Raw genomic sequence first — 140,670 nt, 5'->3', positions numbered from 1 at the left:
TTGTTCAGTTCCATTTTTACAGAGCAGTCTGAGATCCCGCAGAAGGGCTCAGGGCCAATGAACTTTTCATTAGATCCATTCCTGGCTAGCTCATCAGCAATCTCGTTTCCCTCTAGACCCGTATGTCCTGGGATCCAATATAGGTAGACTCGATTGCGTATGGATAAGTTTTTCAAAGCCAGAATGCATTCCCACACTAGCTTTGAGTTACAAGTGTAGTTATTAAGCGACTTAAGTGCCGCTTGGCTGTCAGAGAAAATACATATTTTTGCAAATCTATACTTTCTCCTCAGGCATAATAACACGCATTCTAATATTGCATATATTTCCGCCTGAAATACTGTGGGCCACTGTCCTAAGTGGACAGAAATTTTTGTTGTAGGGCCATAGATTCCGGATCCTGTCAGATTATTCATTTTCGAACCATCTGTGAAGAAATTTATAGAGCCTGTTGGAACGCTTGGTCCACCTCCTTCCCACTCCTGGCGGGAAGGAATGAACACATCGTAAGGTAAGTCATAATTGACTACCGTTTCCATCCAGTCACTACAAATTCCTATTGCGGTATTTATGGCAAATTCATTTTAATATGCTGAGGTGACCGTAAGGTCTCCCGACAGCAGTGTTTTTGTTCTCTTTAACCTTAGAGCACTTTTTTCCGCTTCCAGCTTTATGAATTGATCTAACCGGGGCAGGTGAAGCATTGCGTCTAGGGCCAAAGTGGGTGTACTACGAACTGCACCAGTGATGGCTATGCAAGCGGTGCGTTGGATTTTGTTGAGCTTAGCCCTTGCAGCAGCCTCATTAGTTTTAGGCCACCAGACAAGGGAAGCGTAAGTTGTCCTGGGACGGACAATGGTTTTATATATCCACATGATCATACTTGGTTTTAGGCCCCATCTTTTACCAAGGGTTTTTGAACGAACCCAAAGTGTATTGAGACCTTTCTGCACAACTGATTGGAGATGAGAGTTCCAATTAAGCTTTGCGTCGAGTATGACACCTAGATATTTTACTTCACTTGAATAAACTAATTGTGTTTGATTCAAGAAAAGGGGTTTCAGTTGTACCTTTCTCCGTTTGGTGAAAGGGATAATGGAAGTTTTTGTAGGATTTATGCCTAGTTGATACTTTTGACACCAGGAAAAAGTGTGATTTAGGGCAGATTGCATTCTTTCCACGATAACACTTTCGAATTTGCCTCGTACAATAATGACAACGTCATCAGCATATCCAACCACTTTGAAGCCTCTTCTCTCTAAGCTGTCTAGAAGCTCATCCACCACCAGTGACCACAACAAAGGAGAAAGCACTCTGCCTTGCGGACACCCCCTTGTTGCTTTAACAGTGATGTATGAACCGCTAAGCTCAGAGGAGATTTTCCGATTAGCTAGCATAGCATGTACCCAGGTAACAATGCATGGGTCGAATTTTCTCCTCAACATTGCTGACACTATAGACGAAAAAGAAGCGTTATCGAATGCGCCCTCAATATCAAGAAATGCTACAAGAGCAATTTCTTTTGCATTAAGTGTTTTTCGATTTTTGAACTACCGTATGTAGTGCCGAGATCGTAGATTTTCCACTTTGATAAGCGAATTGGTTTTTTGACAAAGGCATTGCTTTCATAAATTTGTGATTTATGTACTCGCATAGTACCTTTTCCATAATTTTGAGCATTACAGAGGACAAACTTATCGACCTGAATGCTTTGTGGTTGGTTTTTTTCTCTCTTGCCTGCCTTCGGAATGAAGACAGCCCGGATTTGACGCCAATCGTTAGGTATGTGCCCCAAAATCAGACTCGCCTTAAAAATCTCAACCAAGGGTGGAACCAGTGTTTTCTCCTCTTTTTGGATCAACGCTGGAAATATTCCATCCATGCCAGGAGACTTAAATGGCTCGAAAGATCTCACAGCCCTCTCAACCCTGGCCCGAGTGAAAGCTTCCTTTGCAACCTTTATTGCGTCTTTTTTAGACCCAGAAACCCATGATTGGATCTCTTGTGGATCTGATACAGCAATTCCAGTGCCTTGGTCGCCGATGCTCGACTCAGGGATTGAATCAGGGAAGTGGATCTTTAACAATTCGCTCAGTGTATCGCTAGGCTCTACAGTGAGCGAACCATCCGTCTTTCGGAGGCTACCCACACCATTGGAGTGGTCTTTTGAAAGAGGTTTTTGGAGTCTGGCCACTACGGGTGTATTCTCTATGCTTTCACACATTAGAATCCACGATTTCCGTTTGGCTGACCTTATTTCTTTGTTGTAGTTCGTCAGGGCCTTTCTGTATAGGCTCCAATCGCCGGTTCGCTTAGCACGATTGAACTCCCTACGCGCAGTTTTACTAAGCTTCTCAAGAGTTTTATTCCACCATGGAACGTCTCTACTCGAACTAGTTGATTTAGTTGGACAGCTCTCTTGGTAGGCGTTAAGGATTTTGTTTTAATGGATTTGGACGCATCTTCCAATTGTGTTATGGACTTGATGTGACTTTCTATGATGTACTCTTCGGATCGTAGGATAGCTGAGTAGGATTCCCAATCAGTTTTCTTAGGATCTTTAAACGTTTTTTCCATCGTTAGACCCCCTTCCCATTCGAAGATGATGTGTTTATGGTCTGACATTGATATTTCTTCTGAAACATGCCAGTTTTTTATTTTATCAGAGATAGACCGACTACATAGAGTCAAGTCCAAAACTTCCTGACGAATGGAGTTTTCAAACGTGGACTTGTCACCAACATTACAAATGTCAATGTTCTTGGAAGAGAGAAACTGTAACAGGTACTCACCTCTTTGTGTTTATATTGGTACTTCCCCATACGGTGTGATGTGCATTTGCGTCGCACCCTATGACGAAGGGGATGTTGTGTCGGTGGCTGTAGGCTACGAGCGCAGCTATTTCTGGAGGAGGGATTTCGTCCACGTCACCTGGGAAGTATGCCGAGACCACCAAGATCTCTCTACTCCCTCTGGCGGAAGGTACCTCCATCCTGACCGCTACGATGTCCCTTTTTATGAATTCTGAAATTGGAAAGTATTTACAGTTGTTATGTAATAAAATAGCCGCTCTAGGAGAAAGCTGGCTGTCATCATATACCAACTTACATGAGTGTTGTGGAATACCTTGTATTCTGGATTTATTGACCCATGGCTCTTGAATGAGGGCCACGGTTAAATTCTCTTTGGTGAACCTCCGACAGAGCACACCCGTGGCGCTCTCAGCATGGTGGAGGTTCACTTGCAGAACTTTAGTCGCCATTTCCGGGGTTCCTGCTTTTTCCGGACGACGACTGTCCGGCTTTGGATGTTGCGGATCATCAGGATGTCGTTTGGTATTACAGTCTGGGTTTTCTCTCTTCCCTGTAGCAACCTGGCCCGCCAGTTTCGCCTCTGTGGTCAAACTGTCGCTTTTTGCACCCCTTTGCCCTGTTTAGATACCTTTGGTTTGGTACCACTAGAGCAGGGGTCGCATGTAAGCTTCGAGCTTTTCCTTTAGAGGCGGACAGACTAGCCTTTATGGTGCTTTTGGGGTGAGATTTACTAACCTCGCCCGAACCGGAGGCTTCCTCAGATTTCTCTTGGGTCGGCCTTCCAGTTAGCCGAACCTCGCTTGAACAGGAGGCCTCCTCAGATTGCTCTTGGGTCGGCCTTCCAGTCGGATTGGCGGTAGCGGCAGTCGGTTGATCTGTAATCTTCCTTAGTTGGATTTCACCAAATCGGTAGTTGAGGGTGTATTTGGACTTCTTCAACTTTTCCATCGACGCACCCTCTACTGTGAAGATCCATTCAACATGAATATCTTTCAGAATGGATCGTTTCACAATACGCCAATTAGTTGTTGTGATGTCATTTTGGCTTTCTATGAGAGCCTTTATTCGGTCGTCATCATAGCTGGAGCTTTGTGGGAAGAATGCTCGGATCATCTCTGGACGTGGAATCGCCACTTCGTCCATTGCCATCAGCTCTGCACCTTCCCAGGGTTTCATGGATGGGGATATTCTCTTTAACCACTCAGCAGTCTCTTGATCCTTACAGATTAGAACCATGTAACCGGACTTGTAGATGAGGTTGTTGAATTTGGGTTTTATTGGCTCGTTTCGCTGTTGAACTACTCTGAGCAGGAGTGCTTCTTGTAGAAGGTCTAGCTGGGCTGTAGTGAGTTGGACGGTGGGAAAGTCTTTGGGTATTATCCCGACCTTCACGCTTTTGGCCATATCACTGTAGCTGATACCAGCTGTTTTCCTCATGGGTGGGTTTTGTTGTCCAGACACGTTTTTCTGAGGCGCACGGTTTGAGGACTGTTGGGCGCGCTCTCTCGGATCCAGATGGTGCTTCACCCTTTTTTGTTTGGGGTCCTCTGTGGCGGATTTGTCTAGGTCGTTTCTCGAGCGTTTTGAGGAAGTGGGCTCGCTCTCCTTATTCAGGATTATGGACAAGGCCTCATTCCGGTCTTTTCCTTCTCCCGGAGAGTTCTAAGCTGCTTCCTCTGCGAGCGTGTGAGTGTGGGGATTTTCTTTCTCGGAGCACCCTTGGCTTCCGTAGAACCCTTGTTATCTTCGGATCCTTTGCTACTTGCTAAAGATTTTTGGGGGTTGATGATGATCCTTATACCATCATCTTCGTTATCTTCCATGTCCAACAGGTTGGAGTCGGTCGATGAGGGGTTGTAGATCTGGATCAGCTTTGTCGAAACATGTGCTGCTCCGGGAGATAGGCGTTGAGGGGCAGGATATTTCCATCTTCTCCTGCGAACTACTGAGTAGCTGGTCTTCGGTAAGGCCAAGCTGACTCAAAGTATTCTAGAGTAGGGTTGTTTGTAGAATTTGTACTCATTTTTGGTCCCACGAGTAGCTAGGGAAATAAATGTCCGCTGCACCAGTGCCCCGCCGTAGTGCAGTAAGGGCTGCTTACTGGGGTGTTCGCCCTGGTGCACCCCAGGCTCCGTTCGCGGTTGAGCATGTTTAGAACCCCCTCAACCATTCAGCCCTCGGCACGGGTCGCATGACACCTTGGCATTGGGGTTTATCCATTTTTGCTTTACACGATGGCCATGAATAACAGCCATCGCAACCTTCCTCCTTTACCAGGGCTTAGGACCTGTAGCTCAAGTTCTCAATAGTTTCACAATCTTTCGGACATGCAACTACAGCGAACCATCATTGCTAGCGGAGTTAGTCCTCGGTAATACAAGAAATCCCTAGAGAAAGGCCTTAGGGTATATACGCGTGACAAAAGTGGCAGATGTTCTTTGTGGTGCTTGGAATAGAATGTAATGGCAACATATGCTCTGCTTAATACAAAAAAAATGTCCTTGGTCCTTGGAATAAAATGTGATCGTAACATATGTTCTGCATTATTCAAGAATTCTCTGAAGTAAGACCTCAATCATACAAGAAATCCCTGGAGTAACGCCTTGTGGTCTGCCTGCATTTCACAGGGTCTTTCGTCCAAACTTAAATACGGTACATGCTCTCTATGGTACTAGAATGCGTTCATATGAAATGTTCCGCATAATCCAAGAAAACTCTGGAGTAAGGCACTAAAGTCTACATGCGTAACCTTTAAGATAAAAAATCACGTTAATAAAGTATTCAAAAAAAAAAATACTTGCGTAACCAGAAGTCTATCGACTGGTTTTAAAATTGGTTCATGTGTTTCTAATAAAATGTGATCACTTCATATGTTCTACGTTATCCAAGAAATTTCAGAAGTAAGGCCTTAGAGTCTACACGTGGTTATGTGGTATGGTCCATCGACTAGGTCGTACAAGCAATTTATGGTCCTTTGAATAGAATGTAATCACAAAATTTTTGCTGCATTATTTAAGAAATCTCTGGAGAAAGACCCCAGTCATACGAAAATCCCTGGAGTGAAGTCTTGTGGTCTGCTGGCGTAACCAAAGGTCTATCGTCCAAATTCAAATACGGTACATGCTCTTAATGGTACTTAGTATAGAATGCGTTCATAGCATATGTTGCAGATCATCCAAGAAATCTCTGGAGTAAGATCTCAAGGTCTACACGCGTAACGAGAGGTCTATGGGATTTTTTTAAAATAAGTACATTCTCTTTGTGGTTCTTAGAATAGAATGTGACCACTACATATGTTCTTCGTAGTTCTTAGAATAGAATGTGACCACTACATATGTTCTGCGTTATCCAAGAATCCTCAGTACTAAGGCCTTGGAGTCCACTGCAGATTTTAATTAGATTCATTTGAAAATTTAATTATTCACTAATAGACCCAGAAAATTTTATTACCGCTAATCCCTTAATTACTCCAATTCATATTCAACCTGAATGATATTTTTTATTTGCTTATGCTATTCGACGATCAATTCCTAATAAATTAGGAGGAGTAATTGCTTTAGTATTATCAATTGCAATTTTAATAATTTTACCTTTTACCCATACTAGCAAATTTCAAGGATTTCAATTTTATCCCTTAAATCAAATTTTATTTTGAAATACGTGTAACCAAAGATCTATCAAATAGGTTCGAAAGTGGCACATTGTTACATATGTTCTGTGATATCCAAGAAATTTCTAGATGAAAGCCTTACACAGATAGAAAAATTCAATGAAATTTACACTAAAAATCATGCACATAAATGGAACATCATTATTAGCGTAATTGCACGCGTGATATAGCCTAAATGTATACAATATTTAGCGTGAATCATCAATATTGCTTGCAAGTTGTACGCAAACTTGTTAGGAAGTGAACCGTTTCAGCGTGGAATAGCGTAGATATCCGCATCTCAAGTTTTACGCGCTGCTTACTTTTCACATTTTTTTTCTGTGTTATGGTTTATACACGTTGCCAAAGGCGTATCGGCTAATTTTTGGAAGTGGTACATACTCTTTGTGGTCCTTAAAATAGAATTTGATCTTTTATTGTTGTTGTTTATTGTCGTCAATCATGTCTGTAGACCGTTTGATACAGATTTAATCTTATAATATAGTTCTCCGTTACTAAATTACTAAACACTTTTATCCGATATGAAGGTTATACACACCAAGCATTTACTGAGTACGCAAGTATTGTTTCAATTTAGTCTTAGATGTAGTGAAATCAATAGCATTGCAATGTTTATTATAAGCAGCCATCATTTGATTTATGGGTCCGAATTTCGCATAGTTTGTACGATGACTACTACAGGCAAATAAAGTTCGATTTCGCAAAGGTCTTTGTGGGATATAAAAATTCAATTTAGATAATATTGCATCTGAGTCGACCTTGTTCGAGATAACATCATTAATGATAGATACCATCGCATATTCCCGTCGTTCCTTCAATGTTTGTATACTAATTAGCATGCATCGTGCTTTATAAGATGGGAGTGGAAGTTGAGTCCACCCTAACCTGCGTAGTGACTGTGTAAGGTGACCAAACTATGCTGCAATATTCAAGTATCGATCTGACATAAGCAATAAGCCATTTTATGAGACAGATTTGAACAGCTGATCGAAATTTTGAGTGGACGGCTCGGTCTTTGTTTTGGTAAATTTGCATGTAAACCATTATCATTTCGTCATTATCATCATCATTTCATTTCATTTTCGCAAATGTTCCTTGTAAAATGTAAATATTAGTATTAGGTCTCCTTTCATTTGAGCTTTCTACAAAATGGCTTATATATAATGTTTTTATAGTGTATGGATCGTGGAAGTTGTAGCCAGACCTTTTTATGAATCCTAGCATATTATCAGCTTTGTTTATAATTGTAATATAATGGTCAATGAACGTAAGCTTAGAGTCTATAATTATGCCAAGATCCCTAACTCTATCACATCTTGTTACCTTTTGGCTACCTAAAGTGATTGTCATATTTGGAATATTTCGTTTTCTGCTTATAGTAATTAAGTTGCATTTCTTTACATTGAGCTGTAGCAAACTTTTTATACACCAGTTATGAAACATCTGGATCTCGTGTTTGAATGTGTTCATGTCTTCAGCGTCTTTGACCTCAATAAAAAGTTTCATATCGTCAGCGTAAATCAATACTTTTTGATGTCTTAGAATGAAGGACAAGTCGTTTACACACAAAATAAACAATAGCGGACCTAAATGAGAGCCTTGCGGGACTCACGATGTGGTATGAATAGCTACAGATTGCTTTCCTTTGAACCTAACTATTTGATTGCGACTGGTCAGATATGCTTCAAGTCATTTTAGGAGTCCAGGCTGGATTCCCATTTTTTGCAGTTTAAAGAGAAGCATTGGTATATCTACTCTATCGAAAGCTTTACTAAAATCCGTAAATAAAACTTCTACGTGATTTCCTCTGTCCATGGCTTCAAGAGAATAATTCACAAATTCCAATAAGTTCGTAGCTGTCGACCGACCTTAAAGAATCTCAACATATAGTCTATGTTATCCAAGAGTTTTCTAGTGTAAGGCCACAGACAAAGAGACATAACACTCGAGAATATCTCATCGTACAGTGATTTACTGACCAATTCAAATATTTATTGGTTGGTCAATCCACTACTTGGAGCGTGTTAGTCGATTTTGTTCGAGATTGACGTTTGCTCACTAGCGACACCTGGTTCGTGATTTGCCCAAGTCAGAGTAAACAATAGATGCCGTTAGTGTTCGCAAGACGAATAGCCTAATGTTCCATGTATTATGTCTGTTTGTCTGTGGTAAGGCCTTAAGGTCTACACGAGTAACCAAAGGTGTATCGAATGGTTTCGAAAATGGTGCGTACTGTTTGTGGTCCTTGAAATAGAATGTGATCACAACGTATGTTCCACATTATCCAAGTAATCTCTGGAGCAAAGCGTTATGGTCTTCACGCGCAGCCAAAGGTCTATTGACCTGTTGTATTATTTCCCAAGCCACACCACTTGCTTCTCAGTAAGTTACAGCAGCTGTGGTGTGACTAGCTACAGATCTAGTTTTGACACAATGTAACACAGGGAGCGCAAGATCTTGCGGCTTCAATGAAAAACACCAGCAAACCAACAATTTTCTTGATGAATCTGCCTACAAAGGCACAACATATGTAAACAACAAAGTTATTTGTATTTCACAATACCTTTTAGGAAACATGCAGGGGACTGCTAAATATAAAATGCTGCTCAGTAGAGCACAAAGTGTTTTGCCACCGATCATAAAACTTTTGGCAAACATTAACCAAATAACTATTTGTGCAACTTTTTTGATTTGTTTCTGACATGCAACAACCCATGATTATCCGAGTTAAGTCATTTGCGATACAACGTCAAAGGAACGAAAATGAAACCTAGTGTGTCTCTGAACCTGAAAAGTAACTTTCATGAGTCTTGGTGTATTTTCAAAGTATCCAATACAATCTATAAGAAACAAGCGATTATTTAAAAGATGTTGCGCGTCATGTCTGGATTAGAATTGAATGTATACTCATTATATGTTCAAGGATATTCAAGACATCCATGATGTTCAACAGTTCAAAATCCACACTAGTAACTGAAGATCTACCAGCTTGCTTCAAATATGGAAGATTTTTCTTGTGGTACTTGGAACAGAATGTGTTCAGGGAATATTTTCTGATTCGTCAAAAAAAAAGGGCAAGGTCACATTCTGTTCTAACGTGTGTAGATCCTAGGGCCTCACTCCAGAGATTTCGTGGATAACGCAAAACAAATGTTGTGATCGTATTCTATTCTAAGGACCACAAAAAGCATGCACCACTTATGAAAAAAAATCGCTCCAGAGATTCTTATATAACTGAGACCTTATCCTAGAGATTTCGTGGATAGCACAGAACATATGTAGTGATCAGTTTTTATTCTAAAGACTACAAAGAGCAATTATCACTTTTGAAAACTGTCGATAGACCTCTGGTTACGCGTGTAGACTCACCTTACTTCTGAGATGTCTTGGATAACGCAGAACACATGTGGTGATCACATTTTATTCAGCATGTTACACTTTTGAAACCATTTGAACCACCTTTGGTTACGCGTATATACTATTATGCCTTTCTCCAGTGATTTCTTGTATGATTGAGAACTTATCCGAGAGATTTCTTGGACTGCGCAGAACATATGTAGTGATCAGTTTTTATTCTAAAGACCACAAAGAGAATTTATCAGGGAGTCTCGTTTCGGCCGTCTTCCAGTGCGGTTGGTTTTTGCGCTCTACTTTTGTGCGGTGATTCGCTTAAAAGTTGAACTATAGAACCGATAGAACCAGTTCAGTGACCGCGGTCGAAACAAATGTGTAGTGTATGGAAAATAGCTACAGATCTGGAAGACGCGCGCATGTTCGTGCATGCAAGGGCTGATCGATTGTTATCGAGGGTAATGCCCTTGCTAATATTACGATCTTCTTCTTCTTCTTATTGGCATTACATCCCCACACTGGGACAGAGCCGCCTCGCAGCTTAGTGTTCTTTAAGCACTTCCACAGTTATTAACTGCGAGGTTTCTAAGCCAAGTTACCATTTTTGCATTCGTATATCATGAGCCTAACACGATGATACTTTTATGCCCAGGGAAGTCGAGACAATTTCCAATACGAAAATTGCCTAGACCGGCACCGGGAATCGAACCCAGCCACCCTCAGCATGGTCTTGCTTTGTAGCCGCGTGTCTTACCGCACGGCTAAGGAGGGCCCCAATATTACGATCAAACCTATGTAAATGATCAAACATGTTCTGCGTCAAAATAATTGAGGAGAGGTAAGGTTTTTTATAAACTGTATATTTATTTAAAAATGCACGCACCTACTCAAAAGTACACTCACATTCACATATATATACATATACATATACATACATACACTGATGGACATGAGTATTCGTCATGGATTGATAGTAATCTGATAACGTGAGTACGACAGCTGCCCAAGCCACGACGTCAAAATCATCATAGGAGATTTGAACGCTCAGGTTGGCCAAGAGGAGGAGTTTAGACCGACTATTGGGAAGTTCAGCGCTCACCGGCTAACGAACGAAAACGGCCTACGACTAATTGATTTCGCTGCCTCCAAGAATATGGCCATTCGCAGCACCTACTTCCAATACAGCCTTCCGTATCGGTACACCTGGAGATCACCACTACTGCAGTCAGAATCACAAATCGACCACGTTCTGATTGATGGACGGCACTTCTCCGACATTATCGACGTCAGGACATATCGTGGCGGTAACATCGACTCTGACCACTATCTGGTGATGGTTAAACTGCGCCAAAAACTATCCGTCATCAACAATTCTCGGTACCGACAACCGCCGCGGTAGGACCTAGTGACTGTAGCAACCTGATGTCACCACTGCATACGCGCAGCATCTCGGAGCAGCGTTGCCGGAGGGGGTGAGCATGATGGGACCCCTCTTGCGGACTGCTGGGACAGTTGAAGCAGCCATTAACGAAGCGGCGAAGAACAACGTTAGGAATATGGACGAAGTCGTTCGACGAAGAGTGCAGACAGATTCTGGAGGAGGAGGACGCAGCGCAAGCGATCGCGCTGCAGCAAGGTACCCGGCAGAACGTGGAACGCTATAGACGGAAGCGGTAACAGCGGACCCGCCTTTTTCAGAAAAAGAAACACCGCCTAGAAGAAGCGAAGTGCGAGGAGATGGAACAGCTGTGCCGTTCTCAAGATACACGCAAGTTCTATCAGAAGCTCAACGCATCCCACAAAGGCTTTCAAAGTGCCGCGAGCCGAAATGTGCCGGGATAAGGATGGTAGCATCTTGACGGACGAACGTGTGGTGATCGAAAGGTGGAAGCAGCACTACGAGGAACATTTGAATGACGCTGAGAGTACAGGCAGTGAAAGTCAAGGCAGCGGAGGAGATGACTACGTCAGTTCAGCGGACGATGGAAGCCAACCAGCTCCCACCTTGAGGGAAGTTAAGGATGCCATCCAACAGCTAAAGACCAATAAAGCAGCTGGTAAGGATGGTATCGGAGCTGAGCTCATCAAAATGGGCCCGGAAAAGCTAGCCACTTGCCTGCACAAATTGATAGTCAGAATCTGGGAAATTGAACAGCTACCGGAGGACCCAGACAACCACACATCGCATAATAATGTACGATTAAAATCGTTTACCGATCCAAATTTCATCAAAATCGCATTGTGGTGCGAAGCTCATCAGTTTATTTATAAACTTTCTCGCACAGTAGGCTATTTTGCGAGTTTATTCCAGCTTCATATGTTGACATCGCATATTCCTGCAAACAAACTCAAACGAAATCGGATTATCTGTCAAACAGAGTTTGTTATCACAAACTACATCGCAATGTATAACGAACAAACTCGCATAAAAATCGTGCATATCGCATACACTGCCGTTCAACATCGGATAAGAAATACACATATATCGCCTCCACTTTTGTACGCAAAAAGCGTTTTCGCGACTGGTAAGCGATGAAATTTGTGTGCGTAGGCATCGCATAACAGAAAAACAATTCTATTATACATACATTCTGGTTGTCTGGGGAGTGGAAGGAAGAGGTTATATGCCCCATCTACAAGAAAGGCGACAAGCTGGAGTGTGAGAACTTTCGAGCGATCACCATCCTTAATGCCGCCTACAAAGTGATATCCCAGATCATCTTCCGACGTCTGTCACCATTAGTGAATGAGTTCGTGGGGAGTTATCAAGCCGGCTTCGTTGACGGCCGCTCGACAACGGACCAGATCTTTACTGTACTGCAAATCCTTCAAAACTGCCGTAAATACCAGGTCCCAACGCATCATCTGTTCGTTGATTTCAAGGCGGCATACGACAGTATAGACCGCGTAGAGCTATGGAAAATTATGGACGAGAACAGCTTCCCTGGGAAGCTTACCAGACAAAACTGTGTGAAGATTTCGGGCGAACACTCCAGTTCGTTCGAATCGCGCCGGGGACTAAGACAAGGTGATGGACTTTCGTGCCTGTTGTTCAACATTGCGCTGGAAGGTGTCATGCGGAGAGCCGGGTGTAACAGCCGGGGTACGATTTTCAACAGATCCAGTCAATTTATTTGTTTCGCGGATGACATGGACATTGCCGGCCGAACATTTGCAAAGGTGGCAGAACTGTACACCCGCCTGAAACGTGAAGCAACAAAAGTTGGACTGGTGGTGAATGCCTCAAAGACAAAGTACATGCTTGTGAGCGGAACAGAGCGCGACAGGGACCGCCTGGGAAGCAGTGTTACGATAGACGGGGATACCTTCGATGTGGTCGAGGAATTCATCTACCTCGGATCCTTGCTAACGGCTGATAACAATGTTAGTCGTGAAATACGAAGGCGCATCATCTGTGGAAGTCGGGCCTACTACGGGCTCCAGAAGAAACTGCGGTCAAAAAAGATTCACCACCGCACCAAATGTGTCATGTACAAGACGTTGATAAGACCGGTTGTCCTCTACGGACATGAAACATGGACAATGCCCGAGGAAGACTTGCAAGCATTCGGAGTATTCGAGAGAAGAGTGCTTAGGACCATCTTTTTTGGCGGTGTGCAAGAAGACGGTGTGAGGCGGCGAATAATGAATCACAAGCTCACCCAGCTCTACGGCGAACCCAGTATCCAGAAGGTAGCTAAAGCTGGAAGGCTATGATGGGCAGGGGATGTTGCAAGAATTCCGGACAGCAACCCTGCAAAGATGGTGTTCGCTTCCGATCCGGCAGGTACGAGACGACGTGGAGCGCAGCGAGCGAGATGGGCAGACCAGGTGCAGAACGACTTGGCGAGCGTGGGGCGTATTCGAGGATGTAGAGATGCGGCCTCGAACCGTGTATTGTGGCGTCAAATTGTTGATTCAGTGTTATATGTTTAGATGTAGACTAAATAAATGAAAAATGAATCGTAGTAATCTCTATTAAAGCAAGAAGAATACTCTTGTCTATCAGTGTACACTGTACATATATAATCACACATACTCACTCATATACATCATACATAAACACGCACACGATCTTTATTATATACTAGTCAACCCGGCAGACGTTGTCCTGCATAGTAGGCGAAGTAGGTGAACTGCTCATGCAAAGTTTCCATACGATTCTTAAATTTTCTAGATTTACTCATCTTTACTCATAATTTTCGCATGAGGAAATATCATATAAACTCGTCGGAAACTATACCGAATGTAACTGCTGAAGGAATGAAGAAAATCCATCCAGCCGTTTTGAAGTTATGCGGATACGAACACAGACCATTTCATTTTTATTATAAAGAGAAGAAGATTAGGTATCTATTTTATTGGAAGCGTTTGGTACGGGAGGTCCACGCTTTCTTTCTTTTCCCTCGATTCCAAGCTATTAAGTGTCTTTAGGTATTCCTGAAGTCGTTCAATATCTAGGATTCATCTCTGCGTTACTAACTGGGTAGTTGGCCTGGCCGCATGAAAAGAAAACTGACGGAATTCAGAAACCGTCATTTTCCAGGATGCTTTCAAGTATTGGCTACGCAAGTATGAGATTAGATTAGAAAAGACCACAAAGAGCATTTATCCCTTTTGAAAACTGTCAATAGACCTCTGGTTACGCCTTACTTCTGAGACTTCTTGGATAACTCAGAACACATGGTGTGATCACATTTTATTCTACGGATCACAAACAGCATATTACACTTTTGAAACCATTTGTACCACCATTGGTTACGCGTATAGACCCTTAGCCTTGCAGGGATTTCTTCATTCTTGTATGATTGAAACCTTATCCGAGAGATTTCTTTGATTACGCAGAACAGATGTAGTCATCACATTTCATTCCAAAGATCTCATAGAGCATGTGGCACTTTTGAAACCAGTCAATAGGCCAATGGTTACGTATGTAGACCTTAAGGCCTTGCTCCAGATATTTCTTGGATAAGGTAGTACATAAGTTGTGATCGTATTATTTTCCAAGGACCACAAAGAGCATGTACCACTTTTGAATTCAATTGACAGACCTTGTATGACTGAGGAAACAAGTCGATAGATCCATGGTTACGAGTGTAGACCTTACGGCCTAATTCTATAGATTTCTTGGATGACCCGAAACATAAACTACTGTGAATGCATTCTATGATAAGTACTGTAAAGAGCATGTATGAATTTGGATGATAGGCCTCTGGTTACGCAAGTAGATCCTAAGGCTTTACTCCAAAGATTTCTCGGATGACTAGGACCTCACTCTATTGATTTTTTGCATGACCCTAAGCATATACTGTGAACACTTTCAATTCTAAGAAGCGCAAAGAGCATGTAGCACATTTGAAACTGTGGTTGAACGTAATTCCTTGTATACCCATGAACAAAAGCTGTAAACCTTGAAAACGTTCAGAAAGTATATGAGTATATGTTTCCAAAACAGTCAAAATTATCCAAATCGGTTGTAAATTGTTGAAGTTATGAAAATATCAATTTATGGGAACACGGGTACCCTGTCGGCCATCCACGTGTGTTTTTTTGTTGGCCGCATAAGGGATAAATGCTGATCCAAAGAATCAAGATAAAAATATTTATGCTTCCGATCAAGTTAAAAATATTTATGGTCCTGGATCACTCAAGCAGGTCCGTTGCTTTTGTGAACGACAAGCGTAAATACCTACTTTTATCGAAGATGTTGTACTTTTTAATAATGGTGCGTCGCAGAAAGTTAGAGTATTGAAAACGCGATTTTGGCTCCGTAGCATTTCACAGCAAATAAACCTTTCAATTAAAATTATAAAATATGTAAAACCTCCATTGCCTTCTGTTTCGATTATTTCTTCAATGAAATAACTAAAATTAGTTTTGTGTCAATGTCTCTGGACAGGCATCTCTCCAACCTAATGGAACTCGCCAAGAGTTTCACTTGTTTCAAGCCATTTAAGTAGCATACAGGGTTAAAGACAAACTTTGATAACTTTAACGGAGGAGTAGGTATCAAAACCAAGATGAATACACTACTAGGAGCTCCAATCTGCCAAGTTTATGGAAGAGAAGAAGGCGGGGGTGAAAAATTCATTTTCAGTGCAAAACGACAACAAATCCACTGGCTCTCCCATACTAAAATCCAAGATGGCTAAATCCTGAATTTGGCAGATTGGAACACCTAGTGGTATATTCATCTTGATCAAAACGGTACATTACTGTTTCAGTTAATATCGGTGTGATACTCGGATTTACTAGGAATCTGACGTCCAATGTATACGATCCAGCGGGGGACAAACCAGTAGAAGTTCCGACTATTAGGAACCAAACATTGGGGAGAAACTTTCTTTATGTTGTTTAGAAAAAGAGAACACTTGTAGTTACTTAGTTATCTGTTTGCCAAAAGAGAGGTCCTCTATGGCCGTTTTATTCTTATATAGCTTTCAACAGGCGTTACGGGTTTACATGTAAGTCGTAGTCAATAATCATATTCGTTTGATGGTAACTATACACTGAACGAAGAATATCCGTTTAATTCAGAACACTACAACTCCTCCGCCCTTTAGATATTACTTTAATAATAGATACAATCATTTCACCTTTTCAACTTTCAGTTAATTTAATGATTAGAAATATAAACATCTGAAGTTTCCATTAGTTTCGACAAAATTCACTCAAATTTCGGAAGCGACTTATATCACTAAATATATACGAATTCATTATCTTTCTTTTCTTTCCTGGTTCTTTTCGATCGCCGTGGTGGTTGATCCACCCAGTCGGCTGGCTTTTTCCTTTTACTCGAGATTGTTTTCTTTCGCAGAACTTCTTCACTACTGAGACCGCTAGATACACCATTATTGATATCGACCACTTGGTCGCCCAGTTCTGTATCTGCAGTCGCTCTTTGTTTGGGTAGCATTACGTTAGGTCGCATCTCTCTATACGTCTCTCCGGAGGTTCTAACCTGAGTTCTGTGTACTGTTGCTACAACGCTTCCAATTAGCACCTGTAATAAGTTCGGAGAAATTCTTTTTAAATATGTGGCCTTCACCCATTTAGCAGGATGGTTGGGTTTATGGTTTTTATACCATATTATATCACCCTCCATCAGATCATCTAAAACATCTCTTCGCTTCATAGTTGAAACGATTTCTAGTTTATTATCTTCATTGGAAGGGTTTTCTATATTTAAGAGCTGCTTTTTATAATGTTTTCTTGGATTTAGAAGATCAATCAAAGTTTTTGGAGGGTATGAAAACACTTTTTCGGATGGAAAATGTCCATCAGCCGTCAATGAATTATTTCTATAATTAATAAGAAACAGATTAATCTGATCCTCCAAATCTAGTTCGCTGTTCTCTGGGTCTAGTAGAAATTTTTTTAAGACATCTTTAACTGTTCTTACAAACCTTTCGGCTTGACCATTGCTTTCCGGGTGATATGGTGGACTTTTAAAAACCTTAATACCTTGCCGTTCCAGGAATTTCACAAATGCAAACGAATTAAATGGAGGACCCCCGTCTGAAACTAAAACGTCAGGAAGACCAAATCTAGCGAAAAACGCCACTAATTTCTTCAGAGTCTTTCCACATTCAGTACCATTTTTCATCCATTCCACCTCTACCCATTTCGAAAAACTATCTACAATCAACAGAAATGAATGGGTATTAAAATGAAAAAAATCTACATGTATTCTACTGAATGGTCTTGACGTAGGGATCCATTTAGACTCCACTTTTCTTTTGGGAACTACTGCCATACCGTTACATGATTCACATTGTTTTACAAAGTCTTCTATTTGAGAATTTATACCAAACCAGTATACGGACTGCCTTGCCAATCTTTTCATTTTCACCATTCCTGCGTGATTACCGTGTAATAATTTCATAACTGCATTCTGTAAAACAAACGGTATGATCACGCGACCTTGATACAATAAACACTCGTCAACTATTTCCAAATCATATTGATTAGAAAATACATCAGCAAAGCATTTATCCACTCTCAAAGGCCAACCATTTCTCATGAAAAAAATAACTTTCTGTAAAAAGGCATCGCTTTTTGTTTCATCAGCCACTTTCGTATGATCTATAGGAAAATTTCCACTAAAATTGATGCTTTGAACAAAGTCTGTATAAAACTCATCAGGAATCATCTGTGGCAATGGAAAGCGGGAGCAGAAATCCGCATTCCCCATTTTGAAGAGGGTCTATAATGGATCTCAAAATCATAAATAGACAAATCCAACACAAACCTTTGCAATCTAGTAACAAAAATTGAATTTTTCCCTTCCTTGCCAAAAATGCCCACTAAAGGTTTATGATCAGTAAAACTAAAAACTTTTCCCGTACAGATATTTATGAAACTTTTGACAGTACACACTAATGCGAGCGCCTCTAAATGTAAAATACGATATGATTTCTGGCATTTGTCAAGGGAAAAGAAGTAAAGCATATAGGTTTTCTACTCCGTCCACTATGTGAGCAATAACCCCACCTAGTCCATATCCTGACGCATCCGAAACAACAACTAAAGGTTTATTTGGATCGTAAAATTCTAATAATTGGGTTTCCAAAAGCGCTTTTTGACGTAGGACTTACGTCTTTCTTTACTATACTGGGTGTCATTTAGATTTTTGGAAATCGAGAGCGTTACGCTGGAAGGGAAGATTTTGAACGTTACTAGCGCCTTTATCTTTCGATGGATTTTTAAGATTTATATATCAATCGACTCGGACACTCTCCACCATTTTGCCTATTTCATTGAAACTTAAGATTATTAACAATAAGCTATTGAAAATTTCAATTCTTGTCAAAGCCAGTAAAAATTTCATATGTAACCAATCCCGTGCATTCCTAACACGGACATCAGAATGCGGTATGTTACGGGCCTTCGGGTCTACCGGAAGATTTTCTTTGTGTATAAAAGAAGCAGTGCCTGCAGTGTGCGAGTCATTACAATTTGTGACAGCAGCGCGTACTGACGTGCTTTTTGCTCGCACATTTTTCGTTTCGTTCAATCGTTCGCTGTGTTTACCTACACAGCGACAGCATGCAGTCACCAGCGGTAGAACTGAAAGAAGTGGGCGCATTGTTTTGTCATTCTGTGTTTGATGATGGTCAGATGCAGTAATTTAGGTTGCGATGGATACAATCGCCCATCGCATTGCTCGGAGTTCACAGCTAGAGGCAGATTATAAGTTTTATTTCCAGAAGTTTTGAATAAACAAATTGCTAATAATTCTACACAGCATGAAAGTTGTCATTTCCAATAACAATGACTATAATCAAACTCCATACATCCAAAAGTTAAGTGTAAACACGTTGCGTTTATACAAGTCCTACGTCTACTCGCGGTTATGTTGAAAACATTACCCATTGTTTTTTTTTGAATCTTCAAAAGCCCTATTACATTTATTGTCCCATAAGAACTTAACATCCTTTTTTAATAAATTGTATAAGTGGAATAATTTCGTTGACAGCCTTGGAATAAACTTTTGATAATAATTAATCAGGCCCAAAAAGGATTTCAATTCAGTTACATTCTGTGGTATTCTTGCATTTCTAATTGTAGAAATCTTGTCAGGACATGGACGTAAACCAGCTTCACTTAAAATATGACCAAGGTAATTTAATTGCTCTTCAAAAAAACTACACTTCTCTAGGTTAACTTTAATGTTCGCTTTTGACAACCTATCTAAAACTTCAAATAATTTAGAAACACAATCATTAAAATCTTTTCCGGCAATAAGCACGTCGTCTAAATAACAGTAAACTCCCTTAATTCCTTGCAAAACTTGATCCATTACCTGTTGAAATATTGAGGCACTGGATGAAGCACCTTGCGGTAATCTGTTGTATGTATATAGTCCTTTAGAAGTATTTATGACCATGAACGATCTGTCAGTTCCAACTGAGTGTACGCTCCTTCTAAATCAAGTGTACAAAATATTTTACACCCAGCTAAACGTGCGAACAAATCCTGTGCAACTGGCAACGGATATGTATTTGGTATTATCATTTTATTTATCGATACTTTGCAATCAATCACAAGTCTAATCTGATTATTCTTTTTCATCACTATTATTATAGGAGACGCCCACTCACTGGTTTTAACAGGCGTTATCACTTTTTCCTTTTCCAATTTTTCTAGATACGCATCAACCTTGTCCCTAAGCCTATAGGGAACATCGTAGGCTTTTTTAAAAATAGGGCTGTCTGTTTTTAAAACTAATTCTGCTTTAAAGCCAACAATGGGTTTAGAGAAATCTTTCATGAAAATTGTTGAAAACTTTCGTTTCACGTCATTAATTATCATATCTCTTCTGTCATTCATCTGGTTTATCACCGTGGAATTTGAAAAAAATAGTCTCCAGTCTGGGAAAAGAACATCAAGCCATGATCGACCCAAAAGTGGAATAAAATTATTTTCGCAATTTAATACCAATAGTTTCAAATTTGCTTCTTTTTCCTTAAATCTCACCATTACTCTCACCTCACCCAGCACATTTAATTTTGATCCATTAACAACAGCTAAATTCTTATTGCACTTTTGTAAAGATTTATTGAATATTGAAAAATATTGACTTTTATTGATTACTGATACTGCCGACCCACAGTCAATCTCCATACTAAGTAATTTGCCTTCAATATCCATATCTAATAAGCAAGGGTTATTAATTTTGTTGACTGAAGTAATATTCATGCATTCATATACATTACTAAAACTCTCACCTTCATCAATATCCTCGTCCTCTGAATCGGAATCCGACTCGACGCCTGAAGTACTTGGTTTAAGCGTTTCTACTAAATTGACTGCATCTTTCTTCAAGTTCATTAACTTGAAGCATCGCTTCTTGATATGACCTTTCACACCGCAGTAATCACAAATAAAATTTGCGAAACGTGATCGTCTAGTTTGTTCCTGGTTACGCCAATCGACTGCGTGAGATGACCTTGGCTTGTTCCAATCATGCTGTTGCCGTTGATAGTACCCTTGGCGCCCTGATCGCTGCTTGTACCCTAGCCGGCTCTTCACCGGCCCCCTTGAGTGTTCCCCTTCATTGGCCAATTCATAGGTAGATAATAGTTTTCGCATAGCAGTACCCATCGGTTTAGAATCCGTTTTTAAAGACGCAATTTGTTCCCAATTTGATGCCCGATTCCCTAAAGCTTTAGCATTTGTTTCAGCTGTTTGCCATGTTGTAATTATTCTCTCAGCTACATCTAACGTCAGTTTATCTTCGTTTAATAATCTCTGTTGAAGTGCTTTATCGTTAATACCTGCCACTATGCGATCTCTTATCGCCATGTTTTTGAAATCTCCAAAACTGCAAAATTCAGCTTGGAGTTTCAAAGCTAAAACAAAGTCTTCAAGAGTTTCGCCGGGTTGTCTAATACGAGAATTAAATTGAGCGCGCTGAATAACATCTGGTTCAACCTTATCTAACCTGGCTTTTAATTTGGATACAATATCCGCATAAGAAGCAGCTTCTAAGGTACCATTAGGATAAAGGAGTTTCAGTTCAGAGTACATAACAGGGCCCCCTAAAGTGATTAAGTGTGCCTTTTTCATTTGATCTGTTATTTCGTTGGCTTGAAAACAGTATGCCAAACGTTCTACCCAATCACAAAAGGATGTACCTTTACGAAACGGTTCAATCATGGTTGCCATTGCAGGAAAGCCATTGTTTCTATTATGCGCAATATTTAAAGATAAAGAATTAAGCAAAACCCGAATAATTGTATAGTGTTTTTCGCAATGAAGGCGATTTCAGTAATGGTCGTTATTTCCAATAAGAAAAAAAATAAACCCACCGATATAGGAAAACGAAAATGCAATTAAAACGAAAAGACTCACCGTTTATGATCAAAACAATCGGTCGACTCAGCTACGTGCTGTATGATGTAGGCGATCGTTTATTGTCACGCTGGCGGGCTTTGTCTCGTTCAAGTTGCTCTTGAAGTATCTCCGGAGCTTTCCGGGCCGTTGTTTCAATGTCACGTATCCTTTCTTTCGCAGCGCGATTCTTAAACTGGTTGTAGACTACACAGCAAGCGCTTTTCAAGAATACAATTCTCAATCCTTTTGTCGCCGCAGATTCACCCCACTACTTATAACTGCGCTAGAAATAGGTTGAGCACTGCAGCTGTACTAAATTAGAAAAAAAAAACACTCTTAATAATCACTTTGAAAAATCTTCAAAACCGAGACTTATTAGTTTTATAAAACTGGTTCAACACTTGCAAACAATAGAAGATCATTGAAACTATTGTATAACAATGAAACAAAACCGATGCCAACGAAACAAAATGGCTCCGGGAACTACTTCCACGGCGGTTGAGCACAATCAAAATCTTTGGAAAATAATACCGGTAATTAGGTTTGATTAACTAAATTTAGAAATACCGTTGAATTCCTGCTCGTTCGAACGACAATACTGCTCCAGAACCTTTAACAACTTTAAAACACTGCGATACTTTTACCGTAATGAAACGCCGATTGCACGTTTGTATTTTTCGTCCGTTCTGTCGTCCGTACTTACGCCAACTGAGGATGGCTGCTACTGCCAGCACTGACAGCATTCACTTACGGATATGGTGCGCCGATGTTATATTGTCTCGTCGCCAAATTATACGATCCAGCGGGGGACAAACCAGTAGAAGTTCCGACTATTAGGAACCAAACATTGGGGAGAAACTTTCTTTATGTTGTTTAGAAAAAGAGAACACTTGTAGTTACTTAGCTATCAGTTTGCCAAAAGAGAGCTCCTCTATGGCCGTTTTATTCTTATATAGCTTTCAACAGGCGTTACGGGTTTACATGTAAGTCGTAGTCAATAATCATATTCGTTTGATGGTAACTATACACTGAACGAAGAATATCCGTTTAATTCAGAACACTACACAATGCTGGGCATTTAAATCCCTTAAAGTATTTGTATCGTTGAGCTTGCGTAATATGGAGCTAGGAGCCCAAGTGGATGCAGTTTATACAGATCTTTATACAGTTTCGATCGAGTTGATCACGGTATATTGCTTGCGAAACTGATAAAGCTAGGCGTCTCTCCAGATTTAGTACATTGGTTCGGCTCGTATCTGAAAAACTGCAAACTCTGTGTAAACATTGGATCGGCACAATCCGAACATTTCACATACTGTTCGGGAGTACCCCAGGGGGCCGCTGTTGTTCTCAATTTTCTTGAACGACGTTGGATTCGTCCTTCCATCTGGATGCAGCGTATTCTATGCCGACGATGTCAAGATATTTTCTGTTATCAGACACCATGCCGATTGCCAGCAGCTACAGCAGTACATCAACGATTTCAGCGAATGGTACTGCAGGAACCTTCTTACGCTGAGTATCAAAAAATGCGATTTGTTAAGCTACTTAAAGCAAAACTCAATTCATTTCGATTACAAAATTAACTATCTAACACTGCAGTGTGTTGATACAGTACGGGATCTTGGTATTATGCTAGATTCAGCTCTTACATTCAAAACGCTAGAGCTAATAAACAATTGGGAATCATCTTTAAGATCGCTGATGAATTTTGGGACCCTTTTTGCCTGAAAGCACTGTATTGCTCACTAGTTCGATCGATTGTCGAATTTGGATCAGTTATTTGAAGCCCGTATCAGAGAGTTAACTAGACTGAAAACCGTACAAAAGATATTTGTTCGCTGCGCCCTACGTCATCTTCCTTGGAACGACGCTGTTAACCTACCGCCTTAAGAACACCGATGTCAGCTACTGGGATTAGACACTGTGAAGAGTAGAAGATCGATAGCTCAAGCTGTTTTTGTCGCGAAAATTCTTGTAGGTAAAATCGATTCTCCTAAAATGCTTGCACCAGAACGACCACTACGAACCAGATGCATCCTTTACCTTCCACCACGTGTTGCACGGACTGCACGATCCTGTTCGGTACATGTCATTACGCTTCACTGAGTACTATCGTGCTTTCGACTTCAACTCCAACGCAACGGAATCAGGTGAGATGTCGCCCAATTCAAATATTCTGAAAGAGTTTATGTTTTGGCATTTTTTTCTCGGTCTACGACATGGTTACGACACCTGATGGAGTTCTGGACGATGAATCTAAGGATGTGTTTATTTTGTTTTAACACTAAGATCATTCTTATTTTTATATGGACTAAACCACGATGACGTCACGCGTCGATTTTCAGTAAGAAGAAAACCTCATCTGAGGGAAAAATGAACATCAACGTGAACATCCGGTGAACTAAAAGCTCCAAATTCACTCAAATGTTCATCGGCCCGCAGCGGATGTCATTTTTTCGAGCGAAAAGAAGAAGAATCGTAAAAAAAGAAGACGCTCGTGGTTAAGTCCATTGTATTTGTAGTTTTAATCTGTTGTGAATATGTCGAACCAGTTTTTGTAATGTTTGTAATGTAACGGGTTAAGTTTCGGTCTGACCTAGAAATCAAAATTGAAATAACCCGTGTAGGCTCATTTTTCGTCCGATTGCCATGAAATTTTCAGGGAAGAAGCGTCATCATGTCCATTTTTTGGTACATGACTTGATTTGACCATGGTGCCAATCCGGCCGGATTTATTAAGGGGGGGTCCTGGGTCAGGTGCAGTCAAAAACGAGTCATTTTTTTAAAACCATTGATAAATGAACGAAAGTGACCAGAATGCTGATGCAAACGTGGTCAATCATCATTGACCAGCATCAGAAGATAGTTTTGGAAGACAATCCTGATAGATGAGTTTTTGGGAGGTTTTGGACACATTGGCCACATCCGGAAGTGTTCCCGGGATCCTGGTTCCCTCAAGGAAGTGGACAAATTTCGATTAGCACCGAAACCCATCTTGCGACATATCAAACTCAATGATTTTAAAAAACAAGCTCAATAGATGAGTTTTCGAGAGGTTTTGGACATATTGGCTAAGTCCGGAAGTGTTCCCGGGATCCTGGTTCCCTCAAGGAAGTGGACAAATTTCGATTAGCACCGAAACCCATCTTGCGACATATCAAACTCAATGATTTTAAAAAACAAGCTCAATAGACGAGTTTTTAAGAGGTTTTGGACACATTGACTACATCCGGAAGTGTTCCCGGGAGCCTGATTCCCTCAGGGGACCGGAGAAATTTCGATTAGCACCGAAACCCATTTTGCGACATGTCCAACTCCATGATTGTGAAAGACAAGCACAATACATGAATTTTTGATAGATTTTGGACACACTGGCCACGTCCGGGAGTGTTCCCGGGAGTCTGGTTCTCTCAGCAAAGCGAACAAATTTCGATTAGCTCCAAAACCCATTTTGCGACATATCAAAATTCATTATTTTGTTTGACTTTCAAAATCATGGAGTTTGTTACGTCACAAAATGATTTTCAATACTAATCTAAATTTGACCAATTTGTCCAAAATCTCAAAAATAATTCATGTATTCAATTTGTCTTTCAAAACCATGGAGTTTGATATGTCGCAAGATGGGTTTTGGTGCTAGGCAAGATTTGTCCACTTTCTTGAGGGCACCAGGTTCCCGGGAACACTTCCGGATGTGGCCAATGTGTCCAAAACCTCTCAAAAACCCATCTATTGAGCTTGTCTTTAAAAATCATGGAGTTTGATATGTCGCAAGATGGGTTTCGGTGCTAATCGAAATTTGTCCGCTTCCCTGAGGGAACCAGGTTCCCGGGAACACTTCCGAGTGTGGGCAATGTGTCCAAAACCTCCCAAAAACTCATCTATTAGCATGTCCTGGTGATTCAATTGGATCAAAACTCACTTCTGATGCTGGTCAAAGATGATTGACCACGTTTGCATCAGCATGCTGGTCACTTTTGTTCATTTATAAAAGGTTTTAAAAAAATGACCCGTTTTTGACTGCACCTGACACAGGACCCCCCCTTAACAAATCCGGCCGAATTGGCACCATGGTCAAATCAAGTCATAAAATATACCATAAAATAGACATGATGACGCTTCTTCCCTGAAAATTTCATGGCAGTCGGACGAAAAATGAGCCTACACGGGTTATTTCAATTTTGATTTCTTGGTCAGAAACGGGTTAAAAGATATTGGGTTTTTATGCCTCCAGTACAGCACATAGTTATCTCAAAGAAGCCTTCCCCCATCCCTATTTCATTAAGACTTTTTGTCAGATGAAATTAAATAAAATAAATAAATAAACTGTGTTGCGTTTTTGACCTACCATTTTTTTTTTATTTCACAATGTTGTAACAATTACCATGAGATTTTACACCTTTTATGAATTGATTAAAACTGAAATCTTGTAAATCAGTAGCGTATTTTGATCTCAACTGTATCGCCGGTTTCCGATGTCTTGTACTCATTTTTTTTGTCAGAATGCATGTTGTTGGTTTCAGAGTATGTAGGAATCTTCAAATATGTTGTTTATTCAACCAGTTTATCTGAGATATTGGAGTAAAACCAAGGGCAAGAAAAAGTTAGTAGCAAAATACTGAATCGTCGTCAAATGAAGACAATCATCTTCAAATGTGCATAAAACGGACAACGACCCGGAGAAATTATGATTCTATATTTCAACTCCTCTGACCTTCTTCAACAGAGCAAAAGTTACATAATCCTTTTAGTTTTTTTTAACAGGTCATGGCATGGGAAACCTACCCTCGCAAATCATCTCGCCGTTTTCAACGCACATACACACAACTGAAAAAGATAACGCAAAAAATCGCTCCGTAAACAATCGACCCACCTACGTACATACCTAGACAAGTTTTGAAACAATTCCGCTTCTCAGCCACCCGACAAACGATGTTGTTTGCTATCCACGTGCAAACTTTTCTCAAACAACCATCGCTCGCCCGTAAACCAGCAGCTCGCTTGATGGAGCCCCGGGGCCAAACGCTCGCGTGGCGGAAAAAGGAGAATTAGAGCACTAATCTAGATCGCAATTAATTTTAGCTCGTTCCCTTGCGAGCCGGCCTAAGCCTGGCTTCATCTGCCCCCTTTCGCGGAACTGCGATTTGTTACCAACTTCAACTTCAACCGGAAGTCTATAACACAGCCCAGGTTCCACGAATTCTACGCGACACACGATAACTGATAACGCGCGCGGTTCCCGTTAATAATGAAGACAGTAACAGCGAATAAGCGAATCCTCCCGGTCGTGTTGAGTATGGGAACTTAGTCCGACTGACTACCGGCTGGAAACGCGACCTCGTGCGGTAGAGTTTCACCGGAGTAGAAGATATACGTAGCTAGTTATGTAGGGCGCCAACTGCAGGCCTGTGTGTTTTCTTCGATAAATGAGATAAATAGAATAATGAGATAATGATCAACCCGAACGACGACAGTCGAGTCAGGTGATAGGCATGGTCGGGGAGATGCATTGGAAATTTTCACTCTGCGGTTAAAGTAGCTTAGGCTGGTTGAGCGAAATGTATGACAAATGGAGAAAATACATCGAATTATTTTTTCGGAATTGGTCTAACGATATTTAAATGTACAAAACCAAACGAACAGAATATTCAAAATAGTAGATAGGTTATTCAAATTTCAATAAGTATTCATGACGGAGTTTTGATTAAGTAAACGTGATGATGCTTGACTACTAAGCAAGTTCACAAAATAATGCTTCTTTCAATTCTAATACACATACACATATGATTTATTTATTATCTTATTTTATTATAATTTTTATATCTTTATTAGAGAGAATAAATCAATAATCTTGGGCCCTCCTTAGCCGTGCGGTAAGACACGCGGCTGCAAAGCAAGACCATGCTGAGGGTGGCTGGGTTCGATTCCCGGTGCCGGTCTAGACAATCTTCGGATTGGAAATTGTTTCGACTTCCCTGGGCATAAAAAGTATCATCGTGTTAGCCTCATGATATACGAATACAAAAATGGTAATTTGGCTTAGAAACCTCACAGTTAATAACTGTGGAAGTGCTTAATGAACACTAAGCTGCGAGGCGGCTCTGTCCCAGTGAGGGGATGTAATGCCAATAAGAAGAAGAAGAAGAAATCAATAATTTGAAGTCGAAAAATAATTGAAAAATTACATATTTAGAAGGAGATATATTTGTATCGTATTCCAAATCAGGTACGTTTCAGCCCCTCCGCGTTTATTACTACCTATCAATGAGAATTATGTCCTCACATTTTACTGAATTATTGTTCGATGCAAGTGCAATAATTTTGTTTATTTCTACCCTGACCAATTTTGTCCCCAATTTTCACCAAACGAATCCAAGTCACTGTGAATGCCCTACAATTATGTATGTTTATGGCCCCAAGAGATCGCTTCCATGTTGGGATGTTTTGGGACAGAAGGTACACGTGTGGTCCACCCAGAAGCTGTGCAGTAATCCACATAGTGTGTGTGTTATAAAACAAAAAAAAACTTTTTTATGATCTGTGCGCCACTTCTGCTTTGCTCTGGTTTGTTCACATCTTGCATAATGTTTGCCTGCAAGCTGGGCAACCCAGCGATGGTATTGTCGCATCGAGGTGCTTACCTTCGGTTGCGATGCTACTCTGTGCGTTTTTGTGCGTATCAAAATCGGCGTTTAACGTATTCAATTCAATACCAAATGAAAAGTGATAGCGATAATGCATTTTTTTTAATCAGAGACATAAGGAATTCCTAGAATTGGGGAAACATGTTCTCTATTGTAAATGAATCTTTAGTCCTTTACCCAAACTTGATCTATTTCTATGCATTTCTTATCGATGTTTATCAACATTATTGAGACGAGCTTTTTATTATTAGTAGTAGAAAATGGCTCTGCAAGATATTCAGTAAATGGAAGACACTATAGATATCTTTTTTGTTGACATATGAAATTGAAGATATTTATCAAAGCACTGTAATCGACAAACCATGCTCGTAGATTAGAACGATTACTCGGATAAATATAAGTTTTTTTTTCAACTAACCAACAAAGAAACAAAAGCATTTCTCAAGATGTATAATATATCTTGCAAAATAAAGTGATGATACGATGTTGGCAGTAGTTTTGTTCATTTAAAGTTTTCCTCCATGTACAATATGTCAACAGATGCCATCGTCTCGTTTCAACCGGCTTACCTACTGGTATCGAAATCTCATTCATAGCCGAAGGGGCATTTAAACTTCAAGGCTAATCATGCTTGAACCATTTTGGGAACGCAGAAGGTCTCTGGTAATGATGGTGGCAGCAACGACTACAACAACAAGAGTTTGAGGAGGTGTGACGAAAATTTATTATACTCAGAAAATTATAAGTTGGAATAATCTTATTCCCTAGAAAAGTGTTTCTTTACGCGAAAAACATGCCCTGGAGAAGACAACAATAGAACACCTTTGTTCAAAAAAATTGCCGGTGAAATATTTTTAAACACTCCCTGTTTTATAAGGAACTAAAGTTGTTTTTTTTCTAGCGTATTTTTTAGTATAGATCCTCTAGACAAATGACCTTAACGGGTTGAGTTATTTTTTGGATTGCCAACCTTATTTATTCTTCAGGGCGGTTTGTATGTTTTGACCATCCTAAAGATTTTTTTATAGGCCCATATTTGAACAACTTTTCATAACAACGACCAAATGCTTTCGTTTTATCACAGCACAAAGTGATAAATATGCTTAATGATCTGTACTGATGTGAATGTCTACATTCCATCAAAGTTTAAGGATATTTGGATTTGAAGTTATTGCCTCAATATGGGGACACTTGATTCCCGTATTAGTCACCCATACAAAAATTTGGCGAAAAAATTCAAAAAAATATAAATCTTTTCTCAGGCCTCTAATTTTTTGTAGATTTCACAGATTTGATGAATGGTTAGCAGGAAAAAAATATTGATTCCGTAGATATCATAGAAAGGGGTCCCCCCAAATTTTTAAAATGCATGTGCTGTCGACTTCAAAAACAAAAATCGTTCATGTATATGCACAGCTATTCAAAAATTCCGCGCATTTCGAAGGAAAAATATTAAAAAAAAAACTGAGGGCGCCTTTTTTATTTTATCAAAGCAAGTTCTTGGAGAGGCATCAATTTCCCCCGAATATTTTAAAAGTCGATTTTTGACAGCACTCCAAAACTTCGATTGTGTATCAATAACAACAATAATTTAAGGACTGTCATACAGCAGTAAAGTTAAATAATATATTTCTTAGAGAGTATGTGTGGAAATCGCGTATGTTCATTTATTTTTGGCTGTGATTCATCGAAAATCAGAAAAGGGGATCTAGTCTCCCCAGTCTCTCCTAATGACTTGGCCTTACTTTCTGTGAAAAAAATCAGAGGTACATGAAATTTCGCGTAATAATCCATATTTTCACAACGTGCATAGTCTGCGACGACGGTCAAGCCGTGGAACCACCAACGCTGCAAGAGGTAAGGAAGGCAGTAATGATCTGAAAATAGTAAAGCTGCTGGAAAGGACGAATGCGAATGTTCATTAATAAATTTCGGGAATACAACTTGCCACTGGCCACTAGACTCGACCCTGGATCAATAGCTTCCAGTCGTCCTGAACATTCAATGCAGTGCCATCATGTCCTCTTCTACTCCAAAAAATCATCGTGTTCGCGGCCTTTCCGTAGTTTGCCGTGTTGTATAAGCTTAACAATATCCAACCCTCTAAAAACCTGGAATAACTCGTGGTTCATGCGACGCCGACACATGTCATTCTCCTGTTTACAGCAGCTTCTCTAGAGCCGAATACCGTTGACGGAACTTGTACTTGGCTGCTCTGGTTCTTGTCCGCTCTATCGTGGCCTTTGCTTCTCTAACATTCCTCAATTTTCCGACAGGTTTTATCTGTAATCCAGTCTTTCCATGGAGTGCGCAACTCATCCAGGCTGTTCTCGCTTGTTTCGAAAAAGGAATTCTTGATGGCCGGCCACTGCTCTTCAATGATGCAACCTTCCGGAACATACGCTGCCCGTGTTCCAAGTTCTTCAATGCACCTTCTTCTTTTCACAGTTGGATCTTCTAGTCGGCGTGTGTTGAATCGTCGTCCGAGTCTCTCCTCCCGTTACTGAATCCGAGCAATGCGTATTTAGATCTCGTAAATTAGAAGGAGATGGTCAGACGAGATATCATTTTATTTATCATCAGACTAAGGCCGGAGTGGCCTGTGCTGCACATAAAGCTCGGTTCACTTCGCCAACCACGCAGTCTGCGGAGGGTCCGCAAGTCGTCCTCCACCTGATCGATCCACCTTGCCCACTGTGCACCTCGCCTTCTTGTTCCCGTCGGATCGTTGTCGAGAACCATTTTCACCGGATTACTGTCCGACATTCTGGCTACGTGCCCGGCCCACCGCAGTCTTCCGATTTTCGCGGTGTGAACGATGGATGGTTCTCCCAACAGCTGATGCAACTCGTGGTTCATTCGCCTAATCCACGTACCGTCCGCCATCTGCACCCCACCATAGATGGTACGCAACACTTTCCTTTCAAAAACTCCCAGTGCGCGTTGGTCCTCCACGAGCATCGTCCAGGTCTCGTGTCGGTAGAGAACTACCGGTCTTATAAGCGTTTTGTAGATAGTCAGTTTGGTACGGCGGCGAACTCTATTCGATCGGAGCGTCTTGCGGAGTACGTACGATTTCCAGCCACTATGCGTCTCCGAATTTCTCTGCTGGTATCGTTATCGGCGGTCACCAGTGAGCCCAAGTACACGAATTCTTCAACCACCTCGATTTCGTCACCACCGATAGAAACTCGTGGTGGGTGGCTCACATTGACCTCTCTTGAGCCTCTTCCTATCATGTACTTCGTCTTCGACGTGTTGATGACTAGTCCAATCCGTTTAGCTTCGCTTTTCAGTCTGATGTAGGCTTCCTCCATCCTCTCAAAGTTACGTGCCATGATATCAATGTCGTCGGCGAAACCAAATAACTGGACGGACTTCGAGAAAATCGTACCACTCGTATCAATCCCTGCCCTTCGTATTACTCCCTCCAAAGCGATGTTGAATAGCAGACACGAAAGACCATCACCTTGCCGTAACCCTCTACGCGTTTCGAAGGGACTCGAGAATGCCCCTGAAACTCGAGCTACGCACATCACCCGATCCATCGTCGCCTTGATCAACCGTATCAATTTATCCGGAAATCCGTTTTCATGCATTAACTGCCATAGCTGGTCCCGATCGATTTTATCATTTGCGGCTTTGAAGTCGATAAATAGATGATGTGTGGGCACGTTGTATTCGCGGTATTCCTGCAATACCTGCCGTACTGCGAACACCTGGTCTGTGGTAGAACGTTCACCCATAAATCAAGCCTGGTACTGCCCCACGAACTCTCTTGCAATTGGTGTTAGTCCGCGGCATAGAATTTGGAAGAGTACCTTGTCGCCGCCTACGCGTTCAGCAATGTGATTGCGCGGTAGTTGGTACAATCCAGCTTATCGCCCTTTTTGTAGATGGGACACACGACACCTTCCATCCACTCCTGCGGCAGAACCTCATCCTCCCAAACCTTGGTAATCACCCAGTGCAGCGCTCTAGCCAGTGCTTCACCACCGTGTTTAAACAGCTCTCCTGGTAGTTGGTCAACTCCAGGGGCTTTGTTGTTTTTCAGCCGGCTGATCTCCTCCTGGATTTCCTGGAGATTCGGAGCCGGAAGTCGCATGTCCTGCGCGCGTGCTCCTAGGTTCATTACCATACCGCCACCGTTGTCTGCCATATCGCCATTCAGGTGCTCTTCGTAGTGCTGCCGCCACCTTTGGATCACCTCACGCTCGTTCGTAAGAAGGTTTATGTCCTTACACATATCGGGCTGTGGCACGTGGCCCTTACGTGAACGGTTCAACTTCTCATAGAACTTTCGTGCGATATTAGCGCGGTACAGTTCCTCCGTCTCTTCACGGTCTCGATCTTCCTGCTGGCGCTTTTTCCTCCGGAAAATCGAGTTTTGTCTGTTCCGCGCCCGTTTGTATCGTGCCTCGTTCGCCCTCGTGCGGTGTTGCAGCAATCTCGCCCATGCTGCATTCTTCTCCTTAACTAACTGCTCACATTCGCCGTCATACCAGTCGTTTCTCTGATCCGGAGCCACCGTGCCTAGTGCAGCGGTTGCGGTGCTTCCAATGGCGGATCGAATATCTCTCCAGCCATCTTCAAGAGATGCTGCGCCTAGCTGCTCTTCCGAGGAGGGTGCCACTTCCAGCTGCTGCACGTAGTCTTGGGCTAGTCTACCGTCTTGTAGCCGCCCAATGTTAAGCCGCGGCGGACGACTCCGACGCGTGTTGATCACCGTCGAGAGTTTTGAGCGCAGACATACTGCGATGAGGTAGTGGTCGGATTCAATATTCGCACTGCGGTAAGTGCGTACGTTCGTGATGTCGGAGAAGAATTTACCGTCGATTAGAACGTGGTCGATTTGGTTTCCCGTTACTTGATTAGGTGATTTCCATGTGGCCTTGTGGATATTCTTGCGGGGGAAGAAAGTGCTTCGGACTACCATTCCGCGGGAGGCGGCAAAGTTTATGCATCGTTGGCCGTTGTCGTTCGATACGGTATGCAAACTATCCGGTCCGATGACCGGTCTATACATTTCCTCCCTTCCAACCTGAGCGTTCATGTCACCGATGACCATTTTGACGTCCCGCAGTGGGCATCCATCGTATGTCTGCTCCAGCTGCGCATAGAACGCTTCTTTCTCGTCGTCGGATCTCCCTTCATGTGGGCAGTGTACGTTGATGTTGCTGTAGTTGAAGAAACGGGCTTTTATCCTCAGCTTGCACATCCTTGTGTTGAATGGCTGCCACCCAATCACGCGTTGGCGCATCTTTCCCAGCACTATGAAGCCGGTTCCCAGCTCGTTGGTAGTGCCACAGCTTTGATAGAAGGTAGCCGCTCGATGCCCGCTTTTCCACACTTTCTGTCCTGTCAAGCAGATTTCCTGCAGCGCTACGACATCGAAGTTGCGGGGACGTAATTAATCGTAGATTATCCTGTCGCAACCTGCGAAGCCTAGCGACTTGCAGTTCCATGTTCCAAGCTTCCAATCGTGATCCTTTATTCGTCGCCTAAGTCGTTGCCGATTGTATCGAGTCGTATTATCTTCTATGTCGTTCGTAATAGTTGTTTTTAAAGGCGGCTTATTGGGCCTGCGCAAACCTCCTGGACTTGGACGAGATATCAGCACTGTGTTTATTCCGTACATCAATAAGGCTCCGTCTGCATTTTCGGCTGATGCAGATGTGGTCGATTTGCTTTTCAGTTTGTCTACCATGAGAGACCCACGTGAACCTGACCTGCCCCTGATCGATGGGGAAAGACGATCCTCTAATCACCATGTCGATATTGCCACAGAATTCTGCTAACAGCTCACCGTTTTCACTTATTTCGCTAAGTACACTTTAATAAAGGAAAAAAAAAAAAAAACTTATTTCGCTAAGACCATGACGTCCCAAGACACGCACATAGTCCATGTTGTCGAAGCCGATTTTCGCGTTGAAATAGCCCATGTTCATGCATATTAGGGTCCCGCTACACTGGGGATATAGATACTTTTGATCAGTGTGTAACGGTGTAAATCTGGTCATATTGTCAAGAGCACTTCAGTGCAGCTAATAATATGACTTCCCCAAACCCCTAATCGTACGGTATCAAGCGACCCGTGCCAAGGGGTTACAAAAATACATGATATGAGAGAGTTAGTTCTGAAAATGTATTGCGAGAGTTCGGCTGGTACCTGGTACTGGGAATTTGGTTTCATCAGTACTCGCTAAGCTGCAGAGGACGACGGAGGTCCTTCGTAGCTTAGTAGGGAAAGCACCTGTCTAGCGTACTGTGGTCGTGTCTCCACGATAGAGCAGTATACTAGGGAGTTAGATAACCTTGTACGGAGACTAACTGGTATTAAACCATTTGTTGTAGCAGGTGACTTCAACGCGTGGGTAATCCACTGCCACTGATGGCATCTCGGTTCAAATACGTTTTATAGTCAGCTATACCCCCAACAGAAACACAAGGCGGGTCAGTAAGGCTGATCTAGGATGGCGTACCTCGCAGTTCGACCCAGAACTGCTGGAAGAATCACTACGGTGGGAAAATCGGACTATAGGCCTTAGTGGTGATGATTTATCTGATGTCCTAACACGAGCGTGTGACGTGACAATGCCCAGGAGGACTATGCCAACTGGCAACCGCAAACCGGTGCACTGATGGACGGTGCACACGATAGCTGTGACGTGCTAGAACCGAAGCGGACAGGTTACAAAGACGCCGGATGTTCCAAATAGCGAGCAGAGCTCTGAACTACGAAATCAAATGTAGTAAGAGAGCCTGCTTTGAAGAGCTGTGTAGGATGGGGTGATTCATACAGGATAGTGATGGCTAGGACCAACAGCACACCTCCTGAGAAATCCCCGGAGATGTTAGCCAGGATCGTTGAAGGTGTGTTCCCGAAGCATGATGGGCCAAACACAATGGATACGTTTGTGTGCGTTTTGACAGTTTTCCCATGAGAAAACTGTCAAAACGCACGCAAACGTATCAACTGTGTTTGGCCCATGACTCATCGGACTGGCCCGCCACATCGTACGAGTCAGTGAACGTGGTACTGCTAGTGACTAACGATGAGCTTATCGCCGTTGCAAGAAAACTTAAACTAAACAAGGCACCAGGGCCGGATTGTATTCCTAACCTGGTCCTTAAGCACGCGATTCTTGCTGCTCCAGATATGTTCAGGAGCTGCCTCCAACGTTGCCTGGACGAAGGAAACTTCCCAGATCGTTGGAAACGGCAGAAGTTGGTGCTATTGCCTAAGCCTGGGAAATCCCCTGGAGAGCCTTCGACATACAGACCAATTTGCCTACTCGACACAACTGGTAAGTTGTTAGAGAGGGTGATCCTGAATAGATTGACGGACTATACGGAGTGTGCTGCTGGCTTATCAAGCAACCAGTATGGGTTCCGTAAAGGCCGTTCTACCATCGAAGCAATTCGGTCGGTAACGAAATCAGCTAAGATAACGCGTGGTTCGAATATTCGAATATTCGAACTCCTATATAGGAGAGGTATTAGGTACTGTACATTGATTATACCAGATGTAAAGAATGCATTTAATAACGCTAGCTGGGCAGCTATAGCTGATTCCCTGCATCGCTTGAGAGTCCCGGATTATTTGTGCAGGATTCTGAAAAGCTATTTTCAGAACAGGATATTGTTAGTCGACACCGACGCTGGTCAGCAGTCGATTGAAGTGTCAGTATACTGTTTTATTCAATAAATTACATTGTTCTTCTAAATGAGCTCAGATTTTCTCTTCTCAAGTTCAGTCATCGACATTAGCAGCCTATTTTTCTGTAGAGCTCTCCCATTTTTATGGTAACGCAAAATTTTAAATTCAATTGCCCTATTACCAATCACTTGATTAATTTGTTTTCCTTTCCATACAGTGGATAATTTTTTTTGATCTTCCAAATTTTAAATTTTTTAGGAGTTTCATGAAGCTAGTAACGAACCATACATCTGAATTTCTAAACAAATTCTCTCGGAAAAAAAATACAAGCTTTCTCCATGAATTATTTCGACAATTGCTCCAGACATTCTATCGGTAATTCTATCTGGGATTCTTTAGGATTGTCTCCAGCAACTTCTTCGGCAATGTCTTCAGGAATTTCACCGGGAAGTGATCCGAAAATTCCACCATTATTTACTCCAAGAAATCCTCCAATCCTCATAAGTTTTGCAGGGAATTCTTCAGATAATTCATTCGTGCTGTTTCTCATTTTTTTGAAAAACTGCGCTGTGGAATTCCTAAAAATATTATGGGAAATTATTCAGACTTTTTCAGCAAATCATTTAGGCTTCAGAAATTTAGCTGGAAATTCCTCCCGAAGCTATTCCGATAGTTTCTCTGGGAGTTCCTATAGGAATTCCTCCTGAAATTCCTCCGGGAGCTGCTACGGAAGTTCCTCCGGCAGTTCCTTCGAGAATTCCTCCGGGAGATCCACCGGCAGTTCCAATAGAATTCTTCCGAGAGTTTTACCGGCAGTTCCTCCCGGAGAAATTCTCAGAGAATGCTCGGAGGAACTACCGGTTGAACTTCTGGGGGAATTTCTGTAAGAATGTAAACATTTTTAGAGGACCTCCCGGAAAAAAATTTCGGAGGAACTTCTGGAGGAATTTGTAGATAAATTCCTTAAGAAGACTAAATGAATTTCTGAAAAAAAGCCTGAATAAATTCCTTGAGGAACTACTGGTGGAACTCCCGAACGAAATTTCAGAGGAACAGCAGTTGGAATAGTTGGAGTTGAATTTCTCGAGGAACTTCCGAAATTCCATTCTGTGAAGAAGAAAAACTTCGAGAAGCTCACGGAGGAACTCCGTGCACAAGGAAGTGTTGAAATAATTATTGGAGAAGTTCCTGAAGGAATTTCCGAAGAAATATATGAAGGAATTCCAGGAAAAATACCAGGAGGAATTAATGGAGAGGTAACCAGGTGAAATCCTGAAAGTATTCCCAGATGAATTGCTGAAGAAATTACCGGATGAATTCCCAGGAGTTTGTTCTGAAGAAAATCCTGGAAGAACTCTTGGCAGATATCCTAGAGGAACTCTCAAAGTAATTTCCAAATGAAATTCTGGAGCAAATTCCGAGTGAAATACGGAAAGAATTCCAGAATGATTCCGCGGAAAATTCTCGGAGAAACTCCTGAAGGAATTCCTGGAGAAGTACCTGAAGGAATTCCCGGAAAAATACCTGGAAGAATTTCTTGGGAAATACTTGGACATAAAGAAATTTCTTGAGGGATTCTTGAAGGATATACTGAAGTAATTGCGAAAAGAATTCCATAACGAAATCCTCGAGGATTTCACTAGGGTAACTGTACCAGTTTTGACCATGTTCCCAATTCGGCCTGTTTCTCGCATAACTCCGAAAATAAATTTCCGAGGGTTTTATTTGCTGTAACAGGAGATATATCCTTTATGCTTCTTCGCTGTAGAAACTAATCGATAGTTTTTGGCAAATATTCATTTTTCAGGGTTGGCCAAATTAGACGTGACGCGCGACGCACTATTGTGCTACCATTGTACAATAGCAACGCGTTATTGCCATCCAGCCTTGACCAACTGAGGACAGAAGAGACTATCCGGCAATCCTATGGTCGGCTAGCCATTGGGTTTTCCGCAACATAAAAAAAACTTACAATCATTTCACGGAAAGTCCTCGTGGGTGGTTCTGGGCCGTAAGGTACCATCGTCTTTTCTTCTTAGAAGAATTGATAGACCCTGACTTAGGAATCTTGGCTAAGCTTGGCTACGCGTGGTTTTTTGAAAAGCATTGAAATATTGTGTCTGATAGAGAACACTGGGTTTTAGAGAAACATAATATTAAAATCTAAAAATAATATTTCATTTCCAAAGTTAATTCCAGATTTTGGCATCCTAGAGTAAATTTATATTGTTATAAAGATCGAGCCTCACAAAAACATTTCAGAAGAGTGGTTTATGATTTTAAAAACTATTCATTCAAGAAATAGTGAAAAATATAAAGACCTTTATTATTGAGGTTCAAAATTAAATAAATACGAGACGAGCTAGCCTTGGGCTAAAAGTCTTGCTAATAAAGTCAAAAAAATGAATAAAGAAATTTCAAGCAGAATACAAACTTTTCAAGGAAAAATGTTTCGAGTTGTTTTGAACTTTCATATATTATGAATGCTGGATACCCTAATAAGTTTTTTGGAATCTTTTGAATTTCAACCACCTATTTTTGAATATGATTGGATCGTAAAGTGCACATGTTTAAGGGAATTCATTTCAGTGCCCGTTCAATCTTTCCACCATTCCACCATTCCGCCCTCTGGCTACGCCCTTGCGAGGCGGCAATGTCCCAGTGGGGGATGTAATGCCAATAAGATGAAGAAGAAGAAGATATGGAAAACGGAACAGTTCCCCATCCTTAAAAAATTCCTTGAGAAATTCTTTTGAAATTTTTCTCAAAAAATTTCTAAGAATTATTTAAGAAACTCCTCAGGAATTTATTTGAGGAATTTCTTTAGCAATACTTTCAGAAATTTTTCCAGGTGTTCCATCGGGAATTCCATACCATTGATTCCCGTAATTCCGCTAGAAATTGTTTCAGAAATTTCAGAACGAATTCCAATATGAATTTCCGATGGAACTCCTGAAGGAATTTCCGAATTTCTTGTATTACTATGTGAAATCCTCCAATAATTTCTTTGGAATTTCCTCCAGGGATTCATTCGGCAAATTATCAGAAAACTACTTTGTAGATAGACATTTTTTGGAAATACATCAAGATAACATTCCTTCAAAAATTCCTTTTAAAAAATCCTTAAGCAATACTTGCGTCTTGAGAATTTCTTCAGTTAAACTCCTTCCGAGATTTCTTTGAAAATTTCTTAACGAATTAATTTAGGAATTTCTCCGGAAATTCTTTTAGAAATACCATCGAAAATTGTTTACCCACGAAAATTGCTTCAAGAAAATCTTCCGAAATTCCATTAGGAGAATTCCTTAGGAAATGGTTTTAGGAATATCTGCGGAAATTAGTTTAGAAATTGCTTCGAACTTTTTTTTAGAAATTGCAATTATTGCAGGAATTTCTTAAATAAATTCTTACAGTATTCCTATTATTATTATTGGAGTTCTTACGAAATTTCTTCCTCTTCCTTGAGACCTATTCTGCCGCTAACTGCAAGCCAGACTTATCTGTATATGGCTGACTTGCGGTTAGCGGCAGTATTCTTTTGAGATTTTTTTTTCGGGAGTCACTTCTGAAATTCTTTTAGGATTGTTCGGAAATTAGTTTAAAAGTTCTTTCGTAAATTTCAACTGGATATTCTTTCGAAATTTCCTTTAGAAACTCTTCTGAAAATAAATTCAGCATTTCCTATTTCAAACTTTAATAAATTATCAAAAAATCTCATCCAACAAAATTTCCGGAAAAGTTCCTGCAGGAATTTCGGAAGAAATTTCATATTGTTTTAATTAAAGAATTTCGGGTGGATTTCCTGGATGAAGTTTCTAAGGAATTTCCGAAATAAAATTTCAAATAAAAAAGTAAAAGGAATTCTTAATTAAATTTCCAAAGAAATTTATGAAAAAAACTTCTTTTTTCCGAAGATATTTTTGAAATTTTCTTAGTATTTTCAAAAGAATGTATTGGGGAATCTTCAAAGGAATTGCTGGATTTATCTCCGAAGTAATTTCCAGAGGATTTTCTGGAAAAATCCCTTGACTAGATTCCGAAAAAATAATTGGAGGAATGTTCAAAGATATTCTTGGATAAATTTATTGTTGGAAATGCCGTCAGGAGTTCCGTTTTCTCATGACACGCTCATAGTAGAAATTGGAACAACTATTTTACGTCCTGTAATACTTTATAGGATAAAACATCCCATAATAATCCCTCACCGTAAGCTTCAGTATATGAATGCAGTGGATAAACAAACATCCTTATTTCTCTCACAACCACATTTTGATCATTGGTCTTTTACTCTGAAACCCATAAAAACGTTCGTCGCAAATGAGCGTAAAAGGTACAGTTTCCTCGTAAAATATGCGCTTCCATGGAATGGGGGTTGAAGTTGATCAATTGTAATTTTACACTTCCGATAACAGACTCCCTACATAATAGAACAGTTGTTTTGAATCAACTTGTAACGAAAGATGAGCGACAAATCTTTTTGATAAATCCAATTCCAAATATCAAAGTGCTCAGTCATAAGTATTCAGTTCTCTGCATTACTAAAGTATGGTGCACAGACTTCTCCCAAAACGAATAAACATCTAATTGTTACAAATCAACCGACATGGACGCTCGAGTACTCCTTATTAAAGGAAAAACTGTAGTCCGCTTAGCACACTCCGTCAGCTCTACCTGCGAACCTGAGCATAACACCATGAACCTGTGGCCGCACACCTCAGACTCTCTTGGTTCGTTCTCCGTCCGATGGAAGCAAGGAAGAATGAATGAATGGAGTCGATGAGTTGAGTCGAGTCGAGTGTTTTTCTGACTTTAATTTAGTCAAGAGCGTCGCACCGAGCCATTCTGCTGTTGTTATGCTGCGAACGCTGTCAGCTACAATTCGTCGCGTTCGGTGAGCTTAGTGAGAAAGTAAGGAGCTGGGGAGAAGGATGTCGCACATCCGCTTCTAAAACGGTACGGAATCATAATCAATAAGCTGCGCGTCTTATCAAATTTGAACGTTGTTTGGGGAAGAGCGCTGTATGCAATCGAGTGGCTGCTTACTGGTGCTGTTGTTATTATTGGCATGGTTAAACAATTAAGCAAATTTAGCGGCTCAGTTTTGCGCTGACTCGTTTGAGTTGAGTAAGCGCGATTCGATAGGCCGCGCGGTGTTTGTTGGCTGTGTAAATACAGTGTTTATGCATGGTGCTTTCGATTGGCTTTGGGTACGGGGCTTTTGCTGTTTATTTTATTATTTTAGTGGCAACGGCAAGCCGCTTTTTGTGGCCCCTTGTGAGTGTGGTGGTGAAGTGTGAAGTGGTGTGCTGGATGTAGATGCAAGTTTGTAATACTCTTCTCGAGAGAACTCCGTAGCAGCAGCCTATCGATGATGGTGGCTGATGCCCTTTGGATACGTTTATTTATGGATCTGTAGTCATGTGTTGTTGTAGCCGTTTGGTGCCCGTACTCGATATTGTCGAATGAAATTCTGTTTACAGAACATGTATTGTATATGATTCGCAGCTTTTTTTTTGAGTGACCATCTACGTAATGCGGAAGACCATGACCGAAAGTGGACCTTGAATCGCCTTATTGGGGTTGTGGTTTTCAAGATCATTTGGGCATAGACATTTCACAGATATGATGAACAATCCGAGCTATGAGCAATCGATAGGTGAGTATTTTTCCGCGATATTTATATATTCTTTCAATTAACATTTTCCAAATACAAAAATAGTGATTTAAGTTCGTTTGTCTTAATCCATCACATTAGGCCTTCACAATGCCTTAATATAATAAAAATCTGTAAAATCTTACTAATTCCGTTTAGTAAGAACTAGACTGTCGATTAGGTGGTTGCTTTACGGTTGCTTAAGCCAAAAATAATACTAAAATAAAAAAAGAAAATGACATAATTTTATCTTCACGCTGTAGAAGGCCCCTTGAGCCCGTACACTATTAGTGCATAGGTTTTGGCGGAGTTGATACTTTATTCTACTTATTTGTAACCGTAACCTTCTTATTTGTACCAGAAAACGGAATACATACAGTAATATAGTAAACTTTTCATAAATGAAAATATTGTTCGCCTTTCTCGTACACAAAGTTTAATTTTCACTTATTTCACGTTATCAAATCTAGAAATATTATAAATATTCAAGCTGCACAATTGGACAAATATTTGCGTCGATGAGATGCATGTCAAATAACAAAAGTTGCAGCTATATACTTTTTTATCGTCGCAAAGTGACTGGAAGTGGGAAGTTAGATTGTCTCGTCTATAATCAAATAAATCGCTTCTTTTATAAAATTGTCCGTCCACTAACCAAAAGCAAAACAGAAGCACCAGTACGTGTCCCACCCATTGTCATCTGAAGATGCGACTTTTTTCAACAAGGGCTGTTACATCACAGCACGGCCGTTAAATTGACCCACTTACCATTCATGGCGCGTTTACTGCTGTGTCAATTGCATACTGTAGCAACATCAAAGTCGCAGTACTTAGTCCAATTGTAATAGATACTGTCGTCAAAGCATGCACGAGAACTAAAGATAATTCAAGACGATTGCACACAAAGCTAATAAACGCATATAATAAACTTCCACCACTTGAATTGTGTAACGTTAAGAAATGTTTTGCGCGCTGGCATTTACTGAACCAGAAGTCCGGAACCTTAAGAGGCGATGGTATCGACAAGCCAAGTACGTCTTCTAGACACAATGGTATCTTAATCCAACCATCTTCAACCCTCGTTGACCATCTGTTGGACTGCGCTATCATCGTTCGAAAATGTTGAAAAGCCGGTTAACAACATCTGACGAACAGGACAACGACATTAGAACGCTCGACCGTCGAATGCCGTACCTACCTACTTGAAACCTGAACACCTCTGATGTGCATCAAAGCAACGACGAAAGGTGCACACAAAACAAAGGTAGCTAACTTGCTCAATTTACTTTCCAGTGCTCTCTGCTGCTCCATACCATGGTGTATAAGCGCGCGCGTCACCTCTTCTCACGTGCTCAGTGGCCGTTGAGGAGAAGCTCAAACAACTTGAACCACTTCGGTGTGTGAATTCAACCTCACACACAGCTTTCAGTCGGTTCACGGAGGTTCCGGAGGGTCGAAATTGGGCGAAAAATGTCGTGTTTTGAAATTCGTTTAAAAAATAAATTAAAAAATGAAAATTTCAGCCAATCATTTTTTTTTATTAAAACAAATTAGAAATTTTCCATGAAGAGTTAGGAAATATCAGAGTAGGAACAATGAAATAAAATTTCCCTGTACAATGCTAAATTTCCATAAACATAAAAGAACTAAAAACAAAACAAAAATTGATTAGCAATTTTATATTGAAAATTGGAATTATAAAAGAAGAACTATCCAAATGGAAATCTTTTTTTTTTATTAAAATAATCTAAAATTTCAATAAATAAGTCAATACATAATTACAATATTTTCCACGAAAATATAACAATCACAAAATTTTCCACAAAATAAATTTTATTTTCCATTAAAAATTAAAAATCAAAAAACATTTGCATGAGAGAAAAGAGATTGAGAGAAATGTTGTTTATACCGGGGTGATTTGTAGTGTGGCGGAAAAGCAATCGCCGAAACTGAAAAACGTGCTGCACCTCGTTAATTTAACCTTCCTGGACTCGCACCGTTGTAAAAAGTACAACACATTGAATAAAAGTGAGATATCTTTTTAGTCCGTTGACCAATTTGCACCAAACCATTATGTATTCCTCACAAAATTAGTTCTTTATCAATTGCGAAGATATCAAAAGCGATTTGATAGAAGGCTCGGGTAAATATAACTGATTAAAGGCTCAGGTGCACGGAGAAAAGTGACCAATAATGAATAATTCATTTATTGTCTTAACATTTCATTCTAAAATAGCGCGATTTTTTCTATATCGTTTCTGACAATGACCTGGGAGTTATGTTGCAGTTCTCACTCATCTATGGCCGTAGGTGGCCACCAGACGATCTTCCGAAAAATCTGGAACGTCCGTAAAATTTGTCATTCGGTAAAGTTCGTCCCAGAGCAGCGCAATTTTTTCCAAACTATAGCTGACGGTGATCTTGGATTTAATTCATAGTACTTTACTGGCTATGACCGCAGGTGGCCACCAAACGACCTTCCGGAATATCCGGAACGTCCGTAAAAATGGTCATTTTGTGAAGTTCGTCCCAGAGCAGCGCATTTTTTTCTAAACTATAACTGACGGTGATCTTGGAGTTAATTCATAGTACTTTACCGGCTATGACCGCAGGTAGCAACCAGACTCTTCTTCTTATTGGCATTACATCCCCCACTTCCCCTTCACTTCGCAGCGTAGTGTGCATTAAGCACTTCTATAGTTATTAACTGCGAGGTTTCTAAGCCAAGTTACCATTTTTGCATTCGTATATCATGACGCTAACGCTAGCATAATGATACTTTTGTGCCCAGGGAAGTCGAGATAGTTTCCAACCCGAAAGTTTCCTAGACCGACCGGGAATGAAACCCAATCACCCTCAGCATGGTATTGCTTTGTAGCCGCGCATCTTACTGCACGGCTAAGGAGGGCCACCAGACGGCCTTCCGAAAAACCCGTCCGTAGAAATTGTCTTTTGATCAAGTTCGTCCCAAATCTGCGCAATTATTTTCTAAACTACATCTGACGGTGATCTTGGAGTTAATTCACAGTTCTTTACTGTCTATGACCGTAGACGGGCACCAAATGGTCCTCCGAAAAACCCGGAACGCTTGCAAAATGGTCATTTTGTAAAGTTCATTCTAGAGCAGGGCAATTTTTGCTCAACCATTTCTGAAGGTGATCTTAGAGGTGATTCTCAATTCTTACACAGTCATGACCACAGATGGGCACTAGATGGTCTTCCAGATAACCCGAAACGTCGTGAAAAGTCATTCCGTAAAGTTTGTCCAGGAGCAGCGCATTTTTTTCCAAACCCTTTCTAATAATGACCTGAGTGTTAAGCTGTAGCCAGTTCTTTTTACCACACAATAATTCTATAAAGGTCATCACCTTTACCATAGGTAAGCTCATCTGTGGTATAATAATAACAAATGAATTATGAGTTTTTTTTTATCATAATACCAAAATAATAGTCATTGATATTGATAAGAAAATGAGGTATGTGGGAGTTATTGAATATCTAAGTAGAGTTATTCAACAAGGATGATATATTTTCAATGCTACTTGAATTTCTAAAAGTAATTTATTGTAGTATCATACCTACTCAAAAACACCATAAAGTAGATGCATTCCATACAAACTAAATAGTTTTTTAACATATTAATTTCCAATGCCCGGACAAGTAGACAACTTCCGAAATCTCGTAGATCCGGAGATATCTAACGAAACTACATAAGCTGATGAAATCAAAGCTAACAAGCTATTCCACCCGTTGGTTTCTAATTGAGCTTGAGCTTGAATGACGGCCCGTAGTTGATACTCTATTATGTCCAGATTAGCTGTCCTTGCACAGAGAACCATCAGATGCCTATTGAGTACTAGCATTTATCTTCAATGTACAATACCTTGTGACCTCATTTGTTGGGTCAATGCAAGTTAATGTAGGGGACTGAAACCTGCTAGCCACGAGTTCTCGCGGAATTTTATAGAAATTTTTGAGTTAGGTTTTAGTTAAGTTGCCAAAGTGTCAGGAAAGCTATTGGCGAAATTCTAATTGAATGCAGGAAACGAGCATTTTGTTCATTTCAAATTATATCAGTTAGTGGGTTCAAGACATACTGTGTATGATGCGGAAGCGGCAGCCATATAACTACCTAGCCCGATTTTCTCAACACTTTGGTTTCCAATTCTCGAATAACTTGGTAAATAACGGCAACATTCAAAATCCTATAGATCCTGAGATATATTCCAAACTAAACAGTGTTTCAGCATATTGGTTTCCAATCCCAGAACAGCTGTGAAGAAGACAAGTTCCTCCTTTACTGTCACAGATCCGGGGGAATATAACTTACCTGGTGGTCACATATGCACTAGTGCCACATTGCGGATGAAATCTAAACTAAACAGTTTCTAAACATATTGATTACCAATCCTCGAACAACTTAGTACAGGATAACAACTTTCTAAATCCTAAAGATCCCAAAATATCGAGGAAAATGGTTTCTCATATACACTAGCGCCACTTTGCGGATGAATTCTAAATTAAACAGTTTCTCAACACATTGGTTTCCAATCCCGAACAACTTTGTAGAAGACGGCATTTTTCTAAATGCCACAGATCTCAAGATATCGAGCCAAACTGATCTCTTATACACACAAGCGCCGCCTTGCGAATGATCCCCGAACAACTTTGTAAATGACGGCAACTTTCTGAATTACACAGATTCCAAGATATCGAACCAAACTGATCTCGCATATACATTTGCGCCGCCTTGCGGGTGAATTCTAAACCAAATGGTTACTCATCATATTGGTTTCAAACCCCCTAACAACTTTGTAGAAGACAGCAACTTTCTAAATGCCACAGGTCCAAAGATTTGGAACCAAACTGATCTCGCATATACACTAGCGCCGCCTTGCGGATGAATTCTAAAGCAAACGATTTCTCAACATATTGGTTTCAAGCCCTCGAACAACTTTGTAGAAGACGGCAACTTTCTAAATGCCACAGATCCAAAGATATCGAATCAAACTGATCTCGCATATACACTAGCGCCGCCTTGCGGGTGAATTCTAAACCAAATGGTTTCTCAACATATTGGTTTCAAACCCCCGAACAACTTTGTAGAATACGGCGACTTTCTAAATCACATAGATCGCGAGATGTCGAACCGAACTGGTAGTATCATATAAACTAGCGCCGCCAAGTGGACGAGTTCCAAATCAATTATTTCCTTGACTTACAGAGTCACAAGAGGGTTATAGATGAATTCTGTATTCATTTTCACTTTGCCGGGATTCTTGGATATGTTATCTATAGGACACATCGAGCCGATAATTAAGGAAATTAACTATTTTCACCGGTATTCCGTTGGTTCTGGATCTTCCGGAGGACCAGCATAAGATTAACTGAACCTAAATAATGTCCTTAATGAGAGTATATATCTTTATTATTTTCCCGAAAAAATCACTTCGATATCATTTTAATTGGCTTCAATATGGTGGATTTTCGGACTGTTGTACTTTTTACAACATGCGAGTTTCCGTGTTATGAAAGTTGATGCGAGTTCCGGAAGGTTAAGTCACTAAAACGCTTCTTTAAACATTTATGTAAACCCATTGGAATATTACCTAGCTTATAAAATTCAGGGAAAATTGCTTCTTACAATAAATATCAATTCTCGCTTAACTTTTCAAAAGGACCTAAGTAACATTTTTTCATGAATTAATTTGAATAGCGCAATCAACAGAACAACATGAAAGATTTTGATTGCAGTACTCAAATTAAATCATGAAAAAAATGTTACTTAGGTCCTTTTGAAAAGTTAAGCGAGAATTAATCGATGTAGTTGTACGCTGTATGTTATGCCGGGAATGGGGTGAGAAACTTTATGCCTTTCACATCATAGCAAGCCATGAGCTGGTTAGCGATGTTGCTCGGTGAACGTCCTCTTTATTTAAACAATCCCCACAGTGTATACTACGTATACATGTAGATAAGATTCTCTGCATTGCAGAAGAGCAATCCAGACGATTATTCCTGCCTCGCCACATAGTCGATTATTCAGCCTGGCCACATAGTAGTCAGTAAATTTGTTAGGAAAATAGTTCGTTAGTTATCCGATACCAACATCCGAGATTTAATTTAAATTACAGGTTTGAAGTTGATCAAAATTGATCTGCTGTCAAAAAGTGGTTGAACGGTCCCAAGACAACTATTCCCAACAAGAAATCGAAACATTTATTCGAGGACTCCTTACATTCCGGGTTCGTTTCCTTTGATCCCGCCGTGTTGGAAGAAAGGCACGATCTTTTAGTTTGTTCCGTGGATTAATTGATTGGCGATTTTGGACGTGAAGTGTTCTATACGTTCTGTGATCCCCGGGTAGGCCAGTTCAGTAGTAAATTGACCGATCAAATATTTGCGTGCAATTATTTTGTATGTTGAAGGCATTCAGATGGAAAATTGAGCATCGTTGGTGAGGTCTAATTATGTCAATAACATGTTTTCGCGGTCAACGGTCTTTGCCAAGACGACAGAATCACCATTTGACAAAGCGAGCCGTCACCACTACTCGTCGCACTCGACAATACTTGCTATGCCCTGGACTTAAGGCTCCCCGCCTTGGACAAGACGGAAGGAAGTTACATCCGTGACTATTTACTCCAGCCGACAAGGGTAAATCCATTCAAAACTTTTCTTTTTTGCGGATCCGTTAGTGGTGTAGCCAGCTCCATGAAGCTCATGTATCTTCCGGTGCTGATTCACACAAATGCTTCCAGGATTCTTCGTTTTCCTGGATCCTGCACTTTAGGAAAAAACTTCAACATTCATCACATCTCCCACATGTACTAGTCTTAGCATCTTCGCTGATCCCGCCATGAATGGTAAATTGGGCACTCCTGGCATCGTGTGATGGGACTTCTGCTATCCGTCCGGTATGACAGAGTGAAGATTGAGACGAGTCTGTTCACCCGATTTCTTTTCTCAAGAACCGTTGCGTTGATTGTCTAGCCTAGCTTCGAACGAACAGTTATCGGTTCGATCAGTATTCGTACCCCCAATGACGTAAACAGGAGCGGTTATTCAAACCGACGAGGATGGTAACCCGGACGGAAAGTCCTTGACCGGTACCCCGGCGAAATGTGTGTACCGTCACTTACCGAACAGCTTCTTCAACATCATTTATGTATTGACCAATGAAAATTTTTACTTGGATTCTGTCGTCTGAATCATCATCTCAAGTCTCCAAGCTACGTGACCCGTTCTCGAAACGGTTGATATTTACTGTTACATATAATGGCTCATGAGTTGCCCCGGCTTCCAGTTGTGCTGCTACTGTCTCGTTCACTATAGCAGACGACCTTTCGTTTAAAAATGGGAGGCGAAGAAAGCTACGCTGGTGAAAGGACTGCATCATCTGCATATCTACATGCATCATCTTGAACCCAGGAATATCAATTATTATAAATGTTCAGGAAGAAAGAATATACAACCACATTAACATGGAGGTAACAAAGAGCAATGTGCTATGAGTCAGGGTTCGTATCGCTCACTCAATCTCAGGAGCACAGGATGCTCCCTCACGAAAATTTTCGGGGAGAAATCGCTTTTCGGGAAAGAAAAACAGCCTGATGAATGATAAACATTTTTCGCTCACTTCGATTGCCGCCAAACGTTGGTTTGCTCTTTTTCTTTCATATTCGAGTATTTTCGTGGCATCTTCAATGCAAATGGTAGTAGCTTATGTAGAACAAAAATAACCTAATGCTTTCATACAGATAGCGTGGTGGTGTGGCTAGAGTAAGCGCATCACTGCGGCTATTATTGTTACTATTCTGGGTTCGAATCCCGGCCATATAATTTTGTATTTGTTCTGCGATAACTCTCGCGAAAAATGAGTGAGTGGGTAAAAGTGATGAAACGAAAAAGGATTTTCATCTAATAGGCAAGATTTTCGTTTATCATCCAAGGGAAAATTGTAGAGAAAGATTGATAGGTGAAAGATGATCCTCAACATAAACAACGAAAAAAAAATCTTACTTGGCCCGAGAAAAGCTTGCTTTGGTCTCATTGAAACGAAAAGTTGAAACTGTGGATGAGCATGAGCATGATGACCGTGCATTTCGTAGTTGCTACTCCGTTATTGACCAGAACAATCGCAATTGCACAGGGAACCAATGGATGGAAGCATGGGATTAGTTCTCTAACCTCAATGTGCACAATCCAAAAGCTCTAGTATTTTATATGATTGATAACGGCGCTGGCCACGCCCTCACGGTCTATCGCAGATGTGAAGGGATTGATGATGAAATCATTCGCCCACTGCAAGACGAGAACACCTCTGCACTCGCCACGAGTCCAACCCGAGCAGGAGAAATTGGCTTAATAATACTTAATTCTGTTATTGATACCATACTCTGTTATGAACTAGCCCTGCATAAGAGGTAAAATACCAAAGGAATAATACCAAAAACTAATATGCACAATACTTAAGCCATAGCAAACCCAGTTATTGAATTGAATTTCAATACCAAATGCATAACCAATTATTATTCGTTTGGTATTGAAATACCTAAACATTGTATGCCTCAAGTATTCTGCATATAAGTTTTTGGTATAATTTTTTGGTATTTTACCTCTTATGCAAGGCTAAATCATACCAATTTCTATTATCGAGGTTGTCGCTCCTGCTCGGGAAGCGTTTTTTTGGAATCTGGGGCTTAGGTTCAATGGCTGTGGTTTCGCTCATTTCGAATTCTAACAGTTACCAGCTATAATAAGTCAAGTACAATTATAAGCTAGCTCCAAATCAATTCGGTTACGTTTTTCATCGTCGCCTTCGCTTACAGTTGTCTAATGTTATCCAGAAATGGATGCTATTCGCAAAAATACGCTGATCGTTGATTTCAGCGTAGTGCCAGTCCGACCAAATGCAGTCGAAGTGCATAAATTTCGTGTCCAGCAAATCAAACTAGTTTTGTCGTAAGTGCAGGCCTCGTAGCGAGTCACTTCTATGTGACTTGGTCACTATTTTGAGTCTAGTCACATAGTCATAGACATTTATTTTACACTATCATAGAACAGACTATGCCAAAAATTGGCCTTTGAACAAAATGATGTCTTGCTATAACGCCTATTGCGATACAATGAATGAATTCCTCTCATAACCTTAAACATTCGATTATCGCGAAGAATAAACAATTTCCCATTCCTGTCTTTTAGGAGACAGAGCAAATGTACAATTTGCCTCCTGAAATTCTGAATGTCGATGTGGCGGAACACATGATGCTACGGGAACGTTAAATCAGTTGTTTGCGAGCTGTGGAAAAAATATTTCCCTGGAACACCGAACGGCGTTTGAGTCGTATGAATCGAACTGGAGCAACATGTTCATTCCGTACATCAAAATCAGTAATCAGATGAGTCTGGTAACTTACCGAAATCAGCCAACCACTTCGGCACTACCATTTCAAAAGCGCCATTTAATAAAATAAAAGTATTTGGTGCTTTCATCAGTTGTGTTGAATTACGTGAGTGGGCTCAAATTAGCCCGTCTTTAACGTGAAAAGCTTTTGCTTACAAAAGCAGTTTAGCCCTTTTGAAATGCTGGTGCCGACTTGTCGAAGCTGTTCCCTACCATCGCATCCCAGACTAGTGTGCTCCGATGTCGTGAAAACGACAATACAAAACACCACCACCATGATGAGAAAATTTGTCATATGCCCGATGTTAACCCAATGGACATCACAGTAGATCAGAATAGAAGTACAATGATAATTTTCGTTTATTTTAGACATATATTCATCGTTATTTATTATTGGGTCTTCCGTAAACTAGACCAGGCACTGATTGGCATAAGGGCACAGCACGAAACACCCGATTATATTTTTAAACGGATTTTTTTATACGGTCGTTTTAAAAACGTAGAGGTAAACTCGGCTTGCAATGGGCAAGTGACTGCATCATCATTTGCAGAGGCGCGGTCGGGTTCCAAGACGTGGGTAGGACAAAATTTGCCCCAACGAACATTTAAGAAAACGGCAATTTTGAAACGAGGCATTAATAGAGTACGTTTCACACAAAGCTCTGAATGCTGATCGAATTTATCTGTGTTCAGTCAAATATCCTCCATTATCATATAATGATCCGAGTTAACCGACAAAATTCCGTAGAATTTACGAGAAAGTTTCAAAGCGTTTCTCTAGAAAATTTTGAAAAGTTTTCCAAATTAATTACGTAGATTTTCCTGAGGGATTTCTTAAGAGTGTTTCGTGAAAATTCCAACCACCTCGTAGATTTTTTCGAGGTAATTTCGAAAGCTTCCCGATGAAATTGTAACGAGTTTATCCAAATTAAGTACGTAGATTTTTTCGATGAAATTCCGAAGAGTTTCTCAAAGTAATTCTAAACATTTTCCCGAGGAACCTTCGAAGTATTTCCCAACGAAATTCCGAGGAGATACCCGAGGATTTTTGGAAGGAACTTCCTGGAAAAATTCGAAAAAATCCTTGCGAAGTCCGAAGCGTTTCCTGAAGAAATTACGAAGAGTTTCTTCAGATAATTTGGAAGCGTTTCCCGAGGTATTTCCGAAAAGTTTCCCAAATAAATTCTAAAGAGTTTATTGAGGAAGTTCTGAACGCTTTTCAGGAAACTTCCGAAAAGTTTAGCAAGGAAATTAAAGAGTTTCTTGAAAAAATCTCTACGAGTTTCCTGAGGAGTTTTCTTCCCTTAGTAGAGTTTTTTAAAGGAGAAAATAAAATTTCCTTTGGAAATTCGGAATCGTTTCTCGAGGAAATTCCGAAAAGTTTTCAAAGAAAACTGAATAGTTATCTGATCCGAAGAGTTTCCTGAAGAATTTTCATACAATTTTCCGTGGGATTTCCGACAAATTTCCCGAGAAAATTTTGAAAAGTGTCTCAAATCAATAACATGGATTTTCCCGGGGAAATTCAAAAGATTTTCCGAGGAAAGGAATGGTTTCGCAAAGCGATTCCGTAGATTTTCCCGTAAAAATTTCGAAGTGTTTCCCAAGTAAATTCTTAATTTTAAAATAAATTCTAAGAGCTTCCCGACAAATTTCTCACGATTTAAAAGACTGTTGTCGTCCTTTTAGAAGACAAGGAACACAACAGTCGTTTAAACCGTGTAACATTTTCCCCTAAGAAGCTCGCAAATAATTATTCAACAAATTTCTTCTTGGAATTTGGTAGAGTTTCCCAAGAAAATTTCGAAAAGTTTTCCAAAAAAAAATCGAAAGGTTTCCCGATAAAGTTTTTATAGAACATTCCGACGAGTCGAGCACATTTCATAGAGTTCTTTGAGCAAATTTTGAGGAGTTTCCCGAAAACAGTGTGAAGAAACTCACAAAGTAATTCCGAAGTATTTCTCGAGGAAATTTTGAAGAGTTTCCCGATGATTTTTACCGGAGGGACTCTTTCTTGGGAATCCGGAAGCGTTTCCAAAGGAAATTTTGGGAAGTTTCTCCGGAGAATTCGGAAGCGATTCCCGAGGGAATTCCGAAAAGTTTCTTAAAGATATTTCGAATTAAATTCCGGACAATTTTTCGACGAAATTCCAAAGAATCTCCCGAGGAAATTCCGAAGATTTCCCAAAGAAAATTTTGAAAAAAAATCCATGGAAATGCTGAACAAATTTTCGCGAGAATTCTGAATTTGTTTTATAGGAATTTAAAAAATGTTTTGCTGGAAACTCGAAAAAAACCTCTTCATGGTAGTTTAAAACAATTTCCTAAGCACACCAGGCCAACTCAATGAGCCATGAGATTTGAAAAAAGTCGCTAACATGTTCTTCATGACAGATGATTGGCAAGATATACATAAACTGTAATAAGTAACGTTTAACGACAATAAACTATTTCGAATTGCTTTGGAATAAATGATGTCAATGACAATGAAGACAAACCGTACGTTTGAAAGCCAGTATATAGGAAATTATCCTAAAAATGGGAAGCAGCTATTAATATAGCACATAGTGCAGATTGTTTCATTTATTGTTTGTTATCTCTTTAGAATCATGGGTAGGACAATGCTCAGGTTGTCCTACCCATGATTTTTCGTGCGTAGGACATGTCCTACCTGTCCCACCCACTCCCGGCGCCACTGATCATTTGTTCACCATCCCCTATGACCGTGAGGACGTGGAGGGCTCCGTAATTGACCATTGAAAAGTTTAGAGATCGCGGACTGGAACTTTGAGGTTGGCAACTCCCATGCTCCATCTCTGTGCAATTACGATTGTTCTGGTCAATCAAGCAAAAGAAACAAACCATATACAAAAAATCGTTTATTCTGCCAGCACGTGGACCAATAATTTAACTGAGTGTTATTTCAAAATTATTGATTTTATAGGACTTTGGAGCTAATGGGAGATATTCGGAATGATTTCACAAAGTAAAAATTCCGATTAGAAGGAAAATGGGTTTTGCCCTCTGAAACATTGATTTCTTGCATATGGTTTGAACAATAAATTTTCGAAGCGTAATAGCATTTTTTGTAGACCTTCAAGCTACGTTCCTTCTTCGGCAAAGTGTTTTTGCATCTTTTAGTCTACGCACAGCAATTCGAAAATTCCGCGCAATTCGAAGGAAAAATAGTTAAAAAAAATCTGAAGGCACCTTTCTAGTTTTATCAAAGCAAGTTCTTGGAGAGGGACCAATTTCCCTCGAATATTTAGAAAGTCGACTTTTGACAGCACTCCAAAAAATCGATTGTGTATCAATAACAACAATAATTTAAGGGCTGTCATACATCAGTAAAGTTAAATACTATATTTCTTAGAGAGTCTGTGTGGAAATCGCGTATGTTTATTTATTTTTGGCTGTGATACATCTGAAATCAGAAAAGGGTGTCAAGTCTCCCCAGTCTTCCCTACGTTTTTCTATACTAATCTCCATATAAATTTGATACGCGATGCGGAAAGCAACCAATCGAGCCCATATTTTGCAAAATTTATTGGAGTCCCAAAATGATTCAGAAAAACGTTGATCTCACTTGATTAGATGAAGTTTGCATTTTTCCATACAACTGCGCCCCACTCTAGTGGAACGTGTTTTTTTTGTTCTCATATCATTATTCCAGATGTTTTGGATACACAATTGATTTATTCAAGAAATCTGTAACAAGGTAAATGACGAAATTTCTCGTGAGTTTTTCGACTCGTATTCACGACAAAATATGGTAAAATGCCCAATAGTAGACCCCCTAGTAGCGAAATTTTGCTCTTCCTGCCATAAAGAGTAGACATTTTCAAAATATCAATTTTGCGTGATATCCAATATCAAGCTCTGCATCTCCTCTTCACGATACATACTTAAAACACTCAAATACTTGACGTTATTATTTGAAATTAACATTTTAAAGTTCGACTGAATTTGCCTTATAGTAGACCCCCTGGGGGTCCATAATAGGGAATTGCTTCCCTATAGTCGACACTTTATTTGATTTTTATGTTCCGTTTCGGGACGTTTTTCTTCCCTATTATGGACTCTCAAAATATTCCTATAATGGACACTCTCGTGTTTATTTTTTTATAGAATTGTTGTATTACATTGTGCTGTAAAAATGCAAAATGGCTGGAGGGTCCACTATTGGTTGGGAGTCCACTATTGGGCACTTTACCCTATTCAATCAGTTTAATTTTACAAATGAAACATAACTCTAAAATTACATCGATATAAATATTATTTTCAAAATTAGTCTTCCAGAATAAACCATTTTCGGTCACGGAATCGCACCCCATGAAACAGTGTGCAGCCAGCTTAGTCCATATAGGGACACAGTTTTCAACTTACTTCATGATCGTCGCTTTGAAACAGCTGCGCTCCGTAGTCTGTGCGCGGTGCTGCGGTGCTTTGGTATGGGTCGTTCAACATCAACGACAACGACGACGCAACACGACCTATGTCTGGTCGGCTGTGTCTGTTTGGCAGTTTTTGCAGGTTGAGCGAGTCTCTCCGCGAGGTGATCTCTGCGAGCTTTTGGGTAATGACACGAGTTTCGAAGTGGCTCTCGACCAGACCGGATTAGCGAATCGCGTTTTAGTCTGCTCGTCCCTTGGCTGACGACCGTCCGCAACAGTTTGCAACCGGCGGTGGCATTCCTGGCTTTGATGTTGTACATCCAGCGGGTCGTCGGACTTCCCGGTTTTATTTTATCTTGCCCTGCGAGCCCTGTTTAGTAAACGGTACCTGGCAAGGTTGATGGAAGTGCACGCGAATCAAGTTTGTGACCTAACCGTACATTCATTGGGCGGGTGGATCATGATGTGATATCTCCGCAATGCAAGAGTCAGTAGCAGAAGGTGTGTTCTGTTTGAAACGTGATTCGGTTCGTGGCTCTGGGCTTTGGTGAAAGGTGAAGAAGGTGCGACGGAAATAGTGGGTGAAAGGGGGTCGTGGATATATCCCCTAATATGCATTGAATGTGCGACGATGCGGGAAAGTTGTCACGTCAACTGCAACGGTGTGCAAGCGAATCTCGTCGGTAGCCAAGTGGGAAGATCATCATCGCTGTCCTACCGTCCTTAGCGTCGAAAGCGGTGTTTAGTTTGTACACTATTGAACGAAAATGTGCAGCTTTTGATGTGCTAACAAATTGTTTAAACAATCGACCCATCGTCATCATTCGGTCGTAGCAAGCTGGATAAGTACACAAAGTGAGAGCGTGAGATAATTAGATGGCTTTCCGAGTATAGAAGTGAACAAGTCAAGGCTAACTCGATTAGGCGTGATAACAATCTGTAGGAGGAAACGTGATGCGATAGCGATAAAATTTTTGCGCTTATCATTTTAAGTGACGTGTGAGGTGCGTATAATTTGCATTTTAAATTTACAACCGTTCCGAAAAACACCCTTACTTACAATTAAACTACAATATTTGACAAAAAAATAATATTAAAACTGAAACTGCCCCTGCTGTCTGTTATTAACGGTAAAGATCACTTTCGGATTGGTAAATTTCCTTTTTTTCGTCGCTCGTTTTCCTCACTATGGGAAGGCATCACGATGGCAATTGCAAACTGCGAACAAGTTCAGTGTGTCCAATCGTTTCACTTCTTTCACTATTATATAGTTGTGTTTTTCTTTTATGGAGCGACTTCAATTTCATTGGATTGGACGAACCGGTGGCCCGTGAGTTGAGGTCCAGTGGAGTTTTTTTTTTGTGTTCGGGCATTTTTGGGCTCTTTGCCAAACTAGTTAGTAATTAATCGTTTGATTTTAGATTTTCTCGCTGGGTGAATAAATTGTGGAAAGCGTAAACTGCCACAACTGTGCTTCCACATTTCTTGCTACTAGGGGGAAACGTCCTATCGTTGCAGTATGCCACATTTTTGCGGTAGTGTGGAATCATTAGATTCTTGATATGATAAAATAATTATGATTAAATAATTAATTATTTGAATCTATCACTGATCCCCATTTCACTCGACAAACTTCTGTTTACAATCATCGTTTCCATATTATCTTCTAGCCAATAAAAACGACAAATTGAGTACGTTCCTCCCGTATTCTAATAATAATACTCTATTTTCCTTAAAAAAGATCCAATAAATGGGACGAAAAACTGCTAGCTTTGTGGATTCTTACAAAACGAATACGACCTAATTTACTAATGAAAGTCGATTCTTCAAGTTGCACTCGATATCCTATTTATTGTAATTTGTGAAAACTACAAGACAAGCCTCATGATGGAATATCACGTACTCAGATCCTCAGTTGGTTTCAGTTAATTCAATTTAAACTACCTCGCTGCATCTGAATGTCGAGCTTATTGACCGATAAATTGCATTTATTTGAAAAAAATACAATGAGATGGCAATTTGGTTCAATTTTTGTGTATGTAAATATTCGGCTTTTACTTTCTCTCTATCGCACTCTTAAATACGTGCTCAGGAATTGAAGCAGTTTTGCCATACTTCCAATTATGCAAATTAGTGGCTATTTGCGACAGTACGACGCGTGTACGAAGGAACATTAAATCAAAAGGTGCGCATGATTCATCGTATTTGGGGTGTCTATTCCATTCTCATTCGAACGGGTTCATATTAGCCGTAGGAATTATTACATTTTGTGCCATTGGTAATATTTTGTTACACAAAATATATTTGAAACATAATTTTGGAATATGGTTAGCATAGCCTAGCCTAGCGATAAGATGCCACGTTGAGGGTGTCTAGGTTCGATTATCGGACCAGTCTAAAGAATTTTTGGGTTGGAAAATGTCTCAATTTGTGTTAGCCTCATGTTATACGAATGCAAAAATGTTATCTTGACTCAAAAACATCGCAGTTAACAACTGAACTATTTGTTTTAGACACTACATGTGTGACATTTGTAGCCTAAATGATTTTTTTTTATATTCTGAATCCTCCTGACAAAAAAATGTGTTCGGAAATCAATGAAAACATTTTCGTTTGTTTAAGAAACTGCATGTACACGCACTATGAAGAGCAATGGTTGAGTACTGCTTGCCGTTTCCGAACTGGAAGTATCCCAGGGCGTAGAATTTTTACTAAAACTATTGATCTGTATCGAAGAAGCCGAAATATTCAGTGAGAAATTGCTTATAATCAGTATTTTGCTGTTTTCTTGGAATTGTGTAAAATGGATAGACATATACAGTTTCTCAAACAAATGATTGAATTGTGGAAGTGCCTAGTGATATTTTCAAAAACAATCAAAAACGCAAACATCTGTCCACCCACAAAACCCCCGCGGCTAGAATCCTGTTTCTCGAATTGGTCACACAATCCTGGAGTGCCATCGCACATCTCGATTTGCACAAAATTCGAATATCGAATCGAGCATGTTTGGCATAACGGCTTTCGATTCGATCTCGAAAACGAAATGTCGTTCGAGTGTGTCAAGAATGTCGTCATGTTTTGGCATTATGGACACTCGATATCACACTCGAGAACGACTCAAGCCGTATAAAAAACGCTCGTCCCCTTTATTGCTTTCGAATGTTATTGGAGAGTTATTTCTTGCTGAGCGTTTATAATTATATTTGTAATTTTATCTGTACGTGAAAAGAATAAATGTTTTATTATTTTATATCGGAAGGAATGAAAGTCATAAGTATTAGAGGCCTTGATACCGAATAGGTCGTTTGGCCGAATAGGACATTTGGCCGAATAGGACATTTGGCCGAATAGGACATTTGGCCGAAAAGGTCTTTTGGCCGAATAGGACATTTGGCCGAATAGGTAACTTGACAGAATATGACATTTGGCCGAATAGGACACTTGGCCGAATATGACATTTGGCTGAATAGGACATTTGACCGAATAGGATGTTTGGTCGAACAGAACATTTGGCCAAACATATCATTTGGTCGAGCAGGTCATTTGGTCGAACAGATTATTTGGCCGAATAGGTAATTTGAAAAGTGAGAAATGAGGTGTGAAAAGTGTGACGTCTCACTTCTTACTACTTAATTCCCACTTCTCATTTATCAGAAGTGAGTACAAGTGAGACGACATTCTTCTAACTTTTCACAGTGAGAAATAATAAATGAGAAGTGAGACGTCTCACTTCTAACCTCTCATTTCTCACACTTGCTTACAAATAGCAAATTCCTTTAGAAATACCTGTGGAAAACATTTTGGAATTTCTTTCGGAAATCCCTTCAAATATTTCTTGGGGATTCTTTCGGAATTCCTTTGGAAATTTCTTTAGGTTTCGAATTTCACGTAGGAATTTCTTCAGAAATTATTTTATAAATTTCTTTGAATTTTTTTAGGAATTCATTTAGGAGTTCCTTAAGAAATAGAAGAAATAAGGAATTTCTTAAGAAATTATTTCAGGAATTCATAGAAAAAAAGTCTCCAGAAATGCCTTTAGGCCATTCGCCAGCAAATTTTGCAGAACATTCTCCGTTAGATTCAGTAGGGAAAACCTTAAAACATTCCTCTTAAATTTATTCAGCGACTCTTCCAGAAATCGCCTTGGGAATTGCTCCAGAAATTCCTTTAGGAATTCCTCCGGAATTATTTTCATAATTTCCATACATCATTTCTATAGAAATTCCAAGTTCCTTCAAACATTTTTAGGAATTCCTTTAGGAAATAATTTTTAATTTAATATAAAATAATTCCTTTAGGAATACCTTCGAGAATTCTTTTAGAAAATCCTTTCTTAATTCCTATGGATTTTTTTTCGGAAATCTCTTTGGGAAATCTTTGACTATTCCGTTCAAAATTCCATCAAAAATTCCTTCAAACATGTTGTTGGAAATGCCTTCATAATTTCTTTCCAATATTCCTTCGGAAATAAAGACAGGAATTCATCCGGAAAGATTTTTAAGTAGTCCTTCGGAAATTTCTTTTGTAGCCCCATCAGAAACTATTCCTTTCTTCGATATAGTAACAAATTATCGGATAGAATTCAGGTATTTTGAATAGTTTTACTAAAGGTAAAAAATCCTGAAGAAATTTCGAGAGAAATTCTCAAAGGAATTTACGAAGAAAAACCCCTGCATTTGTCCGGAATTGCCTTCAGGATCTGCTTTAGGAATTCCATCGGAAGTTTGGCCAAGATTTACCTAAATTGGTGGGATATCAGTTTTTTTTTCCTAGTTTAAATCCGCTAAAGACCGCAGCTAACCAATTTATGAATATTTATCCGAAAAAGGGTTAGGAAAAGCAAGCCCTGTGTTCACAAATTATTTCTCTTGCTTTTAATTAATGTTAATAAGGAATCCAATTTTTCGGGTCATTTCTCTTTTCGATGATTTATTTGGCGTTTCAGTCGGGTTTTTTGATCAAAAACAACATATACAATTTCGATCCGATTTTTTCACTCCCCAATTTTGACTACCCCCGATTTTATCACGTTGTCGATCCGATTTTGTCACAAAAATTTGAAAATTTTATCTGTTCCTTTTATTTTTTGTAAATATTACCGCAAACAACAACGATTTTCATGAAATTAATTTTACCACCTGCGGTTTATTATGAATCATTTCTGAGAACCTGTCAAGATTTTGTAAACCTTTCCGACTAAAAATTATGGGTTCCGTTCACGTCTTCCCAAGGCATAAACTGATTCATATTTATTCATATTTTTATAAAATTTGAAAATAAATTTTTCCCCTATTATGTCACATTTCCTATTTTATCATCCCAAAATTTGCCAGGGGGTGATAAATTCGAGACATTAATGTATTTGTTTTTCATTAAAAACCCGAAGGCAGTCGATATCATTAAAAGAAGGGGCATGTTTCTTAAAAACGAACAAGTTTGTAGAAATTGTTCGTAAGAAAAGCTGTTTCACACTCTAGCAGCAATCTGAACCTTATTTTAGAGAAATAAATATTCGGCAACAAAGTACGTGGTTGAACAACATTCAGGTACTGTAAAATAAAGATGATTATTAATGCTTCGATATAACATACATCTTTGAAATCGGAATGTACGTTATATCGAAGTTTATCTGTACTCACTTCTCACTTTTTACAGTGAGACCTGTTCGGCCAAATGACCTATTTGACCAAAAAACCTAATTAGTCAAATGACCTATACGACCAAATGACCTAAAGTAAAAACGTAAAAGTAAAAAGTGAGATGCGCGAAAAGAGTACTAAGAAGTCTCACTGTCCATTTTTCACTTCGTACTTTTTACAGTGATAAGTGAGAAATGTGAAGTGAGTAGTGAGACATCTCACTTCTCACTTCTGATTTTTCACTTCTCACTGTAAAAAGTGAGAAGCGCGAAAAGAGTACTGAGACGTCTCCCTTCTCACTTCGCAGTACTCACTTTCTACAGTGAGAAGTGAGAAATAAGGAGTGAGGAGTGAGACGTCTCATTTGTGACCCTTCATTTCTCACTTCTTACTGTGAAAAGTGAGAAGCACGAAGTGAGTAGTAAGGCGTCTCACTTCGCACTTCTCACTTTTCACAGTAAGATGTAAGAAATAAGGGGTGAGAAGTGAGTAGTGAGACGTCTCACTACTCACTTATCTCTCCTCATTTCTCATTTCTCACTGCGAAAAGTGAGATGAGATGAGGAGTGTGAAATGAGATGTCTCACTTCACATCCCTCATTTCTCACTTCTCTTTGAGTAAATAGGATGATAATATAAGTGCTTAACCTGTACGTAAAAAAATAAACTGTAACAAATTGTCACTGAAAAACTGTAAGAAGTTGACACCAAAGCTCGCATTGAAGCTTCTTCGAAAAATAGAAGCTTTTGCCCAGGAAGGCAAATATCAACGAAAGCCTCAATTTTGCAGGAAGGTATACTTCCTAGCCAATTAGTTTTGGGCAAGTATTCTATGAATAAACGCTTGCTCTCGTTTCGAACTAGGAAACCCGAAGAGATAGCAAACAACTCGTTTTCCGTAACTGAGCGACCACAACAAAAAATATTCAAACAAAAAACTTGAAAATGGATCTTTAATGGTGTGAGATTTTTTTTTCTTGAAACGGAGATAGTAATATTGACAGAATCGATGGTAAAACAATTGAGGTATCCAAATGGAAGTTTTTTTTTGCGAATATGAACGAGAATTGACAACCAACGCTCATACGGATGAAATGTGAATGTTCATTTTTCAATATGTTTTTTTTTTCTTTATTTGAAAGGTTTTCAGCCCTAGGCTTGCTCACCTCTTTTTCAATATGTAGCAATAATGAAATGACAGAAAACACATTTTTAAAGTCTCAAAACATTATTTCCACTTCAAAATTACTATAATGAGCGAAATGCCATCTATCATATGGTCATACAAAATAAAAATCCTCACTTTTTATTTTCAAACCCTCTATACCACGATCATAGAAACAAGTCAAAGACACAAACACAAAATTACATAGACTGCTTCTTGGTAGCTGTAAGATGAAGAGAATACACAGTTCTTATATGGGGAAGCTCAAAAACGTTTTAGAAGTGAAGAATCTACAATTTGTTCCTAATAATCCACTTGATATGATTTTGTTCACATTTTTAATTTCCAACACTATAGTTACCTGCCATTACGTCATCTTTCGCAGGCGGCCATCTGCCACAAACCGCCTTATTCATTGTAACCACTTCCGAAGATCACAGGATCTCTCTCGTTATTCAAGGGGATCGGATTCTGCGCACTATGGCTGGCGTCGGTCTCCTCCAGTGGCTTGGGTCCGCTTTTGCAGAGGAGACAATTAAGAGTCGTCTCGAAGATCGGTGGCAGAACTTTTGCATGGTGAATACAGATCCCATGAACAAATCGGTTTATGGGTAGGTCGGTTTCAAGCTGAGGAGTTGGAATTGGGGTCACCGGCCTCATCTTTACGTTCTCGGACAATCTTCCCAGTATCTGGGGCATTTTTTTTGCACTGTCGCACTTTACGCACCTACGCATCAGAAGCACTCCTTGATCCAGAGCTACCTCGTCGCCAATGAGCATCGGAACCTGACCTTCACGTACAAAACCACGTTGTACTAAATATCCAACGGAATTTTATTAGATACGCTTTATATGTGCTGCCCTGGAATGACTTCACCAACTTGCCGCCCTATGAAGAAAGGCCGCACCTTCATTTGAATCGTTGGCAGCTAGAAGAAAACTACTACAACGGCTCTTTGTGTTTGGACTGCTGAACAGAAATATTAAATGCAACGATCCCCTAAGCCAAGTGAACTTCCACTCTCCCTAATGACGTCTCTCACACAATTATGGTGGCAGCCCTTTTTGAACAGCGTGCGTGAAATCAGCGGGGTCTGAAGTCTGAACACTTCTTGTGCCACTGACCGAAATAACAAGTCACTAGAGAAGCCTGCGGATTACCCAGGCTGCCTCGCAGCCCTCATCTTTTTTCCTCAAAAATGGGGGCGTGTATCGCTTCATCTTACAATCTGAAGCGAAAGAACCAAGGTTATAAAGCCCCGTTCTTTAAAGAACAGCGCAACACTATCATCCCTAAAATGCTGCTTACGGATTTCAAGCAAACCATCTGGATTCTACGATTAAAACCGTTGGGAATCGACTAATCCAGATGACCCACTTGTAATCCGTAACCAGCATGTGGTCACCGTTCATTTTGTAATATCGTACAGTTTTAACTCAAAACAAAGTGTTTCTGTTTTCCTAAATTTCATTATGTTAGTTTAATATACTTACAAACTAAGTTTTTTTTAAGCTCGTAAAAATCAGGTACCGCTGTAGCTCATTTCAGAACTGAACTTCGGCAAAAATTTCGATTATTACTGATTCTCAGCAAAATATTTACTGTATCTCATCAATGTCACTTCAACTGAGATCTCACCAAAATCATATTTGCTGAAACTGACGGTGTCCACCTCGAGAAAATAAACAAAAAATGCTGAGGTCTCGGTGAAAAAAATTAAGTGTGCATGGAAGGTTCTTCGGTTGGGCTTGAGGACCCAAGCAGCACAAGTCAGACAAATGGTTGCAGCAACTTGATTGTGACTGAATCTGGTCACATATCAGTTGCAGTAACTTTCGTGAAACATGTGTGTTGCTAGGGGATGTATCTCCTTTGCTTTTACCAGGTGCCCCTCTGGTCCTAGTTATTACTACCACCCGAGAGAGAGAGAGAGAATGAGAGTAAGATGTTGAGAGATTGAGTAAAATATTGCATATAGGGTAAATCACTACTTGGGCCTATGGACCCCATTCCCGGCTCACTGCACAGAAAACTAATGATTTATACTGTTTGGTAGCCGTAGGTTTACGATTGATAATTTAAAAAAAGTCTCCTATTTATCTCGCACAATACTCAATATTTTTTCAACCATTTATTTCACTCCTAATCGATCCAATTATAGAAAATAAAAATGTAGATTTCAAACTTTTGCTCTTCGTTGCAACACCACTGAGCCGGAGTGATTCTTTCCACTTTTACAAAACGGTATCATCAAATAAACACCTACCTGAAAATCGTCACAGTGCTCGATACAACCATTGCTTTAAGCTGTTTATTACCACACAATAATGCTAAACTCTCGCACTTTAATCTTTTCTAATTGTTCGTATCACTAGAAATTTATATACATACACATATTAGAATACATGTAAAAACGTATTCTCAAACCGAACAAAAAATCACCTCGGGCCAAGAACCTTTAGCCGTACAGTGCTGCCAAAAAGCCAGGAGTCTTATTTTAGTATGAAGATAATCCATCATCGTTAATGAGAAAGTTGTCTAATACGTTGACGCTTTCATGTTATCTCTATTTCAAACAATATTTTTTCAAGTATTTGGAAGGAATTCGGATGAGTGCATATATCTTCTCAACCAAATAAAAATTATTATGAATAATACCATCTGGCATCACGTTATCGTAGAACGTGCATATTTTTGTTTACGTCGCATTCTCTACCGTCCCGAGAGAGAGAATGAGAGTAAGATGTTGAGAGATTGAGTAAAATATTACGTATGCCGAGGAGACTTGGGGTATGCCGGATAAGCAATCGCCTATGACTGAAATGAGTGCTGCACCATGTTAATTTAAATCAAATAAAAGCTTTTTCAAGCGGTGTTTAGCAAGAATAACTATTTTTTAAGCATAGGTAAACCCCATCGCAATATTGCACGGCCCACAAAATTCAGGAAAAGTTGCTCCTAGTCATAAATATCAATTAAATAATGCAGTCGTGCGCATGTTAGGCCGGGAATGGGGTAAGAAACCCTACCGAAGAGACTTGGGGTATGCCGGAAAATGTTAATTTAAATCACATAAAAGCTTTTTCAAACGGCGTTTAGCAAGCATAGCTACTTTTAAAGCAGAGGTGAACCCCATTGCAGTATTACACGGCCCACAAAATTCAGAAAACAGTTATCGCTTATCTTTTCAAAAGGACCTAAGTAAATTTTTTTTCATGAATTAATTTGAGTACTGCAATCAAAAGCTTTCATGTTGTTCTGTTGATTGCGCTATTCAAATTAATTCATGAAAAAAATGTTACTTAGGACCTTTTGAAAAGTTAAGCGAGATGTTGCTCCTTGGCGTAAATATCAATTAAATAATGCAGTCGTACAATAGAGGTAATAAACTATAGAGAAATATCGTCGCTGTCGTCACTGGCGAAACATTTTTTGCTGGCGAGGATAGGGCACTAAATGTCAACGAAGGAAAAATCAGTATATTTTGACAGATAGGTACCCAACATGTTTGGGGACGATAACAAAGGGAACCGCAGCGACAATCGTCCTCTATAGTTTATTACCTCTATTAGTCGTACGTATGTTAGGCCGGGAATGGGGTAAGAAACCCCAGCACATGGAACATCAATTCTCGCGTGATTTTGACTCTCTTTCATTACGCTTTTTTTTACTAATATCTAAGCTAGTTTTGCATTTATCGCAATGTTTTCACCTCAACATGCTAGACAAAGCAATTCTCTTCAGATCTCTGTTAAAAATTCGATGTAAATGTTAGTATGACTTCGTAATAATCGAAAGAGAAAGTAAACAAAGAGTGCCTCTCTTTTGGACTTACGACGTTTTCAAAAATCACGCGAGAATTGATAATTGATTTTATTTGCGATTTGCAAAAAAAAATTAACATTGCAGACAACCTGCAAGCAACTTGCACAGGAAGGAGCTGTCAAAATTCATGCTGATTCGTCTGTTTTAGGCGTGTTATTCATTGGATTCACGTTAGTTTTAGTTTGATGTGTACATCGGAGGAGTGCTGCTAACATATTTTACTTACTTTTCAGGGGAAGTATGTCAAACATTGGCACTTTATTTATTAGTTTTATCATACTTTCCTGTGAAAAAATAACTTTCTATCACAATATCTCAAATGTGGAGTAAGAGCTCATTATATATTGCTTAAATAGAATGACAAATCATTACTAGAAATACTAGAATAAGAGATCGTCGAAGACGCCATCTTGTTTCCAATCGAACCGTCAAAAGCGGTTCCAATTTGACTTGTTTACTTTTTGCTTCCATAAGAAGCAAGCAAAAGTTCAAGTGTTGCCAGTATAATTTAAACGATTTCATGCATTTTCATACGTTGCCATTTCGTCAGTTTTTCACTCCGCCGGTCTCTGGTTATAGGGTTGCTAATCATTACGACTTCGATTATAACATAATCTTCTTGAAAGATAAAATAGCCAGCAACACTGTATGCAAGATCTTTTCTCGCTTAACTTTTCAAAAGGACCTAAGTAACATTTTTTTCATGAATTAATTTGAGTACTGCAATCAAAAGCTTTCATGTTGTCCTGTTGATCGCGCTATTCAAATTAATTCATGGAAAAAATGTTACTTAGGTCCTTTTGAAAAGTTAAGCGAGTTTTGCATGTTTGCTGCAACTTCGTGCATTTGGCGAGCTCAACGCAAACTGCAATATCACTAGCACACGTACGAGGTGTAAACGACATTTGACAATTTGGACAAAGCACGAACGTGATGTCGGTAGTGAGTAAACGTCAAATTTGAATGTGTAAAACTAAATTGCACGCTACAGGTGATCACATAATCAACTAATGATCAACTGAATTGATCAAAAAATTACTTCAATAAAGAATACCGTCGTGCGAGGCTTCTTTTGACAAAAAGGGGGGCTACTTTGGACATTTTGAAACGAGAATTGTAACGTAAATTACTATCAAATCGCCAATATTACCATTCGGCTATCTTGTTAATAGTTGGATGCTAACTTTCTGTTTCAAATTTGGTATTCTTTTCGCTTATTTCTTTCATATAATCCACAATCCAAAGTAGCCCCTGAAGCCAAAGAAGACCCGCACAACATACATATAAAAATAAAGACAATCGATTACATATGGTCGAGATTTATGTATGTTTGTCTGTGACTCCGACTGGCAGCCAACTTGAACTTTGGTCATAAAAATCGTTACATTTCAAAAAGGGGCCGCAGTGCCCGAAAGCCTACCATCGCACATAGCCAGCGAATAATTTACTAAAAGCATTATGGGCAGCAGATCTCCCGGGGTCAAATATAGTTTCAAAATGGTGACAATCATAGAAGTTTAAGTTCAAAATGGTGAATTATAACGATATTGGCATTTTATAAAACAATGTCTTGCGTCATGTGATAATAAATAAATGAAATGAAATGAATAGGCTAAAAACTGTGATAAAATAAAATTCCCAAACGACTTTCAATGTAACATAATTTGTCTTTGAGCCACAAAAAAACTTGAAGTTCTGTCAGGTCACCTAAATTTTTAGAAAGGTTCTGATAAACATATGGGAGTTAGAAATTTCGAATATTTTTGTAATTTAAACTAACCTAGAGGCCACGAGGTGAGACATTTAATGTCTTTTTGCCTTTCTCGTAGATCAAAGTTGTACCTACTGAAGGGTTGTCACTCTAAAAATCATTTTTTTAAAGAAGGCTTGGAGCAGTGTTGAGAAGTGTATACAGTAAAGCATTGTGACTTTGCGGCTATTTACATTTACCGAAACAGTGCGCCAAAAAAATCTACGCGTCTTTTTTCCTTTTTTATTCATCGGTAAACAGTTTACTGTTTCTTGCTGCTGCGTGAGAGTCTCGTGTAGGTATTTGCATGAGCTTTCTTGTTTTTGCTCGTGCGCAGCGCAAACAGAACAGAATCAAGTCTAATTACCTGTGGGGAAAAGCCTAGAAAGGGTGCTAGCCGCAGGCACTGATTCATAAGTTTTAATCTTTAAAATGAGCAAGGAGTGATGAAATGAATATTTGCTACCACCAAAACGGTTACACGTTGCAAAATTATTGTACGAAAACATTAATCGTCATTCCGTGTGTATGTACATTTGTCCAATTTTCATATGGTAATCCTCAACAGATTTTCTTGTAACAAGTTGTATTCGACATGGAACAGGTTCTAGTAGATCACTATTGAATTTGAAAACTATTTACCATTGCGTTGGAAAGTTAGAAAAAAAAAAGCTGTTTTGAAACAAAAAGGTTGATTGTCTTGTTGGCCAAACGCGAGAAAGGCAGAATCACTACTAGGTGGATCAATATATTTTTTTTAATAAATTCAATCTAGAGGAACCAACTTAATATATCACTTATTGGAATTTATAACATCCTCAAACATTTCTTCGTTTATCATGTTTTGGTGAATGGCCATGACCAAAACCGGAACGGTCACCACGTTTATCATTTGAATAATTATTTATTCAAGACGTCATTTATCATAGAAATGTAAGATTGTTAGAAGAAACTAGTTTCAGTTATGGAAATAAGTCGAAAGAGCACGTAATCTACCGATTTCGGAAAATTGGATATCAATCAGTTACAACATCAATGAAACCCTATTGGGTACCTACTTACCCAAAAAACACCGGCAATAACCGTGTCAACTAGGATGGAAAACAGAAAGAAAAAAAAAACAAATTACTCACGAGACCAACAACAAATTAAAAACGCAAAACCATCGAATGAAAACGAAAGCATAAAAAACACATTTCGTATTCCACCTCTCTGCTGGATGTCGATTGTGTGATCCAACTATTCCAACTCACAGGTGCCGCTGACATTTGGCCGATATTTATTGAAAGGAAGAAACATTCGTTAGGATCCTAATGTGAATGAGAAACCCCGCACCGTGATTGCAAGATGACTCAGTCGCGTGGTGTGCTGAAAATCGTTCGACTAAAATGATCAGACTGTGAGCCGAGCCTTGATCGATTCGCACACGTTTGATTATGTTGGCTGCTGTCGAGATGTTGTTGAGTGCGAAACTGTGTGTCTTTTTTCGCGAGCTACCGAATGAAATATAGAGTCTTTAATGTATGAACGCCCTATTGTAGCTCAGTAAATGCACGCGAAGTTGATTTGGACTATTTTGGAAACTTGATTTGTTAATCGAAACAAAATCGTATCATTCTGCATTCAATATGATTAACGAAGTGAATGGACACACATTGCATTTCACTGATTGGACACACTATGTTGGACGAGGATTTGGATTTCTGAAAATAATCAGTGTTGGATGATATGCGATATTCTTCATTTATCATCTTCTTATTGAAATCAACTATCAACTCTGCTGCACTGAACCCTTTCTTTAGTAGAATTAAATAGAAAATTTGCAATTTTGCATAATTTGGCTTCAAATTAAAAAAAAAAACAAATAGGTTTATTCAAAATCTTTAATTGATTGTCATACTGTATCGACGCTGTAGCCAACCAGGTACCGTAATCCGGGGGAACATTGATCACCGGGGTAACATTGATTAGTTTCACCATTTTCAAGAAATGAATAAAAATTTGTTCCTGTTATCACAATTACTTATTGTGAGTTAAGTATCTTTATTATTTTATTTATTCAGACTAAGGCCGAAGTGGCCTGTGCGGTATATAAGAGTCTTTTCCATTCGGCTAGGTTCATGGCTACACGTTAGGTTAGTTAGTAAGGTATCTTAATCTTGACTAAATTTCGGATGAATTTGCATTTATTTTTCGCAAAAATTTGAACAATTAAATCAACATTATTTATTGAACTCACAGCAAGCTGCCAAAAAAGCACTCAAAACAAGTATAATAACAAAAAAAAAGCTCATACCTCTTATAGCTATGTTTACGCTTTCTCCATAGATACATGATTGATCAAAGTTACCCAAAATTGAAAAATCAAAAAACTCGACAAAAAACATTTTTTAAATAAGTTTAAAATTATCAAATAATTAAGACCATCCGCCTTATACGTTCTACATGTAGCAGTACTCGTTTTAAAAATATGAATAAAAAAATAAATAAACGTAAACTACTTCAGGTTCTCCAAAACGTCCTGGAGTTCAGTACATGTAATCTACCTGATCAACCAAATCCTAAACGATGTATCCATGAAATGGAAAACATCCCAGCAAGTCTGTTAAGCCGATAGGATTGCACTCATCACTTTTACAAACTACTACAGGTCCTTTATTTACGTCCTAAAGTTTAGAACAACAAGTCCTGACCAATGTATCCGTGAATCGTTGAACATGCCTACCCGATCAACCAAGTCATGAAAGATGTACAGTCTAGGATGCCAATGAAAATCGACATTTCGAATTTCAAAAACGGGTAGTGCTCAAAAGTTTCATCTCCTCGAAAAAAGTCCCTATGCAAAATATCACAGCTTAATCAGACTTCGTTAAGGGTTTGACCAAAGCAGTCAAAGTTTGCCTATTTTGAAACACGAAAATGTCCCAAGGGGAGAGCGGGGTTGTACAGGAAAAATCTGAAACCGTATTTTTTTAATGATGCCAAATGTCTTAGAAATGCATGAAACTACGAGATCTGGTGTCATCCGAATTTTTTTTTTGGGAAAACTTGGCATTTTGGAACTATTTTTGAGACTTCGAAAATTTGTTTAAATCGATTTTTTATACCAAATAATAAATAGGGGGAATGACGGCTTTGGCAGGTTTTGTTCTATTATTGGCAGGGGTTTTTTTATGACTGACTAGGCTCAAATTTGGCCTAAACGTTCTTTGCATACCAAAGAATATTGTGTCCAAATTTCATAAAATTTGGTCGACAAAAACCCCCCTGCCAATAATAGAACAAAACCTGCCAAAGCCGTCTTTCCCCCTATCTTCTTCTATATAATAAAAATGAGTAGAGTTTTCCTTCCTGACGATTTAACTCGCGAACGGGTTGACCGACTTACAAGTTTTTTCCCGAATCGATTCGTGTTGGGGTCCGCAATGTTTGTATATACTATAAGTTGGTGAATTTAACGGGGAAATGTAAAAAATCATTAGAATATTTTGGGTCAGCTGTTGATGAAAACAAAACAAACGCACGGACATTGATCTAGAGTGCGGTGCTGCAAATAAGTTCATTGTGACATTTGCAACACCCGGGCAAAGCTGGGTTTCTTTTGCTAGTATTCTATAAAAAAAAAATGTATTCTTACAAATGCATGAAACGTAGATTCAACACCAGATCTTGACGATTCATGCATTGGCATTCCATTGGCATGGCACCCTAAGTACACGTTCAGCGCTAAACATCCCAGCAGCTCTGTTGAGGCGATAGGATTTCACTAATGTACTACAGGCCTTTTTGGTTCTCCAATACGTCTTGGGGTTTATAACATACTAGTCTACCCGGCAGACGTTGTTCTGCACAGTAGATAAAAAAGCGCGTTGTAAACTGCCCATGAAAAATTTCCATACGAATCCTAATTTTAGTGTTTCTTGATTTTCCATATTTGTGATTTTCGCGCTAGGAAATATCAAATGGTTTCGAGCATATTTGCTGAAGGAATGAAGAAAATCCATCCAGTTGTTTTCGAGTTATGCGGATACGAACACAGACCATTTCATTTTCATTATATGTATAGAGAAGATGATCTATCCGATCAACCAAGTCAAGAACGATGTATCCGTACATCGCTGAACATCCCAGCAGGTCCGTTGAGCCGATAGGATTGCGCTAATTACTTCTACAAGCAACTACAGGCCCTTTATGGTTCTACAAAGCATCCTGGAGTTCAAAACATTTTTTTTTTGTGTCTTTATTAAGGAGACTTTCAGCCCGAGGTTGCATTGCCAGCTACAGGCAAATCCTGACCCAACGATTACCTTCCTCATTATCCAACTCCGTGGTACTTATGAGGGTGTCGCTAAGTCGGTGGCCTCTCGTTAAGTAAGTACTACATCAACACTTCCTTCCTCTCCCTAGTTACGGTGAAGGTGGGCGTGGCCAGGAGTAGTAATCCTCATGCTTTTGTTATTTTTGTTTAAGACTGGAATCAAGGACCACTCCCCTTCTTGATTTCTGATAGCATTCTAGATAAGGATCTCAAAAGTAAAACATGAGTATCACTAGTGTCCAATCTACGAATTACACCGTAACAATGCTAATGCTAATGCTAAGGAGACTTTCAGCCCGAGGCTGGCTCGTCTCCGGAAAGTTCAAAACATGTGATCTATCTGAATAATCAAGTCCTGACTGGTGTATCCGTACGTCGCCAAACCTCTAAGCATGTTTATTGGGCCAAACGAATAGAATCATTTCTTCTACAAACTACTGCAGGTCTTTTCGGTTTTCCAAAAAGTGTTGGAGTTTAGAACATATGGCCCATCCGATCAACCAAGTCCTGAAGAAAGTATCCTTGCATCGCTAAGCATTCCAGCAGGTTCATTGGGCCGAAAGGATTGTACTCATTACTTTTACAGGATACTACAGACCTTTTCGATCCTCTAAAACGTCCTGGAGCTCAGAACATGTGATCTACCCGATCAATCAGTCATGAACGATAGACCGTTGAACATACCAGCAGGACCCATCGATCCATCCCAGCAGGAACATTCACTGGCTTCTGTATCTCGATATCTCTCCCTATGTCGATGGTTTCCTCGGTCCCTTCAATCTACATATATTTAGGCATTCTACATCTCGATAACCTCCCTATCTCGATATCTCTCTATCTCGATGTGATGTGATCATATTTTGTTCTGGATTCACTCTCCTTATGTCGATATGTTCAAATTTTTAGGCTACTAGACCATCTGTGGAGAATAACAAACATATCAACAAGAGGAAATGACATTTGTTTTGTTGTCGTTTTTCATGGCAACGAGCTTTTTTTGGATCTAGTACCCATTTCAATTTTCCTTCCATTGCTCGATCTCTCCCTATCTCGATGGTCCCTTCTACATCGAGATGTGGAGAGGCGACTGTAGCAATATTTTCGCGGTTACTTTGCCTTCCTTAGTTGTGCGGTAAGATGCGCGGCTGCAATACAAAACGATGCTGAAGGTGGCTGGGAATTTTCGGGTTGGATTTTTTCTTGTATCATCGTATCTTGGCTTAGAAACCTCGAAGTTGATAATTGTGGAAGTGCTTAGTGAACACTTAGGGAGCGTCTACAAGTTACGTAGCGCTTCAAGGAGGGAGGGGGGTTGGGCCAAGTGCGACGTTGCGACGGTCCAAGGTACAATGTTTTCAGATGTTTCATACAAAAAGTGTGACATAGGGATAGGGGGGAGGGGGATTGAAAATGGATCTTCCCTAAGCTGCGATACGGCAATGTTCCAGTGGGGAATGTAATATCAATAAAAAGAAGAAGAAGAAGTTACTCTGATGGTCTTTTCTGTTCTCATTTCTGAAATTCTGAGTAAAGGTTTGCGCCGGTCCGAAATTTGGCGGCGGCGACGTTTGTCAAAATTTTGGTCGGCGGCGGCGGCGTTTTCGGCGTCACGCCAAAGCCATTTTAGCCGGCGGCGGCTTGAATCGGCGTGGGGATTTTTTTTACTATTTTTCTTTAAGTTTTTCTTTTGCTTTTTTTTTGCTTTTGACATTTACGGGAGAATCTTTAGAATTTCGCTTTAAAAACTGATGAACGTCTCTAAAAAAATCTTCAAGTTTTCCAAATTATTTTTGGATTTTCCACGAAAACTATACTTTAATGTTTCGAGAATTCTTTTGAATTACCAACATAAGCTTTTTGGAATTCCAAAAAAAAATGTTTGAAAGCTTAGCAGGAAATTCGACAAAATTTACTTGAGAAATTCTTTCGAATTTTCACGCGAAATTGTTCCAAATTTCTACAGAATAATGTTCGGAATATCGACGGAAAGTTCCTGTTGAGTATTTTTTGCAATTTATAAAAAAAATCTTCATAATTGTAGAAGAGTGCGGCTGATAGAATGGGTGTTTCAATGTTGGTTTGCTCAGTCTAGAATCATTAGGACGGATAGTTTGGCATAGCAAAGCATAGAGAGGAGGAATTTTCAAGGAAGCGTAGCGTAGTTGGCTACACGTTCGCCTTACAAGCGAATGGTCATGGGTTCGATTGCGGGTGAGGGGCTGGGCTCAACCAAACCCTCGTCAGTCACCGGATGCGCAGCCTATACGGTGGCGTATTGGGGATCGCCCTTACCGTTACTACTGCCTGATGACGACTGACAAATCGTTCTTCTCGGAGGCATTCCTCCAACGTACCCAAATAAATAAAAGGAATAAAATAAAATTCTCCGGAATTTCAACGGCAAATTCTTTAGAATTCCCGAGGAAGATTGTTCAAAATGTAGATTTCAATGGAATGCTCAGATTTGATAAGAAAATTATTTTGAACTTTTTAGTGGAATGTTTTCACCTGTCATAAGACGAGTTTATACAATCCCATTGAATTCCACCACTTAATTGTATCTTGACAGATACGTATTTCGACCTCAACAGTAAGGCCGTCTTCAGTGTCTCGTACTTGACTCGAAGTCGAGGAATTTCTTTGGATTTCTACGAGAAACTCTTGGTGCAGTAGACGTTCGATAACTGCAAGTAATTTAACTGCAACTCGATTACACTTCTATTGCATCTGACGTCGACTGACAACCGTTTGACGTCTATGATGCGTTGCAGTTATCGAACGGTCTTTGCTAACTGAAACGTAAACATGTTGCAGTTATCTAACGACTAGAGTATTGTTCATAAGAAATTCTTGGGAAATTCCATTGGCTAAAAGCAAAATATGGCCGAACATGTAATTTAGCCGAAAAAGTCGTTTTCGCTAACAGGTCGTTTGGTCGAATATGTCATCAGCCCGCAAATACCATTTGTCGAAATAGTTGTTTGACAGAATGGTTCATTCGGCCAAATGTCAATTACTGAACATGGTCAAAAATGTGCACCCGATTGACCGAATGACATTAAAGGCGAAATAGCCTTTTTGTCAAATGACCGAAATTTTTTTAATCGAAATTTTGTAACTTCTCTACTTTTCAAGTCGATACTGGCCTTTAAGCCAAAAGTCATCTAACCAAATCCTACTAAGCCGAATTGAACGCAAATCTGAAACTGTTATCAGGTCGAAAATGGTTTGTCCGAATATGTAATTTAGCCAAAACTGACATACAGCCAAATGGTTTTGGTTGTTAAAAATCGATAGACCGAATAGATCATTTGACTGAAAATGTTGTTTGGTAGGAATGTCCATTTGACAAAAACAACCACTTCGCCCGAAAATGTTCTTTCTGCAAAACAACCCATTCGGCCAAACGGCATTTTTACCACATGACCTAATCGGTCATGTAATAATTTCAGATCGACCGAATCTTACTTTTGGCTATATGTCGCTTTCGGTCAAACTACATTTTTGACCGAACCATTGTTGAACTGATAATATTTTCAGATAAACAATCATTTCGGCTCGGCTAAATGGAATTTTGGCTTAAAGACCAGTATTGACTTAAAAAGTAGAAGTTACAGAATTTTGTTTAATAGTCATTTGTCGAAAAGGCTATTTAAACAAACGAGTGGCCAGTTATGGCCATATGATCCATTCAGTAATTGACATTTGGCCGAATGCCAAATGGCATTTTCGGCCAAACGGCATTTTCGGCCTAATGACTTCTTCGGTTAAACGATCGATTCGACCAGACAAAGAATGATCGGGCGATCTCCCGAAATATTGTGTTCTACATAGTGCGGTCGGTAATAAAGTTAATCAGTGCACGTTTTTTAATGTTACGAACAGCAGAACGACCGCACGCGTTCGGAATAAATAAATAAATTTCTATATATTACCTTATCATCTAACCAAATATCCCTTTCCCGTGGCACTCACGGAGATGCAGAGGATTCTTCGGTCTCTTGTAGCAACGACTGTTGGACTAATTTTCCTTCCCTAATCCTAAATTGACTGTGAGGACGTGGCCGGCATCGTTATTGGTTTTCACGCAAAAAAGCGTTCATGAATTCGTGAACTAACAAGTTCACGGTGTATTTATTCGTGAACAACAGCCACGGATTCGAGAACACAGTCACGTTTTCTGGAACGTTCTGGAAAACGTGACTAGTGTTTCCGAATCCATGAATTAAATCACGGTGTATTTTTGCTGGAAAGTTGATCTTTTGACTTTTGACCAAAATGTCATTTGCCGTTAGGCCAAATTCGGCCAACCGATTTTTTCAGCCAAATGAACTGTTCGACCGAATGACAAAGGCCAAATAACTTTATGCTAGATAGTATTTTACTAAATGGTCTATTCGGTCAAGCGACAAATTCGACCAAACAACTATCAGCCTTGTGGTCTTCAGCCAAATGGCTTTCTGCCGAACGATCTTTTTCCGTACAAAAATTCTACGATAAATTCTTTGGATTTCAACGAGAAATCCTTCGCAATTTCCGCACGAGTTTTTCTTAGTTTTTAGCAAGAGTTTTTCAAAATTTCAATAAGAAATTATACGGAATTTTCAAGAAAATCATTGGTGTATTCACGAAAAATTCTCTGGAGCTTCAACATAATATTGTAGAGATCAATCAGAAAATTCTACGGAAATTCCACTGAATCTTCGGAATTTCCAATGAAAATTCTACGGACTTCTTCAAATTTAAATTGTCGTCGAAAACTATAGATCAGCGGCGTGACAAATTTTAAACGGCGGCGCGCTGATGCAAAAACGTCGGTGCGGCGGCGTGCCAAAAACTGTCGTCGGCGAGGGCGTAGCGTGGCGGCGCACAATTCTACTTCTGAGTCATTGTGCATCTGGTAGATACCTTGATCTTGTTTCAAGATCATTTTAGAAGACCTACACATCCCATGTTCAAATAAATTTTAATCACATGCTTTTTGTGCCGGATTAGGTGTAAACCGATGAGGAAATTCCAAAAGCCTTGTTTGATCTAGTAGATACCGTGGGCTGAACTCGAGAACGTTTCGGAGTTCCTTGAACATGTCGTATACAAGAAAATTAAGTTAACATGGTGCGCATATGCTTATTGAACCAGATTGGGTATATACCGACGATGAGGACATTCCAAAAGCTTTAGTTTATCTGGTAGATAACGTGGGCTGAACTCGAGAACGTTTTGGAGAACCTTGAGCATCTCGTATTCCTGAGAATTGATCACTGCCTTGATGTTCAAACCTCATAGAGTGTTCAAATTATCATACAATGCGGTATAAATATTTTAGTATTTGAGATTAGCGAAGAAGCGAAATCTTCCCAAGGTTTCGGATATCTGGGTCTTCAGGGTATGGTTGATCTCCGATATTTGTCCTGAAAAGCCAACATCCTGATGAACAACTTTACTGAAGAAAGCGAGGACCTAGCTCTCTTCTGCGATTTTACACAGCCAATCTAAAAGGCTGGGCATGTATGACCCATCCGTCCCGAAAGGTTTAAGTGATATCTCGGTGGTTGATATCATGTTGATCACAATAGCTGTATACGATAATAACACGTCTATCGGTTTTTATAGCTCTATTTCTAATATCTATGTTTACATAAAAAAGGCTTGCTATAATGAAGTTAGAAACAAACAAATATTTATACCGAGCATTACCGTGATGAACTTATTATATACATAAAAAGTCACGAAAATAAAAATTTAAAAACAAAAAAAAATAGAGCTTTGGATTGTTTCGTACAGAAAACATCCGTAAAATAATTCGCACGCATATAAAAGCGTTCCTGAATTCGTGAACCAGCAAAAATACACCGTGATTTTATTCATGGATTCGCGAACACCAGTCACGTTTTCCAGAAAGTTCCAGAAAACGTGACTTTATTCCCGAATCCGTGACTGTTGTTCTCGAAAAAATACACCGTGAACTCGTTAGTTCACGAATTCATGAACGCTTTTTTTTGCGTGCGTCTTTTATTGAATTATAAAGTTTGTTATTAATGATCTGCTGAGGAACAAATACCACGACCATCTTCTTCATTACAACCCTTTTCGATGGCTCTAACTGACTCCTAAGTACGCGCGGTTCGGGCTATAACTTTTAATAAACCGCCCACTATGAGCTCGATCCGACAGTAATAAAGCCATAACCACATCGCTCGTATTTTTTCAGATAAATCTCCACGCGTATAACATTTGTTATCTCATTAGCATCATCTAATTGACTATGGTAGAAACAACAACACATACCCACTACAACCCCACCAGATCTTGCGCATTTTTTTTTCTGGATCATGTACCTCCCTCATAATGCTATTATTTTTAATTATTGTCATTCTCCATTATTGCCACTTCCTTCCTCAGTTTGCTAATATTTCACTCCTGTTTCTCTCCCGGTTCCGTTCCAGGCCTCCAGTGATAGTAAGTGGCTGGCAGTAGGAGCGGAAATTGATATTCCTCCGGCATCGCACCTTTACCATTGATCGGCGCACAAATCGCACCAGCAGAGTGACATTAAAAAGCACAGCAGGCCGACTGACAGTGACGCGGCGGTAGGGTGGGGCCGTTCGCCGGCCGCATGTGAGGGGGCGTATGTGTGAGAGAGCGCGCGCGTATGATAGCTATTTGCCGGATCGCAGTATTTTTTTTATCGAATATTCATTCCGAATGACATCATTACAACAGCCATTCAGTCAGTAAAGTGAAAAGCAGTAAATAACCGCCCCCCAAACCACCCAGCTTTATCTGTGACTGCGTTGCCGTCTGCTAGTCGTCGATATCGTCACGGCATACTTAGACTCATAGATTTTCGCATAGAGTTCGCACCTCCGCACCGCACTTTAGCGCGAAAACACTGCCGTGGGTAGGGCGGGGAAGTAGTAATAATATGAGCGCCGCCGTCAGCGCCGAACAAACCATGATCGGCGACGGTATCGATAGACACAATAACAACAACAGTAATGGGGATCGCGAATCGCGAAACAACAATGGAACCCACGCGTTCGAGACAATTTCGGAATCTACGGCTACGTCGGCCAGCAGTAGTTCCATCTTCAAGAGCTCGATGACCACCACCGCCAGCAATGTGAGCCGATCCTCTTCCTACCATTTGCAGCATCTCAAGAGCGCCTACGGAGCGTCGGGTGAGTTTCTGTGGTTGGGTCGGGATTATACCTAATTGAAAGAGTTTTAGTCATAAAGGATTTACTATTTCATACTGTTCAGATGATCGAAGTCTAGTATGAAACAGTAAGAGCTACTTTGGGTTTCAGACTGATAAATATTTGTATAGTATTCTATTAGCATTCCCACAGTTATTATTTCTGCAAACAATATATGGCTTAAGCTTGAATTTGATTTAAATTTAATAGCTTGAAAACTTGTCCTTGAATTGGGCATTTGTACATCGAATGGCCAACACTACAGTGACTATAATAACAGTGTCGTCAAGTGTCAGAATTGGAACAGAATCGTCTGTTAGTTCCATACAAATGCGCGTTCCAAACGAGCAGGAGACCTGTCAAACGTGGCACATGGCGTTACTCTTCTTATAGGACTCTAGCCAACACGACTACTCTATGCCCGCTCATGGAAGGAGTGAACAAAAAAATCCGAATAGTGGTTCAAACTCATCCGTCTTTAGGGCGGTCTGCTTTGTAGTCGATATTGCCGCCTAGCAGCTTAGTGTTAATTCAGCACTTTCACAGTTTATTAACTGCGAGAGTTCTGAGCTAAAATGACATAAAGTTTTGTGCAATAAGAATTTGCGTCAACTTCATCTAGATTAAAACAAAACAACATTTTTAAAAATTGTTCCTAGACAGGAACTTTAACTATTGTTTTTGTATATTTTTAAAATCTTTTGCACTTTATCCATCATCAGTTTATTTGCGCAGATTTATTAACGATTATTGAGATTGACGATCAGGAACTGGTCTTTGAGCCATTTTTGCTTTTCTCGTACATGTTAAATATCAATCGAATTAGCTCGACAAAATGAGGTTACGTATACAATGTGTGAATAAGAATAAGACACAGTTTTGTTGAACTTATTATTAATTAATACATTTGAATGCAAGAAAATGCATTTGACTGTGAATGCGGTCATCGCGTTCCATACCGATTGGTAAAATATTACTTAAATATTTTAACAACATTACAACAGCCGCCATCAAGTACGAGACAATGAAGACGGTCTCACAGTTGATGTCAAAATACGTATCTGCAAAGGTAACGTAGTGGAATTAAATGGAAAGTAATAAACTCGTCTTAGACGGTTCAACATTTCAACAATTATTTTTGATGATTTGATTTCAAAGCCTAGTCAATAAGCATTCTGTCAAATACATGAATCTTTTTCTTCTCATGCAGTGCAACTGCCATTAAGAGATTGCTGGTTCATATCTCATGAATGAAATGGAAATGGACGTGAATGTGTTACTGAAAGTCGTGGCTTTAAAAAACGTTAGGATATCAACATAAAATATCTAATGGAATAAATGGGGAGGGAGGATTTTGATCAAATAGATAAATAACAATGTATGTTGTTAAAATATGGTGGAAAGGAATTTATACACCTAATTGATCTCGGCTTCGTACTTTTCTGCTTACATCTTCGCTGGTTGGTTTGTTTATTGTGGCACTCAAAGGTGAGGATAGCTATAGGGAAGATCGTTTCGCTAGCCTGGCAACCTGGCAAGGTCACCCCAGAGGAAGCCGTTCGAAAACGACAAGAATGAACTTGACAAAATAGAGGACGCGCCCATCGACGGAAAAATTTATTGTGGTTCTGAAACTTACTAGGAGCCATATTACTCCCAGCACTGGTGGTGGTGAGATCCCCTTCTACAAGCCTCAGGATCGGCTCTATACTCACTCAGTCATGACATTCCGCTATAAGAAAACCCTTGAACTTGAAAACTACCACTTTTTATTTGGTTACCGATACACTTTATTTCCGTCCTTGACGTCCTACTTCATTATTTTCCTTTTGCGTCCATCCTCAAGCACCTCAAACATATGTATATACTTAAAAGTAAGCTGGAATTTGAAATTAATATAACATAGGTAAGTTAAAAACAAATCGCCATCACTAAATGCGGAGTTTCTGTTTCTATTTTTTTTTCGGGTAGCGCATAATTTTACCTAGAGAAACTGCTTTATTTAAAGTGACCAGAACTTTCTAGGGCCAATCCGGGACACCTTAACATTCTTTCATTTCATTTAGTTAGTTTACATCTAAACAGATAACACTGAATCAATAATTTGACGCCACAATACACGGTTCGAGGCCGCATCTCTGCATCCTCGATTGCGCCCCGCGCTCGTCAAGTCATTTTGCACCTCGCTCGCTGTTCTCCACGTCGTCTCGTACCTGCCGGATCGGAAGCGAACACGTCTTTGCAGGGTTGCTGTCCGGTATTCTTGCAACATGCCCTGCCCATCGTAACCTTTAGCTACATTCTGGATACTGGGTTCGCTGTTGAGCTGGGCGAGCTCGTGGTTCATTCTTCGCGCCACACACCGTCTTCTTGCACACCGCCAAAGATGGTCCTTAGCACCCGTCTCTCGAATACTCTGAAAGGTTGCAAGTCCTCCTCGAGCATTGTCCATGCTTCATGTCCGTAAAGGACTATCGGTCTTATTGGCGTCTTGTACATGACACATTTGGTATGGTGGTGAATCTTTTTTGACCCCCAGTTTCTACTGGAGCCCGTAGTAGGCCCGTCTTCCACAGATGATGCGCCTTCGTATTTCACGACTAACATAGTTATCAGCCGTTAGCAAGGATCCAAGGTAGACGAATTCCTCGACCACCTCGGAAGTATCCCCATCTAAATATCGTAACGCTGCTTCCAAGGCGGACCCTCGATTCCGCCCACAAGCATGTACTTGGTCTTCGATGCATTCACCACCAGTCCAACTTTTGTTGCTGCACGTTTCAGGCGGGTGTACAGTTCTGCCTTCTGTTTGCAAATGTTCGGCCAACGATGGCCATGTCATCCGCGAAAAAAATTAAATTGACTGAATCTGTTGAAAATCGTACCCCGGCAGTTCCACCCGGCTCTCCGCATGACACCTTCTAGCGCAATGTTGAACAACAGACACGAAAGTCCATCACCTTGTTTTAGGCCCCGGCGCGATTCGAACGTACTGGAGTGTTCACCCGAAATCTTCACACAGTTTTGCACACCATCCACCGTTGCTTTGATCAGTCTGGTAAGCTGTCAGGGAAGCTGTTCTCGTCCATAATTTTCCATAGCTCTACGCAGTCTATACTGTCGTATGCCGCCTTGAAATCAACGAACAGATGGTGCGTTGGAACCTGGTATTCACGGCATTTTTGAAGGGTTTGCCGTACAGTACGGATGCTCCCATCCTTATCGCTGCACATTTCGGCTCGTGGCATGAAGCTTTTGCGGGATGCGTTAAGCTTCTGATAGAACTTGCGTGTTTCTTGAGAACGGTACAACTGTGCCATCTCCTCGCACTCCGCTTTTACCAGGCGGCGTTTCTTCTCCTGAAAGAGGCGGGTCTGCTGTCTCCGTTTTCGTCTATAACGTTCCACTTTCTGCCGGGTACCTTGCTGCAGCGCGACCACCCCCGGGTAGACAAAAAAAGCTGAAAAATATCAAATGTTGATTAGATAATGAGATTTGGACATGATTGATATAAGAGATAAAAAAAATCAGACATCATCAATATTTTGCACTTAAATATCAAGAGGAGATCAATATATGCTATTTGTAAGAAGTGATCAATTTCATGTGCCATTAGTGTGTTCTTATCCATAGCATATCTTGATATTTAAATAATATTTCAGAGTAAATTTTTTGATATTGTTGCCTGTTCTTTTATCTGTTATATCAATCCATATCATGTTTTATCATATTCTGTTCATGGCTTCTGCTCGGACCGCGCTGCATCCTTCTCCTCCAAAATCTGTCTGCACTCTTCGTCGAACCAATCGAACCAACCTTAACCTTACGCACTATACATTTTGAAAGCGCAACAAATCGTTTCAGAACGGATAATTCTCCTCTCAACCATGGGCGTAGCCAGGATTTCGAGAAGGGGGGGGGGGGGCAACTTTTTTGGTCTTCTAAATCGTAGTTTTATAGTAGTTTAGTTTTATAAAAACACATGAATATTAACACATGAAACCAAATCCAAACCAAATCGAAACAATAATGATTAAAACAATAATGGATTAAAAAATGCGTGATTTATTGCTCATCAGATATATTTAAATAAAGGGAGAAAAATATTAACGAACTTAGTATTCAGAAAGAATATAAAATCGGCTATAACAATTATTAAAAAATCCTGCATTCTTCCATAAGTACAAGAAAACTAGAACCATACATCTGAATTTCTAAACAAATCTTCTCTGAAATAATATTTATTATAAAATAGGCAGAAAAATCAATATGCAAGCTTTCTCCAGGAATTTCTTCGACAATTGCTCCTGGCATTCTATCCGAAATTCTGTCAGGGATTCTTTAGGAATGCCTCCAGCAACTTATTCGGCAGTGTCTTCAGGAATTCCACCATAAATTTTGCCGTGAATTGATCCGAAAATTCCACCATTATTTACTCCAAGAAAATCTTCACGAACTTCCTTATAAGTTCTGCAGAATTCCCTGCAATAATTCAAATAATTTCGTGCTGTTTCCCATAATTTTTAAGAATAAGAATATTCCGTTGTAAAACCGCAGAATTGCCAGTAAACATTCCTGAGAATTTCACGAAAAATCTTCGAATTTCTTGTGTAAATTCCATAAAATTTTCCGTGAACTGTTTCGAATTATTTCTTGTGAAAATTTCAAAGAATTTCTCCAGGAATTCCACCGGAAATTTATACAGAAATTATACCGAAAATGAAATCAACAATGGAATTTTCAGAGGAATTCCTAGATTAATTCGCAATGAAATGATGAAAGAATTCCGGTGGAAACTTTAAGATTTCCACTGGGAGATCCTTCAGGAGGTTCAGGAGGAATTCTTCCAGGAGTTCCACCGGCATTTCCAATTTCTCTAGGATTTCCTTCGAGAATTATTCCGGTAGTTCTATCCGGGAATTTCGGCAGAATTGGAATTCATTTAGGCTTCTTCAGGAATTTATATAGATTTTCCACCAGAAGCTCCTCTGAGAATTTCTCTGCGAGCTCCTCAGGGAATTCTCCGGGAGGTCCTCTGATGATGATGATGGTCCAGCTACAAACCCCAACAAAGGCTTACGCTAGACGAGATTTGTCTATAAGTTGAATTCTCTTGTTTCCGAGAATGCTTCTGGTAGTTTCTCCGGGGTTCCTTTGAAAATTCTCCTGGAAGTTTCTTCAGAAATTCTTCCAGAAAGTTCCTTCGAGAGTTCCTCCGAATTCCACCAGCAATTCATCCGGGAGTTTCTCCGGAAATTCCTCCAGGAGTTCCACCAGAAGCTATTCCAGGAAATTATTCAGGCTTTTTTTCAGGAAACCATTAAGGCATTCTTCAGAAATTTAGCTGAAAGTTCCTCCCGAAGTTCGTTTGATAGTTTCTCTGGGAGTTTGTCCGGGAGGTCCTCTAGGAATTCTTATAGAAGTTCCTACTGAAATTCCTCTGGGAGTTCTTACGGGAGTTCCTCCGGCAGTTCCTTCGGGAATTCCTCCGGGAGATCCACCAGGAACCACCAGCAGTTTCTATGAGAATTTCTCCTAGGAGTTTCACCGGCAGTTCCTGCGGGTGTTTCTCTGAAAAGGAACTCCCGGAGGAACTCCCAGAGTAATTTCCGGAGGTACTCCCGGGGGATTTTCTATAGGAATTTCCGGAGAAATTATCAGAGGAATTCTCGGAGGAACTGCCGGTGGAACTTATGGAGGAATTTATTGAAGAACTACAGGAAGAATTTCCGGAGGAAATCCTGGAGGAACTCTCGTTAGAATTCTAGGATGAACTCCCAAAGGAACTTCCGTAAGAATTCCAGGAAGAACTCCTGGAAGAATTCTTAAAAGAACCTTCCGGAGGAATTCCCGTAAGAACTCCCAGATAAATTCTCCGAGGAACTTCTGGAGGAATTTGTAGATAAATACCTAAAGAAATGCTAAATGAATTCCTGGAAGAAAGCCTGATTTAATTCCCGAAGGAACTACTGGTGGAGCTTCAGAGGAACATCCGGTGGAATACTCTAGAGGAAGAGAAAATATTTCTCAAGGAACTTCCGAAATCCCATTTCCCGTGAAATTCCTGCCAAATATCGTCCAGGAATTCCCTGTAAAGTTCCTGGAGGTATTACCGGAGAATTTCTTGGAAAAAACTCCTGGAAGAACTCCCGGAGGAACTCTCACAAGCACTTCCGGAGGAATTCCCACATGGAAGTCATGAAATAATTCTTCGAGAAGTTCTTAAAGGAATTTCCGAAAAAATATCTGAAGGAATTCTCAGAAAAATACCAGAAGGAATTAATGCATAAACTTCCAGATGAAATCCTGAAAGTATTCCCAGATGAATTGCTGAAGAAAATCCCTGCGGATTGTTCCGAATAAATTTCTGGAAGAACTCTTGGCAGATATCCGAGTAAATTCCGAGTGAAGTCCGGAAGGAATTCTAGTACACTTCCGCGGAAAATCTCCCGGGAAAATTACTGAAGGAATTCCTGGAGAAGTACCTGAAGAAACTCCCGAAAAAATACCTGTAAGAATTTCTGCGGAAATACTTGGACGAATTCCAGGGGAAATTCATGAAGATATTCGTGAAGGATTTCTTGAAGGATATTCTGAAGTAATTGCGAAAAGAATTCCAGATTGGAATGCTAGATGATTTCGCTATTGAATGTTTGGAGGTATTTCCGGAAAATTTCCTGGAAGTAATCCCGGAGGAATTAAAGGAAGAGTTCCGAGAGGAATGCCCGGAGAAGTTCCTAGAAGAATTTCCGAAGGAATTTCTTATAGATTTACAAGTGAAATTTTGGAGCTAAATCGGAGGATTTCCGTCATAAATTTTTGAAGAAACTTCTGGTAGAATTTTGGGAAGAAATGTATTCTTTACGGAACTCTCGAATGCATGCCTGAAGGAAATGCCGGATTCTTCCTGAAGAGAGAATAGCCGAAGAAATATCTAGAAGTAAATCTTGGAGAGAAGAAAAGAAATCTTCAAGGAATTTCCTCGTGAATTTCCTAAAAAAAAATTAGTGGGGGGTTTCTAGATAAGGAGGAATTACAATTACATGAGAAGGATTTTCGAACGATTTTCAGAGGAATTTGTGGATAACTTTCCGGAGGAATTCAGTAGTTCTCAGGGGAGCTTCTAGAAGGATTTCAAGGAGAATTTTTGAGTCCGAAATGTTTCGAGTTGTTTTGAGCTTTCATATATTATGGATCCTGGATGCCCTAATAAGTTTTGGGAATCTTTTGAATTTCAACCACCTATTTCTGTATATGATTGGATCGTAAAGTGCACATGTTTGAGGTAATTCATTCCAGTACCCGTTCAATCTTTCAACAATTTAGGGGGGGGCAACGGCACCCCCCTGCCCCCCCCTTGGCTACGCCCATGCTCTCAACAACATCTAACATGATGCTAATTACTCGATTTCATAGAAACATCTAAATCTTTGGATATTCCAAAAACATGAAATATAAATGTATGTGTACACTAGGCAAACTGGTCATGTGAGCATCATAAGATTTTCTTTTGGAATTTTGACATTGGAAAACGTGAAAGTCTGTTTTTTTATATATTCAATAAGACAAACTTATAAAATGCTTAGAGTATTATATTTAAAACAAAATGTAATCTGGACTCGAACCATGGACATCAAGATTAAAAAGCACGTGGTTACTCTACACACCCATCGACGTTTCAAAAAATCATCTTGTTGGATAGCCGGGGAAGAGTTTTCTTTTCGTTTTCGCCGGACACATCAATTGGACGAAAATGCCGTTTGAAAAAAGTGCCATTTGACCAAAATTTGCAGTTGGCCAAAAATGGCATTTGACCGAAAAAGTCATTTAGCAGAAAGGGTTGGAATTGTAGTTTCCCTTTCGGCCGTATATTCTCTTTGGCCAAATGACATTTTCGGCCAAACCGTTTTGACCTAATCTTCGTTTCGGCCAAATGGAATTCGGAATCTTTCAACCAAATGCGTTATTCAACCAAGTGGTATTTGGACAAATGGTTTTGGTTCGAATCACTTTCGGTTAAACGACTCTTTTCTCTCATTTGGTTAGTCCTATGAAAATCGTATCAGCCATTTCTTTCAGTGTATAGTATAATACGCACAGCTGGAACAGACACGATGGATCCCCACTGCGGGACGTCAAAATCATCATCGGTGACATGAACGCACAGGTAGGAAGGGAGGAAATGTATAGACCGGTCATCGGACCGGATAGTCTGCACACCGTATCGAATGACAACGGCCAACGATGCATAAACTTCACAGCCTCCCGCGGAATGGTAGTCCGAAGCACCTTCTTTCCCCGCAAAAATATCCACAAGGCCACATGGAGATCACCTAACCATGAAACGGAGAACCAAATCGACCACGTTCTAATCGACGATAAATTTTTATCCGACATCACGAACATCCTCACTTACCGCAGTGCGAATATTGAATACGACCATTACTTGCAGTATGCCTGCGCTCAAAACTCTCGACGGTGTACAACGCGCGTCGAAGTCGGACGCCGCGGTTCAACATTGGGCGGCTACAGGACGGTAGACTAGCCCAAGACTACGCGCAGCTGCTGGAAGTGGCACTTCCAACAGAAGAGCGGCTAGCGTCTCTAGAAGATGACTGGAGAGATATTCGATCCGCCATTGGTAGCACCGCAACAGCTGCACTTGGCACGGTGCCCCGGATCAGAGAAACGACTGGTATGACGGGCAATGTGAGCAGTTGGTAGAAGAGAAGAATGCAGCTTGGGGAGATTGCTGCAACACCGCACGAGGGCGAACTAGGTACGATATAAACAGGCGCGGAACAGACAAAACTCGATTTTCCTGGAGGTAAAAGGGCCAGCAGGAAGATCGAGACCGTGAAAAGACGGAGCAACTGTACCGCGCTAATAACACACGAAAATTCTACGAGAAGTTAAACCGTTCACGTAAGGGCCACGTGCCACAGCCTGATATGTGTAAGGACATAAAAGGAAACCTTCTTACGAACGAGCGTGAGATGATCCAAAGGTGGCAGCGCTACTACGAAGAACACCTGAATGGCGATGTGGCAGACGAAGATCCAGGAGGAGATTGGCCGGTTTAAGAACAACAAAGCCCCTGGGGTTGATCAACTACCTGAAGAGCTTTTTAAATACGGTGGTGAGCAACTGGCTAGAGCGCTGCACAGGGTCATTACCAAGATTTGGGAGGATGAGGTTCTGCCGCAAGAGTGGATGGAAGTGTCCCATCTACAAAAAGGGCGATAAGCTGGATTGTAGCAACTACCGCGCAATCACATTGCTGAACGCCGCCTACAAGGTACTCTCCCAAATTTTATGCCGTCGACTAGCACCAATTGCAAGGGAGTTCGTGGGGCAGTACCAGGCGGGTTTTATGGGCGAACGCTCCACCACGGACCATGTGTTCGCCATTCGCCAATTACTGCAAAAATGCCGTGAATACAACGTGCCCACACATAATCTATTCATCGACTTCAAAGCCGCATATGATACAATCGATCGGGACCAGCTATGGCAGCTAATGCACGAACACGGATTTCCGGATAAACTCTCACGGTTGATCAAAGCGACGATGGATCGGGTGATGTGCGTAGTTCGAGTTTCAGGGGTAGTCTCGAGTCCCTTCGAAACCCGCAGCGGGTTACAGCAAGGTGATGGTCTTTCATGTCTGCTATTTAACATCGCTTTGGAAGGGGTAATACGAAGAGCAGGGATTAACACGAGTGGTACAATTTTCAATATGTCCGTCCAGCTATTTGGCTTCGCCAACGACATAGATATTATGGCACGTAACTTTGAGAAGATGGAGGAAGCCTACATCAGACTGAAGAGGGAAGCCAAGCGGATCGGACTAGTCATCAACACGTCGAAGACAAAGTACATGATAGGAAGAGGCTCAAGAGAAGACAATGTGGTCACCCACCGCGAGTTTGCATTGGTGGTGACGAAATCGAGGTGGTAGAATAATTTATGTACTTGGGCTCACTGGTGACTGCCGAAAATGATACCAGCAGAGAAATTCGGAGACGCATAGTGGCTGGAAATCGTACTTACTTCTAACTCCGCAAGACGCTCCGATCGAATAGAGTTCGCCGCCGTACCAAACTGACAAGAGACCTGGACGATGCTCGTGGATGACCAACGCGCACTTGGAGTTTTTGAAAGGAAAGTGCTGCGTACCATCTATGGTGGGGTGCAGATGGCGGACGGTACGTGGAGGAGGCGAATGAACCACGAGCTGCATCAGCTGTTGGGAGAACCATCCATCGTTTACACCGCGAAAGTCGGACGACTGCGGTGGGCCGGGCATGTAGCCAGAATGTCGGACAATAACCCGGTGAAAATGGTTCTCGACAACTATCCGACGGGCACAAGAAGGCGAGGTGCGCAGCGGGCAAGGTGGATCGATCAGGTGGAAGATAACTTGCGGACCATCCGTAGACTGCGTGGTTGGCGACGTGTAGCCATGGACCGAGCCGAATGGAGAAGACTCTTATATACCGCACAGGCCACTTCGGCCTTAGTCTGAATAAATAATAATAATTCAAGTGATTTTCCAAATTTTCAAATGATCGAGGATAAGCAACACTCTCACGCGATCGCATATCCAAATTATCAATTGATAAAACTCACCTGTCATAAGACGAGTTTATACAATCCCATAAGTCGAGTCAAGTACGAGACACTGAAGACGGCCTTACTGTTGAGGTCGAAATACGTATCTGTAAAGATACAATTAAGTGGTGGAATTCAATGGGATTGTATAAACTCGTATTATGACAGGTTAAAACATTCCACTAAAAAGCTCAAAATAATTTTCTTATGATAAAACTCGTTAGCGAATGACAATCGTTTCTAATACACCCAATATTTTTTTTACACGGTTGGTATCCTTTAATTTCCCGGTTAACCTGATTTTTCGCAACTTTTTAAATACCACCTGAATTTTCTTTGATTTTTTTGTGAATTTTTTTATGGGGTTAACTCATAGTTTCATCGACGATATAGGTCGTAATCAACTAAAACCCACCCGTGTAAAAAAAGAACCGGGTGTATTCGTTTCCAGACAGTTTTTTATTTTCATACAATCTCTTGCAAACAAACACTTTTGACCTTTTCAAAATGTTGGTCGTGTGGTCATTTAGTGCGGAGTCCGTCAATACAGTCACATCTCCGTGAGTAGATATTGAAGGAACCATTTACAGCTCATAGAAATATCGATATGCGGAAAAGAATATCTTTCGGAAGTTGAAGAGGCCATCACAGTATAACATTAACTATGTCTCAAATAACAGAAATATTTTAAGCAAAAGACAATAATTCAGAACCACTACAATGCTGGGTAAAAGTTTGCCCCGCATGTCGATCTTGTCAAAATTTCATCACAACGCTGTCCCAAGAGACAGCAAAACAAAGCGACAATATGCGATGCTTTAAACACAGTGGAATGGGACAAATATTAAAGTCGTTGTCCATATTGATTGATTGCGACTGTCGACCTTTGTGCAATAAATTCTTCTAATCGCTTACACATAGAAACTAACGAGTCATCGATAGGGTATCGATAAGTGGGCATTCATCACTATCCATTCGTAGTACAAATATTGACGCAACCCCCGCATTTTTTTATATTTATTAAAACAATATTGATTCAACTCAATGTCACTAGGCTGCTACCACTTGTGACTTCGAAAACATTTGGTGGTCAGCTCAAATCAACTACGTTCAATTCCATTCATGCAGTAACCATCAAGCGAAAATAATGTATTTGTTCAGAAACGCTCTATTGCTAGCTCGAGAGAATTAAAGACGAGCGCTGTCTTCCCAAAATTGGATCGGATTAATTGGGAAGCTCGGAGCCACCCCAAAGCGGTAATTATCAATTAACGATCTTCTGAAGCTGCCCCCACGGGAAGCTTTTAATCTGACATCTCTGACATCTACACTTGGAGTCAGGTATTTTGAGCAAACAACGCATTTGCGAATGGAAAGATATATTTTTTCATTTACATTTCTGGTTAGCATGGTTGATGCACGGCTATTTGTAAATCTTGGAAAATCAATTACCGAATAAAAAATGTACACGAAGTTTACTCGCACAAGTTGAATATTTGTTATGAACCCTGCTACAGATTTCAGCTCGTGTCGTAACCCCAAGACTCGTTGCGCGGATTCATCTAGTCCATACTTGTTCGGTGAAGTTTATCTAACTAAGTCCCCGATGAATTATCTAAGACTTAAGATAAGACTTAAAATTCAATTTTAAGTTAGAAATTTACCTTAGTTATCATAGTTGATCCTATTTAGATGAGAATATTGTTGTTTGTACCAAAATGTACAAATTCATACGATATCGAAAATGGGAACATTTGAAGTTACCAGATCACAGTATAAATGAACAGTCACGGAAGAAAACGATTTGCCAACTTTTACAAAAAAGGAAAACCAATTAAAAACTATATAATACTTTAAGTGTTGCTAACCAAAATAGAATACTTGACCGGTTGACACCCAACACTGCTTTGACTGAAGATTTTACGTAATACGCGTCCAACACACCCGAACCGTTGCCATTAATTCTTCCGACAAGCAGATCACAGTTTTCATGAATAGTTTCGCCACCACCACGGTGACCGCCATGGCACAAATATTTAAGGTGCGGTTGATTATTTTATTATGACTTCTGAAATGGTAAATGAAAAATTTCGCGCAGAGCCATTGTGCGGGTCACCCAAATATAGGCGAGCGTGATCGTTAATATCTCGCTCCGCTCATAACTTCCATCATCAAATAAGCTGGAGGTTGAGATAATTGTTTGATGACACCGAATTTTTTGTTCAATGACGAGCAACGTGATGGGCAGCAATCTGGGAAAGTAGTTCAGTGAGTTCGTCAAAAAGATACCCTCGAATAAGAGGCCTCAACAGTGGCACGCTGATTCCTTGATTCAGTATCATTTTCCGCTACGTCTTCCTTTCTAGTCAATAATTTTAAGTGATGAATAGATGGGTGGTGTAAGGCAGATCATAAAAGTGAGACGCTCCGCATTTCCCATTCGAATATGTCACCCAATCAGCACTTTTTGTATTGTTTATTTAAACTTTTCTTTGGCGACTGAAACGATGAAGACGAGTCGGACAAACGAGGGTTGTTCCTATTTTGGTTACGCTTGAGCTCTAAAGTGCGAATGGAAGAAGAACTTTGAAATGTTGAAGATAAATGTTCAGTGGAGGAACCACTTGTCGTACGTCACCCTCTTGAACATATGCAAAACTTTTTTTTACTAGGATTTGTTTCTGTCGTTTTATGAGAATATTATTCAATGGGGGTCATTTGTATCTTAGTATCCTTGTATCTTACGAATGGCAAGTAGGTAAGTTCTGTATTTGTTTGATCATCTATAGCTTTACAGATACGACCAACTTGCTACTAACTAGATACATTTAAGTTAATACTTTGTATGTTTTCATACAAACTCTAATTTTTCTGCAATTATGATTACTTTGAACTTTTTTGATGGTTCGAGTCAATATCATCAATTTGTGAAATCATGACTTCGAAACGTGTTTTTGAACCTCACTAAGGTTAGTAAAACATTGAACGAAAATTTTCGCAACATCACTTAATAAGCTCTTAAGAAGAATTATTCTTATGCTTTTCTTTTTCTTCTTCTTCTTCTTTAATGGCTCTATATTCCAATTGAACCGTTAGTTTAAAAAACTGCATATGTAACATTTGGCCAAAATGAGATTTTTATATATTCTGAATCCTCGTCCAAATAATACGTATTCTGGCAAAAAAGGTTTTCTTGGCTTAGCAGTCTTATTATTGTATCAAACGAACTATAATTTTCTTGTTCCGACGTTTTGGTCCGTCTTTGGGACCTTCTTCAGGGATCTCAAATTTATGTTTGTATGTTTATCCATTTTTTTAAATAGTTTTATAATCGACAATCATCTTTTTGCCTTTCTCGTACAACAAAGTTGTGCCGAAAGGCTATCATTTCACTCCAAAATCGAACTTTTCATAGAAGTCTCGGAGACCCATGATATTATATACCAATCGACTCAGCTCGTCGAGCTGAACAAATGTCTGCCTATCCGTGTGTGTGTGTGTGTGTGTGTGTGTGTGTGTGTGTGTGTGTGTGTGTGTGTGTGTGTGTGTGTGTGTGTGTGTGTGTGTGTGTGTGTGTGTGTGTGTGTGTGTGTGTGTGTGTGTGTGTGTGTGTGTGTGTGTGTGTGTGTGTGTGTGTGTGTGTGTGTGTGTGTGTGTGTGTGTGTGTGTGTGTACAAAAGCTAAGAAAAACATTAGACAACTTTTCATATAGTAATTCTTAACCGATTTTCTCGCAACAAGTTGCATTCGACAGGGGACAAAGCCTTGTTGATCACTATTGAATTTGATAATGATCGACCATTGCGTTTGAAAGTTATTGAGAAAATGGTATCGAACTATACAGGCAGTATCACCACTCGGTGAATTAAGTTGGTTTTTTTTTTGTCTTTATTATCGAGACTTTCAGCCCGTTGATTGTTTGTGTGTATGTATGTATGTGTGTAATGTACAAAATTGTGTAGACACACTTTTTGGAACTTAGCATTGGCCGAATTACTCGAAACAAGTTGCATTCGACTGAGAATCTTGTCCCATTTTGTTAAGAAAATTATTTTGAGCTTTTTAGTGGAATGTCTTCACTTGTCATAAGACGAGTTTGTACAATCCCATTCAATTCCACCACTTAATTGTACCTTGACAGATACATATTTCGACTTCAACAGTAAGGTCGTCTTCAGTGTATCGTGTCTCGTCGTCTTCAGTGTCTCTCGTTTGTCCCATTGTTTGCTATTGAAAATTGGCCAGATTGGACTATGGGATCAGAAGTTATGGCCAAAATACTATTTTTTGGCGCAAAACACGCTAAAAAGCATTCACTCATATTTTTTTTGCACGAGAAAGGCACCAACACCGCTAGGGGGATTAATCAGGGTTTTTATCGATAATATTGGTTTATTTATGGAAATTTTGTATTTTTTTCCTTAAAACATTTTGATTTCTTCATGGAAAATCTTCTTTTATAATTGCAATTTTTGCTATTAAAAGTGCTAATTTATTATTGTTTTGTGGAAAATTCCCAATTGTGTATGGAAATTTTGCATTATTTGTGGAAATTTTGTATTTATTTATTGCTTATACCCTGATTTCTTTATTAGCAATTTGCTAATTTTTTATTTCATGGAAGTTTTATTTTGCTGGCGGCCATTTATAGTTTTCTTTGTACTTTTGAAATCAAAATCTCTAATATTTAGGTTTTTTTCTTTGTACCAAGTTTTTCTAGTTCAGTTTCTGTCTTTCTGCTCCTTACAGTTTCGTAGTTCCGGAAGATGCTTCCATTCGAACCATTCCTCGAGCACAACGACACGCCACATCATTCATGATGAGCAGCTGAAATTCCTTGATTATGATGATTCCCTGATTCCCGAATCCCAATATTCGTCCATCCTTTAGCATTGTAAACATAACCTCGAGTCACCACGAGTACCTTGGCTTCTATCCCTCTCTTACTAACTTAATAATAAGATGTTATTGATTGTACATATCAAAAAGGACCATGGCTCGGTAAAGTGTTATACACGCCTGAGTCTCCAAAATAATCGAAATTGGGGGGAAGAATGAGTGGGACTTTTTGCGATTTTCTGCGTACACACACATTTAGCGTCCGGGAGAACGCGAAATGAAAAAAAAATATCTGCTTCGAAGTGCAGAAAATTAATTGTGCGGCTTCGATTGTGTTGGTGCTGGGCACTCCAGCTAGTCTGGGAGAACGAGAAAGGAAAGAAAATAATTTCTGCATCGAAGTGCAGAAAATTTACTAAGAGACCCGATTAAACGTTTCATATTTTCATATTTTCCAAATTTTCATATTTTCAAACCCCCTTCTCCCTAGTAGACTTTCGTAGACTTTTCCAAACCCCCTCCTTGAAGTATAGGAGTGAGTGCTAGTAATGGACCCCTTAACGACTGAAATTAACTTCAGTCGCTCCGCTAGAACGAGTCTCTTGACAAATCATAGTTCAAGACAAAATTTTCAAAACGACTTATCTGCTTTTGTAAACAAAGATTCAAACGACGATTTGACGAATCTGATAGCTCTCTCACGCAAACCAACACCATCAACAGGTAGCGGAATCCTTCACCTACCTATTGATGGTGTTGGTTTGCGTAGGAGAGCTATCTGATTCGTCAAATTGTCGTTTGAATCTTTGTTTACAAAAGCAGATAAGTCGTTTTGTAAATTTTGTCTTGAGTTCTGCTGCACCAGATGACAAGCAACAGTAGCTAGCATGCCTATTATGGCCACCCCCGGGTCCATAATACGCAATGTCGAGTTTGTTTATATACGTATGATGGTCCCCCATTTGAGTTACATTCCTACATGTTCCTTTTGCCCCCTTGTGTGCTAGTAATGGACCCTTTAGCATATTTACATTTACAAATTTGTTAATATAACTATACAGTAATATCCCGATTTTATCACCCCCCTGGTGAATTTTGGGGTGATAAAATAGGGTATGTGACAAAATCGGAAAAAAAAATTCAATTTTTTTATTTATTTTACAAATATGAATCAGTTTAAGCCCTGGAAAGGCAAAATGCGTGAACGGTACTCGTTATTTCTTGTTGAAAATGCTTACAAAATCCTTCGCAGGTACTGAAAAGTTATTCATAGTAAATTCCATGCGGTAAAATTTATTTCATGAAAATCATTGTTGTTTGCTGTATTATTTAAGAAAATAAAAAGAACGACTAAAATTTTTGGAGTGACAAAATCGGGTCGAAAACATGACAAAATCGGGACGTGATAAAATCGGGTCGAAAACGTGATAAAATCGGGGCTAGACAAAATCGGGGAGTGACCAAATCGGGTCGACACTGTATTTCTGCGTCCCTGTCCATAACAAATGTATGGAACTGCTGTCCTGTTAAATAAAGCAACTTCACCAGACGGAAGTTTGCAGAAAATAGTCGATTCCAGCGGTTAATTTGAGATTTTGTTCAGGGGGTCCATTATAAGCACGGGGTCCATCACTAGCACTCACTCCCTACGTAGACTTTTCCCAAATAAAAAAAAATCATATTTGTTGTGCACAATGACGCATTACCAAATAATATGGAGATCAATCACGTGTTCGGTTGCTGAAAACAGATCTCGAAGTCAACTAATGGAATTTTCGGTAGATTCGATTCCTCTTACCTGGATTCGATTCCAGGATTTTTGGTTTCTATACTTTCAAAATTGGAATCAAGTTTCTGATTGATTATTTGTTTACTTTTTAACTTCAAATGAGATTATTTTCAACACTTTGTAATGAAATTCCCATAACATCATTCTATAAATAACTACGGGAAGGCTCCCGATCCAAGAGGTGGTACACTCCTCCGCTGAGAGTGTCGCGATAACCAAATCCGACGCTGTGTTCTACTGTAGTTGCTATGCCCCACCAAGGTGGCCATTAGATCTACAGGCTATCGTCCGACCTACTGTGTCGAAAATTATGCATCCTAGCAGGAGACTTCAGACATTTTTAAGGGTGAAACCTGCCAGCCTAACGATTTTCCCGTTTTTAGTTGAAATGGCTTAAGCGCCACTCCCGGAGGAGACCATTAACCTGATTGAAGGTTGCCCGACCTTGTGAGACCCTTCAGGGGAGGGTAAGATTTTTCCCAAAGAGATTGGGCGGGAGACAAGTGGGCTGTTCAGGAAAAATTAGATGGCTTTAGACCGTGAGGTCTAGCAAATAGAGAGATTGGTGTGAACAGAGGTGATTTCCGCCGGCGACAAAGCAATATTCGCGGTTGGTACACCTCAAACACGCCACGTCCAAATGAGAGAATCCTTTTTTTTTTCCTTGTCGGGTATATTTTATTACTGCGACCATTTTTTTGATCTATTGTAATATATTCCCCTTTTTTTCTTGCTATGTCATTATGGCGTATCGCTATTGGAAGTGATCGTCATTGTTTGACTAACAGCTTCTCCCCAACACGGCTCAGCTTTTCGAATGAAATGCACCACCGAATTGGGATTTGTTCTACCAAGCTCAAGTGGTTCTATAAGCCCCTTGGTGAAGAACTTTTGTCTTGTTCGAAAAATTGCCGGACAACGGCATAACAGATGCTCCGAATCTTCTTTTTCTATGTCGCAGAAGCGACATAGATCATTCTGAAGTTTCCCTATAAGCTTCAAATGATATCGACTCGGACAATGACCTGTAATGAGACCCGTATAAGTGCTTAGGTCTCTTTTAGATAATTCTAAGATGTTGCGAGTCATGGAAACATTCGGAGTGATAAAGCGTTTCGATTGCCTGGCATTAGTTGCGTTCCTAAAATTGGTTTCTATTTTCATAGATTCCCATACCTTCAGCTCCATACGAAGAGAAGAAATTGGTAAGCTGCAAAAAGGTTCCGGTCCTGTAAACCGACTTGATGATCCGAGTCTCGCCAGCATATCGGCTTTTTCGTTACCATCTATTCCACAGTGTCCTTGAACCCAATATAGATTAACTTGGTTCCGACAAGACAATTTTTGGAGGGACTGAATGCATTCCCAAACTGGTTTTGAAGTGCATGTTGCCGACTTCAGAGCATTCAGAGCTGCTTGGCTGTCGGACATTATGCATATATTTGAGTGTCTGTAGTTCCTACGCAAACATATTACAGAACACTCTAGAATTGCGTGAACTTCCGCTTGGAATACGGATGGCCAACTTCCCATGGGAATCGATATGTCTATCCCAGGGCCAGTAACTCCTGCTCCCACATGGTTGTTCAATTTTGAACCGTCAGTATAAAACGTAATTGATCCTGAACGAAGTGTTGGTCCTCCATTCAACCATGTATTGCGCCAGGATCAATTACTTTGAATAGTCTATTGAAATTGTATTTTTTCTCCATCCAGTCCTCATTGTTTATTACTAGGGAGTTTATACTGAAGTTTTTTAGAATGCTAAGATGACCCTTAAGGTCACCTCCTAAGAGGTTTTCGGATCTTCTGATCCTCAAGGCAATCTTTTCAGCTTCTAATTGTACAATTTGATGCAGAGGAAGCATGTACAGTAAAGCATTTAGTGCACTCGATGGTGTACTGCTCATTGCACCTGTAATTGAGATAGTCGCTAATCGTTGAAGTTTTTCGAGCTTCATCTGAGCACTCTTCTCTTTCGTCTTTGGCCACCAGACCAACGAACCATAGGTAATTCTTGGTTTTACTATAGCTGAATATATCCAATGGATCATTTTCGGCTTAAGTCCCCATTTCCTACCAAAAGTTCGTTTACTAATCCATAGAGCATTTGTCGCTTTATTAATGGCGTGTTCTAAATGCATGTTCCAGTTAAGTTTGCTATCAAGAACTACGCCAAGGAATTTGACTGTATTTGAAAGTTCCAATCGTGTACCTTTCAATATCATGTTGTTTAGTGAGAATTTCCTCCTACGCGTGAAGGGCACAATAGTGGTTTTGGACGGATTTACACTCAATCCTTCTCTATCGCACCATGTGGAGACATAGTTTAAAGCAGTTTGCATTCTGTTGGCGATAATGTCATTGTATTTGCCTCGTACTATTATGACAATATCGTCAGCGAAACCAATTACTTCGAAGCCCTGGGCTATAAGGTATTTGAGAAGATCATCTACTATTAAAGACCACAATAAAGGTGGTAATACGCCTCCTTGTGGGCACCCTTTGATTGCTCTAACACTAATATGAGAATTTCCAAGGTTAGCTGATATTTCTCTTTTTGTTAACATTTCTTTAATCCAATCTACAATGCATTTATCGAAGCCACGATTTGACATTGCCTTTTTTATGGAATTATGAGAAGTGTTGTCAAAAGCTCCCTCTATATCTAAGAAAGCAGCAAGGGAAATTTCTTTTGCTTCAAAAGATTTTTCTAATTTTGTAACAACTGCATGCAATGCGGTTACTGATGACTTACCTTCCTGATAAGCGAATTGGTGTTTGCTTAAGGGAAGATCCATTAATTACGTAACGCAAAAATTGGACTTTTTCAACCCCCCCCCTATGTCACACTTTTTGTATGAAGCTTCTGAAAATTTTGTATGGATCGTCACACTTCACTCAACCCCCCCTCCCCCCTCTAAGCGTTACGTAATTTGTGGACGTTCCCTAACGGTAGTTGGGTTAAATATGATGACTTGATATGTTCATCTATTATTTTTTCCATTGTTTTCAGTAGAACGGAGGACAAGCTTATAGGCCTAAAGGATTTTGGTGAGGTTTTATCCTTTTTATTTGCCTTGGGGATAAATGTCACCCGTACTTGTCGCCAAACTGATGGAATGTAGCTCAACGATAAACTTGCTTGAAACAGCTTTGTGAGGATAGGTATTAAAATTGCCTTACCTTTTTGCAGTAGTACAGGAAAAATTCCATCACTACCCGGTGATTTGAAAGGTTCAAAGGAATCTATTGCCCATTCAACCTTTCTTTCAGTAAAAATTTGTGTGGCCAGAATACGTGCATCGTTCCTGGATCTTTCTAGCTCAGTCATTTCGTTCACTGTTCCATGAATCTGATGGCTGATTTCAATGATTTCAGTTCCTATTGCATTTGCATTTAGGTCTTCATTTGAACTGATAATAGACCCCAGAAAATGAGTGTTCATCATCAATTCTAAAGTTTCACTCACAGATGTAGTGAATAAGCCGTTTTCTTTTTTTAAAGTACCGAGTCCATTAGAATGATCATTGGCTAGGATTTTTTGCGACCTGGCAGCTGCTGGAGTATTTTCTATGTTTTCACATGTATGTCTCCAATGTATCCTTTTAGATCGCCAAATCTCTCGGTTGTAATCGGTAAGGGATTGTTTGTATTGTTCCCATTGTTGTGTTTGCTTAGCCCAGTTGAAAAGTTTTTGAATTCTTTTGCGCAGCTTTTGTAGTTCGTTTTTCCACCATGATATGTCTCTATTTGTAGAGCGTAACTTAGGGGTACAACTTTCATTTAAAGAATTTTGAATTAGCATAGAAAGCTGGTTTGAGCTTTTCTCAAGTTCATCCCAGGAGTTTAAGCTAGATGCATACACACATAGAATTATATAGCTCCCAATCAGTTTTTCTGGGATCTTTGATATATTGTGTGAGTTGTTTTCCAGCCTCATACTCAAAAATGATATGTTTATGATCTGACAAGGATTCTTCACTTGAAACATGCCAGTTATTTATATTGTCCGAAATGAATGGACTACACAGCGTTAAGTCAAGAACTTCCTGCCTTACTGCGTTCATGAATGTTGGAGCATCTCCTCTATTACATATATCTATTTCATTTTTAGAAATGTAATCCAAAAGGTACTCACCTCTGTTGTTGATGGCCGTGCTGGCCCATACGGTATGATGAGCATTGGCATCACAGCCAATTATGAACGACTTGTTTTGTTTCTTACAATAAGAAACGAAAGCTGCTACTTCTGGTGGAGGTACATCGCCCACGTCGCCGGGAAAGTATGCTGAAGCAACATATATTACCGTTGTCCCATGGGCTGTTGGCACCTCCATCATGACCGCAGCAATATCTCTTTTGATGAATTCTGTAATTGGAATTATGTTTATTCTTCCGTTCACTAAAATGGCAGCTCTTGGTGCAAGTTGCCCTTCATAGTAAATTAGCTTACTGAAATTTGTGGTTATTCCAAGTATCCTACTATTTATTGCCCATGGCTCCTGGATGAATGCGACATCCAGTTTGCTCTCCGTGAACCTTTTGCAAAGTACGGCTGATGCCCCCTTTGCGTGATGGAGGTTCACTTGAATGAACTTGATGTTTTTATTGAAGGTCTTTTTTGTTTACCGCTTGCATGGGGATTTAGTATCTCCCTGTCTTTGGTTTCGCGGCCTCCTTTAATTGGATGTTTGTCTACTTGGACTTTAATGTCTCGGTACATCGACTTAATCCGTTTGTTTGACGTTCGAGGCTCGCTCTGCTTATGAACGTCGGTGCTTGTAGTGTGGCCACTCGGTCCTGGGATCTGGACAGATTGATCGACGATCATTTTGTCATCTCCAGTTCCTTCTCGTGTCATATGAGAGTCATTTTCATCCCTATGCTTTGGTCGTTCACTACCTTCTTGCTGATTTTTTCTGCGGAATTTCTTCCTCAGGGTTGCATTCCCAAATTTGTAGTCAAGTGAGAATTCACATTGCTTGATTGAGTTCAATGAAGCTCCATCGACTGTGAATACTAGTTCGACATGTCTTTGGCTAATGGTGTTGCGCTGTAGTATCCTCCATGCATCAACTGCTAGCCCATCATTTTGGCTTTCCAGGAGTGCCAGAATTTCTTCATTCTTATCTTCTGTACTCCACGGAAAAAAGCCGATCAATATTTCAGGTTGCGGGATATTTTTTTCATCCACCGCTGTGAGTTCAGCCCCAGGCCAGGGAGTTATTGTAGAAACTATGCTCTTCAGCCAGTCTGCTGTTTCTTTGTTTTTGCAGACTATTACTAAATAGCCAGATTTGAACACGCAGTCACCAAATTTTGGTTTCAGTTGTTCCTTCCGTTGCCCTACTACTTTCGCCAGAATGGCTTTTTGGGTAGTTTTCAACTGTTCGGTTGTGAGCTCTGTTTCAGGGTATCCTTGGTTGGAGTAAGGGCCAACATCCCCAGAAAATAACCGAAAGAAACCTAAAAAACGACCGAAACGTGAAAGTACTCCTACTTCACCTCTTCAAATTTCTCCCATCCGTCCAAAAAACTATCGAGCTATAGTGTACAAAAAAGCATTTATTGAATTCAGTTCATTGTTTATATTGGATCTACTTGATCGACATCGTTAATCTTAACACTATTGACGGGGTACCTAGGGGCCATCCACAAAGTACGTCACGCTCCTAGGGGGGAGGGGGGTTCCGAGCAGCGTGACGACTCATACAAAAATATTAGACGTTTAATACAAAAAGTGTGACAAAGGGGGGAGGGGGGGTCGAAAATCGCCAATTTTTGCGTGACGTACTTTATGGATCTTCCCCTAATTGGTGCGGTATTGATTCGTTGGTGCGGTGTTCACTTCATGGTGCGATATTCACTCTTTCTGAACCATAAATAAGCCAACTACCTCGCTGATGCGTACGGAAGGAACGGTAGGGCTATCGGCTTGGCCACGCTAGCAGATTGGCTAAGGCTAGGGGCTCTCATTCGCCATGCGCATGGGGTACAGCCGTCAGTTTCGTCCTCCCGATTCAAAGGTCGCCGGTTCGAATCCGGCCGGGGGAAGAACTTTTTTACGCGACCGTGTCACGCTCTGCACGCCGTCACTCACGAAAGATGATGAAAAAAATTGATACCGGGTCCTTACCGGTCCGGTTGTTGCCGCGGGAAAAAACGTGCGCTGCCCTCTCCGGCCCACGTGTACCACAAGGACGTCCTTCGTAACAGGTAAACGGGGTCAAAAGCAGTCTCCAACTGTGTGGGTGGTGTGTCGGGCCTTGCAACTTGCCACAATCTGGTAAAGAAAAGAGGACCCACACCGGTCTTGAACACCACACATTACACCGAATTTAGTCTTTAGTCTTACCGCTCTTTTCCCGAGCTTCCAAGTGGAAACGATCAATCTACTTGTCTCCCACCCGAAGATTGTAAATGATTTCGGGGGTCAACGAATCCTGAAAGCAATCCGGATAGGTCATTGGCCGGGCCTTGGCACATGGTCGCTGAGATATATTGCTTGAACGACGGTTATTTTGCGCCATACATTTGAGAGGGAACTCATTTAGTTCCGTGATTTATTGAGTGTAGAAAATGAACATTATCGATAAACACTCAAAGTGAGCTTTTGAATTCAAGGGGTAGTTCAACGGGGAAATTCATCGTTATTGAGCTACTTTGTACAGTTCTATTTAATATTCAAAACATAATTCATGGTACTGTTACAAGGGGTCAAGCGTTACTAGATGCGCTAGCGAAGCTCGACATAGTGCTAGTCAATGATAGTTCCTCTAGCACCTTCCTTACAAATAATATCAAGTCGTATAATGATGTAACGTTTCTCAGTGCTGGTCTGGAAATAGACATGGACTGGAGGGTGGATAAGGGCTACATCCATAGTGGCCATTTAGCAATTCACTTTAAGATCAATTATGGTGTTCCCCGTCAGGCCCGTGGGTAGAAGATCAATTACTTCGACAGCGAGGTTCTCACCGTGGCCCTGGGACTGGAGGCCAACACTGACAGTCTAAGTGGGGATGCGCTGGTAGCTGTCTTATCACGCGTGTGCGACGCCACCATGCCGAGGGAAGCCCTGTTGAGAAATGGCAGACGCCTGGTATATTGACGGAGTGCCAAAATTTCAAATCTTTGATGAGCCTGCCTGAAGGCTAGACGAAGGATGCAACTAGGGTGGTCGGTATTGGCCATTTTTGACAAACACCGGTATTCGGTATTTGGTGGTGTCAATACCGGTAATACCGGTATAAACCGGTATTTTTGAAAATTTCAGAAATAAAAATTTGAACTTTTGGGTGAAAAACTATATTTATTTATAATTGAAAGTAAAAACCATTGCTTGTTGAGCTGAACAAAGTGAAATTTATGTAGACATAACATACTGAGCAATTCATCTCCCAATCCGCATCGGATTTTGTTGACAATGTTGCCAGCTGCTGAGAATGCCCTCTCTGGTTCAATCGAAATTTTACGAATGGTTTCAAGAGTGTCAAAAATCAATCTCAAATACTTGCCCTTAAGTATTTTGCTCTGCTGCAGTCTCTTTACGAGTTGTTCTTTTACCGATAAACCAGAAAAATCCTTCATAGAGGTATCTTCTATGCACTGGTCGTCAGGTGTGGTCGTTATCTATGCATACTGGATGCATGAATGATTAGGCGCTTCAAGATCTCGCCCACTTGCTTAATCAAAGATGGATGTCTTGAAGAAAATGCCAAAATCATGTCTGATCAATTGCTTTTCGGCAGGATAATTATGAAAAGCAAACAAATCAGTGTATTCTAATTCTCTCTTGGATTCGTTCTTTGAGAGCATCGCAATGGAGACAATTTCTGTGGCTTTACTTGATAATTGCCACATCAGCAGAGTAGTTTCATAGCAGCTTGAACAGGTTCGAGGGCTTGAATTATTTCACCTACTGAAAACAAAAATCATAACCACATAAGATAAGTTTGGATCGCGGTTTCAAATCGATCAAAGTTTTTTGAACGGTCCCCTAAAACTCTTTGAACGTGAACGTCGTCATTGATGCTTACTTGTGCAAATGTTCATTTATACGCGCATTCAATTGTTGTAAGTGTTTGTGGCACGGTGAATCGTTTAAACTGAAAACTATTCGTGACTTTTTATACCAACAGCAAAATTTGAAATACCGAAAATACCGGTATTTTCCATCTCTGAAACCGGTATTTTCGATGCTCAAAATTGGCCGATAATACCGGTATTACCGGTTAGACCACCCTAGATGCAACGTGCCCACACCGATGAGGCAAGAGCGGACCGCCATGAAGTGTTTCGTGCCGCGAAATTGGCCCTCACCAAGGCCATTCAGAGCAGCTAGAGAGCGTGTTGAAACAACTTGTGCGAAGGAGCCAACGCGAATCCATGGGGTAACGCCTACATGATTATGATGGCCAAGACCGAGGGGCCTCTTCACCCCCGAACCAGTCCCCGGATAGGTTGGCGAGGATTATCGAGGTACTCTTCCCGTCCCGTCCTACACATCTCTGGCATCATGCACCATACGGCGCGGCGGTGCTGTTGAAATGGTGGCTCCTGTATCGAACGTAAAGTTACTCGCTGTTTCTAATTCCCTGGCACCAAACAAAGCTCCAAGGCCTGATGGAGTTCTGTACACCACTCTCAAGGCAACAATCATAGCGAACCCGAACATGTTCAGGCTAGCTATGCAGAGATGCCTCGATGAGTGTAGTTTTCCTGATAGATGGAAATGACAGAAATTGGTTCTGTTACCGAAGGGCGGGAAGCCACCGGGCAACCCCTCGATGTACAGACCAATCTGTCTTATTGACATAACGGGCAAGTTGCTGGAGAGGATCATCCCCGTACTCAGTGAGTAGGGACGGCCTGTCAAGCAATAAGTTCGGTTTTCGCAATGGTTAGTCCATGTTGGATAAAGACTGCTAAGATAGCGATCCAACGGAAAAGGCAAGGTATTTGATACTGCTCGTTAGTGACACTGGATGTGAAGAATGCATTCAACATCGGATGCCATCGCGCTCTCGTTACATCGGTTTAGAAAAGCGTTCCTTATACTGCCGGAGCTCCGTAAGTTTCAATATTGGGCCCGATATTATGGAATCCTATGTACAACGGGGTTCTGAAACTAAAGTTCTCTCCTGGTGTTAAGATCGTCGGCTTCGCCGATGACGTAACATGATTAGTACGGTGGCGGATTAGATGAGCGCTAAAGACCTGGAGCTCGCTCAACATAAGACGGAGGTGGTTATCGTCAACAACCGCAAGTCGGTTCAACATGCAGTGATTCATGTGGGTGAAGTCGCGTTCAAGAGGACTTCGATTGCTGTTGCTGCATTTTCGATGATGATGTGCAACAGTTCCAAGATGTGTGCCAGTAGACGTACGCTACTGGCAGGCGTTGCCGTATCTATTCTTAGGTACGGCAGTGCGTCATGGGCGAGAGCTCTGGGGGTAACCAGTTACCTGCGGAAGCTGGAGAGCTCGTACCGCTTGATGTATCTCAGAGTGACATATGCATACTGCACGATATCACACGATGAAGCCTGCATAATAGCGATTGGGTGCAAGTTTCACCATTTGGATGTCTCCAGATGTGTTTTGGGATATTCTTTCGTGCAAAGTAGATGTCGCTAAAGGCCGATTATGGGACGGAAAAAGTCCTCTCTACTGATCTGTGTGTTAGCGTCTCCGATAACAATTTTCACGTTATGCTTTGGATACTCTCCATAGGCTTCATCAAGACATTCATCAAACGTGTCCACCAGGTCGTCGGAGTTATGGTTTGTCGGTGCGTAGATATTGATTGGGCTCTAATTGAATAAATTGCCTGTATCCTAAACACACAGATTTATTCGCTTACTGGTTCCCACCACATAGCTCGCTTGATTTGCTTGCCCAACTTGTAGGTGAATAAGTAAGTAAGTAAGTAGTGAGAGTAAGAGTAAGTAATTTCATATCCAACGGCGTTTATTAACTCTGTGTTTTTTGTGGAGATGTAGTAATAAACATGGCTGCTGAACGGTGAGTTAACATCAAGGAAGGAGCGAGTTGATAAATGTTGTTGGTTATGGCATTAATTACTCTTACTACTTACTCACTAACTTACTAATCATGTTGCGACCATGCCGGTTTGCATTTCTAAACAATTATGTTAACGAACAATTTGGAATTTGTGTGTAAATACTACACTATACTCGTTGTCTTATGGCGAGAAAAATAGCCACACAATAGCACTCTTTGAAGCAAAATAAAAAGTAGAAGGTTGTATTTGAGACATGAAAACCTTACCTTGTTACCTTGACATAAATTAAATTGGTATAGTGTGGACTACGATCGATAAGCCTTTTTATACGCAAACTAATAAAAATAAAAATTTCAAGTTTTGACATGAATATTCTTTAACGATGTGCCACTATAGACATAGAAAAAGTCACTAATTAGACAATTTCCATAATTTTAAACGAATGGGGTAGACGCAGAAGGTTGTAAGTGACATTATGTTTGAATTTGAGTTATACAAAAACGGTTTCGCATTTGGAGCTTTGCCATAATATGTTGTTACGGCAATCATCATTTAATTCACAGAAATTTTGTGATCTCGGGGAACTTCATGCAACTATTGTTATTCGAAAAAATATGAAAAAATGGCAATCGGGTTTTTTGAATTTTAATTTTGTCACTTCTGCATTTGACCCCCGTAAATATCAATACCAATAAAATTATTTAAAACATTCAAAAATACTACGCGCTAAATTCTGATAAATTTTGCAGTTGTATTGTATAGTCAAGCTTTTGCTTCTCATGCTAAAAAACTGGTTATTATATAGTGTTCACTGTTCAGTTGAAGACCAAATTTTATTTATGTGCAGAATAATTATTCAAATCAGTCGCGTCACTGCGGCCGATAGATATACAATGGTCTCTCCATGAGTTGATGTTCGATATCTCAATATCAGCAAATATAAGCACATTAAACGACCTTCACTGTTACCAGTTTCCATAACATCACGTGGAAAACCAAATGATACCTATGCAAATAAATCTATTCTTATTCAAACCCTACAAACGTACCCCAATAACACTAGCTACACCATAGGTTAGCCCCAGTAGTATACCAAATCGTTGGTTCTTAAATTTTCGGACCAAATACACATTTCGATCATTCTTCTCGATTTCCCGCACATTTCACTCCCATATAAACACAAATATTCTGCCAATCCCACTCCACAAAAATCAGTCAAACGGTCATTATTAGCTGAATGAAGACGTCCAGTGAAGACGATGCGAAGCGGGGGTGTTCATCCCCTTAGCTGATAACCAATAATGCGATATCGGAACGGTGCGTTATGTCTGTGATTGAACACTCGGTCGAGTGCCGTCAATACTTAGCTCGCGAAGATAATATAGTCATGCTCCAAATTGTGCACATGAAACGGGGGTGTTACTAAAGCGGCGCTAATAATATATATTTTTTCGACATCATGAGGTAATGAAACACGTTATAAAATTGTTTTGACGTAATGAGCCTTCCAAATAAACGAAAGATTAAAAAAAAAATGTTTTGATAAAAATGAATCCAATACCATACTCAAGGAATTTCGCAGTTTTTCAGAGGAGATTTACAATGATGATCTGTATTGCATTCCCCATCCTTCTGAGAAGGTCTGTCATACTGATATTTGTATCACATAATGTTTGTATGGGGTATTGTGGTCTCCAGTAGCCTTGCGAGCAAAGGCTTAGGATTGCCATCCGGAGATGGGGAGTTCGATTCTCGGTCCGATCTAGGGTGTTTTCGACACCCTGGGCATAGTGTATCCATTGTACTTGCCTCACAAGATACATACTCATGCAATGGCGGGCAAAGAAAAGCTTTCAATTAATAGTTGCAAAGCAGGCCAAGTTCTAGTTGGAATGTAGAGTCATTGAAGAAGAAGAAGAAGAATGTTTGTATACCAAGCCTTCAGCTGATTGTGCATTGTATGAAAAGCAATCAACGATAACGATTTTCTACTCGCCGCGCAACTAACAAGTGCCAAGTAGAGAATAACTGAATCAATCAAATATCAAAGTAAGCTTTGTCAAAAATGTTTGTTCTTTCAAAATAAAAAGATGCCGATAAGGGATTTATGTTTAGCGCATTTGAACAAACAGCGTTTAGACAATAGATTAAATTCCAACGTCGTCGTCGAGTCACAGAACCCATAGTATCGCAAGGATGACTACACGCAACGACATTTCCGAAACACTACACGCTGTATCGCAATTCTTCGACCGTCATGATTACATTACGTACCTAACTGTTGTGATGTGTGATAGGCATTCGTATACCGGCCATATCGAATTCCAACGCTTGCGCACAGTATCGATAGTAGTCGCACTGTTCCGGGTCAGTCCTGTCAAATGACGACCTCCAGCCTGCTGGTGGCAGCTGGCACAGTTTGGGTGCCTATTAGGCATTAGTGCGAATATTGTTTGCCGCATTAGTTCGGCCCTTTTCTAGTGTAGTTTTACGATTCACGAATTTAGTATGGTTTCTTCTAGATTGTTAATTAGACGAAGTGAACATGTTGTGTTGTGTAGAATCAAGTTACCGAAGAATTGTTGTTGAAGTGCAAAAAGTTGCAATCCAGTGACCTATGATTTCTGTCTGGGATGGCATCCGAAGGTGAATCGAAGTCGTCCGATACTGCGGCGCCCAAAGTATCGCCTTCTAAGGACGTCGGCGTGGCTCAAAAAGGATGGCGTAATAAAAATTTCTAGATATCAAAACTACTTACTCCGCACACTTTTATCAGTCTCGTATCTTTCATTCGCATCAATCGATACACAAATAGCTGCAAAATCACCAATAGCTTGCGACTGATATTATGTCTTATCTTCGTTTATTTGCAGAAGAAATGCTGGAAACGGAAAAGGCCGGTCTGGTGGAGCGCGTAAACGACCTGGAGCGGATAGTGTTGGAGCAAAAGGATGAAATCGTCTGCCTCAAGTCCACCCTAGCCGACGTGCTGCGACGGTTGAGTACCATCGACAATAGCTATGACAACGCTAAGAACATGACCGATGGAAGCTCACACAGCGGTTCGGTGATGTCCAGCAAAAGTTTTCGATTTTCGCGGAACACTATCACCAGATGTATGTCAAACTTATTACAATTTATGAAGATTTATTATATTAAATCGTTATTTTTTCCAGTGAACTCCAGCGTGGATGAGAAACGATTCGGGCGAGTACCTTCCAGGGTAACCAGTTCGCCATCGCGAAACATGTCGACGGCTAAGGCCAGTAGTTTAGCGCAGAAAGCTATCCACCATTCCAACGGTTCGTTGCATTCCGACTCGATGAGTAGCCATTCGATATCCCCTGCCCCGTCGCCATCTCCCAAGCAGCCAAACATGCAGAATCTATCCGCCTCGGTGGTCGGTGCTGGGATGGGCGGTGGCGGCATGGGCAAACGGTGGAGTTCTACCGGGGATTTTGTCAGTGGATCGCCGGGACCATCGGTCAGCAGCACTGGGTGAGTAGCGGATGATACATCAGAGGGCAGTGGTTTCCAAACGTTTTCGCATCTGATAGAGAATTCTTTGGGGGTCTTCAGAAGCCTTGCGCGTCAAGGCGTAGGATTACCAATCCGTTTGCGAGTTCAATTCTCGGTCCGCTCTAAGATGTTTTCGATGTTTTCTTAGATGTTTTCTAAGATGAGTTGGGAACTTTCTCGACACCCTGGGCATAGTGAATCCATTGTACTTGCCACACATGATACATACTCATGCAATGGCGGGCATAGAAAAGCTTTCAACTAATAACTGAAGAAATGCTAATAGAATACTGATTTCAAAAGAAGGCCAGGTTCCAGTTAGAATGTAGAACCATTGAAAAAGAAGAAGAACTGTTCAACACAATTCGAGTCTTATGTTCTATTAGCTAACTTGGCAAGTCTCAGTAGCGCATGTTTGGACGTATTTAAAAAAAAATCTTCACTACCGGGAGTACCTCAAGACAGCAATCTGTGTCCTCTACTATTCTCGATTAATGATATTCTCATTAATGATATTTTCATGCTGTTGTCATAAGGCTATCGCTTCTTCTTCGTAGACGATTCCAAAATCTATTACGTTCTGAAAAACCTGACAGACTGCAACGAACTGCAAAATATGTTGTGTATTTTTGCAGACTGGTGCTCAAGAAATCTTATGGACTTAAGTATAGAAAAATGCAACATCATTTCATATCACCGGAAAACGCACCAATCATCTTCGACTATGTCCTGTCTGGACGATCGCTTACTCGCGTTCAGCACATTAAGGATCTTGGCGTTATCCTGGATAGTGGACTGACATAAGAGCTCACTACGATGACATGGTAGCCCGAGCTAATCGTCAATTGGGTTTTATTTTCAAAATTGCCGACGAATTCCGTGATCCGTTATGCTTTAGTACTGTTCCCTTGTGCGATGTTTGTGCCCTTTCCAGACCACATGGATGTGTTTGGTGCCCTTTCCAGACCACGGATCGCTAGAATCGAAGCCGATCAACGAAAGTTTCTTAAATACGCTCTTCGATCCCTAAGGTGGCGTGATCTGACGAACTTGCCACCGTACGCGGAGCGGTGTCGTTTGATTAGCATCGAACCACTAGAGTTTAGACGGATCGCCGCTCAAGCTACTTTTGCTGGGAAGCTGCTCACGGGTCACATCGATTGTCCAGCACTACTGTCGCAGTTAAATATATATGCACCTGAAAGACCTCTTCGTCAACGTTTATTTTTGCTTCTAGAACCACAGACTAGCAATTATGCACTACACGAACCAATTCCATCCATCCATCAGTTGACGCTTCAACGAATTTTCCGATGTATTTGACTTTAACTTAGCAGTTAACGTGTTTCGTCATCGGTTACTAGACTTTTTCCGTACCGCTAACCGTAACCAATTAGTTTAAGCAATATTCATTTATACATTCATTGTTAGTTGAATTATTTTAATAAATAAACAATAAACAATAAAGTACCACAAACTTTAGTTAATTTTTGGTTGCATCTAGAAGCGCGGCCCGGGGAAGAATAAAATTAGATTTTGAATTTTTAAAACTGATCAATTTCTTATGGACCAAACATCTCCAGGACAATTTTTTGTTTTGAATTGTAAAGCCGCGTTCAATTTTGACGTAGGACTTACGTCTTTCTTTACTATACTGGGTGTCATTTAGAATTTTGGAAATCGAGAGCGTTACGCTGGAAGGGAAGATTTTGAACGTTACTAGCGCCCTTATCTTTCGATGGATTTTTAAGATTCATATATCAATCGACTCGGACACTCTCCAGCAATTTGCGTATTTCATTGAAACTTAAGATTATTAACGATAAGCTATTGAAAATTTCAATTCTTGTCAAATCCAGTAAAAATTTCATATGTAACCAATCCCGTGCGTTCCTAACACGGACATCAGAATGCGGTATGTCACGGGGCCTTCGGGTCTATCGGAAGATTTTCTTTGTATATAAAAGAAGCAGTGTCTGCCGTGTGCGAGTCATTACAATTTGTGAGAGCAGCGCGTACTGACGTGCTTTTTGCTCGCGCATTTTTCGTTTCGTTCGTTCGTTCGCTGTGTTTACCTACACAGCGACAGCATGCAGTCACCAGCGGTAGAACGAATATGCATGAAAGAAGTGGGCGCATTTTTTGGCATTTTGTGCTTGATGATGGTCGGATGCAGTGGGGTCGGTTTCGATGGATGCAATCGCCCGTCGCATCGCTCGGAGTTCACGGCTAGAGGCCGATGATGGCTAAGGCAGCGAGGGCAGCGGTGGTGGATGAAGAAGAATAAAATTAGATAGATTTGGTCTGCTCCTGCTCATCCAGGTGATTGGTTTCATAATCCACATGATCCCGAGATGGGTACGAGTTATGTCATATGATTTGCCATTTGTTAAGAAGTGCTTGGTACTAAACGACACGTACATGGTTATACTATAACAGTTCTGATTCCCCAGCAAACAAAATCAACTACACTGATGAAAATAAAAATTTGATTAAAATAATTACTTTCATTTGTTTGCAGAAGGCATTAGCAATTAAAGATGCACAATCAGCAATAGTGTTAATATCCATTTTAGCTTAGAAAATTTCGCTGTATTACTTGTAAATGTTTAAAAAAAGTTCACAAAATATTATTTCCAATAGAATATTTAAAAAAAAACTTTATTTACTAGTATTCTTTGTTTTGCATTTTCTGAGAAATTGTATTAATAAACCTGACGTAGAGTTTGGAATCAAACATTGAATAATTTTTATAAATAGATTTTTTAAACTTCAAATACTATCATTAATAAAAAAAATATATAAATGACCTACATTTGCTTGAAAAAATATGGGCTTAATAGTTAGAAACAAAGCAATTCTAAGTATGTATTTATTTATTACTTTTATTTCCAGAGGTTTTGAATAAACAAATTGCTAATAATTCTACAAAGCATGGAAGTTGTCGTTTCCAATATCAATACCTATAATCAAACTCCATAGATGCAAAAGTAAGAAGTTAAATGTAAATACAATACGTTTATACAAGTCCTACGTCTACTCGCGGTTATGTTGAAAACATTACCCATTGCTCGTTTTTTTTTCAAAGAAATCTTCACCACCGATCGTAAAGTCGTTTTCACTGGTCGGCGGTCTATTCCAAACTTTGACAGTAGATTTGGTCAAAGGGAAGAAAAAAAACCCAGTCTTAGCCACCTAGCGGTGATGGAGCCTTTTTCGTGTGGCATACAAATAGTATTTTAACCATTACTTTTGAGCCTATCGTCTGATCTGGCCAATGTTCAATAGAATTGGAAAGGATTCTGCGTCGAATGCAACTGTTGCGAGCAAGAGCAAGTTAAAGATGAGTGCCTAAAAAATGAGTGAGTTTTTTAAACGGGTTTTGCGCACAGACATCACCTCAATTCGTCGAGTTGATCAGTATATAACACTATGTGTCTCCGGGCCTTCTATAAAATGTTTTTTTTGTCCTTATTAGCGAGACTTTCAGCCCAAGGCTGGCTCGTCTCGTTATAAAATGTTTGTTTTTGGAGCGAAATATAGCCTTCATGTATACTTCCTTCAGGATTCCATACAAACTATAGTTTTTGGTTGTAAAGCCCTGTTTCAACACGGCTTCTCAATCCAGAACCAAAGTTTGTATGGAGTTCTGGGAATGGTCAGTCTGAAAGAAGTTGATCGGTATCGGAATATTTCTAATTAATTAATTCACTAGCTCGTTCTTCAAGATGCTTTAAAAAAATTAACCAAAGTTTGGGGTCCCTAATGAGCGTAGTCGAAGCCTGTACGGGGCATTGAAATGGCCTCTCGAACGTATCTGTAAAGATATAATTATGTTATGGAATTAAATGGGATAGTAATAACTCATTTTATGATAAGTGATTCAATATGAAAAAAAAACAAATGCTGCAAATATTCTGCGGCACGCTTTAACAGTTCAAAATAGATTTACAACCCTGGGAGCAATTGATCTGGAACATCCTTTTCTGACATATTTGTATCATAAATCATATCTCTTGAACAGCATAGCCATGCTGGGATGCGAATGGTTTATTTAACCAGATGTAGATGACTACCAGAGCTCAAGAATAAATTGGGTGTGCCTGGCTCCAGAACAATTTGGTGTGCCTGGAACATTTGCCAAACTAATTTGAAAATAATACCCTAAGACTCTGTGAGCCAGTATGGAGATAATCAGTTAACTTTGATTCTATACCAGGTGTAGTTTACTAGAGTTACTAGTTACACTAGAGACTCCAAACCTAAGTTTATTTTCGGTTTCATCTTGAAGCGTAATCCAGTGTTGTGAAGTGATTAATTTGCGCATTCATATTCATAAAGGATAAATCTAGACCAACATTTGAAAAGGACGTAACCATAAAATTTATTCCTTCTGATTCTTCGTCTACATATATAGCTGTATGTGGACGAAGAATCAGAAGGAATAAATTTTGGCTGTTACGCCTTTTTCACATGTTGGTCTAGAAATGACCGTCAAATGACCTGTTCGGCCTGACATTTGGTCGTATGTCCATCTCGTTCGGTCAAATGACTTTCGGCCTAATCCATTTTTTTGTCAAAAAAATTAAGCATTCGTAAAAGCGAACAAATATTTACGCTTTTACGATTGTTTCATTTTATCCAATTTGTTCGATTTACTCAATTCGCCCCATTTGTTCAATTTACCCCATTTTGCTAATTTGATTATTTTCTCTAATTAGCAGATTCCGTTCATCGCAGCGGTCTAGATCCGATTGAGGCGAACTGAGAATAGCGGTAATTTTTGAACACTCACACTTGTTGCTCACTGGATCAAAAGCTGCATTGTTACCGAATTTAGTGGTGAATTCTACATCACTTTCTGAATACCTTTCTGCTGCACAACTCAAAATCCTTAACGTAATACGGGAGCATGAATAATTTTCAAATCATCATCATTTTCTTCTTCGATGCTAATCTTTTTTGCAACAACAGATATGACTTTGAATAATCCCATGGCGCGTGATTAATAGCAATATGCATGCTGATATATCTACAGTTTCACCAAACAACTAAAAACCGATATTCGCCGCTCCAAAACTACAAGGTGAAAAAAAGATACACCCAGCCAGCGGTTGTATGATTTTCCAACAATTCTGTATAGAATCTACCAAAACTTGTATAAGAACTGGGCATATGCGAAATTGCTAGATTCTTATACAAATATTGTATAAGAATTTTACAATTTTGTAAGCTTTTCTTACATTTTTTGTATAAAAATCTAACATATTCCCATATGCGCAGTTCTTATACAGGTTTTGGTAGATTCTTATACAGAATCGTTAGAAAATCTAACAATTGCCGGTTGGGTGTAAAACGGGTGTAACACGGTGTGTAGTGCCTCCTCGAGTCACCTTTCTAATATTGTAACTGATTCAACAACTTAAACCATACACGTTTCCAAAAACGAATAAGACTTTGAGATTGCTCATCCTTTAATTATGTTCAACGTCATTAGCATTAGCGCACTAGAGCCCAGATCAAAACTAAAGCGAGCAGCCGCCCAACCCAAATTGTATCTGAAGAGAGGAGATTTCTTCGTAGATTAAATATAAAGTTTCAATCTGTAATATGTCCAATTGAGTGATTCAAATTTTGACTTTTTTGCCCCCGATGCTTAAACGATTACATTTGCCATTTTAATAATCCTCCTAAATTTTTAGCAATTTTGGATGTAATTTGACTGTGCACACGTCATTTGAAGTTTGTATGGAAATTACTGAGAAAACTGACCCTTATGTGGAAGACCGTTCCGTGAGGTGACCCATGAACTATTTTAATATAATCAACACATAGCCTACACAGAATACTTATACTTATGAATACTAATGTTGCCGATGTACTCATATGTTTTCAGAGTTTAAAGGGAAGCGTTGGGGAACGGTTTTCCATGAAAGTAACTGTTTTAATAGTAATTTTCATACAAACTTCAAGCCGCGCGTGCTCACTCAATTTACTTCCAAATTAGCTAAAAATTTAGGTGGGTTTTATAAAAAGGCAAATGCAATCGTTTAAGCATGGGGGAGCAAAACAGTCAAAATTCGAATCACTCTAATGTCCAATGCTCACTGGTTTTTGAAAGTTTCTGATAGACTGTAACCATTGTTCAATCATCCTTTTCGCTGTCGTTATCCCTCAATAATATTTTTTTCTTGATGCCCATCTCAATGTCTACTGTTAAACTCCCAGTCGTGTTGTTGTTTCCCAAGAAATTTCATGTTTGTCCAGTTACAAAATACAGATGTGCCAAAAACACGGGTAATCATTTTTCATTGTGTTCTGTCGAGAATGAGCCTGATAGGATTAGGAGATTAGAAGCTATGGGGAAAATGCTTTGTTATTGGTATGAAAAATACACTTCAAAAACTTACTTATTTTACGGGCATATATCCTTAACCGATTTATTGCAACAATTCGCGGAGATCGAAGTAAGTCGTGGCTGTGTAAAGACTCAAAATTTTCCACGCGTCAAAAAAAAAAAAAAATTTTTTTTCAACTATTGATTACCGTAATGGACGAAATTATTAGTGCAGAAATCAATCAAACCCGGATGACCGAAGTTTGGAAATGAATATCCAAAGCGTGTTGGATCCACGAGATGCCGGACGTCCAGCCCTACAACTAGGGGTAACGGCTCAAACCTTGGCCCATTATGCTACGGTTGAGCACATTTCTAGACCAACATTTGAAAAGGGCGTAACAGCCAAAATTTATTCCTTCTGATTCTTCGTCCACATATACAGCTATACGTAGCTATATGTAGACGAAGAATCAGAAGGAATAAATTTTGGCGGTTACGCCCTTTTCAAATGTTGGTCTAGATTTATCGTTATAAATCTTCATATATTGCATTTCCAACCAGAATTATTCCACCAGCCAGCTTGCTTACATTTGGTTTTGACGCCAAATAGCAAAAGACGACGATGCATGTCCGCAATATCTCATTTAAACCAGCGAAAGTCTCGAGAGAAATGGACAAAAGGTCGGCATCCTTGTCCCTATCATGTGGATACTTTTTCAGCCCACTTGGGACGAGTGAGTGTTGATTTCGAACATATGAGAGATAAAGATGGGTTGCTGTTTATAGTACCAGTCATTTTGCTTGCGTTAAGGACATAGTTGGAAGAGTACCACGATGGCCGCCAATATGGAACCGGACCTTCCACGGACCAACCCCACACCTCCCGCACTCCTCTCCCACCAACATTCGAATGCATCGAACAGCATCGAACAAAAGTCTAATATTGAAATTACTAACCTGTTCTCAGCATATTTATTCACTTCCCGTGATAATGAACATGTTTATCCAAAGAGTCCCATGCATTTCGGCTCGAATAATATCATAAATCAGCAGTTTCGTGCCAATTTATTAACCGTTCGCGATTTGGTGGGCTTATCACTGCACTTCACTTCTTCTCAAAGGGCACTGAAAAAATCAAGTTTTCACTCACTTCTCCGCACATGAGGAGCCCGAAATGTTGATGGAATGCAAATTAAACATCGCTTTTCGAAATCAGTCACTTGTTTAAACCGAAAACTTAATATAAACTGCTATTTTTGCCCGAAAAAAAAGATTAAAAACTAATCGCGGAGCGAATGTAAACAACGGTACCGGCAGCAGCAAACTAATAATTAGGGTGGGTCAAAAAATAATTTTGCTCCCGCTCAGTCGATTGTGATTTATAATTTGGGTGTCATCCGATAGTTTGGGCTGGTTTGAATAGAGGCTAACCGTGCACAAGTCGTTCCAGGCTTGTATGACAGTTTATATGGCGAGATGGAATTTAACATTATTCTGATTGTGGTGCTTCGTCATTGGACCCTGGCGAGGGGGGAGACCATATGACTGGATGAAATATTCAAGAGCTTCAACTCCATAGATAATCCATATAGAATGGTCGTTCCAATAGTTGCGAGTCGATTTTAATCGAGGTTGCGAATCTTTAGCATGATAATTAGGCTTCTCAGAAGGCATCAGTGAAACGTGCAATTCAACAAAATACCCAGAATTTGTCTGTGATATCTATCGCACCAGGGGCAGATACTGCTAGTCTAGTCTAGTCTACACTATTGCACCAGGGGCAGATGCTTCATACAAAAAGCGTGACGTGGGGGTGAGTGGGGTATAAAATGCTATTTTTGCGTTACGTAATCAATGGATCTTTTCTGCAGTGCGGTTTTCTTTCAGTGAAGTCTCTGGAATGTTGCTTTCAGCTATGTGGATTCTCTTTTCGCCAGCGTATGGAGGGGAGGCACTGTAGCCAGTGTAATAAAAGGTTTAGTTTCCATACTAGTTTTCATACAAACTTGAACCGGCATGCGCTCAACCACTTTTTGTTCAACAAATCGGTTTTTGGAGGACACTCGGAGCATGGGACGGAATCGGGTGAGCGTGGTGGTGCTGGGTCGTTATTTGAACCACCCTACCAATATTCTTTGTTTTTTTTAAATACGACACCAATACTACTACAGTATATGACAGTTTTTATTGTACAAAAACTTTCAAAGCTTTGTTTTGGTACTCAACCCACCTTCACCTTAAATAAAGGCAGCATGCAAACAAATAGAGAAAATCAAATCATCTTATTGAGCGTGAATTCTAATTGGTTGCATGTAAAATACTACCACACTGACTGTGAGAGTGCGTTTCAGATTCCCCCAATAGCACGCTTACCAAGGACATGCTAACGAAAATACTATTGTATGAATCGTTTATTTCCCAAATATTTACCATATTTGCAAGTGTAGAAGTTTAAAAAAATGAAAACTGTATTAAAAACTGCACTTGCAAAAAGGCTACATGTTCTAGCCCTCATGTTGTACCTTCAAACAAATTGCATACGTTAATTATTGGCTGCCGCATAATTTTGAGATTTACTGCTAGTTGAAACCATGGCAGTTGTGTTGCTCTCGCTCTTGCGATACTCTCCAAGAAACTTTTTTCCAAAACGTAAACAACACTTTAGGTGGGGATGATGCATAACGCACTACTAAAGAAAGCCAATTGTAAAACTTATTCTAGGCAATTCCTTGCTTTGTACTGTGCATAAACAGTTATAACTGTGCCAACTACCTGATATTATTACACAATTATTCATAAATAAAATTATTGGATGCTTGTTTTTAACTCTGCCTGCATTGAAGTTTTATGATTGGTACGTGCGTTTGATTCCACTCCTCTCTATATCGATCAGCTGTTGTGAATCCTCTCAAAACTCTCACGTGTTTCAACTTCCCGAGTTGAAAGAATACTTTTTCGGTATCATTTTACAGATCAAAATACTTTTTGCAAGCAATAATAAATCTAAATTATGATGAAGGTATTTGTCAAGTAATTTGACTTGAAATTATTCACATGAAATGACGTTGAAAGTTTATCTAATGAAACATACGATCCATTGTATCTTTCCATTATTAAATGGGAAAATGTTTGTAGGATTCAAAGTGGAAAGATGATAAAACTAAATGTTCTTACACTTATTGAATCATTTATTTGTGAAATTATGAAGAAAATGGTGTATCGAACCACGAAAGGTTGATGTTTGAAACGCTTTTGCTTGAATCGTGTTTGGAAGCCGTAAGGTAGGCAATTATTTTTGGTATGTTCTGCGAATGAAAGCGATTATATCGTGATTCGAGAAAAGCATCATGAGGGCCCATTTACAAACTACATGCTGTTTCAGGTTGTGGGAGGGTACTTGTCTGAGCGTTAAGGACTTTATAAATTTCAGAATCCTACCATACATGAGGCATTACTAGAGGCTTGGTGTGGGTTGAGTTTAGCGTTATGTAATTTGCGAATGAAACTTAACCGCTGAGTGGATTAACCTGTTTTAACAAAAATTCATTGCAACCTAATCGCAAGCATCTGCAGCTCTCGGTTATTTTCTCCAGTACGAGTTATTGGTGAGAATGTTTTGATTTTAGAGTTTCACCTATACTAACGTAGTGCTACAAATCGAAAGCACATGCCACCATTTGGCTACGGGTGCCCCAGTATTGTCCAAAAGTTTTGGTTAATTATGTCGCTATACTAATGGAAATTGTGAAATAAAAATGATATCTGACATAGTGTGGTTGTTATCCATTCATCTGATGTGCGAAAGCAGGTATGTTCATTCAGAAAACTCTTTTATTGGGCAAAAGAAAAAACTAGTACAGCCAGCCTGCATAAGTCAACGAAACATGGCTGCTAAAAACCGAGTCAAAGTGATTTTTCACGCAAGATAAATGCTTGTAATAGTTTAAGAAGTGTATAAATCTAGAGTTATGAAGCAGATATGTGTTTGATACACTTTTCTATAGAAGCAGTGGTTAATATCTCCCTACAAATCGACGTATTATCGCTGAAATATTGATTAATTTGCGTGAAGAGCCAATGTTACATCCAGGGCCAACATTACCGCCGGTTACCCTATTTAACAACAAAACTATTTTTCGTACGGCCGAGTTTCCGTTATTGTACATAGTTGATTATTATGTCAAGCTATAAGGCTCGTAATCTAAGCAGACTATATGCATTACATTCATCCTTATCATTCTTCCTTCATATTTTAGAAAACCAAGAATGTTTAAACGTATGGATGAATAAGGAATGGAGACAAACTATATCCTATTCAAATTTTTGTTTGAGTCTTTTTATTAATTTATTGTCAGACTATTTAAGGTCAGGGTGGTCCATGGCTACACGTCGCCAACCACGCAGTCTGCGGAGGATCCGCAAATCGTCCTCCACCTGATCGATCCACCTTGCTCGCTGTGCACCCCGCCTTCTTGTTCCCGTCGGATCGTTGTCGAGAACTATTTTCACTGGATTACTGTCCGACATTCTGACTTTGTGCCTATGGATGGTTCTCCCAACAGCTGATGCTACTCGTGGTTCATTCGCCTCCTCCACGTACCGTCCGCCATCTGCACCCCACCATAGATGGTACGCAGCCCTTTCCTTTCGAAAACTCCCAGTACACGTTGGTCCTCCACGAGCATCGTCCTGGTCTCGTGTCCGTAGAAAACTACCGGTCTAATGAGCGTTTTGTAGATAGCCAGTTTGGTACGGCGGCGAACTTTATTCAAGTCCAAAGTACGTACGTTTGGGTCTCTTACCATCATTGAATAACTGTACCATGAATCAATAACTATCCTTTTCCCAAATTAGAGCAAAAACCTATTCATGGTTGCATATATAGAGCTGGTAGATAGAAGTGGGTTAAATAGGAAACACTGATTAAGGCAGACCCCCTTGGGGTCCATGATAGGAAATTGCTTCCCAATAGTCGACACTTCATTTGATTTTTATGTTCCGTTACGGGACGTTCTTTTCCCTATTATGGACACCCCAAAATAGTCCTATCCAGCTTTCCACGCTCGCCATAATGGCGGATGCTATAAAAAGTTTGACATTAACTGCTTCCAGACACTGAACTGAAATTTTCGTCTAAGCATCCATTGAAGTCTTCGTTGACAACGGCAACCTAAAAATTGTTATTTTTTCAGCAACAAAGAAATTTATTCGAGTATCGGAATTCACAAGTTTCTACTATTCTTTTGACTCGCAAATATGCCAACTAACGAATACTAAATTTCAGACAGTACGATGTGATGATCGCTTAGTCGTCTCGTAGTGCAAAGAAAATTCACCTTTGAAGCGGAGAAAGATGTTCTGTATATCTGTATTTGCTCGCCGCTAAATGGACAACTCTTGCGACTGATGTTTTGCTGTCGGATATCATTTGATCCACGTATGATATGAATGAAAAAGCCCAGAAACCATGTTTTTTGCTTTTATTTAATGATTATAAGACAGTTTTTTCGTTAAACATATCATTAACATCATTGGGTCAAGTTTGATGAAGAAATTCTTGAGTGGACTGGTAGAGGTTCTATATATTCTATATTCTATACTGTGTTATTATCCTTTTATTCGGTATACATTGAACGTTTTTGCTTTTGCACGATGAGGACGAATATAATAAGATTTTGAGAGTTAGCGAAAGCTTGGTGTTACACATGAGAGAATGAATGCCTTTCTCGTATACAAATTAAACGAAATTTCTAAAAAGGACTTGTACCTCGTAACTCTGAGTAGATCACTTTAACGCAGTGTGTTACGGAGAAAGATCTACCAAAGCACTAGTTTAGTTTTTAGTTCCATAACAGAGGTGGTTTTCGTCGGCGAAGCAACGGTATATGCTAAGTAAAAACCGTGTTAGCGTTATTTGGGAAGATAACATTGAGCTTTTGACTGCCCGGCGATGGACAAGAACTGCTGAAATTTCCTTCAAAAGGGACACTTGGTTCAAACATATATTTAACAGCGAAACGCAACAAAAACGCAAATCTTCGGGCAAAGTAGAGAGATATTAAGTAGAACCAGCATTGAAAAAGACCATCGTTCGCTGCCCTACAACTACGCAATCATCACACTATCTGAAAAAAAAAAAACATTTGTTAGTTAAAATGTATTCAAATAAACATAATTGTAGAAAAAATGAATTTTGATACACGAGTGGATTTCTTTGTTGATGAAAAAATAACACATTTTGGGTTGTCGTTGGACACGAAGAACTTCAATGGATGCTTGGACGAAAATTTCAGTTCAGTGTCGGGAAGCAGTTAACGTAAAATTTGTTATAGCATCCGCCATTATGGCGAGCGTGGAAAGCTGGATAATGGACACTCTCGTGTTTATTTTTTATAGAATTATGAGAAATAATCAAATATTACTTTCCATAGCATTTCCAATGCATGCTATCAAATCATAGGACTGTAAGGTAGGTTCTCCCGATGGAATTTCATAGCAAAATGTTTACATTGTGCTGTAAAAATGCAAAACTGGCTGGAGGGTCCACTATTGGTTGGGGGTCCACTATTGGGCACTTTACCCTAATTGGAGAGAACAATCTGTCCAGTATTTTGCGCTCGATAATGGCGGCCTGATGAGTGCCTTTTTGACATTCAGGAGGTAGAAAATATTTACACATTTTAATTATAGATAGTGGAATATATAGATGAGCGAAGATAAATCCTCTGTCTCCAAACGAACTGTCAAACGTGTCTCCAAACGAGCATGACGTCACGATTTCAATGGAAACGTTAAGGGCTGTGACGTCATATGCGCTTGTGCACGGTCAAAAAATCGCCAGCTCAGCCATGCTTTCGCTCATCTATAGATTCTACTATCTATAATTTTAATCAATGCAGGCCTTGACTCATTGAAAAACATTGGAACTCACCTGGTATCAACAAACAGACGAAATGTCAAATATTTCCTTTACGTTATACATGGGTTTGATACTTTCATCATGCTTTTTTGTAATGATTTTATTGTATTTTCTAGAAATAGTAGAAAAAACAGAATATCGACAAATGTATAATTACTATAATCAGTGCTTTTAAGGGAAACGCAATCTGCAACCAGCCACCTGGGTGAGACGATAGCCAGAAATGGATTCATTACGCTCGACTTACTGAATTCTAGCAATACTTCAAGGGGACTTCTGAGCATTATGTCACTGATTTGCTGTACTTAGACCTTAGACTTAGACAGACACCTCTAGCATTTCCCTGTATTTCCCATCATTATCCACTTATCCACCTTGATCCTTGGTCAACTTGGCACCACAGAATGTTACAGCGGGTAACAAACAAATCATGATTACGGCAAAATAGAGTATTGTTAAGAAGTTTCAATTAATTGTTGGTTAAACTGGCAACTTTGAAAAAGGTGAAGGAAAGAATACGTTGGAAAGGGACTTGACTATTTCAAACGGATATCATATTGTGAAATTGATTTACGAACTCCAACAAACGTTTATATTGATGCGCATGGTTCAGTCGATATATGCGCGAGGCGCACCATGTTCGATTACATTATTTGGTTGCCGAGTGGGTGACGAGATCCATTGATCCAGTTCAAGGATTCAAGAAGAGAAAAGCAATTGTGGGTTTGGGCGGGAAGGTGAAAGCTTGGAGTGGCAGTTGATGACATTGTGAACCTGCGAATCGAGAAGCACCAAAATTGTAGAATGAATATTTTTTAACCTAGAAAAGCACATTTCGGTGACGATTGAGTTGAGCTGTAGTGAGTTTTATTTTCCCAAATTTCCAACCGGAAAGTTTCGGAAGTTCCTAACCGGAACTATTGTGGCCAAACTAGCCTCAAGTTTTTCCGTGCAGCTGAAGTGCAGGTGAACGATTATAGTGGTCCACGTATCCGGAGGCTGCCATTCCGTAGTCTTTCACGTGCCTCTGAACGGTGTATCTAGCTACGTTGGTCCATCAAACGGAGCCCCCGGAGGTCCACGATCTCCAGGGTCGTAATCATATACACTCCGGTATTATCAAACCTGCTGCCGCGAGCCCCGGTTGAACGTGTTTATCAAACCCTTCCTAACATTGATGCGGCATTGGGATCACAAATAGACGCCATCACAGGGAACCTTTGTTCTTCCCATTTGCGGTCTACAGGCCGTCGCCTACAAAGCCCCGCGACTAGTAACACAAACCGGCGCCAGTGAATTACCGATCTAGCCCTCCGTCCTACGGCATTATTCGATGACCGTCGATACGGAATCATATCTACACCACCTTCCTCGCCGTTGACTCGCTCCAGTAAATCAGGGGGTTTCGGGACTCTGCTCAAGTAGGTTTATACAGCAGACACATGCTTGTAAATTTGCAGTTATGCTTGAAAATAAAATAAATTATTACCAAAAATCCATAGGAGAATTACCAATTACTTGAATAATATAATGGAACATATTTGACATATATTTGTTGATAACAGATGAGTGCCAGTATTTTGTAATGAATCAAGGCCTACATTGATTAAAATATATAAATATTTTCTACCTCCTGAATGTCAAAAAGGCACTCATTTGGCGGCCATTATCGAGCGCAAAATACTGGATAGGTTTTATAGGCTATGAGAAGGAAGATTTGAAGATAGTCAAAATAGAAGGCAAGCAAAGGCCAGAATAAATATATATTGTGATCCTGGGCTGAAAGTCTCTCTGAAAGAACTTCCGTTGGTATTCAAACAGAACTCAATTCGGAATTCGGAAAAAAAATCCGTTCAAAATTCGGACAGAACTTAATTGAAGTTCGAAAAGATAAATCCATTCAAAATTTCATAAGAGCTCCGTTCGAAACTCAGACACAACTCCAATCGGAATTCGAACAGTATTGCATCCGAAATTTGAACAGAAATCCATTAGAAATTTGAAAAAAAAAAAGAAAAACATTTAGAATTCAAACAGAAGTAAATTCGGAATTCAAAAAGAATTTCACTCGCAATGCGTAAGAAATTCCATCAATCTGAACAGGTTTCCATTCCGATTTCAAGAAAATTCTATTCGAATTTCGAAATTCGGACAGAATTCCATACGAAAAACGAATAGAATCCCATTCGGAATTCAAACAGAACTCCACAAGGAATCCGAATAGAATTCAATTTGACAATCGAAACGATTTTTTTTAAAACTCATGCAGAATACCGTTCACAAATATTAAAGAGAACTCCATTCGGAAATCGACAGAATTCCGTTCGGAACAGAGCACCATCTGGAAAACCAACCAACATTCTGAATTCAAACAGAATTTCATTTAACAATCGAAAAGAATTCGATTCGGAGTTCGAACAGAATTAAAACTAAAGATATGAAACTGAATTTCATTCGCAAACAAAAATCCATTCGTTGCGTCCTACATTTCAATGATTAAATATTTTATTAAACTATATATTATTATATTATTAAACCATTAACTGTTGAGATTACGTTCAACACATTCTGGCTACAAATATTCGACAAACTTGTTGCGAAAAATATATCTTGCACATGACACACGCGATGAGCCTTTGGTATGTATACGAACATTACGATTATTACCGATCGGTTGGGGACTCAGAAACTACTGAAACGATCGGCGTGAAAATGCGTTTGCAAAGGTTTTTGGGGCCAGGTGATGTTCTTAAAATGGTTTGAGACCCCTTCCCTCTTTGGAAAGGGGGGCTCCCATACGAATGATCCAGAAATATCTATATAACTCGAGAACTAATCAGATAAATCAATTTTAGGCGAAACGAAGTTCGTCGGGTCTGGTAGTACTACACAGTAAGTACGCACTAAGTACGCCAAGTTGATGCAATTTACTAAATAATGTAATAATATCTAAAGGCACTCACCTTGTTCCAAAAGTTCTTACCCTCTTCCCGACATACTTATGGAGCTGGATCAATCTACATCCCATGAATATTTCTCTGACACGGCAGTTGTCATTAGCGAAACAGGAGGCACGCCACCGTTCCGTTGGAAGTCATTAACAGCCACCCGCCGCGGAACTGAATGAATAGGGTAACCGGCGGTAATGTTGGCCCTGGATGTAACATTGGCTCTTCACGCAAATTAATCAATATTTCAGCGATAATACGTCGATTTGTAGGGAGATATTAACCACTGCTTCTATAGAAAAGTGTATCAAACACATATCTGCTTCATAACTCTAGATTTATACACTTCTTAAACTATTACAAGCATTTATCTTGCGTGAAAAATCACTTTGACTCGGTTTTTTAGCAGCCATGTTTCGTTGACTTATGCAGGCTGGCTGTACTAGAGTTTTTCTTTTGCCCAATAAAAGAGTTTTCTGAATGAACATACCTGCTTTCGCACATCAGATGAATGGATAACAACCGCGCTATGACAACTATCATTTTTATTTCACAATTTCCATTAATATAGCGACATAATTAACCAAAACTTTTTTGGACAATACTGGGGGCACCCGTAGCCAAATGGTGGCATGTGCTTTCGATTTGTAGCACTACGTTAGTATAGGTGAAACTCTAAAATCAAAACATTCTCACCAATAACCCGTACTGGAGAAAATAACCGAGAGCTGCAGATGCTTGCGATTAGGTTGCAATGAATTTTTGTTAAAACAGGTTAATCCACTCAGCGGTTAAGTTTCATTCGCAAATTACATAACGCTAAACTCAACCCACACCAAGCCTCTAGTAATGCCTCATGTATGGTAGGATTCTGAAATTTATAAAGTCCTTAACGCTCAGACAAGTACCCTCCCACAACCTGAAACAGCATGTAGTTTGTAAATGGGCCCTCATGATGCTTTTCTCGAATCACGATATAATCGCTTTCATTCGCAGAACATACCAAAAATAATTGCCTACCTTACGGGTTCCAAACACGATTCAAGCAAAAGCGTTTCAAACATCAACCTTTCGTGGTTCGATACACCATTTTCTTCATAATTTCACAAATAAATGATTCAATAAGAGTAAGAACATTTAGTTTTATCATCTTTCGCGCGAATCCTACAAACATTTTCACATTTAATAATGGAAAGATACAATGGATCGTATGTTTCATTAGATAAACTTTTAACGTCATTTCATGTGAATAATTTCAAGTCAAATTACTTGACAAATACCTTCATCATAATTTAGATTTATTATTACTTGCAAAAAGTATTTTGATCTGTAAAATGATACCGAAAAAGTATTCTTTCAACTCGGGAAGTTGAAACACGTGAGAGTTTTGAGAGGATTCACAACAGCTGATCGATATAGAGAGGAGTGGAATCAAACGCACGTACCAATCATGAAATTTCAATGCAGGCAGAGTTAAAAACAAGCATCCTTTAATTGTATTTATGAATAATTGGCACAGTTATAACTGATAAGAAAATTATTTTGAGCTTTTTAGTGGAATGTTTTCACCTGTCATAAGACGAGTTTGAACAATCCCATTGAATTCCACCACTTAATTGTATCCTGACAGATACGTATTTCGACCTCAACAGTAAGGCCGTCTTCAGTGTCTTGTACTTGACTCGACTAAGTCGAGTCAAGTACAAGACACTGAAGACGGCCTTACTGTTGAGGTCGAAATACGTATCTGTCAGGATACAATTAAGTGGTGGAATTCAATGGGATTGTTCAAACTCGTCTTATGACAGGTGACAGTTATAACTGTTTATGCACAGTACAAAGCAAGGAATTGCCTAGAATAAGTTTTACAATTGGCTTTCTTTAGTAGTGCGTTATGCATCATCCCCACCTAAAGTGTTGTTTACGTTTTGGAAAAAAGTTTCTTGGAGAGTATCGCAAGAGCGAGAGCAACACAACTGCCATGGTTTCAACTAGCAGTAAATCTCAAAATTATGCGGCAGCCAATAATTAACGTATGCAATTTGTTTGAAGGTACAACATGAGGGCTAGAACATGTAGCATTTTGCAAGTGCAGTTTTTAATACAGTTTTCATTTTTTTAAACTTCTACACTTGCAAATATGGTAATATATTTGGGAAATAAACGATTCATACAATAGTATTTTCGTTAGCATGTCCTTGGTAAGCGTGCTATTAGGGGAATCTGAAACGCACTCTCACAGTCAGTGTGGTAGTATTTTACATGCAAACCAATTAGAATTCACGCTCAATAAAGATGATTTGATTTTCTATTTGTTTGCATGCTGCCTTTATTTAACGCAAGCAAAATGACTGGTACTATAAACAGCAACCCATCTTTATCTCTCGTATGTTCGAAATCACCACTCACTCGTCCCAAGTGGGCTGAAAAATTATCCACATGATAGGGACAAGGATGCTGACCTTTTGTCCATTTCGCCTGAGAATTTCGCTGGTTTAAATGAGATATTGCGGACATCCATCTTAATTTTTTTGCTGTTTGGGGTCAAAACCAAATGTAAGCAAGCTGGCTGGTGGAATAATTCTGGTTGGAAATGCAATATATGAAGATTTATAACGATAAATGTGCTCAACCGTAGCATAATGGGCCAAGGTTTGAGCCGTTACCCCTAACTGATGCACAGCACATCTTTCCGAAATGGATAAATTGATATTTAATTTGCGAAAAAGAAAACTCGTGTCTTGGATGGAGTCTAAACCTCAACCTCCTGCACTCTGTCTAGATATGCGTGGTAACCTCTACGCAACACGTCACTTGAAGGTCACGTTTTCGGAAAAGTGTTTTCCATTCAAGCGAGCCCACATTGTTTATGATGTGTGAATTTTGAAATCAAGATAATACGTATCAATAAGTGATAGAGCTTGTAGTCTGATAAAGTTCTCGAAATAGTGTTACAATAATCGTTTTTGCACCACAACATTCATTTGGTTTTATATCATGTTCTGAATGCCCTGAGAAAATTTGAGCTCATTTAAATGAAAACTAATTTAGCACAAGCCGTTTCAAGTTTGCATGCGGATTGGTATGGGGAGATTTATTTTTTCATTACTGATTATGTCACTTCCTTATTAAGCGTAGAAAACCTACATAGCTAAAATTAATACTCAAGTGCTTCCACTCAACGAAAACCGCGTCTTGATTATTCGGCCCAATAATTAGTAATCGATTTTAATCAAGGGTTCGACTATTCGTTTCCATTAGATCAAAGCAAGCATTTTCCGGGCTGTTGTTTTATGTTATCTTTCACCTTTCCATCTTTTTCATCTTTAGATGAAAATCCTTTTTCGTTTCATCACTTTTCGCGAGAATTATCGCGGAACAATTACAAAATTTTCTGGCCGCGCCGGGATTCGAACACAGAATAGTAACAATAATAGCCGTAGGGATGCGGTTACTCTAGCCACACAACCGCGCTATCTGTATCATGAAGTCATTAAGTTATTTGTTCCACATTAGCTCATTGGCGTTAATAAGGGGAGGCCAGGGGGGCTCAGCCCTCCCTAGAAAAAAATAGCCCCTCTAAGATTTGAAAAGTTAGTTGGCAGTGATACCAATTACATATAGCATAATGAATTACTGAAAACGTTTGAAGACAAAAGAGTTATCTCCCATATTCACTAGAGTGATTCAAATTTTGACTTTTTTGCTCCCCTATGCTTAAACGATGGCATTTGCCATTTTAATAATCGTCCTAAATTATTATTATTCACCCTATCATAATGAAATGAGTGGAAGACAAATGAGCTTGTTTCTCATTTCTGAGAAAGATTCCCATCAGAATTCGAGAAGGATTCTCATCAGAATCCCAGTATTTCAACCGGAATCCAGAAGAATTCACACTGGATAGCTTTTGGTATCGTTGAGGGATACTCTTGGAAATCTGCGGGGAGATACCCTTCATAATCCATGGAGGATTTGCTTCAGAATGCCTCGTTGATTTGCTTCTGAATTCCTGCGGAATCGTACGAAGATTTGTTTCGGAATCTTTCGAAGATTTGCTTCGGAATTGCTTGACGATTTGTTTTAGAATCCTTCGACGATTTGCTTCGGAATCCCTTGAAGATTTAATTCGGAGTCTATTCGAATCCCTTGACGATTTGAATCCCTCTGACAATTTGTTACGGAATCCCTCGACGAATTACGTCGGATATATTTGACGATTTGCTTCAACATCCCTGGAGGATTACCTTCGAAATCGCTGGAAGATTCTTTTCGGAATCCCTAGAGGGTTAATTCAGACTCCCTAGACGATTTTTTACGGGATCCCTCGACCGATTGCTTCAGAATCCTACGACGATTGGCTTCTACATGCCTGGAAGATTGCCTACAAAATCCCTTGAACATTCACGTTGGAATTCCTGGAGGATCTCCATCACTGGAACATTCCCGCCGGAACTTCTGGAACATTCCCGCCGGAATTCCTGAAATATTCCCGTCGGAATCCTTAAAATAATCCCGTTGGAATTCCAGAAACAATCCCGTCATCCCGACACCCCGGGAGGATTTGGAATTTCCGGTACATTCCCTTCGGAATCCCTGGCGGATTCCCTTCAGAATCCATGGAGGGTTCCCTTCGGTATGCTTGGAGGATTTCCGTCGAAATCTCTGGAGATTCCCGTCAGAATCCCCGGAACAAAAATATCCACTGCCTACCGGCGGGAACCTGACAGCGATCCGTCGCATATTGTCCTTTGAGTGTGCGGGACAAAGCCGAGCACTACTACACTTAGACGCAATAGCCATGCGCTATCAATTTGAGACGTTGTGGAAATCATCGACTAGTAAACAAACACACTTCGATACTGTGGGCTGCAATAGAAAGCACGTGCTTGAGAAAAGAGAATATGGATAAGTGTGATTGATACTCAATTGCATGACCTGGTTGGTCCGTAAGATAACTTAATGAGATGGTAGAATGTTTGAGAATTTGTTGAAAGAAGCTCAAAATAGAGAAAATAGATGAAGAGGCTATAGCCCCCCTAGGATACTATCATTTGCATTGATGATGCCACGAAAAGACTCGAATATTAAACGAAAAACCCATATTAATCACTCTAGCGGCGATGGTGCCTTTCTCGTACATCATAAAATGTATTAAGAAAAGTACATCTTCTTCTTCATCTTATTGGCATTACATCCCCACACTGGGACAGAGCCGCCACATAGGGGTATTTCGCCATTCTAGCCGGAATAAAGTTAAATTTTCAAAATTGTCCTAGAGCAGTCTAAATATGTCTCAAACTTCTCTGAATAGTAGACGAGCCACTCCTAGTACTAGGTTTTCTATTTAGGTTTAAAGTTTTACCACTACACTTCTAGAAAGTTAGATGTTTTTCATTGAGGAAATTACCGGTTTTCTCTGTTGAATTTGATTACGTTCGGTATGTTTATTTGTGGTCAAATATTTGTCACAGTAATCCACAGATCAGTACATACCATGAAAAAGTAGGCAAAATAGTATCATGTAAACGTGTTTTTGACAAGAATAAATGATTCTGAATAGAAATACAAAAGAGTAATTCGAAGTCCATTTTCGAGCTAAAACTAGTTAATGTTCCTCATATTTTCAATAAGCATAAAACACTTATTCGATGATATTCGGTAATATTTCAGTATAGAGAGGACGCATTTATGTCTATATTTTAGGATCCCGAAGAAAAATCTTGCGCAAATTTGCGCCATTTTGAAAGCGAATGTTTTTAGTTTGGTACTGTATTTAAGGCATTTATGACCTATATCATACATTCAACATCCCTATGAAAAGAGGAAGAGTCATAGAGCAATTTTCATAACACCATCTTTTAGCTCTATGTTTCCCCTTGCAAACACACATAGTTGAACTGATTTCGGTAGAAGCGATGACGAGAACGAATTAATTGAAATTATCAATGTTTTTCAGGGTTTTAAAGGGTAAAGCACATGGGTCAAAAAGTGAAAATCAAGAAAACTGATATTTCAGCTAAATTATCATTACAGTATCATAAAATAAGGTGAAATATAGCAGTTTGAGAGATAAAATAATTTATTCCGGCTAGATTGCAAAAATACCCCTATGTGGGCGCCTCGCAGCTTATTGTTCATTAAGCACTTCTACAGTTATTACCTGCAAGGTTTCTAAGCCAAGTTACCATTTCTGCATTCGTATATCATGATGCGATGATACTTTTATGTCGAGGGAAGTCGAGACAATTTCCAAACCGAAAATTGCCTAGACCGGCACCGGGAATCGAACCCAGCCACCCTCAGCATGGTCTTGCGTTGTAGCATCGCGTCTTACCGCACGGCTAAGGAGGGCCCCTTGAAATGTACATAAGATAGGTAAAAATAACACTTTAGGGCGATAGATCCATAATTTTCAACAATTCTCATTTGTTTGCATTCATTGCTAAATATTTTGGCTCCAAACGAAAAAAAATTTCTTTTCGGCAAAAAGAAAACCAGCGTTTGGCGGCAATCGAAGTGAGCGAAAAATGGTTATCACTCTCCAGGCTGTTTTTCTTTCCCGAAAATTTTTGTGGGGGAGCATCCTGTGCTCCTGCGATTAAGCGAGCATTACGAACAAGGATGTTATCGATCATTTAGTAGTTTGCGTTCGATCATTTAGTAGTTTGACAATAACTCATTCCAGAAGCTGAATTTCAAAATGTGTTGTATGGTCGACTTCTAGTGCGAAGGTTTTTCTAAAACTCTGCCTGATGGTTCGTTGTTAGAATTCAACTAATAACGGAGTTATAGCGCTAGTTGCAATAACTTAAACTAAATTATTGTATTTTGTTATCATTTAGTCTAAGTTACTTTAACTATAGCTATAACTTCGTTACTAGTGGAATTCAAACAACGAACCATAAGGCAGAGTTGCAGAAAAACAAGTTCCGATTCTTTAATCATGATCGTTAAACTTCTTCGAGGGTATCACGGAAACGTGCAGAAGCCTGATTTTTTTTCATCTGGTCGGGGTTCTGCCAAACCGCACCAAGCGGCTTTTTGACTGACTTGTGATATTTTGTTCGTAGGGTAAAGGATGTATTTTGGACCACCCTTACAGGGGCTTTTATTTTGGACCACCAGGAGGAATTTGTACTCAGTGGTCCAAAATATGAGCCGTCGAACTGGTGGTCCAAAATACCTCCCTTACCCTAAAAGGAAAACGGAAATCATTTCATATCAATGCATACATACATTTCTGGTAGGATAGGGTGGCCACTAAAATTCAATTTTCGAATTCCCGGTTTTTTCCCGCTTTTCTCGGTAAATTTTGTCAAATTTTCCCGGTTTTTATTCAACTTGAAAAGAATCAGGGCTAGTGTTTTAAATATAACTAGGTATTTTATATCGAAGAAACCGATAATTCGTAACGAATTTTTCAAATATATACATTAAATTACCTACCAACAACTTGTTATGCGAAATGCTTTATGAACAGGAACACTTAAATTGTGCGCTACGTAGCCATGTAGTTAGTGTCAGCCGCTCAATCGCTCCAAACTTTTCAAAATTGTTTTGGGTTCCGATCCCATCGTAAACCTACATTTTTGTGAATATGCTTGTAAAACTAATCTGTAGAAGTGGCGAGGAGAATTCGGAGGCACAAAATTAAATTATCCGGTGCTCGTTCGGCTTATCACCCGTCGTTCTATCCGGATAAAATATTGTGTAAAAATACTTGCTCACAGAAGAACATGGAAAACTTTCCCTCAACGATTTAGCATGTTTTTAACTTAGAGAGCAATGAAGTAAGTAAAGTAGTATAAAACCGCTTCATAGTTATTGGTATTGCTTTCTAAAAATGCACAAACTTATAGAACAACTTATTCGAATACAGATTTAACCCAAAGACCCAGATCTTTGTTTCCTAATCTAATCCAATCGAAAACAAACGCTGCCAGTACAAAGAAAGCATCCTGGAGAATCTTTGGGTTAGATGACGCCCGATAATTTTTCTAGTCAATATTGAGGCTCACAGCATACCAGTTGTATGACATAAACTTCAAAGCGGCCAGGCCCACTGCGTTGTGTTTGCCGCAGAGATGATTCTTGGAGATGTATCGTGTTCAAGTATTCACTTCAACATGATACATATCACGAATCTACAGGGGTTGAAGGATGCGTAGACATACCGTACCATACACACCGCTTTCTTTTTAAGTTCTTATTTTGGTAGTTGTATATAAATATGTAGTGAAATGAATAACATTATAATAAGAAATTATATCAGAATTTTATATATCAACTAGGAGCCAAAGTTAATTCTGGATGTACATCTCTTGTAGAAGAAGCTAGAAATTGTAAAGAATTTAATTATAATATTTAGACCCAGATCTTTGTTTCCGACCAAAATAATTATTTTGCTCCCTGAAACAGATTCAAACATATTTTGGACAATAAAAACATTCGATGCGTAATTTAATCAGTTTTACATTTTAATTTTTTTTTCTGTTTTCTATCCATTACAATAAAATCTTGGATTTATTATTCAAAAGTTTATACATCCCTTTCAATAATTAAATATTCCAAAGTATTAGAACTTATTCCTTATTTTTCGTGTAACAAGTTAAAAATATATCTTAAGAGCATTTATATATCTCAGTATCATAACCTTCTATTATATCAAGTTAGTTGTGGGAAAAAAAATTGAATATATTTTGCTCTTTAAAATATTACAGACAAAATCTCAAAGTATCAACAAAATACCATTTTTTAATAACGTAGAATGTTTGAATACAATTCCAAACAATTTTTGAACATGTGTTTAAATATATATTTATCACCATGTTAATTTTTTTTAATGATGTGCAATTGAAAATTACAAAAAAATAATAGAAGTACCTGATGTAAAGGCAAGCTTGAAGAATAAATTAAAGTTTAATATATTCACTCAAAAGAATGAATATTTCGATATTCGATTCTATGCTTGCCTCATAACACAATATTTATGATAAATGTCACTCGAAATCAAAATGATCTAGTGACAACACAAACTGGATATGGAAAAAGATCTACTTAATTTGTGTACCTCACACATACCATATACTAAAATCAAATAATTCAGTTCTAATTCAAAGATTAAATCTTTTCCTTATAACAACTTCATTAAAAACTTTGAATAATTTTGAATGTAGCTTGACGAAATTATTTTTTTCCCGGTACATGTTCTGAATTCCCAGTTTTCCCGCTTTTTTTCCCGGTGATTTCAATTTCCCGTCTTTTTCCCGCTTTTCCCGTTTTTCCCGGTTCGGTGGCCACCCTGGGATATCCTAGTTATCGTGTTGAGGGATATCCGATACGATTTGTGATCAATAAAATCTGTTAAACGAAAACTTGGGCAGAAAAGGGGGAAATTTTAGTTGGCGCTTGGTGCGTTTTGGCAGAACCCTGGCCATCATTATTTAAGAGATTTTTGGCCCTTGACCGGTTCATCTCTCGCCTGAAATTGTCTGTGTTATCTTTCGCGCCAAGAGCAGCATTGTTGCCTGAAGGGTAGTTACGCAATTAGCTCCAGAAAACTACGATATAGATTAATTTCTATTAATTATTGGAGCAATTTATTAGGATGCGGTTTTCTTTGAATGAAAGCTCTTGAAAATTCCTTTTTTGTACGTTTTCTTTTAACCTGCGCTCAATGAGGAAGCGCCATAATCAGTATAATAAAAAAAAATCAGCTTAAATTTTCGGAAGACCATCAGAACATGATTCAGAGTCGCTCATCTGTTGAGGAGCAAAATCGATTTTTTAATCACCCTAGTATTACATATATTCGCAATATTTGGAATGTACTTGGAATGGACTTTACAATATGTAATTTATTTTTTTCATTATTTTTGACTTCTAATCTATCCACAATGAACTCATTTAGGGTCCTGAATGATTATTTTTTTGCATTATTTAACATTAACATAACATTTAACATCAATATTCTGCAATGTAAGCAGCAAATATGTACAAGGTACAATGATGACCCGATTTTAAAAATGTTCTAATTTTAGCTGCCCGTGGATCCATTTTAAATTTATTGATAGTCTATATTACAATCACAAACTTGTATCCGGCACAACGTACTCTTACAACAACGTTATGACAAACATGATGTTGGCCCAATAACGCCTCACGACAAATTATCCTCCGAAATAAACGAAAGTTAATACAAAAAACTGAGATTGTCTACAAAATCAATTCATTCTGATGAGTATCGTTTGCGAATCGAAAGCTCAACGCACTTTGAAATATCGCGGATTGGGTAAATATTTGCTTGCAGCTGAAATAATAAAAATTGCATTATCGGATCTTTGGCCGAGTGGCTTGAGCCAGATCAATGTTCCATTCCTGAACAGTCTTTTTCCTACTTTATAGTTTGTATTTCAATCTTTGTACTATCTGCGTATGGTATGTGTATTACGTTTCCTTTATTGACTGCCAGATTTTTCCGATCAAAAAATCTTGCATATGGCCTGACTGATTTTTTTTCCTACTTTATAGTCCCCGTTACAATTTTTGAAATTCCAACATTTACAAACAACAAAATGATATGGGAATGCTAACATTATCCTTCCAAACTTAGACGTACATTCACATGGTAGAATTAGAGGAGGAAGCACATATTTGGGATTATGATATGGGATACATGAAGATTTTTATATAGAAGTGCATTTGAAAGCGAGTAGGGGACAAGACAACTTTGGTGACGATATAAATCGCAGATCAGCATAAAAATGGATATCTCTTCAATGGCAAAATGATCTGATTTTATTGATTAGTAGGTTTAAGTTTCTTCTGATGAGAGCATCACATAGGTTCGGTTTTGCTTAAGTCCGCTTTTTGTTTTTATTATTATTTGCTTTTCATCATCTGATCTATCCTTTGGTTTCTTTCCATTTCCAGCAACAGCATGTCGCGTTTCTCCACCAAATCCCTCCTCAACCTGAACAGCAGTCTCAGTGGCGGCGGCTCCAAGCAAACCGGCTCGCATGCCTACGTTCAACGGCGGGACGACGACGATTACCTGAAGCTGTACATCAGCGGCCGTCCAATAGTGCTACACATTCCGGAAGCTCAAATTAGTACGTACGAAACGACCAAGGTCCAACCGGCGCCGAACAAGCGCCTCCGGCTGGACTGGGTCTACGGGTATCGGGGTAAGGACTGTCGGTCGAACCTTCACCAGCTACCGACGGGGGAGATGGTGTACTTCGTCGCAGCGGTGGTCATCCTGTACAACATGGACGAGCAGTCCCAGCGACACTACGTTGGCCATACGGACGATGTCAAGAGCCTTGCTGTCCATCCCAACAAGCTGTTGGTGGCGACGGGACAGTGTGGAGGTCATGATGGCCGAGACACACTTCCGCATATACGGATCTGGAACTCCGTGTCATTGGCAACGTTGAACATAATTGGATTAGGGGACTTCACTGGAGCGATCAACTGTTTGTCGTTTAGTCGAGCAGATAGTGGAACGATTTTAGCGGCGATCGATGATTCACCCGACAAGATCATTTCAATTTGGGACTGGCAGAAGAAGGAAAACGGAAGAAGAATCACGGAAACTAAATGCTCGGTGGACACAATTGTGGCTGTAGAATTCCATCCACTGGACAAGGGACAGATCATTACGATCGGGAAGAATCATATCGCGTTCTGGTCGTTGGATCAGAACGGCATGTTGTACAAGCGGATGGGAGTGTTTGAGAATCGAGAGAAGCCTAAATACGTTACAGCAATATCGTTTACTCCGGTGGGAGATGTGGTGACGGGAGACTCAAATGGAAACATTTCCATATGGCCTCGGGGAACGAACGTGATCAGTAGATTTTTGAAGAAAGTTCACGAAGGATCAATTTTCTCGATTTGTTCTTTGCGAAACGGCGGGTTCGTTTCAGGTGGCAAGGATGGACGACTGGTTCTGATGGATGATTCGATGCGTTTAAAGTCGGAGCAATTGGTGGAAGCACACTTTGGAGCGGTCAGAGTAGTCACTCAAGGCAAGGGTTCACAACTGCTTATTGGAACAACGAAAAATTGTATTTTATCCGGTGATTTTACACTTGGACTCGTGCCGATAGTGATGGGTCATACCGATTTGTTGTGGTCACTATCTTCCCACCCTCAAGTGGCTCAGTTTGTAACCGGTGGACGAGATCGATTACTACAATTGTGGGATTCTTTATCCCATTCGGTAGTATGGAGTAAAGATATTGGCGAACCCATTCAAACGGTGCAATTTTCGAACACCGGAGATACAATCATCGTTGGGGGTGTTGGTGGCCGGTGGATGGTTTTCGATACTGTCACAAGAGAACTGTTGGCAGTCTATCAGGATGGGCAGGATGGTATCCAAACGATGAAATTCTCTCCGGACAGCAACTTGCTAGCTCTAGGTTCGAAAGATGGTGGCATCTACATCTATCAATGCACTAAAGTACCTCATCGGTTCTCCAAAATTGGAAAATGCACGGTAAGAAAATGCAAGCCGTTTTCCGAATAAACTCTAATAAATCGCTGTTTCAGGGTCATTCGAGCTTTATTTCCCACATTGATTGGTCAAAGGACAGCACAGTGCTGAGATCAAACTCTGGAGATTACGAACTACTCTACTGTAAGTTTAACCAAGCTGATAAAATCTTCCGATTGTATTTAAAGTTTCCTTCTATTTCTCCATAGGGAATCCAACTCTCTGTCGCCAAATAACCACCCAGAGCTCAGTCAAAAACCTGGAATGGGCCACCCAGTCGTGCTCGGTGTGTTTCGAAACGGTAGGCATTTGGCCTGAGAACTTTGACGGTACGGACATCAACAGTGTTTGCAAAGACAGTGCCGAACAATTCCTGGTCACAGCCGATGATACCGGCAAGATTCGTCTGTTCAACTATCCGGCGTCACAACCAAAGGTAAACTCTTATTTTGTCAGACAAAGCGTGCAATGAGATCTCATTGTTTCTCTAATATAATTCCAGTCATTGTCGCATGCCTACCGAGGTCACAGCAGTCACGTAACGGCTGTGAAGTTTATGCATGATGGCGTTCGGCTGCTATCCGCCGGTGGATTGGACACAAGTGTACTTCAGTGGCGCGTGGTCTAGCCTGCCGGTCTACTTATTCTAATGCAACAAAAACGACGACAAAAAAAAAACAACAAATAACTCAGTACTAATTGTTACATTAGTATTTGAATAACACCATATGCCTCTTTATTTATTAGTTTCTACACTGTTTAGTCGATGCGAATGAACAAAAATTGTGCAAGTTAATATACACTTCCTTCCCTCTACTAAGTGATACAACAGTTGTTTAATATTATTCTAACAGTGCGCATTTTAGAGCAGGCAATAAATTATTGATCTTTTTAATTCGATAATGAGTTATTGTGGTTTGATGTATTTGGAAAGAAACACCTCAAAACGGGGGGGGTTATTATTATTGGTGTCATTCATTTATTTAGTCCACATCTAAACAGATAACACTGAATCAACAATTTGACGCCACAATACACGGTTCGAGGCCGCATCTCTCCATCCTCGAATACGCCCCACGCTCGCCAAGTCGTTTGGCACCTGGTCTGCCCATCTCGCTCGCTGCGCCCCACGCCATCTCGTACCTGGCGGATCGGAAGCGAACGCCATATTTGCAGGATCGCTGTCCGGCATTCTTGTAACATGTCCGGTCATCGTACCCTTCCGGCTTTAGCTACCTTCTGGATACTGGGTTTGCCGTGGAGCTGGGCGAGCTCGTGGCTAATTTTTCGCCGCCACACACTGTCTTCTTGCACGCCGCCAAAGATGGTCCTAAGCACCCGTCTCTCGAATACTCCGAGTGCTTGCAAGTCCTCCTCGAGCATTGTCCATGTTTCATGTCCGTAGAGGACAACCGGTCTTATTAGCGTCTTGTACATGACACATTTGGTGCGGTGGCGAATCTTTTTTGACCGCAGTTTCTTCTGGAGCCCGTAGTAGGCCCGACTTCCACAGATGTTGCGCCTTCGTATTACACGATTAACATTGTTATCAGCCGTTAGCAAGGATCCGAGGTAGACGAATTCCTCGACCACCTCGGAAGTATTCCCGTTTATCGTAACACTGCTTCCCAGGCGGCCTCTTTCGCGCTCGGTTCCGCCCACAAGCATGTACTTTGTCTTTTACGCATTCACCACCAGTCCAACTTTTGTTGCTTCACGTTTCAGGCGGGTGTATAGTTCTGCCACCTTTGCAAATGTTCGGCCGACAATGTCCATGTCATCCGCGAAACAAATAAATTGACTGGATCTGTTTAAAATCATCCCCAGGCACGAAA

General features: G+C 39.9%; 1 protein-coding gene across 4 annotated transcripts; it reads left to right on the top strand.

Annotated features, from left to right (window-relative positions):
- The first annotated feature begins 40,796 nt into the window (after positions 1-40,796).
- LOC134227394 (echinoderm microtubule-associated protein-like 2) lies at positions 40,797-139,741 on the top strand. 4 transcript variants are annotated; one of them, XM_062708815.1, is made up of 9 exons: positions 40,797-40,932; positions 41,485-41,635; positions 78,580-79,314; positions 109,478-109,720; positions 109,781-110,102; positions 137,266-138,838; positions 138,892-138,979; positions 139,045-139,271; positions 139,338-139,741. In XM_062708815.1, exons 3-9 carry the CDS (start codon positions 79,059-79,061, stop codon positions 139,461-139,463), a joined length of 2,835 nt encoding a protein of 944 aa, XP_062564799.1. In that variant the 5' UTR covers positions 40,797-40,932; positions 41,485-41,635; positions 78,580-79,058; the 3' UTR covers positions 139,464-139,741. The 4 variants fall into 4 exon arrangements, with proteins under 4 accessions (XP_062564799.1, XP_062564796.1, XP_062564798.1 ...); XM_062708812.1 differs by having other exon boundaries at positions 40,811-41,635; XM_062708814.1 differs by lacking the exons at positions 40,797-40,932; positions 41,485-41,635 and adding an exon at positions 55,620-56,436.
- The last annotated feature ends 929 nt before the right edge of the window (positions 139,742-140,670 follow it).

Source organism: Armigeres subalbatus, chromosome 3, assembly GCF_024139115.2.
Source record: "Armigeres subalbatus isolate Guangzhou_Male chromosome 3, GZ_Asu_2, whole genome shotgun sequence".
Classification (NCBI taxonomy): Eukaryota; Metazoa; Arthropoda; class Insecta; order Diptera; family Culicidae; genus Armigeres; species Armigeres subalbatus.
Note: the sequence above shows the minus strand (reverse complement) of the source record. Positions and strands in the feature narration are given on the sequence as shown.

What these genes read in the sequence shown, in the direction of transcription:
- LOC134227394 (XM_062708815.1), top strand. Translation starts at nt 79,059, where the DNA reads ATGAGCGCCGCCGTCAGCGCCGAACAAACCATGATCGGCGACGGTATC. An exon ending in GAGCGCCTACGGAGCGTCGG is followed by an intron (nt 79,315 to 109,477) that starts GTGAGTTTCTGT and finishes GTTTATTTGCAG; the next exon opens with AAGAAATGCTGGAAACGGAA. An exon ending in GCGGAACACTATCACCAGAT is followed by an intron (nt 109,721 to 109,780) that starts GTATGTCAAACT and finishes TATTTTTTCCAG; the next exon opens with TGAACTCCAGCGTGGATGAG.